Below are 116,265 nucleotides of genomic sequence, written 5' to 3'. Positions count from 1 at the left end.
GCTAGGATTACAGGCATGTGCCACCACGCTCGGCTAATTTTGTATTTTTAGTAGAGGCAGGGTTTCTCCAAGTTGGTCAGGCTGGTTTCGAACTCCTGACCTTGGGTGATCTGCCTGCCTCCGCCTCTCAAAATGCTGGGATTACAGGCATGAGCCACCGCGCCCGGCCAACATCTTTTTCTTCCATGGTAATTGGTCTACTTAGAATTTCTATCTCTAGAATGTTTTGGTAAATTATATTTTCTTGGAATTTTGTCCATTTCATTCAAGTTTTCAAATTTATTACACAGAACTGACTGATCATGTAATTCTTTTAAGTTTTCCTGTATCTATGGTTATTTCCCCTTTATCATTTTGTATTTTGAGATGCTCCTCTTTCTTTCTTGAGCCAACCACCCTACTGTTGCCTTTTTCAAATCTCTTGCTTATTAGTATTCCCATTCCCATTTCTACTTTTTATTTTCTTCTTTTATTCTTACGAATTCCTTCTTTCTGCTTCTCTTAGGTTTACCTTGCTATTTTTTTCTAAATTATTTAATTTACTTTTATTTTGAATTTTTAAAAGCACTGCATTGGTATATCCCACAGGTACTAATATGCAGCGCTTTCTCTCTTTTTTTTTTTTTTTTTGTTCATTTTTAAGATATTCAGTGATTTCAGTTTTGAGACGGTTAAGAGGATTTCTTCTTTTTTTTTTTTTTTAACATTTCGAAAATGTTATACAATTTTGCATTGTTTTATTCTCCACTCCTTTGTATCCTACGACAGTCTCCCGCCCCTTTCTTCACCTCAGTGCTCTAAAGATCCAAGGTCAAGAAGAGAGTTTCTGGTCCTGGAGTCTGCGAGAGGGTGGGCCCTTGCAGTTCATGCGCGGAAACAGCGATAGGGACACCCATGGCCTGCGGAGGCTGGGGACAGAGCAGATCCTCCCAGCCCCTAACACCGCCCGGGAGTAGATGCAGACCCCCAGGGCCCCGGGGACCAGGACCACACCCCGCGGGCACGAGTCCGATTGGCAGATTGTCGCCGAGTGGTTTCAACGGTGACGCCCCCACCCGAATGCCTCGCTGGGATTGGCTCATTTCTTGATTCAGACCTGGACGGTGGCCAGAGGAGGACAAGAGGCTTTCACACAGAACGGAGGTGATGTGGACGACAGCGGAGACGCAGTCGCACTTGAACAAGCGACCGGGCCCCGGGGACATGGCGGCAGCCTCTGCACCGTCAGTGTTGCTCGCGGCTGCAAGAAACTGGTGGCGGCACTGCCTGAGCCCGCTGCTGTTGCCAAGGTGACGGGGCATAAAGCGGCGGTCGATCGGTGCGTGAGGGCGGGGGAGGGGTGAAGGGAGAACGAGGCTCGAGCGGGAGGAGAGGACGGCATCCGCTTGTCAGGGGATTCGGCTTCCAGTCCCCCTTCCAGAGGGCGTCGTTCTGCAGCCAGGCCTCTGTCTTTCCCCCGCCCCTACAGGGCATGAGCTACAGAATGCTTTTTTGTTTCTATTTTTTTAAAGTAAGGAAGCACTTTCCTTTCTCCCCGGTTTATTCATTTGTTTACTTCTGGTTCCCGTGTCCTTTTAACATGTCCCCGTCATTCCCTGTTTAAGGGCACAGGATGTTCCAGGCTCATCTTGTACTTAGCTCCTGCCTTGGAATCAGACATTTCTCCAAAGAATCCTGATTCCTTTTTTTGGAGAATGTTATTTTATAGCCGTGTCTGGGTTGTAGGTTGTGTTCGTTGCTACTAGGATGCCATTACTTCTAGACTGTCTCAGCAGACAAACGCTAGGAAACTTTATGTGTATATTTGTATGTGTGTATATACATATATATGCACACACACGTTATGTGTATGTGTGTGTATGTACATATGTATACATATATTTATATATGTACATGCACTCTCCCCACACACATCCATACCCGCATCAATCCAGGTACGTCTATATCTGTTTTATATCTATCTACATGTATGTTTAAAAAACAGCTGAGTTCATACTGTTACCTCAGTTCCAGTGCATCATCTCAGAGTTCAGTCAGATCTGCCCTTTCTGTAATTGTTACTGTTTTCTGAGAGTAAGAAAGCTGGTTGTCCTTATCCACAAGATATTCACTTCTTTGCTCAATCGTGTACAAAAAGTTGATTCAAAATCGCTAACCCGTACCACTGTGAAAAACAGACCAACTAGCCAGAGTTCAATATTGGTTTACAGTTATTTTTGTCTTTAGTTTCTGTAATTAAAACTGTATTATACAGGTTATGAAGGCAGTCATAGAGGTGTTATGACTATAGAGGTTACAAAGTCTCTGTAATTAAGATGTGGAACTAGTGTGTGAATAATATAAAAAGACAAGTAGAATAGAAAATCCAGAAGTAACCCCAAGTGCACATGGAAAGTTAAAGGTGGTACCACATATCATTGGAGCAGAGTTGGGCTTTGTGATACACAGAGCTGGGCCAACTGGTTGGCCATTTGGAAAAAGATAAAAATAGATCTACACCTCATAGCATCACAAAAATAAAGTCTAAATGGATCAGGGATCTAAATGTGAAAAATGAAACAATGCAAGTACTGAAAGAAAAAAGCTTTCTAACTATGACTCAAAAAGCCATAAGCAATAAAATAAAAAATTGATAAATTTGACCACATAAAACAAATGGCATGACAAATACATCATAAAGTCAGAAGACAACTGAAAAAACACTGGATTGGGAGAAAATAATCTGTAACACGTATCACGGGGTAAAGGATGAATATCTTTCATATTTAAATTTGAATTTTAAAACTTTTCCAAATCAGTTTTCTCTGTTTACATTCAGCAGTGGCAAAGTGACTTTATCTTTTACATCAGAATATGTCAAAAAAGTAGTAAGTTATACTGCTTTTAAAGATAAGAGTCATCCGTTTAAAAAATACTTATTATATCATGTGTCTTAGGGCCCCAGAAGTAAACCCTAAGACAGGAATTCCTGTGCAAATAATTAGAAAGTTTCCAGGAGAAAATCCCAGGGAAATAGGGAAATAGAATAGAAAGGGAAGGAAGACCACAGAGCAAGCTGCTCTAAGCCTGTTCCCCTCAAGGTGACTCAATCCTGTTGAACTCTAAGTCAGGGTGCATAGTCAATCCTTGGAGTTGTCCTTACCAGAGAACCAGCAAGCTGGTGTGTACGTCTCTGCCGAGTCACTGGTTAAGGTCTGCCCTCAGGAAGACCCGACTTCCCAGATACTTTGAGTTTTATAAAAATATAAAACTTTATACTTAAGACTTAGTATAAAGTCATTCATTCAGAACCTTCTTGTTAACTATTGGCCTTGCATAGAGGGAGTTTTTGTTTCAAATTAAACAGAAACTAGGGTTGCAGATATGTTTTGTAGGTCTGTATCTCAACCAATTGACAAACTGAAGCTTTCTTTCTGGGTAGACTAGGATCCATGCCTTTTCTGTTCACTATTGCCAAGTTTAAATGCAGTGTGCAACCTGACAACTGCAGTGATGTGTTATGAGTTGGGAATCTTTGTCATTTGTGATATCTGCATGCTCTCTGTTTTCAAAGCTCACTGCTATATTAGCTATGAAGTAAAGCTTGTTTTAACAAAGCGATAGGCTTCATTAAGATCAAGGCTATATAAGTCATGGTTTCCTATTGGAAAGATAATTATCTTTAAAGTGAATGATAACCAGTGAATACATATCAGAACAACTTGCCCTGGAGATGTAAATGCAGAGCTTATTCACTATTTGTACATCTTAAACACAGAAGAATAATGTAGAAAATGTCTATTTTGATTTTTCCTAGGACACTTTTTTAGCTAGTGATGTTTAGGGTATGGGAGGGAAAATAACCTAATGAAGCAAGTTGCTACACATGAATATCTAGAGATAATACTAAGACTTTTGAAAAATAGAGTTTATTTTATTTTTTAAATGGCTTTAGGTTTCCAGAAAAAAAGTTACAGGTTTACAGAGAAGATAGTACAAAGAGTTCCCATATACCTTGGACGCTATTATATGTTATTAACATTTTACGTTAGTATGGTAAATTTGTAGTGTAATTATATTATGGTTAGTATGATACAATTTGTTGTTTTTTTTTTTTTGAGATGGAGGCGTTATCTGTTGCCCAGGCTGAAGTGCAGTGGCACGATCTCGGCTCACTGCAACCTCCGCCTCCTGGGTTCAAGCAATTTTCCTGCCTTAGCCTCCCGAGAAGCTGGGACTACAGATGTGTGCCACCATGGCTAACTAATTTTTGTATTTTAAGTAGAGACAGGGTTTCGCCATATTGGCCAGGCTGCTCTTGAACTCCTGACCTTGTGATCTACCTGCCTTGGCCTCCCAAAGTGCTGGGATTACAGGCGTGAGCCACTGCACCCAGCCAGTATGATACAATTAATGAACCAACATTGATGGGTTATTATGAACTAAGGTCCACAATTTATTCATGTTTTCTTAGTTTTTATGTAAAGTGCTTTTTCTGTTCCAGAATCTTATCCAGGATACCACATTCCATGTTGCTGTCATGTCTCTTTAGACCCCTCTAGGCTGTGACAGTTTCTCAGATTTTTCCTATTTTTGGTGACCTTGACGGTTTGGAGGAGGAGTATTCAGCTATTTTGTAGGATATCTTTCTGTTAGAATTGACTGATGTTTTCCTCTGGATTAGACTTGAATTTGGGGCTTTAGGGAAGAGGACCACAGATGTAAAGTGTGATTCTCTTTCTCTCTCTCTTTTTTTTTTTTTTTTAGACAGAGTTTCGCTCTTGTTGCCCAGGCTAAAGTGCAATGGTGCGATCTTGGCTCACTGCAACCTCCACCTCGTAGGTTCAAGCAATTCTCCTGCCTCAGCCTCCCGAGTAGCTGGGATTACAGGCATGTGCCACCATGCCTGGCTAATTTTGTAATTTTAGTGTGGGATTTCTCCATGTTGGTCAGGCTGGTCTCGAACTCCCGACCTCAGGTGATCCTCCTGCCTCGGCTTCCCAAAGCACTGGGATTACAGGCGTGAGCCACCGCACCCGGCCTAACGTGTGATTCTCATCACATCAGATTGAGAGTTATGATGGTTGCTGTTGACCTTAATTACGTGGCTGAGGTAGCACTGGAAAGGGTTCTGTGCTGGAAAGTTACTCTTCCACCCTCCTTCCACACTGTACTATTAGGAAGGAAATCACAAGGTCCAACTCACACTTAAGTGAAACATTTTTTCCTAACTTTTCAAAAGGATCAGGTTGTTCTGGATGAAGCAGATAAAAATGTTCAACCAAGGAATTAAGGATCAAATCCATGAGATTTACTAGAAATTAAATACAAGTACTCTTGTGCACATGAGTTTTCTCCAGCTGGCAGGTTGGATTCATTGTTACAACATAGCTGTGAAGTGCTACGTTGTCCTTGTCCCCTGCTCAAAGCAATTGTTTCCCACAATCTCTGTCTCACTCAGTTCTATAGTAAGACATGGACGCTTGGTCTCAAACATTATTTCTCTAAGTATTGTTATGAAACTATTACATCTGCTTAATTGATTTGTCAACATAATTAGTCATTGTCTTTTTTTTTCAGAGTCTCACTTCATCACCCAGGCTGGAGTGCAGTAGCATTATCTGAGATCACTATAGTCTCCACCACTCGGATTCAAGCGATTATCTTGCCTCAGCCTCCCGAGTAGTAGCTGGGAGTACAGGCGTGTGCTATCATGCCCAGCTAATTTTTGTATTTTTGGTAGAGACCTGGTTTTGCCTTGTTGGCCAGGCTGGTCTCGAACTTCTGACCTCAAGTGATCCACCTGCCTCGGCCTTCTAAAGTGCTGGGATTACAGGCGTGAACCACTTAGCCTGGTCAGTTATTGTCTCTTTTTAAAGATTGTGTTGCTTTCTGCCTCAATATTAATACGTTGGAAATTACCAAGAAGTTCATGACAGATCTATTTCACATTCTGGTGAAGAAGGAAGAATTGGCCCTTGAAGGAGTCAATGTTTTACAATAATTTTGGAAGAGGGTAATGTCTTTCTAATTGATATACATAAAAACCATAGCCAGGGATTTAAAATTTACCTTCTTGTTTAAGCTCTCTACTAAAATTCCAGAAACTAGTATCATGTCTTAGCATTTGTAATAAAGCTATCAGAGAAAACCCAAGAAGAAAAAAGAACTGTACCAGATAGAAAAATTGAGTTGAACCTTTTTTTTTAGATGGAGTCTCACTCTGTCACCCAGGTTGGAGTGTAGTGGCGTGATCTCAGCTCACTGCAGTCTCCACCTCCCAGGTTCAAGTGATTCTTCTGCTTCAGCCTCCCAAGTAGCTGGGATCACAGTTGCCCACCATCATGCCTGGCTAATTTTTTGTATTTTTAGTAGAGACAGGGTTTCATTATGTTGGCCAGGTTGGCCTCGAACTCCTAAACTCAGCTGATCTGCCCACCTTGGCCTCCCGAAGTGCTGGGATTACAGGCGTGAGCCACTGTGCCCAGCCTGAGTTGAACCTCTTTTTAAAAACAGGGTACTTTGTTCTAAGATCTGGTACAGTAATATCTATATTTAGGCAGAATTAGTAAAATCAATGAATATTCTCTTCCAGTGGTAGGGATGAGGTGTAGAAATCAAATGGCTTTTTATTCCAACTCTGACATGAATTAACATTTTCCTCTTGGAAATACTGTAAGGAAAGAAATTATATGCTCTTAATGACGAGAGATTGACCAGTCAGGTTGTTCCTTGTAGAACACAGAGTGAAAGGTATCTTGGCTTCTAAGAAAAAGCATGCCAGTTTCTGGTGTGGTAAGAGCTGCTCTTCCTTAGTATTGCTAATTAGGATGCTATTAATATCTGATTATAGTTGAGCCTTGAACAACCTGATTAGGGGCACCAGCCCCGATACAGTCAAAAATCTGCAGATAATTTTTGACTCCCCAAAAACTTTACTACTAACAGCTTAATGTTGACCAGAAGCCCTACTAATAACAGTCGATTAAACACATATTTTGTATGTTATATATATGATATACTGTATTCTTTTTTTTTTTTTTTTGAGACAGAGTCTCGCTCTGTCGCCCAGGCTGGAGTGCAGTGGCCGGATCTCAGCTCACTGCAAGCTCCGCCTCCCGGGTTCACGCCATTCTCCTGCCTCAGCCTCCCAAGTAGCTGGGACTACAGGTGTCCGCCACCTCGCCTGGCTAGATTTTTGTATTTTTTAGTAGAGACGGGGTTTCACCGTGTTAGCCAGGATGGTCTCGATCTCCTGACCTCGTGATCCACCCATCTCGGCCTCCCAAAGTGGATATACTGTATTCTTATAATAAAGTAAGCTAGAGAAAAAATGTTATTAAGAAAACCGTAAGGAAGAGAAAATACATTTACTCTTCATTAGGTGGAAGTGGATCACCATAAAGGCCTTCATCTTCCTCATGTTCATGTCAAGTAGGCTAAGGAGGAGGAGAGAGAGGAGGGTTGGTCTTGCTATCTAAAGGGTGGCAGGGGCAGAAGAGAAGCCACTTAAGTGGTCCTGCCCAGTTCAGACCCGTTTCCTTCAAGGGTCCACTGTATTTTCTTAGTAAACCGAGGCAGGATCTAGTTACATTGTAGCTGTGAAGTGCTGCATTGTCTTTGACCCCTGCTCAAAATAAAACTGTTACCTTTCAAGCCCTGTTGGCCATGGTGCTCTAGCTGCAGGGATGTCTGGTCTCATACATGTTCACCTGTTTAAGTACTGACTTGACAAATGACTTGAGAATTAGGAGTTGGTGGCGTTTTGCAGGTAGTGACAGAAGGAAGAAAACATTGTCAGGAGGGAATTCAGATAAAGGACAAACCATGTTTTGACTGCTACTGACTTGTTGGTAAGTGTTCCAATTCCTTATTTAATGACAGTATCTACCTAGCAAAAGTTGGTTTAGGGGGAAAGTTTATAGTAGACTTTGCCAGCTGAAGTTGTAGGGGCGTGAAGATCACACTCCACAGTGAACTGTGCTGTTATATATAGGTCATTACTCCTGTGGCCTAGAAGAGTGTGCAGCAGTTGCTTTTTGAAACATAATTTAAATATATACTATCACATCTGAGGTTCTTATTTTTATGTTTAGTAGTGTATATACTGATCATCAACTGTGATCTGCCCACTGCTTGTGAAAACTATATTCTCATTTGATTATTTGACATCTTTGAATTCCTTCTTTTTATTCTGGTGAAATAAATTCATACACAGTTACGTGTCACTGAACAACCGGGATGTGTGTTCTGAGAGATCACAGAGCGTACTTACAGAAACATAGATGGTGTAGCCTACTACAAACCTAGGCTATGTGGTATAGCCTGTTGCTCTTCTGTACTGAGTACTGTAGGCAGTTGTAGCACAATGGTATCTGTATATCTAGACATAGAAAAGTTAGAGTAAAAATACATCATAAATGATAAAAACAACACCCTTGTATAGGGCACTTACAGAGGTGACGCTTGCAGGACTGGAAGTTGCTCTGCGTGAGTCAGTGAGTGAGTGGTGAGTGGATGTGAATGGCTAGAACGTTACTGTATACTACAGTAGACTTTATATATAAACACTCTGCACATAGGCTATACTACATTTATTTTTAAAATAAAGTAATTGCCAGGCACAGTGGCTCACACCTGTAATCCCAGCACTTTGGGAGGCCGAGGCAGGCGGATCGCCTGAGGTCAGGAGTTCGAGACCAGCCTGATCAACATGGAGACACCCTGTCTTTACTAAAAATACAAAATTAGCCGGGCGTGGTGGTGCATGCCTGTAATCCCAGCTACTTGAGAGGCTGAGGCAGGAGAATCGCTTGAGGCGGAGGTTGCGGTGAGCGAAGATTGTGCCATTGCACTCCAGCCTGGGCAACAAGAGTGAAAATCAGTCACAAAAACAAAACAAAACAATAAAAATAAAGTAACTGGGCTATAACTTTACGATGGCTATGAAGTCACTAGGTGACAAGAATTTCTCAGCTCCATTATAATCTTATGGCATCACCATCATATATGCAATTTGTAGTTGACCAAAATGTCATTATCCAGCGCATGACTGTATTGTTTTTCAAGATGATTTTGTCAGCCAGGCAAATGTATCAGGATAATAATTTTATCACCTTGTAACATGATATTTAAATTGTACCTGGGAGGACTCATGGTTGGACAGAACACAGTGGAAAGCAAATGTGAAATGTTGCTCAGATTTTGGACTTTATATACCGTTGATATTTCAGGGAAAAATCAATAATGCTATTAGACTTGGTTGTCTTTAACTCACCTATGAGTCTTAAAGTCATGTTTGCTCATAGCTTGTGCTTTCTTGATGATTCCTCTATAGTTGGAATTTTCTCAGCATTTTCTGGTCACAGTTTATGTTGATCCTAGCCTAGTTATATTGACTTTGTCACTAAATAAATTGAACTATGCCTTGTTACCAATAAAAATGAGTTACTATATTTTTTTTAATGTAGTAGTTCATAGGAGTAGGTGACAAGTGGTGGTCAGAAATGCCATGGGCCTGATTTCGGACATAGATTTATAAGTGAAACAGCAGGTCGTTTGGATAAAGAAGGAATCAGTATTTCCATATGTGTTTTTCTCTTGTTCTGATTATTTGATATTTTAAGTTCCTACAGCAAGAACACCTTTGATTGGTTGTGTGATCCATTTTAGTAGAGAACTGTAGTGGCAAACATATTTTGGTCATTTGTGTTAGAGTCTGTGACATGAACTGAGCAGAAAGGAGTGATAAATATGGGTTACCAGAATACATTTTTTCAAGATTTCCCTCTACTGGTAAAAGTTTCCCAATAGAACTACCCAATAGAACTTTCTGTGCTGATGGAAATGTTCTCTGTTTGTACTGTCCAATATAGGAGTGGCAGATAACATGTGACTATTGAAATGCACCTAATGCAACCTTTTTTTTTTTTTTTTTTTTGAGATGGAGTTTTGTTCTTGTCACCCAGGCGGGAGTGCAGTGGCGCAATCCCGGCTCACTACAACCTCCGCCTCCTGGGTTCAAACGATTCACCTGCCTCAGCCTCCCGAGTAGCTGGGATTACAGGTGTCCACCACCACTCCTGGGGGGGGTTTTCATATTTTTAGTAGAGACAGAGTTTCACCATATTGGCCAGGCCATTCTCGAACTCCTGACCTCAAGTGATCCACCCACCTTGGCCTCCCACAGTGCTGGAATTACAGGCGTGAGCCACCGTGCCCAGCCTATTTCATTTAATTTTAATTAATTTAAATTTAAATAGCCATATGTGGCTAGTGACTGTTTATTGGACAGCATAGTTGTAAACAACAGTGAACATTTCAGAGCTGACATCTGTAGTTAATTCTGAAAGTGTATCAGAATAGATTCGTAACTGTTCCTTTTGTTTTGTGCCTGTGCACATCTGTCGCAGACTGACATGACACCCACTCTTGGCTGGCCCACTTTGGTAGGGGCTTTAATTTTACTACCCTAAACCCAATACTTTCATCCTTTTATAAGTAATAATGTTCATTTTGCAGCCAGATGAGCCTTAACTCCTTTTGTACTAACTTTGCAAAAAAACCTTTTCTTTTTCTCTAGATATTTTGATCAGTATCTTGCATTCCATTTAGAAGCACACTACATATAATTCTGGCAAATAAACAGCCACCGATGATTAACTAGTAGCTCAGATTGTTCAGTAGTTCATGTAGTACTTGCTGAATAATATTCTGATTCATATTTTTTCTTTTGTTCAGAACTGGCAGTAGGGGTCAACTTGGGAAGACAGCTGTGACCATAAATATTAAAGAAGACAAAAGGATTCTTTGTGACACTGAGACCTTCTGCAGTACTACAGTGGGGGAAATGCCGGCGTACACAGCTGGCCTCATGTAATTCCTGGGATGAGATCATTTGGGATGCAGTGCTGGCTGTTGCTGAGCAGGCGATCACAATGCGTACTGTGTTTCTTTCCTTGAGAATATTTGAATCTCGCCTGAGTACTCATAACAGATGAGAAACACAGGTTTTGATAGCATAGATTCACGCTATCATTAGTCATGAGCTCTTGGGAGCAAAGTAATTGGTTTTATCCTCTTTAGAGTTAGACCTTGTGGTTGGGTATGAAAGATGAGTGTCTGTAAAAATCTTTCTTAGAAATGTATTTCCTCAAGACTCTGTCTCAAAAAAAAAAAAAAATGATTTCCTAGTTCTGTAAAAGTCGCTATATTGAGTGTTCTCTATCACTTAATAATATACTTACTTTGTTATTAAGTGGACTTAAAGATATGCGGTGTATAAAATCAGCTAATTATGTTAAACCATGGTGTCTCCCTTTATTGTGTTAGGCTGAATAGAACAAACTTTAAAATAATTTTTTAAAGAAAATATTTGAATTCATTTTGTTTGGTGTTATGTTTTTATTCAGAAAAGCATTTTATTAGTGCTAGGTGTGAACCGGAGCCTTTTGCTAAATACCAGCAGCAATCACGTCCTAGAGTTAAATCCCAGAAAACTTGCCATATTGTATATTAAAGGTTCAATAAATTACAATAAAGTATTCTTTCTTTAAAGTGATTTGGTTCTTATTCCTTAAAAATCATACTTTTTGCCATAACTCCATATTTTCAAAGGAAGAAGATGAAATGAAATAGTACTCTGTAGTAAATATTTTATTCCAGTTACAAAATTACACACAAATGTGGCTTTTTATAAAAAGGTTTAATAAAAAATTGGGCTGGGTGTGGTGGCTCACAGGCCGGGCATGGAGGCTCATGTCTGTAATCCCAGCACTTTAGGTGGCCCAGGCAGGCAGATACTTGAGGTCAGGAGTTCGAGACCAGCCTGACCAACATGTCTACTAAAAATAAAAAATTAGCCGGGCATGGTGGTGCGTGCCTGTAATCCCAGCTACTCGGGAGGCTAAGGCAGGAGCATCACTTCAACCTGGGAGGCAGAAGTTGCAGTGAGCCAAGATCACACCACAGCACTCCAAGCCTGGGTGATAGAGCAACACTTTGTCTCAAAACAACAACAACAACTAAAGTTCCAAGTTAGCTGCTGCTTGGCAGTAGCACAAAGACTGATCAGTGAGGTTGTTCATTAGCACCATCTGCCAAACATTGTCTGCTGCTTATGAGAAAAAGGAAGCATTTGAACATGAGATTTCTTCCTCTTCTGGTGTGGCAAAAATCTTCTGGTACACGCAAAGTAGTTACGTAACAGCAAGGTTTTCTATGTTAATGGACTAATATTAATCAGTAAAGTTTTTTTCCATAACAATAACACAGAGTGTATATAATGGGTCCTATAACAGAAAAATGGACATCGAATGTGATCTTTTTTTTTTTTTTTTTTTTTGAGACGGAGTCTCGCTCTGTCGCCCAGGCTGGAGTGCAGTGGCCGGATCTCGGCTCACTACAAGCTCCGCCTCCCGGGTTTACGCCATTCTCCTGCCTCAGCCTCCCGAGTAGCTGGGACTACAGGCACCCACCACCTCGCCCGGCTAGTTTTTTGTATTTTTTTTAGTAGAGACGGGGTTTCACCGTGTTAGCCAGGATGGTCTCGATCTCCTGACCTCGTGATCCGCCCGTCTCGGCCTCCCAAAGTGCTGGGATTACAGGCTTGAGCCACCGCGCCCAGCCCCGAATGTGATCTTTTAAAAAAAAAATAGACTTTATTATTTAGAGCCATTTCAGGCCAACAGAAACACTGAGCAGAAAGTACAAAGAATTCCCATACACTCCCTGTTCTCACACACCCACGGTCTCCCACACTTCAACATCCCACACCAGAATGGTACATGGTACATGGGTACAATCACTGAACCTCTATTGACACGTCATTATCACTCAAAGTCATAGCTTAGGGTTCATTCTTGGTGTACATTCTATGGGTTTAGAGAAATTTATGATGACATTTGTCCACCATTATAGCATCATACAGAGTATTTTCACTGCCCTGAAAATCCTCTGCTCTACCGATTTCATCCCTCCCCACAACCCCTGGCAACCACTGATTTTTTTTTGTTTTTTTGGTTTTTTGGGTTTTTTTGAGACGGAGTCTCGCTCTGTCACCTAGGCTGGAGTGCCGTGGCGTGATCTCGGCTCACTGCAAGCTCCGCCTCCCAGGTTCAAGCGATTCTTCTGCCTCAGCCTCCCAAGTAGCTGGGACTACAGGTGCCCGCCACCATGCCTGGCTAATTTTTGTATTTTTAGTAAAGACGGGGTTTCACCACGTTAGCCAGGATGGTCTCGATCTCCTGACCTCGTGATCCATCCGCCTCAGCCTCCCAAAGTGCTGGGATTACAGGCATGAGCCACTGTGCCCGGCTGACCACTGATCTTTTTACTGTCTCTGGTTTTCCCTTTTCCAGAATGTCTTATAGTTGGAATCCTACAGTATATAGCCTTTTCAGATTGGCATCTTTCACTTATATCACTTAAGCTTCCTCCATGTCTTTTCATAACTTCGAAGCTCATTTCTTTTTAACATTGAATAATACTGCATTGCTTGAATGTACTACAGTTTATCCATTTGGCTACTGAAAGACATCTATGTTGCTTCCAAGCTTTGGCAATTATGAATAAAGCTGCTATAAACATCAACACACAGGTTTTTGTGCAGACATAACTTTTCGGCTCCAGTGGGTAAAAACCAAGGAGTGTGATGGCTGGATCATATGGTAAGAATATGCTCATTTTGTAAGAAACTGTCAAACTGTCCTCCAGCTTGGCTGTGCTGTTATAGTCCCACAAGCAATGGACCAGAGTCCTGTTGCTGCACACCTCTCCAGCATTTGGTGGTGTCATGTTTTGATGACAGACATCAGATTCTTATTTTTTCTCCCTCAAATTATTTATCAAGGGCCAGGCGTGGTGGCTCACACCTGTAATCCCAACACTTTGGGAGGTTGAGGCAGGTGGATCACTTGAGGTCAGCAGTTCAAGACCAACCTGGCTAATATGGTAAAACCCCATCTCTACTAAAAATACAAAAATTAGCCAGGTGTGGTGGCTCGTGCCTGTAGTACCAGCTACTTGGGAGACCGAGGCAGCAGAATTGCTTGAACTGGGGAGGCAGAGTTTGCAGTGAGCTGAGATTGCACCACTATACTCCAGGCTGGGCTACAGAGCGAGACTCCATCTCAAAAAAAAAAAAAAAAAAAAAAAAAAAAAAAAAAAAAAAAAAAATTATCAAGCTTTGTCTTGACCATAGTTTATAATTTGTTAAAAGAACTTGTCTGACATGCAATGAATGTTTTACCAAATAGTATCGCCTAGAAAATAATATGTTAATGAATTTCGGGCAAGAGTCCCTGTCCTTTCTCAGTCCCAGTATTGATGCCTGCCATTGTCTTCACCATAAAACTGCTGCTGTGGCAAGGTAAATGCTAGACTCCTTGGAAGTATCATATCAATTAAAAGTTATCACTGCCTTCAGTCAATACATGTGCAAAAGGAGATCCAATGAATAAGCTGCAGGAAATGACATCTACCCTGAAGTCCATTCCCTACAAAGTATAGGAGACAGGTGGAGAGAGCTGCATAAAGACGAGACAAAAAATCAAAACAGGCCAGGCATGGTGGCTCTTGCCTGTCATCCCAGCACTTTGGGAGGCCAAGGCAGGTGGATCACCTGAGGTCGGGAGTTTGAGACCAGCCTGACCAACATGGAGAAACCTTGTTTCTACTAAAAATAAAAAATTAATCAGCTGTGGTGGTGGGTGACTGTAATCCCAGCTACTTAGGAGGGTGAGGCAGGAGAATCGCTTGAACCCGGGAGGCAGAGGTTGCAGTGAGCCACTCCATCCTGGGCAATAAGAGTGAAACTCTGCCTCAAAAAAAAAATCAAAATTAAACAAAACCAGCAAACAAACCCTAACATGTTGTATTAGGAAAAGGTATAAGTACATAATTTACTAAGTAGCCTTTACAGCCCTGTGTCTTAGTATGTTCAGGCTACTGTAACAGATTACCATAGACTGGATGGCTTACAAACAATAGATATTTATTCTCACAGTTCTGGAGGCTGAGAAGTCTAGGATCAAGTCACTAGCAGATTTAGTGTCTGGTGAGGACCCACTTCCTGGTTCATAGATGGCCACCTTCTTCCTGTGTTCTTGCATAATGAAAGGGACAAGGGAGTTCTCCAGGGTCTCTTTTATAAGGGTACTGATCACATTCATTAGGGTACAACCCTCATGACCTAATCATCCCCCCAAAGTCCCACCTCCTAATAACCCTCACACTGAGGGTTAGAATTTTAACATATGAATTCGGAGGGTCGGGGAAACAAACATTCAGGCTACAGCATTCCACCCCTGGCCACAGCAAATTCATGTCCTTCTCACACGTAAAATATATTGATTACATCCTAACAGCCCCCAGAATCTTAATTCATTCCATAGTATGATCTTAAGATCAACTCTGTAGTCTAAAATCTAAAGTCCTATCTAAATAGCTAGATCAGATATGGGAGAGACTCAAAGTACAATTCATGCTGAGGCCAATTGCTTTCTAACTGTGAACCTGTAAAACCTTAAAACAAGCTATGTGCTTCCAAAATACAATAATAGGACAGGCATAGGATGGACATCTCCATTCCACAAAGAGAAATAGGAAAGAGGAAAGTTATAACAGGCCTCAAGGATGTCCAAACTGTAAGGCAAACTCTACGAAATTTTAGGCTCAAGAATAATTCTCTTTGGCTTGATGCTCTGCCCTCCAGGTCCACTGGGGAGAAGGTCTTGCCATTCAGTCCCACCGAGGTGGTGGTTCTGCCCTCACAACTCTACTTGGCAGGGATTGTGTCCCCAGACCACTTGGTAGCTGGCACAGATTTGGACAGAGGTAATCTGGCCTAGCAATCTGGCCTATCAAAAGCAAGCCAATGATCCCCCTTTTGAGACCAAGAAGGCAGCTCTGATGGTCCCTGAATTGCTTTGGGACCATTCTTCCCTTGTCTTGAAGAATAGTGCACATTCCTAGCCAAATGGTCCCATTTGGCTATCCAAGAAGTCCGACAGCCTTCCTTCGTTACTTCCCATCTCCTTCCCCTCCAAACACTCTTCCTAGGTGTCAGTTCAACTGCTAATTTATCTCCTGGCGTGACTAACTAAATTCATGATTCACTTCCATTCTAATCTCCCTCTCAAATGGTTGCTTGGCATTTCTCATTTTTCGCAATATGGATAGCTGGGAATTTTCCAACTGTTTAAATTCTGCTTGCTTTTTGCTTAAGAATTCTGTCTTTAAGTCATTTCTCTCTTCTGGCATTTTACTATAAGTAGTCAGGAGGAGCCAGGCCACACCTTCAACACTTTGCCTATAGATTTCCTCAGTCAAATATCCAGTTTCATTGCTCTCAAGTTCTACCTTCCACAAAACAGTAGAACATGAACCCAATTCAGTCCAGTTCTTTGCCACTTTATACTACAGACCACCTTTCCTCAAGTTTCCAGTAACATATTTCTCATTTCCATTTGATACCTCACCAGAATGACCTGCGCCATCCATCTTTCTACCAAAAATGTGTTCATGTTTATCTAGTGCATTAGCCCATTCACACTTTGATATAAATAACTACCTGAGACTGGGTAGTTAATAAAGAAGAGAGATTTAATTGACTCACAGTTATGCAGGCTGTACAGGCCTCAGGAAACTTACAATCATGGTGGAAATGGGAGAGGAAGCAAGCACATCTTCACATGGCAACAGGAGAGGAGTGAAAGGGGAAGTGCCATACACTTTTTTTTTTAATTATACTTTAAGTTCTAGGGTTCATGTGCACAACATGCAGGTTTGTTACATATGTATACTTGTGCCATGTTGCTGTGCTGCACCCATCAACTCATCAGCATCCACCAACTCATCATTTATATCAGGTATAACTCCCAATGCAACCCCTCCCTTCTCTCCCCTCCCCATAATAGGCCCTGGTGTGTGATGTTCCCCTTCCCGAGTCCAAGAGATCTCATTGTTCAGTTTCCACCTATGAGTGAGAACATGCAGTGTTTGGTTTTCTGTTCTTGCGATAGTTTGCTAAGAATGATGGTTTCCAGCTGCATCCATGTCCCTACAAAGGACACAAACTCATCCTTTTTCATGGCTGCATAGTATTCCATGGTGTATATGGTGCCACACACTTTTAAACCATCAGATCTCATGAGAACTCACTCATTATCACTAGAACGGCAAGGGGGAAACTACCCCCATGATCCAACTACCTCCCACCAGGTCCCTCCCCCAACACTGGAAATTACAATTAAACAAGAGATTTGGATGGGGACACAGAGCCAAACCATATCACCTAGGTATCTATAAGAATATGGAGGCTGTCTCTCCAGCAATCCTTGCTTCCTTTTGAGCCCTCACCAGAATCACCTTTACCAGTCACTTAATGGGTCTATCAGCTTTTTCTTTAACTTTTTTTTTTTTTTGCTTTGTAAACAATATAGTTTTATACAAACATAAAGTTATGTACCTTCGAAGGTATGACTACAGTAAACAAAACATCTTCAAATGTTTTAACAATGTACAAATACATTCACAAAATAATTAATTTTATTAATTGTGAATAATGTATTTTATGAGTGAGTTGTGATAAATAATTAGTTGTGAGAAAAACTCTGCCAGTTGAACTGAAGGGGAAGGAGATGAGAAGAAACGAACGAAGGCTGTCAGGCATCTTGGATTTTATAGGATGGGACCATAGAGCTATTTGGCTAAGAATGTGCACCACTCTTCAAGACAAGGGAAGAATGGTTTCAAAGACTCCAACAGAGTTTATAGTACCTGTAATACAATCTGCAGGTGCCTACAGTGGTTTATAAGTTGGTTTAGTTTGAAATTATATGTATTTCTTTGTTTAAAAGAAGTCAGTGGCCAGGCTTAGTGGCTCATGCCTGTAATCCCAGCACTTTGGGAGGCCAAGGCAGGCAGATCACGAAGTCAGGAGTTCAAGAGACCAGCCTGGCCAATATGGTGAAACCCCATCTCTACTAAAAATTCAAAAATTAGCCAAGCATGGTGGCACATGCCTGTAGTCCCGGCTACTCAGGATGCAGAGGCAGAAGAATTGCTTGAACCCAGGAAGCAGAAGTTGAAGTGAGCCGAAATCACACCACTGCACTCTAGCCTGGGCAACAGAGCAAGACTCCTTCTCAAAAAAAAAAAAAAAAAAAAAAAGAAGTCATTAATGCAAACGCATGATTTACAATGGCCCCATTACAGCAAGAAAAAAATAGATTCATAAAATAAAATGTATGTTAGACATTTATTAGGTCAAGTATTTAATGATTATTCTCAATATAACATTAGAATAATACTCTTTTAGTGGTAAAAGATTTCTTTAGACCAAGGACCACTGAGGAGCTTCCTTAAGTTCCAAGAAGTAAAATCTTGCTATCCAGTCCATAAAATAAATAGAAGAGCAGAAATCTCTGAGTTTCCCTTAAACTATGAAGATTCTGTTTCCATTAATTGGGCCTTAAGAAAAAGACTTGTTACAAATAAAAATAAATAAATTTTAGCAACTAGTTAACACCACTGGCCTGAATTTGGTTTTTACTTGCTTGTGAATCTCTAGGATGAGAAATTTCACCATGAAGTACATATTAAGTTGTAAAATTAACAATTACTTCTAAGTTCTACATAAGCCAAAGTGCTCACTTTTATTATGGAAACAAACCTTTCTTCTGAAAATGATGTACAGAAATAATAAGTGAACACATAGAACTTCGAGGTAGGTTAAGAACATTTGTCTATGTTCTATAGATCAAAATGATGCAAAGGTCTCCGTTACATATGTTTATGAACACAAACATTTTATTAATTTGGGATATATGGACATTATGTAAGTATATGCATACATATGCACACCATAAAATACATTTTAATACTGTTTCCAACTGCATCATGCTTTCAAGCCTCAACTGTTAGGAAAAAAAAGCAAACTTAGTATGAACACTGCTTTTCCTTTTTTAAAATAAAAATTGTCAGTGGAAAGATAAATCCAACCTCTTTGCAGCATGTACTGAACTCTAAAAGGCTCAGAGTCAAGAATCTTGTTAGTTGCTCCCTGATGTAACAGAACGTGTATTATGTTTTCTGTTTCTACTCAGGAAGTTTGATTATCTCCAATATTTTGTCCTATGAACTTTCCAAGATAAGACATAGCCATGCTGGTAAAATTCTTTCTGCTGCCCACTCTACACCTGATGTAGCCAGATAGCTTGGCACCTCATTGCACCATACCTCTGATGATCACTGCCAACCACTGCACTCTGAAATGGAACAGAGCATCAAAGGAGAGTATCACCCACAGCACTGAATAGACTTATGATAAGCCCCAACCAGAAGACGATGTTGCCTCTGGGACAGTTTTATTCTCTTGAGGGGATGCCTTCCTAACCTTCCTGGACTCAAATATCCAATGGCTCATTCCACCAACGCAGGCCAACCATTAGTCTTCCCGTGACATTACATTGCAACATCAATATCAGCTTTTTCTAGCAGGTACTGCAAAACTCTTCCAGCCCCTCCCCCTTACCCAGATCCAAAACTGCTTCTACATTTTCAGATATTTGTTACAGCAACATCCCCACTTCTTGGTCCCAGTTTCTTAGTTCATCTGGGCCGGGAAGTTCAAGATCAAGGCACTGGCAGATTCCATGTCTGACTTCCTCATAGATGGACATTTTCTCCCCTGTCCTCTATGGCAGAAAGGACAAGGGAGCTCTCCAAGGTATTTTTTCCTAAGGTAACGTATCTAATTTATGAGGGCTCCACCCTTATACATAATCACCTCCCAAAGTCTCCACATCCCAATCACATCACAGTGGAGGTTAGGATTTCAGTATGTGAATGTGTGGGGTAGGGGATGGGGCACAAATATTTAGCCTATAGTACCCTGCTAATTAATGTGGATTTTGTTTAGCAATGTGACCCTCTGCTATCCTCTCCACACTCTTCTTTTTTTTTTTTGTAAGACAGAGTCTCACTCTGTAGCCCAGGCTGGAGTGCAGTGGTGCAGTGAGCTCAGCCCACTGCAACCTCTGTCTCCTGGGTCCAAGCAATTCCCCTGCCTCAGCCTCCCGAGTAGCTAGGACTACAGGTGCATGCCATCACACCCAACTAATTTTTGTATTATTAGTAAAGACAGGGTTTCACTATGTTGGTCAGGCTGGTCTCGAACTCCTGACCTCGTAATTTGCCTGCCTCAGCCTCCCAAAGTGCTGGGATTACAGGTGTGAGCCACCACGCCCGGCTCTCTCCACACTCTTCTTAGGTGTCCTGTCTGCTCCTCCAAGCATCAGACTAACGTTCCCTAGGTGTGTTCAGTCAGATGACCTGCTGGCACCTCAACATGTTCAAAGCTGAACCTACCAGCTTGCCACACTGCTACTAATCTCATTACCTTGAACCTCTTCTCTAATCTAGACTTCAGCGAACATATCCAAACTTTTCCTACCTTTGGGCTTGTTTTATCCACTCCATTTACTATGCAGCCCCCAGGGTACAGAAACAGCTGGGTTGTTACATCATAGTGTTTGCCTTATTTGAACACAGTTCAAATAGTTGGCAACCTTTGGCCGAAATTCAGTGATTGGTACAAGAGTAGATTACCGTCTGTTTACATATCCAGTTAGGTGACATTTCACTATGTACGGAGAACCCTTTAGGCTGAACTTAAAATATGTAAGGAGGCAGCTTTAGGCTAAACTTAATTTAACAGGTGGTAGCAGAGATTCTAAGGAGGGAGATTCTTCATTCAACAAGCGGGGAACCCTACACAGGAGGAACAACACGGAGGCACCCAGGCTTGGGCTCCCTCCTGTTTCCCAGCTCATCCTTGTAATAAATGTTTTTCACCATCAGGACATACCTCTTGTTTATATATGACCTTTAGCAGAATATGTTCATGTATATATATGGTATGAAACAGGATGATTGCCCAGTAGCAATTTTAACTGCTACAATACAGTTTATCAACTCTCATATATCTACCTGTTTGAAAATGCTTATCCTGGCCAGGTGCAGGGGCTCACACCTGTAATCCCAGCACTTTGGGATGCCAAGGCAGGCAAATCACCTGAGGTTAGGAGTTCAAGACCAGCCTGACCAACATGCTGAAATCCTATCTCTACAAAAAATACAAAAATTAGCCAGGTGTGGTGGCAGGCGCCTGTAATCCCAGCTACTTGGGAGGCTGAGGCAGCAGAATTGCTTGAGCCCAGGAGGTGGAGGTTGTAGTGAGCCAAGGCAGAGGTTGCAGTGAGCCAAGATCATGCCACAGCACTCCAACCTGGACAACAGAGCAAGACTCTGTCTCAAAAAAAGAAAAAAGAAAGAAAAGAAAAGAAGGAAGGAAGGAAGGGAGGGAGGGAGGGAGGGAAAGAAAGAAAGAGAAAGAAAGAGAAAAGAAAGAGAAGAGAAAAGAAAAGAAAATGCTTATCCCTTTACTGAAATGAAATACCTTTTCCTACTTGTCCTGCATGGCAAATTCCTACTCATCAAAAAGGTTTTTTTTGTTTGTTTTTTTTTTGAGACAGAGTCTCACTCTGTCATCCAGACCTGAGTGCAGGGGTCCGATCTCAGCTCACTGCAAGCTCCGCCTCCTGGGTTCACGCCATTCTCCTGCCTCAGCCACCACGCCTGGCTACTTTTTTGTATTTTTAGTAGAGATGAGGTTTCACCGTGTTAGCCAGGATGGTCTCAATCTCCTGACCTTGTGATCTGCCCACCTCAGCCTCCCAAAGTGCTGGGATCACAGGTGTGAGCCACTGCGCCTGGCCATCAAAAAGGTTTTAGGTGCTCCTATGAGTTCCCTGATATGCCCAGGATATGCTTGTATTACACTGTATCAGAGGGTGACTCAGTTTTAGAGAGCCAACCTGGAACACAGTCAAACTCGACAAAAAGGACAGATAATAAAGTAACATAAAACAAATATATGCATGTGTTTACTTTAGCATAAAAATATGAAAAATGGGAGTTTATTTGAAATTACATATTATTCTGTATTGTTTACTTTTCTGTTACATAAATGCGATTATTTAAGCAAAATAACAATAAGATAAATTATCAGTGACATTTAGTAGTAGCAAATACTAGTACTGATTAAACAAATAATATGTGTGAGAAAAATATAACAATATTTTATAATGTTTCTATTCTCTGATATAGCAATTTATTTTAATTCTCTTTGTTGCATAAATTTAGCAGACTATTATTATGTGTTCTTAAAATGAACACTTTTTAAAAAGAGAACATGAATACAATTGGGCCAGTTTATGACCTACATTTAATTTAAAAAACATGTTTTTTTTGTTTTGTTTTGTTTTGTCCCATGATACAGAATACTTTTTCTGTTTCCTTTTCTGATAATATTCTCTAACTACTTGCAGTCCGTTTAGGGCATCTGTCTTGTCTTTTACATAGTAATAAAACTGAATACTTTCTAGTGTGAAAATTCACTTTGCCTTGCTGCAGTGCTCTTATACAACCCCCATTACACTGATTCCTGGTGCCAGTCCACGAGGACATCAAGCTCAGTATCCTCTCAACAAAAGTATTTGAGCATGGAATACTTGGGATTTACCTAGGAGCAAGAGCAGGTTTTTAGACTTGCAGGAATTTGTTTTCAGCTCTCCAAGGGTGCCCACTTGCTTTGTAGCCACAGGCTTGTTAGATTGACCAGCTGTTTGTCAGTCAGGTCCTTTGCTTCTATTAACATATGACTGGCAACAATGATAGCCGTCTTGTAGGCACAATCTAAGGAAGCGGTCTCCTTCCATTTTTACAACGTCCAAATTTCATTAAGTGATTCTGCACATTTTGAGAACATTGAAAAACGACTAAAACCTTCATTGTGAAAACCCTCAGTATCACGGTAAGCAAATCACAACCACTCCTGCCTTTTTTGTTGTTGTTGTTGTTGTTGACAGAGTCTCACTCTGTCACTAGGCTGGAGTGCAGTGGCGCGATCTCTGCTCACTGCAACCTCCGCCTCTCGGGTTCAAGTAATTCTCCTGCCTCAGCCTCCTAAGCAGCTTGGGACTCCCAAGCAGCTACTTACAGGCGTGCACCACCACACCCAGCTAATTTTTGTATTTTTAGTAGAGGCAGGGTTTCACCATGTTGGCCAGGATGGTCTTGATCGCTTGACCTCATGATCCACCCACCTTGGCCTCCCAAATCACACCCCTTTTTAACAGTGTTATGTATACAGGATACGCAGGATTTTTCGCAGGTAAGATCTTTGCATTCTGTCAAGAAATTCATAAACAGAATCGAGTTTGCCAAACTTACATGTACTATCTGCCAAATATATGCAGAGACAGTCAAAGTCCAGTTCGTATTTATTGGGATAAGACAGGAACATTTGTTTTCTTCCATGTTATGAAAATTTTCATAGAAATAAAGAAGATAATTTCAAACTGCATTTTTCAAACCAAGTACCTACAAACGAGGGAGAACATTTTGTTGTTGCTGCTGCTGCAATTTGATGTACTGCTTGATACAGTGTAGAAAACCCCTGTAGTAATATCTGACAGATACTGTGCTCCACTGTAAGGGCCAATATACCCATTATCAAAATTTCCCTCTGGTCTGGGCATGGTGGCTCGTGCCTGTAAGTCCACCACTTTGGGAGGCCAAGGCAGAAGAACTGCTTAAGGTCAGGAGTTCAAGATTAGCCAGGGCAACATAGCAAGACCCCCGTCTCTACTAAAAATTTTAAAATGAGCCAAATATGGAGGCTCATACCTATAGTCCTAGTTTCTGGGGAGGCTAAGGCAGGAGGATCACTTGAACCCAGGATCAAGGCTGTGGTGAGCTATGATCATGCTGCTGCACTCTAGCCTGGTAACAGAGCAAAATCCTGTCAAAAAAAAAAAAAAAAAAATCCATTTTCTTGACTCTCGGGAGATTTTAGTTGAAACCTGAATCAGTCACCTGAATGTGATTTTATTGGGTCTCACAAAGCAATCAAAGAAATGATAACCTATGGTCATTCACCTGTTCTGCCCAAACTAATTTAGCAGCTGCTATTTTCAACCGGTAACTGTCTTTGGGAGGGGATGAAATTTGTTATTGATTTAGAAGGACTTGCCTGTCTGAGCTCGGACTTGTGAGATTCAGTCTTCATATATGCTTTCCTATTCCCTTCTTCACCACTCTTAATCCCAAATGCTTTTCTGTCTAGTATGCAGAATGTACTGTCTTTTTTATTTACCTTCCTTATCCAGTTGCATGTGTCCTTCCATTCATCATTCAAATAACAGCCATTTAACTTTCTTTTGTGATGATGTTTACATCATGCTAGCTTTGGTACTGTAATCCTTCTCATTTTCATTTCCTGAACTCTTAGAAAATATGATCACATTATGGCCAGGCATGGTGGCTCATGCCTGTAATCCCAGCACTTTGGGAGGCCTAGGCGGGTGGATCACAAGGTCAGGAGATCAAGACCATCCTGGCGAACACGGGGAAACCCCGTCTCTACTAAAACCACAAAAAATTAGCCAGGCATGGTGACGCGTGCCTGTAGTCCCAGCTACTCGGGAGGCTGAGTCAGGAGAACGATGTGAACCCGGGAGGTGGAGCTTACAGTGAGCAGAGATTGAGCCACTGCACTCCAGTCTGGGTGACAGAGCGAGACTCCATCTCAAAAAAAGAGAAAAGAATAAGAATAAGAAAAAAGAAAATATGATCACATTACTCACTGTGTTGAAATTAAACTAGCACTATCTCAATACAAAACACTAAATAGAGAATCCACAGGCCAAATCAAACGAGCTGTTGACACTCACACTTATAATGCACTTAGTGAGTTTAAGTGATGCATGAGTTTAAGTTGCATCACTTGGAATAATGCACATATGGATTGCATCACTTAGAGTAATGCTCAAATTACTTAGAGTAATGCACAAATCAATTATTGCAAACTGCCAACCATAATGGCCTATCTCAATAATGAGGAGGGAAAAAAAGACCGTAGCAACTCTGGAAATCAGTTAATCTATGCTGTATCTGTTCACCACTAAAAACAGTGTTGTGGCCGGGCACGGTGGCTCACTCCTGTAATCCTAGCACTTTGGGAGGCCAAGGCGGGTGGATCATCTGAGGTCAGGAGTTCGAAACCAGCCAGGCCAACGGCGAAACCCAGTCTCTACAAAACAATTAGCCAGGTGTGGTGGCACATGCCTATACTTCCAACTACTTGGGAGGCTGAGGCAGGAGAATCACTTGAACCCAGGAGACGGAGGTTGCAGTGAGCCAAGATGGCACCATTGCACTCCAGCCTGGGGAACGAGAGTGAAACTCTGTCTCAAAAACAAAATAAAACAAAACAAACAAAAAAACCAGTGTTGGTTTCAGGCCTATGGGGGCGGGGCTGCCATCTGGATTTATACGTTTTCCCCAACTTTCCACGCCCATTGCTTAAAACTGGGACTGTTCATGTACTCGGAAGGGTTTCCTGGGAACCCTGTGGCCTCACTGGGCACACCCTGGTCTCCACCCTGCTTACTGCAGCTTCCTGGATACTGAAGGTTTCTGACTGAAAGGTGCTCTTGATTGTGCATTCATAGATACATAACTGAAACAAAGTTGCACCAAACAATGTTTACTCTCGCTATATGTGATACATATTTTCCTGCTTCGTTTTTTCAGATCTGTTGGTAACTCACAATTCTGTGAACAATTTAGTGGAAACCTGCAATTTGAAGAGAACACCAGTAGGGGGAGCAAAAGTTATATCCAAATGTAAAGTGATCCTAACACTTGATCATTGCCAAAACAAAAATAAACCCCATGGTGAAACCCCATCTATACTAAAAATACAAAAATTAGCCAAGCGTGGTGGGTGCCTGTAATCCCAGCTACTCAGGAGGCTAAGGCAGGAGAATCACTTGAACCCGGGAGGTGAAGGTTGCAGCCAACCGAGATCGCACCACTATGCTCCAGCCCGGGTGGCAGAGCAAGACTCCGTCTGAAGTAAATAAATAAATAAATAAACTCCAAAGTTCATGTAAGTAGGTAACACTATTCAAAAGAAAAACTAGTGGACTGTAATCAGGGGACATTCTATAACTATCAGAAAAAAATTAATTCATTTAATCATTCCGTTCTGACTCCAGTTTTCTCTCTTTGATGAGGAAATAAGGAAATAATGAAACCTGCTCTTCCGAATGTTTCTTTTCTTTTTTTTTTCTTTTGAGACTGAGTCTCGTTCTGGCACCCAGGCTGGAGTGCAGTGGTGCAATCTTGGCTCACTGCACCCTTCACCTCCTGAGTTCAAGCGATTCTCCTGCCTCAGCCTCCCGAGTAGCTGGGGACTACAGGCACCCGCCACCATGCCTGGCTAAATTTTTGTATTTTTAGTAGAGATGAAGTTTCACCATATTGACCAGGCTGGTCTCAAACTCCTGACCTTGTGATCCACCTGCCTTGGCTTCCGAAAGTGCCGGGATTACAGGCATGAGTCACCGCACCTGGCCTTCTCTGTCTTCTTTATGGAAAATACACTCAAATTTTAGATCTGTTGTTCTATTCTGAACAGGCTCATATGATTTAGGAAATGGGACTGGCGTTCTAATTAAAAACCAATCTGATACTCGAAATGTTCCATGAGTCACATTAGTATTAAAGATGAAACTGACAGGCTTAAAAGTCATGATCATATCACCTGAGGTCAGAAGTTCGAGACCAGCTTGGCCAACATGGCAAAACCCCGTCTCTACTAAAAATTAGCTGGGCACGGTGGAGGGCGCCTATAATACCAGCTACTCGGGAGGCTGAGGCAGGAGAACTGCTTGAACCTGGGAGGCAGAGGTTGCGGTGAGCTGAGATCACACCACTGCACTCTAGCCTGGGCGACAGAGTGAGACTCTATCTCAAAAAAAAGAAAAAGAAAAGAAAAGAAAGATAAAACTACCTGTAAATTCTTTGTTACATCAATTTCTTCATTTTAAGTATTTTTTTTCTTTAGCTTGTTGTGGTGATCTATTCCTTTTTAAACAAATATGCCCCTGCTAAAACTAGTCCAAGAGCCATACTGACATGTTTTTAAAAATCACAAATCACTCAGTATTTACTGAAAAGCTTGTCATTTCAACTTCATAGATTTTTCTTAGTAAATCCATTGTAGTAACTGACATTGGGAAGCACAAATGGTTACCATTTAGTAGTAGTGACTTATCCTGTCCACCTAAGTAAGAAGGGAACAACCTAAAGTTTGCATTTATAACCCACATTGTAAGTGTGGAAAATGATATATTCTCTCAGTTGTTGTATCATTTATTAGTTCAGTTTGAGAGCTTCCAATTTGTTTGAACAGAAAAGATAAAATTCTACTCAGTAGCTGTCTTGGGGTGTTCGGTGGCTGTGACTTGAGTCAGGAAACTTTAGCTCAAGTCATAGGAAAAGATTAGGGGCCATTTGGAGCTATTGTCCCTCTACACACACACATACACACACACACACACACACACACACACACACACAGCATTTGCATTAGAATTAGCTCTTGATTTAACAGTAGTTCAAAGACTTTAATTCCAACTGAGCATGGATGTGGGGCGGAGGGAAAATCTGAATTACTTTATTCTCGCTCGCTGCTGGCAACGTAAGACTTACTGTCTAAATTCAACAACAAGGTCCCCACCTGTTGCTGAAAGATATAAACTGTTATTTCTTTCCTCACAAGTTAAACATGGGTGTAGATTTCTGTTCAATGGCCTGAAAAAATAAAAGCAGGGAAATGCCAAGTGAACAAATAGGCAAAGATGAGCACTGAATCTTCACTGGGGAAGCTGATATCACAGAGATTATAGTGTTATCGAATTCTAAAGGAGTTATACTTTAAAATTCCCAGTAACTAATCTGATTACACAGAATTCAAAACTCATTAAAAAGGCTGAAATATAAAGTAGGGCTCAGAGAAGTCAAACATTTGCTTTTCTTAATCGGCCCTGAGTATTTATTCTTGGGACACAGTTGTTTTGCTGACATCTGCTTCCTTTTCTAAATATAATTCTTGTCAGTGTTTTTTCTTGCCCACTTAGGAAACAAAGTTCTCCTTTTTCGGGTTATTTTCATGTTGACATAATTTGGATATTTGTTCCTGCCAAATCTCACATTGAATTGCAATCCCCAGGGCTGGAGGTAGGGCCTGGTGGGAGGTGTTTGGCTCATGAGGGCAGATCCCTCATGAATGGTTTAGTGCTGTCCTCACGATGGTCAATGGATTCTCATGAGATCTGGTCGTTTAAAAAGTGTGTGGCCCCTCCCCTCCCATACTCTCTTGCTCCTGCTCTGGCCATGTGAAGTGCCTGCTCCCGCTTCACCTTCCACCATTTGTAAAAGCTTCCTGAGGTCTCCCCAGAAGCAGATGCTGGAGCCGTGCTTCCTGGAAAGCCTGCAGAACCATGAGCCAATCAAACCTCTTTTCTTATAAATTACCCAGTCTCAGGTATTTCTTTATAGCAGTTCAAGAACAGCCTAACACATGTGTGTTTATTATACAACAGGCACTGTTATGAATGCTTAACATATATAGTAGCTCTTTAAGCCTCACAACAACCTATGTGGGGGAAATGAGCTCCCCGTTTTGCAGAAGAAGAAACTGAGGCACAGAGATACCAGGCTAACACATAATGTCTATAAATTTCGGACAGACCCCATGGCAGCTCAGAACAGCTAGCTGGTCAGCCCAGGTCCCATCCCTCCTCACCTACCTTTCCTCCCCCACGATGCACAGGTCATCCCAAGTTCCCATCGGGAGGGAAGGGCAGGGAGCACGTGGGTGGGGCCAAGAGAAGCAATCCAAGAAGTAAGAGCATTTGCTTCACTGTCTGAGGTTTGGAATCATTTATGTTTTGCTACCACCTGCATTTTGCTCGTTCTTGTCCCTCCCTCTCTCCCTCCCTCCCTCCCTTCCTTCCTTCCTTTCTTTTATGGAGTTTCACTCTTGTTGCCCAGGCTTGAGTGCAATGGCAGGATCTCAGCTCACTGCAACCTCCGCCTTCTGGGTTCAAGGGATTCTCCTGCCTCAGCCTCTCGAGTAGCTGGGATTACAGGAGTGCGCCACCATGCCTGGCTAATTTTTTGTGTTATTAGTAGAGACAGGGTTTCACCATGTTAGCTAGGCTGGTCTAGAACTCCTGACCTCAGGTGATCTACACGCCTCAGCCTCCCAAAGTGTTGGGATTACAGGTGTGAGCCACCATACTTGGCTGCTTGTTCTCATTTTCTTTGTAATGTAACCTTTTCCTAGCCCTCCATCTTCACGTTTCTAAATAGCACTGCTTTGCTAGAAAAAGAGTCAACCACCCTCCTTTATGTACCTACAGATTTCCCCAGAAAGAAAGTTAAAGGACGAGAGGAAGGGATCTGAGGTGGCAATTGCTGCTATCAGCAATTTGATTCTTTTACACTAGGAAACAAGATCAAGGCTGTGGTCCTGATTTTGGCTGCATTTGTTAAAGGGACTGCTTTATGGAACTGAACATTTAAGGATGGTTAGAGGCGTGAAAAACAATAATATAACACTGGTTTAACTCAGAGGGCAGAACACTTTCTCTGTAAAGGGCTAGATAGTAAACACTTTAGGCTCTAGGGGTCATACAGTCTCATCACAATGACTCATGACTCAATTCTGCTCTTTTTTTTTTTTTTTTTTTTTTTTTTTTTGAGACAGAGTCTTGCTCTGTTGCCCAGGCTGGAGTGCAGTGGTGCCATCTCGGCTCACTGCAACTTCCGCCCCCCAGGTTCAAGCAATTCTCCTGCCTCAGCCTCCCAAGTAGCTGGGATTTCAGGCACCACCATCACACCCAGCTAATTTTTGTATTTTTAGTAGAGACGGGGTTTCACCATGTTGGCCAGGCTGGTCTTGAACTCTTGACTTCAGGTGATCCACCCACCTGGGTCTCCCAAATGCAACTCCTGGGATCACAGGTGTGAGCCACCATGCCCAGCCTTCAATTCTGCTCTTGTAGCAGAAAAGCAGTCATAGACAGTAAGAAAACAAATGGGCATGGGTGTGTTCCAACACAACTTATAGACACTGAGATTTAAATTTCATATAATTTTCATGTATCAATGAAATAGTATTGTCTTCTGATGTTTTCAGCCATTTAAAAATGTAGGCTGGGCATCGTGGCTCACATCTGTAATCCCAGCACTTTGGAAGGCTGAGGCAGGCAGACCACCTGAGGTCAGGAGTTTGAGTCCAGACCAGCCAACATGGTGAAATCCCGTTTCTACTAAAAATACAAAAATTTGCCAGGTGTGGTGGCAGGTGCCTGTAATCCTAGTTACTAGAGAGGCTGAGGCAGGAGAATCGCTTTAACCCGGGAGGTGGAGGTTGCAGTGAGCTGAGATTGCTCCACTGTACTCCAGCCTGGGTGATGGAGTGAGACTCTGTCTCAAAACAAAACAAAAACAAACAGTAAACAAACAGTAAATACCATTCTTAGCTGTGGACCACACAAAACAGACATTTGGTCCACAAGCTGTATTTTCTGACCCCTGAAGTAGCAAACAGAAAGAGGGCAGGGTGATTCAGAGTGCTGCAGAGGGCAATCTTTTCTTATTTGTAGAAATGATGTGTTAAAAAAGAAAGGCAGAATGAAATGAAAAAGAAAAAAAGAAGAAACCAGACAAACTTAGAGAAATAAATCATGAAAAAACTAGGCCACGTACAGCTCTGTAGACCTTTTTGAGAACCTTTGCTTTAAGGGAAATGGTTGTGATTAGAGGAATTTGAGCAGAGAAGTGCTATGATCTGATTTATGTTTTGAAAGGATCATGAGGTCCAAATTTAACCTGGTTTTGGAAGAGAAAGTAGTTGAAACTGAGTGTATGAATTCACAAATGAAACACCAAGGGGAAATTCTCTTCTAATACTTAATCATTCTCCCTGTTGTGTGTGCTCAGTTAGTTCACAGCTTAGCTAAATCACAGGATTTAACTAAATCAAAGGGGAATACTTTCAACCAGAGTAAAGTTTTTTCCCTCCATGTGTCCAAAGACTTTTCTCTATTGAATCTGATGCATGATAAAAAGACATTTGGATTCCATTTAGATCCTTATTGGTCAGAAACAAGCTCCAAAGTTTGGATATTCATGCTGAACAAATTATTTTTCTTTTTGAAACCAGTTTGTATAATTCAGCAATGCAGCTGGGTGCGGTGACTCACACCTGTAATCTCAGCACTTTGGGAGTCCAAGGCAGGTAGATCACCTGAGGTCAGGAGTTCAAGACCAGCCTGGCCAACGTGGTGAAACCCCTTCTCTTCTAAACATACAAAAATTAACCAGGCATGATGGGGGGCACCTGTACTCCCAGCTACTTGGGAGGCTGGAGAATGGCTTGAACCCAGGAGGCGGAGGTTGCAGTTAGCCGAGATCATGCCATTGCACTCCGGCCCGGGTGACAAGAGCAAAAGTCAGTCTCAAAAGAATAAATAAAAAAATAAAAAATAATTCAGCAATGGAAGCATTTTTAAAGCAAGTCCTATATAGGCTAGGACTATGGCTTATATTTCTGTGTTAGTCCCCACTTCCCTTGGCAGAATGTTGGCTACAGAGATAAGGCTGACTAAATAATCCTAGGGGCTCAATGCAATTGCCTTGTGCATCTTACTGTCTACAAGGTATCCACGTCAAGGGACAGTTGTCAGGAGCAAATGAGGATTAAGTGATAGGTAAGGCACCAAGCACCATGCCTCGTGCCCAGTAGATGAATAAATGGACCCTGGTCCTGAGATATACGGCAACCTGCTCTGGCCGGAAAGGAGAAGACAAACCCTTCTGCCTCTGGCTATTGTAATCATGGGTTCTCAGCTCCTACTTTTTCTTTCTGGACCATGCTCCGCGTTGATTCATTCATCCAGATGTTTCCTGCTTCTTTGCATAAGAAGTATATGATGGTCACATTAGCTCTCACTACCAGAGATGGAAACTCTGGCACCCAAAAGAGGTCTCTTGCTGGGACTAGCTTCCCTAGACTCAGACTCTCGGCCAGAATCTTCACTTGGCCAATGTAGTCACTTTGAAATTCTTCTATCAGAGCTCTTACCTACGAAATATCTATGCAACAAAATGACAGCTTTTAAACAAAATGAAAGAGAATCTTCATATAAAGCCTCCCTGTGCAGAATAAATGAGGAGAAGCTCATAGTCCAGCACCCGGATTAGGTAAACTTCCTCTTATACTGTTTGGTCCTCCAAGATGAGAGAAAAGCCCCTGAGGGTTAGGCTGTCAGACAGGGAAATGGCAGCCTCCATTCTTGCGCTAGAAAGCGTCCTTTAAAAGCTGTGCATAAATGGTTTACCCTTCTTTTCTGAAAGGAGAAGAAAAATGTAGATGGAAGCAAAACAAAAATAGAGTTTCCTCATTATTTTAGATTTTTCTTTTATTTTTGTTGATACCTAATCAATGTACATATTTTCTGGGTACATGTGATAATCTGATACAGTCATATGATCAAATCAGGGTAACTGGGATACTCATTACCTTAAATATTTGTCTTTTCTTTCTTCTCTGTCTTTCGCTCCCTCCCTTCCCTCCCTCCTCCCTCCTCCGTCCCTTCCTCCCTCCCTCCCTCCCTCCCTCCCTCCCTCCCTCTCTCTCTCTCTCTCTGCCTCACTCTGTCACCCAGGCTGGAGTGCAGTGGCCCAATCACAGTTCACTGCAGCCTCAAACTTTCCAGGCTCAGGTGATCCTCTCACCTCAGCCTCCCGAGTAGCTGGGACCATAGGTGTGCAACACCATGCTCGGCTAATTTTTGTATTTTTAGTAGAGACAGGGTTTCACCATGTTGCTCAGGCTGGTCTCAAATTCCTGGGCTCAAGCAATCTGCCCGCCTTGGCCTCCCAAAGTGCTGAGATTACAGGTGTGAGCCACCCCACCCAGCCTTGTCTTTTCTTTATGCTAAGAACATTTGAATTATTTCCTTCTAACTACTTTCCTTATTTGAAACCTGTGTGGGAAGAGCAGCCTCTGCAGGTAGGATCTGTGAGGTCCCATTCCTCATAGTGAACAAGCAGGGAGATGCCATATTTAGAGCAAAAGCATTGATCTTCTCACAATTTTGTTTTCAAGCTATATAATTTACCAAAAAAAATGTATTTTCTGATCAGGATAATTTAAATTCTCCGTTAGGTTCACTTGTTAAGAGATCTCATTCAATTAGTGAAAGTAAAACAGCAATTCTAGATAAAACAGTAAGCCCCAAAATTGAATTTCCCATGTCATTTAATGTTTACACAGTATGAGCTACGAAGATGTCCTCTGAGAAGAGACATAATGCTTCCCAGTCCTTACCCTGATTTTCCCAACCTTTCCCACTTGTCTTGTCCTTACCTATCCACACACTTTGGGTGTACTCTGATACGTGGACTGGGAGTGTTCTAGAGAATAGGGGTGTGTCTTCCCAGCGTACCACAGGATCTCGGCTGGGACCAGAATCATTCTGTTCATTTTCCAAGGATCCAACTATCGCCTGTAACCAAGGTGAACCCTTGGCAAGAGCCTGTGTCCTGGGTTGGGTTTTAAGCAAGGTGTTTTCCTCTTCTTCTATTATTAAGGCTGTTCATAACCTACATAATCTGCTTTCTCCCCTACGTGTTTATGAAAATTTTCTTTTTGTCTAGGATGAAAACCACGGCAGCCAAATCTCCTCCAAAACTAAGTCATAGCACACCTGCCGTACCCACAGTACTTTTGAGATCCTCCAGTTAGTATTATTGTAATTTATTATTGTAATTATTATCAACAGTAATCATCACAAGTGCTATTTTTTCTTTTTTTTTTTTTTTTTTTGAGACAGAGTCTCACTGTCACCCAGGCTGGAGGGCAGTGGCGTGATCTCCGCTCACTGCAATTTGCATCTCCTGGGTTCAAGTGATTCTCCTGCCTCCACCTCCCAAGTAGCTGGGAGTACAGGTGCCCCTCATGCCCGGTTTTTTTTTTTTTTTTTTAAGTAGAGACAGGGTTTCACCATGTTGGCCAGGCTAGTCTTGAACTCCTGACCTCAAGTGATCCACCCACCTCGGCCTCCCAAAGTGCTGGGATTACATGCATGAGCCACTGCACCTGGCCAACAAGTGCTATTTTTTAGCTCCCATTATGTGCCATGTACTGCACATCATACACAGTTTTGCTAATCCTCACACTAACCCTACAAAATAGATATTTTTTATCCTAATGTTAGAGATAAGGAAACCCATGCTCAGAGAGGTTAAGTGATGTATGCAAGATCACACGGCTAGTGAGTGACAGTGAGAATCAGGTCTGACTGCCCTCAGGTCTGACAGACTCCAAAGTGCCGCCTCCTGCCACGGGGCAGTGGGCCTCTCAGTTGTTCCCTCACACGCCTGTGACGGGCCAGACCCTGAGTCTGAGATTCTGGGGTCCCCTCTGTGCTGTCAGCTCCTTAGTCCCTAAGACTCTTAGGACCACAGAGCCCATGGCCAGTGAGTCCAGCAGGGGAATAAATACGCAGATAATGTAGGACAGCAAAAGTCAGCCCAGGGCTGGGGCTGGAAGGCCTGGGTGAGGAATGGAACATGGTCTCTAGGAGTCAGGACACCCCAGTCCTGGCCCTGACTCAGCTCCCACAGGGCCTTGAGCCAGTCCCCACAGGGCCCGCAGCCTGGTGGTCAATTACCATCCCTGGTGGGGCTCCCCGTGAGCCACACTTAGACGTGTCGCCCAAGGGCCTGGATGAGACTCCTCCACCTCCACAGCTCCCCTACCCCCCGCTTTGTCTCCTAGGATAGAACAGAGCATGATAGGATGGGGTAGGACAGATGAGGACTTCACACACTCTAAGGGTAAATATTGTTCTGTCCACTTGTGTTTGAATTGTATAAATGTATTTCTGCGTGTATGTTGTGTTGGGGTAAAATTTGCATCTCCCTGAAGTCGCACTCTAAGGAGTATGGAAAACCTGGCTCTAGACTAACTGGACTCCCAGGATGCTCCAGGCATCCCCAGCCTCACCTGTGGCACCCAGAGCTCCTGCTGTCACCGGCCCAGCGGGATCCTGTGTCTTTCTCTGCGTTGTCAGGGCCTGCGCTGACAGTCCCCCCACAGGGAGGTGGAATCTGGGACTTGACGGCGCTGGGAGGATCCTTCCTCTTTCCAGCCTCAGGCAAATCCTCGTCTGGAGGCAGGGAATGGGCTAGATGACCCCTGAAACAGTTCAGTCCAGGGTCTGATAGCCCCTCTGTGCCCAGCGCTGTACCCCCTCCCCTTCCCACGCTTCCCTGCAGGACCCGCGAGAGCAGGGAAAGCAGCTGCCAGCTCCAGGCCGTCATTTTACCCCAGGTGCCACTTACCCTGAGGAGGGGCTGGAACCAGCTAATCATTTTACCTGGAGGTGCCACTTACCCTGCAGAGGGGCTGGAACCAGCTAATCATTTTATCTGGAGTTGTCATTTACCCTGTGGAGGGGCTGGAACCAGCTAATCATTTTACCTGGAGTTGTCATTTACCCTGCGGAGGGGCTGGAGCTTGTCAGGTTTTTCAGTTCCTGTGTCGCCTCCCAGCCTTGCCAACCCCAGGCTGTGGGTGTTTATGGCTGACGAAGGCCCCTGAGCCAGGCCAACCCCCAGCTTCCCAGTGGGTGGCTCTGTGATCCCTGGGAGCCCTGGCATCATCCAGGGCACAGAGGACATGGACCCTGGAGGCACAGCCCTTCCTATTCATCCAGGGGCTGGTCAAGGACGCAGCTCCCTCCGTTCCTCCGTTCCTCCCTTACAGAGCTTTCAGTAAGATAGATGGTCATTCTCCTGTCCTCCCGGTTTGCTCCTGGCATAAGCGGACCTGAGGGCCGGATGACTTCCCTAAAGAGGAATCTCTCCGGGTTTCCTCAGATGCTCTGGAGTCCTGTCTGGAGGATGAAAGTGGGGGGCACATCCCTGAGGCAGTTTCCCCCCTGCCCTCCCTCCACCCTTCACCGATTCACCATGTATTAGTTTTCTACAGCTATGTAATAAATGTCCCAAACCTTAGTAGCTTGAAGCAACAAACATTTATTATCTCAGTTTCTGAGGGGCAGGTTAGCTGGGTGGCTCTAGCTCAGGGTCTCATATGAGCAGCTTTCAGCCAGGGCTGCAGTTCTCAAAAGCCTTGAGGATTAGAGAATCTGCTTCCAAGAAAGCCTCATATTTTCTTGCAAGGTAACAAATAAGTGCTGTAGATCACCTAAGGAAACAGTGCTGTATTACGCTTTGTTACCGAGAACCCGCAAAAGGACGGCCTCGATTATGCTAAACAATGCAAGGGAAGTGTAGGGCAAATGGCCAAATCCCTGACAGTAGGGGACAAATTCCAAAGCAAAGAAAAGCTGGCAGGACCAATTCATGAACTGTGCAAGCCTAACATTAAGGCATTGTACCATTTTTCCTGCCATAGGATCACCTATCTTGCAATCAATGGCTTCTAAGACTCAATAATCCAAGGATAGGACCAGCCACAGTCACTCTAAGAGCTCCCTCTGGGAGAGGAGGCCTGGCAGGGAACCGTGAGGACAGAACAGAGCTCTAGGGCTGGCAGTTCAGACAGGAGCTTCTTTCCTTTTAGGAAAATTACTCCAGGCTGTCCTTGGCTGCACCCCATTACTAGGAGTGTAAAGAGCTTGTGGTCATCTTTTGCCCCCTCGTGGACACTTTTAAAAGTGCAGCCTGGCCCTGTAATCCCAGCACTTTGGGACGCGGAGGCGGGAGAATCATGAGTTCAAGAGATCAAGACCATGCTGGCCAACATGGTGAACCCTCATCTCCACTAAAAATACAAAAATTAGCCAGGCATGGTGGCACGTGCCTGTAGTCCCAGCTACTTGAGAGGCTGAGGCAGGAGAATCGCTTGAACCTGGGAGGCGGAGGTTGTAGTGAGTTGAGATCACGCCACTGCACTCCAGTGTGGCGACAGAGCGAGACTCCGTCACACACACACACACACACACACACAAATTTAAAAAATTAAAAAATTAAAAAAGTGCAGCCCTTTCTCCCGTATATAAGAGTCTGTTAGGGTGGAAGTAAACTCAGAAGTCACCTTCAACCACTAGGGGGTTTTATGGCACAGGTCCCTGGCCTTGCACAGATCACAGAGTGAGTTAGTTGTAAGTATTTCCGGATTTTTTTCATGGTGACTCTAAAGCTGTGACATGCTTGATCTAAAATCTTTGCATCATAGAACCATGGACTTAGATGAGACCCGCGACATTAACTCACCTTACCATATTCCATATACCTGCTCCCTGCAAGCAGCAACGGGCAGAGCAGAAGCATTGTCAGCCTTGGAGACCGACACACCTGCGTTCAATCTTGACTCTGGGAAGTCTCTGAGGCTCAGTTTTCTCATCTATATAGCATCAATTGACTTCACAGAGTTCATGCAAGAATTAAACAAAATGGTGTATGTCAGAAGCTGCAAACTCAAATGTCTTCGGGACCAAGCAGGTCAGTGAACACTGGCAAACCAGACTTACAAGCTTTTTTTTTTTTTTTTTTTTTTTTTTTTTTTTTTTTTTGGGATGGTGTTTCACTCTTGTTGCCCAGGCTGCAATGCAATGGCGTGATCCTGGCATGCCCAGAATTGGTGGGTTCTTGGTCTCACTGACTTTAAGAATGAAACCATGGACCCTGTGGACCCTCACAGTGAGTGTTACAGATGGTGTGTCCAGAGTTTGTTCCTTCTGGTATTTGCACGTGTTCAGAGTTTCTTCCTTCTGATGGGTTTGTTGTCTCGGTGGCTTCAGGAGTGAAGCTGCAGACCTTCTCGGTGAGTGTTACAGCTCATAAAGGTAGCGCGGACCCCAACAGCGCAACGGCAAGATTTATTGCAAAGACCAAAAGAACAACGCCTCCACAACATGGAAGGGAACCCGAGCACCTTGCCACTGCTGGCTGGGGCAGCTTGCTTTTATTCCCTTATCTGACCCCACCCACATCTTGCTGATTGGTCCCTTTTGACAGAGTGCTGATTGGTGCATTTACAATCCCTCAGCTAGACACAGAGTGCAGATTGGTGCATTTACAATCCTTTAGCTAGACACAAAAGTTCTCCAAGTCCCCACTAGATTAGCTAGACACAGAGCACTGATTGGTGCATTTACAAACCTTGAGCTAGATACAGAGTGCTGATTGGCGCATTTACAATCCTTTAGGTAGACATAAAAGTTTTCCAAGTCCCCACCAGACTCAGAAGCCCAGTTGGCTTTCTAGTGGATCCCACACCAGGGCTGCCGTGGAGCTGCCCCCAGTCCCGCCGGGCGCCCGCACTCCTCAGCCCCTGGGCGGTCGATGGGACCAGGCACCGCCCATCAGGGGGCGGTGCCCGTCGGGGAGGCTGGGGCCTCAAGTGGAAGGGGGGTGGGGGCTGGGGCATGGCGGGGTGCAGGTCTCTAGCCCTGCCCCGCGGGGAGGCAGCTGAGGCCCAGCGAGAATTCGAGCTCAGCGCAGGGGGCCCGGCACTGCTGGGAGACCCAGCGCACCCTCCACAGCTGCTGGCCCGGGTGCTAAGCCCCTCACTGCACCAGCCGGCCGCTCTGAGTGCGGGGCGCGAGGAGCCCGTGCCCACCCGGAATTCGCGCTGACCCGCGAGCGCCTTGCGCAGCCTTGGTTCCCGCTCGCGCCTCTCCCTCCACACCTCCCAGCAAGCAGAGGGAGCAGTCTCCAGCCTCTGCCAAACTAGAGAGGGGCTCCCACAGTGCAGTGGCAGGCTGAAGGGCTCCTCAAGCGTGGCCAGAGTGGGCGCTGAGGCCGAGGAGGTGCCCAGAGCAAGCGAGGGCTGCCAGCATGCTGTCACCTCTCATTGGCTCACTGCAACCTTCGGCTCCCGCATTCAAGCATTCTCCTGCCTCAGCCTCCAGAGTAGCTGGGATTACAGGCATACGCCATCACCCCTGGCTAATTTTGTATTTTTTGTGGAGATGGGGTTTCACCATGTTGGTCAGGCTGGTCTTGAACTCCTGACAGATGATCTACCAGACTGGGCCACCCAAAGTGCTGGGATTATAAGCATGAGCCACCGCCCCTGGCTTATAAGACCTTTTCCTTTTTTTTTTTTTTTTTTTTTTTTTTTTGAGATAGAGTCTCACTCTGTCGCCAAGGCTGGAGTGCAATGGCACGATCTCAGCTCACTGCAAGCTCTGCCTTCTGGGTTCACGCCATTCTCCTGCCTCAGCCTCCCGAGTAGCTGGGACTACAGGCGCCCGCCACCACGCCCGGCTAATTTTTTGTATTTTTGGTAGAGACGGGGTTTCACTGTGTTAGCCAGGATGGTCTCAATCTCCTGACCTCGTGATCTGCCTGCCTCGGCCTCCCAAAGTGCTGCGATTACAGGCGTGAGCCACCGCGCCTGGCCTACAGGTTTTTTAAATAGTTTGTTGGTTTGCATTTAGCCATTGAAATTTTTATTAGTTTATTTTTTAATGTGCTGAATTTTAGGCTGCCAACAAGATCTTTTCAAAAATTAACTGGGCTTCCTGGAACTCACTAACTTAAGAGTTCTGGCTTTTGTCCCCTTTTTCCCACCCCGACTAACACCAGCACTGATGTTCCCATTGCCACCAGGATGCTGAATGGATAAGCGGTCACATGATCAGAGTGCTGCCTTCCACCTACACCGGAAATGAGTAGGGGATGGTAGCTCCTGAGAGGCTTCCCCAACAACCCTAGGGTATGTGACTAGGCAGTTTGGGAAGCCAGCCCCAGCCCACCGTAATATGAATGCCCAGGACAGGATCATGCCCAAGACAGAGCATGGATTTGGAGAACAAACTCAATATACATTGGGTTCATAAAAACATTGGGCTCAGGGTGGCAATTCCTTGCTGTTAAGCACCTGCGAACATAGCTGACTTGGATTTGCAAGTCACAAGCTTGGGTGTGGAACGTTTGTGAGTCTCTAGCATTTCTGAACTTGTCTTAAGAGCTATCACCGTCTCTACTAAAAATACAAAAAACTAGCCGGGCGAGGTGGCGGGCGCCTGTAGTCCCAGCTACTCCGGAGGCTGAGGCAGGAGAATGGCGTAAACCCGGGAGGCGGAGCTTGCAGTGAGCTGAGATCCGGCCACTGCAGTCCAGCCCGGGCTACAGAGCAAGACTCCGTCTCAAAAAAAAAAAAAAAAAAAAAAAAAAAAAAAGCTATCACCTTACTCTGATGACATTCAAAGTGCTTACAGAGGCTTCTGAGACTCCCTACCATGGCTCTGAATTTACTCCGGCTACACAGGCCTCTTGACTGTTCCTTATTTATTTATTTTTTTGAGACGGAGTCTCACTCTGTCACCCAGGCTGGAATGCAGTGGCGCAATCTCAGCTCACTGCAAGCTCCACCTCCCAGGTTCAAGCGATCCTCCTGCTTCAGCCTCCTGAGTAGCTGGGGCTACAGGTGCGCCACTATGACCAGCTAAATTTTTTTGTATTTTTAGTAGAGACAGGGTTTCACCGTGTTGGCCAGGCTGGTCTCGCCTCCTGACCTCAAATGATCCGCCCACCTTAGCCTGCCAAAGTGCTAGGATTACAGGCGTGAGCCACCGTGCCCAGCCATGACTGTTCCTTAAATACACAGAAGCCTCCCGCCTCAGAGCCTCATTAGCTCTTCCCTCTGTCTGGAGTAAGCTTCCCTGGATACTCTCAGGGCTCTCACGAGAGGCTCTCTTCACTCAAGCCTCTGTTTAAGTGTCTCTATCAGAAAGGATGACTCTGTTCATCCTAGCTCAAGTAGCATGCATCACCCTTGCCCTGAGTTACTTTCTTTGGACCTTTATCTCTACTTATCATTATATTTTGTGCTTGTTTGATTCTTGCCTGTCTCTCTACTAGAATGTTAGCTCATGTGAGTAGGGGCTTTGTTTTGTTCACAGATGGACAGAAATCATGCCTGGCACATACTAGGCACTGAATGAATATTTGTTGCATTGTTTCACAAAGACTCACCCCATCCTTTTTTTCACTAATGTCTGCTTAGGACTCAGAACAAAATCTAAGGCATCATTTTTCCTCCAGATTCCTCCAGTGACCTTTTCCGGGAATGTGACATTCTACCAGAATGTACTTTGACAATTAAAAACCTCAGCATTTCTACCTAGACTAGTTTTGTCACTGTCCTAATCTTCTTTTTTTTTCTATTTCTGGCTTGATCTCATGTTTCTTGGAATTACTCAATAGATGCTCCTATTACTACATTTTTGTTATGAAAGAATAGAATTTTGGCCAGGTGGGGTGGCTCATGCCTGTAATCCCAGCACTTAAGGAGGCCAAGCCAGGTGGATCACCTGAGGCCAGGAGTTTGAGACCAGCCTGACCAACATGGCAAAACCCCGTCTCTACTAAAAATACAAAAATTAACTGGGCATAGTGGCGGGTGCCTGTAATCCCCACTACTCAGGAGGCCGAGGCAGGAAAATTGCTTGAATCCAGGAGGTGGAGGTTGCAGTGAGCTGAGATCTCACCATTGCACTCCAGCCTGGGCGACAGAGTGGTACTCCGTCTCAAACAAACAAACAAACAAACAAACAAAAAACAGAATAGAATTTCACTGACAAAAAATCCTTTTTATCTAAGGTCAGACTTACAGATTGCTCTGCACAGTCAGGTTTTCCTTCTGCCTTCTATGTATTGGCACTTTCTTAAATCAAGATGATATGGTTTGGCTGTGTCCCCACCCAAATCTCATCTTGAATTGTAGCTCCATAATCCTCATGTGTCGTGGGAGGGACCCAGTGGGAGGTAATTGAATAATGGGGTTAGGTTTTTCCCATGCTGTTCTCGTGATAGTGAGTAAGTCTCACGAGATCTGATGGTTTTATAAAGGGCAGTTCCCCTGCACAGGCTCTCTTGCTTGCTGCCATGTAAGACATGCCTTTGCTCCTCCTTCACCTCCTGCCATGATTGTGAGGCCTCCCCAGCCATATGGAACTGTGAGTCCATTAAACCTCTTTTCTTTATAAATTACCTGGCCTACAGTATTTCTTCATAGCATATAAAAATGGACTAATACACGAGGCTTTGCCAGCCTCATCTCCCCTCGCCCCTGCCCTGTCTGCCCAAGTCAGTGCCCTCCAGTCTTGTACCTTTCAGATATGGGTTGTGACTTGTGACCCATTAGTGGGTGATGTAATTAATTGGGTGGCTTGTGAACAGCATTTTAAGAAAAAATTGAATAGGAAATACAGAAAATGTGTTTCTTATTGTAATACATGGTCAAGAAAGTTTGAAAGCACTGCTCTGGCCTGTATGGGTCAAAGAAGCTTTAGTACTATTTTTCTCTTTAGTTGCCTTCAGCAGATTCTAGAGGGAGGGGTTTCGGCACTCCTGGCCTCGCACAGTGGGCCCATGGTGGGTTGCAGAAAATGGTCATTTCTCTTTTAAAATGCTGCCAATGGCAGCGCAGGTGGTGGGCACACCTGTTCTTTTAACTGTATCTGTTTCATAAGGCAAGTATACCTGGGACACTGAAACTCTCAGCACCAACACTCCACTCACAGCCTGCGCTCAGAGACTTCACCAAACCATTGAATGGCTTCTAGCAGCCTAAGGCCACGTCCCTGGGATGGGCCAGCCCTCTTTTGAGTTGCTATCTGGAAAAGCTTAAGGGTGTCAAAAGAATTTAGTTTGTTCCACCAACACCTGACAATAGGCTCCTGACCTCTCTTTTTTAGAACATTTACTGAAAAAGGAGGCTTACCATTGTGAATCCTTCCTCTGTCCCTTTGAGCTACTTTGTATGTGTCGCCTACAGCTCAGGAGTGTCTTTCTCAAGGACCCGAAAGCCATTCCCCTCAAGGTAATTATCAGGAAGGAGAGAGCCTCTGACTCCCAGGCTCTGTTGGGGGAGAGGATCCTAGCTTCGAGAACTGCCAGCTAGCAGACACAGCTGGCCTCAACACATTGACTCTGCCCAACACTTTGTCATTTTTCACTTCCCTGACTCTAACTGAACTTGCTCACTGCACCTCCTGGCTCCCTTATTCTCCCTTTAAAAGTCCCAGTCAGCATCTCTGCACAAATCGGAATAGAGCTCAGCTCTTTCCCCTACTGTAAGCAGTTACTGAATAGAATCTGTTTTCACTGCTTTAACTAATGTCCTGCTTGTTTATTTTTATTTTTAAACCATGTATGTACACATGCATATGCACACACGCACACACACACACGCGTCTTCTCAAGACAAACGCTGCTTCTCAGAGATAGCTGATTCTTGTCATCCTCATAATCTAGAGGATTTTTCCCTTCCTGTGTTTATCCCCTGTGTCATCTCCAAGTCATAGGTAAAGTTTTACTTAACTGTTCCAGCCTGGTCTTTGATGTTCCTTGGGAAATTAAATGAAGAGTTGTGTACAGGACTCTTTCCTTACAGGGAAGAGTTGGGGCTATGAGTTCCAACTTTCCGTGCCCACTGGGAGCTTCTCCTACTGTCAAATGTGGAGGGATCAGGATTTGTGTTATGAAGGAGATTTCCAGTTGTCTTACACATCAAAGACCACCCCTTTTCCCTCTACCCAGCTTTAACTTTCCTAAAGAATTTATAGCCAGGAAGTCTCATATTCTGTATCCAGACAGATGAGTAGAGATGGTTGGGCATGGGTTTCAAGGGAGCGCTTCATGTGGGAATCGATAACAAAGCAGACATCCGAATGTGCAAAAACAAAAGGAAAATCCCTAGGCACCAGTAAACAAACATGGAAGTGAAAAACAGAGTGACTGGTAAGCAGCCACGCTGATGGTGGGGAGCCTGGGGAAGGTGGGACCGGACCTGGATTCATCCCCAGCACCAAGAGTCTTCAGTTGTGGCCACATGCAGCAACGGCATATGAGGCATGGGGCTACAGAGGGTGGGAGAGAACTGAGTCCTGTATGAAGGCTGCATGTCCAGGGGAAAGGAACTGGTCCAGGAGATGCTATACACCAGCAGGGAGCAGCAGGTGCAGGGGGAGGCGCTAAGAAAAGCTGGGCAGATGCCTGGCCCTGGCCAAACTGCCCAGACTTGAGATTATCACTTAGACCCAGTGGAGAAATTGGAAGGCTCAGCAGCAAAGTTAAGGTCAAAACTCCGTTTGACTCACAGCTGGTGCAGTGGCAGTCAGATCCAGGGCCCAAGATCACTCCAGAACACTCCCCATCAGTGAGGGAGCTGGGTCTGTGATTTCCAAGGGTTTCCACCAAGAACTCCTAAGGCAGAACATCTACTTCTGGGGAGGCCCAGAGGGAAAGGTCTGAAGCTATTCATGGAACCCCAGATTTCTTTAAAGGTTCCAGTTTTCCTTTTCAAATACATACGACTCTTGCATTATAACCAAAACAAACTAAATTGGTAACAGGGTTAGGGTTAGGGTCTCATACCCCAAGTTACATGTGCCCCAATTTGAGAAGCAAAAACCAGGGAGGGCTTCAGAGACAACACAGGAACAATGGTGGAGGCGGGCTAAGAGGTCAGACCTGTAATCAAAAACCTAGAAGGCGGTCTCCTGTATGAAGAGGTGAGGCCAGGCAAGAGGAGAGTCACGCAGTTTGCATGTGGGTTGGTAAAAGCTTGCTCAGCAAGGCAATGCATCTTTAGGGAGGGAAAAACTGTCTGCTATTTGACATTCCATAAATCAAACCTGGTGAATTTTAACCTATGAACTTATCTAAAGTCCCATGAACCAACTGAAAGGTTTTAAATTTCCACCTTCTAAATTAATTTCTGTTCAGACACTACTTATTTATATAAACCAAAAACAGCAAAAAAAAAAAAAAAAAATCACTTCATGATTGTATATAACACATTTGCATCTGTTCTGTGCATATTTTATTGAATAAATAAAAACTTAATTGGTTTGGTTTTTAAAACCTATAAACAATATCCTTAGTTTGATCACTGAAAGTATACAACTATATGTATATTTGTAAAATATATGTAACCAAAATGCTTAAAGGATTTTGTTCACCGAGTGTTGGCTATTTATACCTATACATATGAAAATCTGACCTGTCAAAACTGGTTTTGCAGTAGCCATATTTGAGATATATGTGGATTTCTATAAAGGTTGACTCTTCAAATTATGAGATCTAATACAACACCCAGGTATTAAGGGAAAAAACGATTTTGCAACTCCAAGTTGGGACTTACATAAGAAATCACTGTGGTGTTATCAACCTTAAAAATTCTATTGAGTGCTTTCATTTTTCAAAATAAAACAGGACAAGTAAATAACAACAGTACCTCAAAAACTTCTATAAATAGCTAAGCTATACTATTTTACAGCTATAAGAACATGATATTTGTATTTCCCTGAGAGCATAGTTTGCTTTGAGTTCAGTGACACAGTGTATGTGTATGTGTGTGTTTTCCGAAGCCACTGAGACCAGAATAGATGAAAGCTAAGAAGAGAACATGAATCTGCTGGTGTTCTGATAAGCTTAGCTCCCTGCCTGTTTCAGATCAACCTTGGCAACTGGAGTCCCTCAACCTCATCTACAGATTCCGCTCCACCAAAGACTCTGGGCCACCTTCCCTCTAGGACACGAGACCCAGCTGAGCAGCTCAGAGGCCCCATAGCAAGTTGGCCCAAATGCTGTGCCTGCTCTAACTCGTGCCTCTGCTCTAAGAAGTGGGTTCCTTCGTTATTTCCTTGCCTGGAATTCTCCCTTACCCTTATTCTCCCTTACCCTTCTTGGAACTAGAGTCAAGCTCACAAACTCCAAGGGCCTCTGATATCATTTTCCAGACCTGCACCCTTGGAACCTGACCTCCTCCTACCCCATCTTCCTCTTCCCAGCCAGGGGTGCTCTGTCCACTCGCAGGCCCTGCCTCAATCTCCAGTCTGCTGAGCCAGAACATCCTGCCATGTCCTGCCTGAGTCCAAGGGTTGTCCCTGGGTTAATTCTCGGCTTGGTTTTCCCCCTACTGATGGTGTGGGTTATAACAGCTACCTTCCTGCAAATGTGTTTGTCTTTATTTCTTAGAATGAATTTTAGATTTTAGAAGCTCTCATCCCTGGCTAGTGGCTAGAAGCTAAAATCCTGATGACTCTACTTAAGTTTCCCCCAAATGACTTGAACTTTCTTTCTCGAAGAGCTACAGACTGGCAGCTTCAAATACAGAACCCTCAATCTTCTAACAAGGTATATCTGTTCCCTACCCCGTGTCATTATTAGGACTACCCATTTCCTGAGTGTCAGCTAAATGAAATTTTCCACAATTCACCTGCATATCTGGTAGTGTAAAAAATCATAAAGAGTGCTTCCATGATTCATTTACATATTCTGATGTAGTCCAGAAACTTGGGTCCTACATTTAGAATCAGGTTTATAGCACAGAAATCCCAAATCCTCACTTTCCCAGCATAGGGTTGACCTGCTGATGGGCGCGAAGTTTGCCAATGGGTCTTATCAAAGGACTACCATCTGCTCCCTGAAAAGACAAACATGTAAGCAATGGCCACTGGTTGACTTTACTGCACAGCTTACCACCATGACCCCCTGAAAGGCAATCAAGACTTGGATCCAGCCTCATCACTTCATATACATCTCATTTTTAGCTAACTTGAAGAAAAGAAAAACAAAAGTATTAACTGGTGGCCTATTTACCCATATCGAGTGTCCAGCGTAGAGATTTGCCATTCATGGGTGTCCTCAAGGCTTGGCAGACATGAAGCACTCCATGAATGTTTGCTGAATTGAACTAGATTACATTGTTACATTGTTTCAGTTGGGAGCTTCCTGATGGTTATTATAGTGCTCATGAGTCAGCCATAGTTTGTTCTAAAATTTCACAAATATGCTTCTATTGGCCTGTGTTACTTTTCACAGCAGAGAGCTGAACTGTCATGCCCCTAAGGCACAGAGCCTTTCACATACCAACATACATTTATATTTATCTTCAATAATCTGGCACAAACAGAAATCTCACCTGTAATTTTTCAAGTTTTTGCAATCTGTTTCAAATATTAGCTTCTTCTAACCATGACTGTTTAATGAAAATTAAGTTCACTGTCAACTCTAATAACTCTAACTTCCCAAACGGCTGAGAAGAACAAGCCACACTGGACATGAAATAAAACTCTATAAAGAGAATTGAAATCATATGATGAAAATAAAGTCCATGGGGTAATGCAGTTACTATGTTGTTATCATTGTTGCTTTTTAAATACAGCGTATGAAACAGGATCTCTTAACCTGTTTCTCCAGCTTGGGGATTAGAATGAATTTCCAGTGAGCTCATTTGAAAGCTCTAGCTCTTACAGTGAAGGACAGATTCTGATCTTTAAGTCACAATTGAGCTACACTGATCAAAAAAACAACTAGAAGTGCTTTCTAAAAGTCCTGAAAACGAAGGCTTCAGGAGCATGGGGTATCAGGAAGGTGGACCTAAATCACTGTCCAAAAACTAGAAAGTGTGCCATCAAGGAGAATCTGTCGTTCCTGTGGAGGCCAGCTGTGTTCAGGTGTTTACTTTTTTAAATAAAACAGTAGTTTAAGTCTCTAGAAACATCTTTCCTACATTGCAGTACAACTGATGAACACTAAGAGGCCAGGGCACCAGACTGTGCTAAAGGTACAATTCTGTCTGGCAATGACAGTTCTGGTCCAAAATGGGCCATCTTATGATCATTAAAAAAAAAAAAAAAAAAAAAAAGGGCGGTTCCATGGCTCACGCCTGTAATCCTGGCACTTTGGGAGGCCAAGGAGGGCGGATCACAAGGTCAGGCATTCAAGACCAGCTTGGCCAAGATGGTGAAACCCTGTCTCTACTAAAACTACAAAAATTAGCTGGGTGTGGTAGCAGGTGCCTGTAATCCCAGCTACTCAGGAGGCTGAGGCAGGAGAATCACTTGAACCAGGGCGACAGAGGTTGTAGTAAGCCAAGATCATGCCACTGCACTCCAGCCTGGGTGACTTCATCTCAAAAAAAAAAAAAGAAAAAGGGACAGAATACAAGTATTTCATCTTTCATCTCTTTCAAAGCAAACAGGCCTTCCCAAACCCATCCCCCAGACCTTTCAAGTGGAAGAATCTATGAGATATTCTGGCAAGAAGCCCAAATGACTCCTTGGTTTAAATTTTGGTAAAGGGCGGGGACGGGGGAGGATGCAGAATATAAAAGAAAAGGAAAGAAAACAGGAAACACCTTTATTTCCCTGCTGTGCTGAGTGAATCTTTTAGCAGACTTGCCGAAACAAGAAATGAGCCAAGTTTTTTGTCTTTGTTTTTGTTTTTGTTTTTGTTTTTGAGATAGAGTTTCACTTTTGTTGCCTGGGCTGCAGTGCAGTGTCATGATCTCGGCTCACTGCAACCTCCACCTCCCAAGTTCAAGTGGTCCTCCCGCCTCAGCCTCTTGAGTAGCTGGAATTACAGTCGCCTGCCACTGCACCAGGCTAATTTTGTGTTTTTAGTAGAGATGGGGGGAGGGGTGTCTCACCATGTTGGCCAGGCTGGTCTCGAACTCCTGACCTCAGGTCATCCACCCGCCTTGGCCTCCCATAGTGTGGGATTACAGGCGTGAGCCACCGCATGAGCCAGGTTTTGTTTTTGGTTTTTTGTTTGTTTTTCCTGCCTGAGATAGGCAGTGTGGTGGAAAGAGCATTGACTTTGGAGCTGAAAGACCTGGGTTTTAGACTCCTGGGGTAGCTACTTGCTATCTGAGTGATCAGGGGCATGCCACTTAGCCTCTGTGAAACTCTGTTCCCTCACCTGTAAACTAGAAGTGATAAGAGCCACTCACCAGGTTAAATGAACCCATACAAGGAAGTGCCTGGCACAGAAGCTGGCATACGGTGGGTGGGTCCTGAATGCTAAATATTACTCTTCCTCACCTCCCCTCCTGAGGTAGGTCATGCAAACATTTCTGGCCAGTCTCAAGTGACCCCAAACTGTGACTTCCAAGGTTCTCCCAAAGTGAGTCAAGGGGATCCCCTGATGCATGGCCTCAAACTCGAGCCTGCGGCCTGAAGTGGGGCTGGAGGAGAGTGAGAGGTGAGGCGGGCACACTGAGGATCTGGGGGGCTCTCCAGCTCCCCATCCTGCCGTCAGACAGACACTGCTCCAGGCACGATCCTGCGGATGTGGGTGTACGACTTCCTGATGGTGACACTGCCGTGGTGTGACACGCCCCGGGGCAGGACGCACTCCTCTGTCAGTTTCTGGGCCTCGGGGTCCCAGCACAGCACCGTGGCAATAACCTCGTTCTTCTCGTCCCGCCCGCCGGTGATGTAGAGCCGGTTGTTGCAGGGCGCGATACCGCAGCTGGCCCGCTCGTGGCTGAGCTGGGTCACCAGGCACCAGCTGTCTTCCAGGGGGCTGTAGGCGTACAGCGCCCTCATGGCCCCACCTGAAGAGAGGGGGGGAAACTCGGTGGGCATCGCTCCATTTTTCTGGGTTCTTCCCTCTTAACCACTAAAATTCAATTTCTGGTTAGGCCAAGTCTACCCTCTTGCCAAGAGAAACAGTCGATTGACGGCTCTTCTGAAAGCCAGAGTGGGTCCTAGGGGCAGTGAGTTGCCAGCAGTGGAGACACCGCGACACACCCTTGACGCGCTGCAGCCAGGTGCTAATCAGATTCTAAGCCATTCAGATCAATAAGAAGCCATTACTCACCAACGACATAGATGCGGTCCCGGAAACTCACTGCATTGATGCATTTGGCCTCCACCGGCATGGCCGCCTTCAAACTCCACTTGTTGGTGGAAGGGTCATAACACTGAGTCTTGTCTGTGGCCAGTTTCCCATTGGGCCCTCCTCCAATCACATAGAGCTTCTTCTTATGGCTGGTGGCTGCAAAGGAACTGACATGGACAAGGAGGGGTGCAGCCTGTAGAGGCACAGGGCACAAGAAGAAGCTGTCAGTCATGCTGCCCAGATTGCTGCAGTAACTCCCAGCATACAGGACAGAGCTCCGGGACACAGAACTGGGCATCTTTTGCCTAAAGTCACAAGGCCCATAGGCTTGACTCCTCTGAAGACACAGCAAGAATGAAAGCATACATTTCCCATCCTCCCTCCAGGCTCCACACAAGCTAGAGCAAGCTGTGTGTTGGGATATGCCAGCCTCTCCCAGAATCCACCTCTCAGGGAAGGAGGAGTATAGGTAAGAATAAGTTTATACAGGTGAAATCAGCCAGTGTTGGAGGAAAATGATGCTTTATACATGCATATTCATATATGTTCATGTGCTCATCCACTCAAAAAATATCTATGGAGTGCCTACTATGTACCAGCATTGATTTTCCTTGGTGCTTATATCTAGGAAGAAAAGCTGGTATACGGGTTTGAGGTGGCCACAGGTAAGCAGACTCTTCCATTATAGGGTAGCACTGAGGATTCTGAGATTAAGTCAGATGTGTGCTTCTACCCTATGAACCCCAGGACACTAAAGGAGACTTCCAAGAGCCTCTTGCCCATTTATTTGCAGGATCCTTTTAGATCATGGAGCAGCTCTGTGATCGGGCTTGTTTTGAGAAGATCTTAGGTACGCTCCCCATAAATGTTAAGGGCTCTCAATATAGCACTTTTCAGGCTGACAGTCTTGGCTAGATGTGGTGACCTGGCAACCTTTGTTTGTGCCTACAATGACTGTGTTGTACACTCCATTAAGCTGGAACATGCTTGGACATCTGATCTGATAAGGAGAAAGAAAATTTGAAATTGGGAATAACCTGGAAATGAGATGAGGTGGCTTTTCTTTTCCTGAGTCTAATATACACCTGAGGTTGCATTGATAAGTCTGACATGCAGGGCTGCAAGTGGCTCATCATCAATGGGAAAATAAAGAAGGGATGACTTCTAACATGACCAAATCACTCTGGGTTCATAAACTGTATAGTAAAGTGATCCGCATGTGTCCAGTGTGGAGAAGAATAGGAGACAAGGCATCTGAGGAGACAAGACTCTACGTCAAGACATGCAGACCAAGAGATCTCCCATCTAAGGACAAGGTAAGTCTCCGTCCACATCTGGGATTCTGTCCAAATTAGGACAGGTGCCCACACAGACCTTCACCACTTGGAAGGACATTGTTTCTGTGATTTGATCAGCGATACTGAAGCAATAGCTCTAGGAGGAGGGAAGCTCAGAGCCACCAAAAATGTTCTCCTTGGGAGTAAAGTGATCAGAAAGCTGGCCACCATGATAGGCACGTTCCAAAGCTTTCTAAAAAAGCATTGAAGTAATAATACAGGCAGTTACTGGTAGAAATCGTCTCCTATACCTCTGACCAGCAGTTGTGAAAGGGGTCGTAGGTCTCCACGTTGTTGATTCTCTGTAAGCCGTCGAAGCCTCCAATAACATAAACCTTGCCACCCAACACCACCATCTTATGCCTCCAGCGGCCTATGTTTAAATACTCAATCTGAATCCACTTGTTGATCGAAGAATTATATTTCCAAACATCATGCTGTGTTTCTTTGCCACCTGCAAGAGATACAAAGCATTTAAGAAACCATCAGATGCGTCAGAAATACAGCTTCTCCCATAATATCCCACATATCCAAAAGTGCCAAGTCCCCAGACCAGCCCTACCCTGAGGGGAGATATAAGAAACCCGGCTAGTGTGTGCTGTCTGGCAGGGGAGATGAGGCAAACGCAGGGGAACAGGGAGAGGCAGAAGGGATGATGTACCGCACTGTGTCTTGTGCCACCTCAGTGCTGTGAGAGTTCAGAGAAGAGGTGGCTAAGTGAGCAGGGCCCCAAGAAGGCTTCAGGGGGGCAGGACTGAAGCCAGCCTGGGTGGGTAGGGGCCAGAGCGAGTCTGGACTCAGTGTTTGCGCTCACAAGGAGCAGGAAGTAAGGCTGGGTGGGGACAGTGGGGTTTGTGCAGAAGGCAAATTACATGGCAGCTTAAGTTCTATGTTTACTTAATTATTTAAACAAAAAAGCAAAGATACAGACCTGGAAAAATCACTAAGAAATCGTACAACATTCTCTTGGTGTGTCTCTCTGATCTGTATAAAAAGGTCAGTGGGATTTATCCTATTTCTAAATTATTTTTTGTTATAAAAGTACGAGATGCTCACAATAGATATTTGAGAGTGATCTGGTAAATATTTTCTTGAAGACAACGCTCTTAAAAAACAGAAAATAAGTAATTCAGCAGCTGGGGAAAGAGACAAAGACAAAGGAGGACTGACTTTTTTGGTGATTTTAATCAAATATTTAACAGCTTTGTGTTTCCATTTTCCCATCAGCACAGAGTACTGCCAACTACTTAAAGCAAAGATTTCCTTTCCAGACTTACATATGTGCAATAGTGGAGAAGTGAACATTACTGACCACATTCTGTGTCGGGGTGTTTCTCTAGTGCAGAACCCAGAAGTGGGTTTTCTAAGTCAAAGGCATGTGCACCCTGAGTTTTTATAGGTGCAGCCAAAGCATGCTCCACAGCTGTGCTGGTTGACTTTTCCTCATACCCACTTTTTGTTGATGGTGGTGGTTTTGTTTCCTGCCTTTCTTTTATTTTATTAAGTCTGACGGAGAAAAACTCTGTCAGTTTGGTTTTCACTTACTACGAGGGAAGCAGAGCTTCCTCTGCCTTGAATCTTTTGTTCATATGCTTTGGCCATTTTTCTTTGGGTGGGGTACCTTTCAAAGGTCTCCATTTATTCAAAACATTGATCCTATTTAGGTAGTGTCAAAAAGTATAAATATAAAATAACTGTAAATTTTCAAAGAAATATATGCAAACTTTATTAAAACCTATGATTTTATTTTAGGACTAAAAAAAAAAAGCATATGGTGTGCATAAATGATAAATGAGAAGACACCTTATTGTGAAGATGTCAACCCTCCCTAGGTTAATCTATATACTCAGTGCCTTCAGGACTTTTGGGGGGAACTTGATGAGATAATTCTAAATTTCACTGGGAAGAGTAAGTTTGGAAAAATTTCTAAGAAACTTTTGAAAAAGAAAAGTGAAGAAGGAGGCTTTCCTTATCAAGTATTAAAATATACAAAAAAGCTAACCTAATACAAACAGTGCAGTACTAGACAAACTGATCAGTTAAAGACAAGAGCACAGAAACAGACTAAAATACATACAGATCATTAAATAAACGTTATTAGAACAATCGGTTGTTCGTTTGGATAAAAATTAAGTTAGATACTCATTTTACATTACATTTAAAATAAAATTCAAATGTTACTGCTATAGAAGTAACTGGAGAATGTATAGGATATTATGTTAATGGCCTTGGGGTTAGGAGGGGTTTTCTAAGCATGACATGAAATGTGGAATTGTATAGGAAAGAAAGCAAGTATATAAATATAAAGTTAAAAAACAGCCACAGTCTAGGAGAAAATATTTGCAACACAAATAGCAAAGGATATATAATTAGGGCTCCAAAAAATTAGTAAGAAAAAGACAAAAACTGATAGGAACTGTCAAAGAGTGTGAACAGATAATTTTTAAAAAATAAATCCAATTATCTGGTAAATATATAAACTATGCTCAACCTCACTAATGACCTAGGAGTATAAATTCAAACATTCTAGTCTATTAAAAATTTAAATGACTAACAATAGAAATTGTGAGCAAGGATATAGAAAACGGGCACTGTCACTCATCACTGATTGGACTGTAAATTGGTACAACTTTTCTGTAGGACAATTTCACAATATATACAAAATTCTCAATTCACATATGACCACTTTCAGGAAACTTTCCAAGTAGCAGCGCAAGTATGAAAAAATAAGTGTCTAAGAATGCCTACTGCAGTGTTTTTTAAGGAGATTAAAAAAAAAAGAAAGCTAAAAACATTATGATTTATCCATTTGGTAGACTACCAAATAACTGGTAAAAAGAATAACAGTAGTGATAATACTGGCCAGCGTAATTAAGCTCCCATGATGTGCTTTGCATTAGTAACTATATCAGTTAATATGTATATCCATTAAACCAACATGTCATCCTGTCCAGATGATATTGTTAATTGAAGTACAAGTTTCTGTTGATTTAACTGTGTATAACAAGCATGCTTTCAGGTGTTGCTTGTATCATTAAAAAGTGAACAACAAATTTATGACAAAAGAATAACATGTGGGCTGGGCACAGTGGCTCACACCTGTAATCCCAGCACTTTGGGAGGCTGAGGTGGGCGGATCACCTGAAGTCAGGAGTTCAAGACCAGCCTGGCCAACATGGTGAAACCCTGTCTCTACTTAAAATACAAAAATAATTGGGCCAGGCGCGGTGGCTCATGCCTGTAATCCCAGCACTTTGGGACACCAAAGCAGGCAGATCACCTGAGGTCAGGAGTTTGAGACCAGCCTGTCAATATGGTGAACCCCCGTTTCTACCCAAAATACAAAAATTAGCCAGGCATGTTGGTGGGCACCTGTAATCCCAGCACTTTGGGAGGCCGAAGTGGGTGGATAACCTGAGGTCAGGAGTTTGAGACCAGCCTGGCCAACATGGTGAAACCCCCTCTCTACCAAAGATACAAAAATTGGCCAGGCATGATGGCATGTGCCTGTAATCCCAGCTACTCAGGAGGCTGAGGCAGGAGAATCGCTGGAACCTGGGAGGCAGAGGTTGCAGTGAGCCAAGACCTCTCCATGGCACTCCAGCCTGGACAACAGTGAGACTCTACCTCAAGGAAAAAAAAGAAAGAAAGAAAGAAAAAGAATAACACGTGTAGTATATGTGACAAAGACTGACTATGATGACCACACCTGTTGATCCCTCCTGGGCACATAGCTAAACTACATTTCCCAGCCCCCTGCACCTAGACGGGGTGAGGGGAGGGTAAGGGAGGTCATGTCGCTAGTTTTTGCCAATGGAGCTTGAGCAAAATCAATGGCCCTTCCAGGCTGAGGCTTTTGTGAGCAGGTGCGACTTCTTAACTCCCTCAGCGTTTTTCTCATCCCTAAATCAAGTCCACATGTAGGAAGAAGCGGTGTCACAAGATGGCAGGATCCTAGGCCCCTGAGTACCTGAATGGAGCAGACCGTCCTCCCCCTGACCCCTGCATACTATTGTGTTAATTCACTGAGACTTAGGATTTGTAACAGCAGCTAAAATGATTTACCCTGAGCAAACAGAAAATAGTTTTTGTAAAAAATGAAAACCCATAGCACTGTGATGGCACAGAGAAACTGCCCTCTTACTTTACTTGCTCTGCATTGCTTGGATCTTCTACAACAATTAAGGCCGGGTGCGGTGGCTCACGCCTGTAATCCCAGCACTTTGGGAGGCTGAGGCGGGTGGATCACAAGGTCAGGAGTGCAAGACCAGCCTGACCAACACAGTGAAACCCCGACTGCACTAAAAATACAAAAATTAGCCAGATGTGGTGCCACGCGCCTGTAATCCCAGCTACTTGGGAGGCTGAGGCAGGAGAATCGCTTGAACACGGGAGCCGGAGGTTGCAGTGAGCCGAGATCGTGCCACTGCACTCCAGCCTGGGCAACAGGGCTAGACTCCATCTCAAAATAAATAAATAAATAAATAAATAAATAAATAAATAAATAAATAAAAATAAAAATAAATTCTGCAAGATGAAAAGAAAGCTAGAACCTAATCAACGATATGAATGCATCCAAAGGACGACCTGCCCTTGATTTTGGAGGAAACACGCTCTGGGGTGCCGCTTTCCTCTCAACAAGTTCAGATTGGAGAAAAGCCTGTAAGAAAGGGGAAGGGAAGCTTGTCTCCTTCCTTAGGGTCCCAGGGAGAGGAGCCAAGTGGCTTTTGATGTGATGGGGAGAGCATGGACATTAGGCTCAGAACTTGGATTGAAGTCCTGCCTGACATCTACCAGTGTGCAACCTTAGGTATGTTCAAGAATCTCTCTGCGCCTCTGTTTTCTCCTACCCTAAAAACCCCTATCTTATAGAGCTGATGTGAGAGGCAAACAATTAAATGTTGTTAAAGTATAAATGTATCTACCACTCAGTAAAGACGGTTGAGACTGTGTCATTCAATAAATATTTACTGAACATTTACCCGGAGGTCAGGCACAGTGCTAGGTACAGGGGCTATAGTGTTACCCCTCATGGAACTTCAGGTCTAATGGGAAAGATAGACACGAAGTAACTATCAATACTGAAGCAAACATTTTCCTAATGAAAAAGTATTGGGTCCTACTGAAGTATACCCAAGTACAACCTAATAAACATGGGAGGGGTCAGGTTTGGGGGAAGAGCAGACGTGTTTACTCATTACTGAATTCCCACTGCGTAGCTCAGGGGCCTATGCCTATAGCAGACACTGAATAAACCCTTACCACTTTCCCTCTTCTTTTTCCGTGAAGGACTGGACTTGTCTGCCTCCTCTCCAGGTTTTCTATTAATGCTGGCCAGACAAGGTGGCTCACGCCTGTAATCCCAGCACTTTGGGAGGCCGAGGCCCGTGGATCACCTGTGGTCAGGAGTTCAAGACCAGCCTGGCCAACATGGTGAAATCCCGTCTCTACTAAAAATACAAAAATTAGCTGGGCATGGTGGCAGGCACCTGTAATCCCAGCTACTTGGGAAGGTGAGGCAGGAGGATCACTTGAACTCAGGAGGCAGAGGTTGCAGCTAGCCAAGATTGTGCCACTGCACTCCAGCCTGAGCAATAGAGTGAGACTCTGTCTTAAAAAAGAAAAGAAAAGAAAAGAATAGCACAATGCTGCTCAGTTTGGTGTTTATTAAGGAGCAATGTACCCTCCAAGATGAGACCACCTGAGCTCCTGGGTCCATATCCTGTCTCAGTCAGAGCCAGATCATTGCCAATTCATAGTAATTCTAGGATGGTTGCCTGGTTGCCACTCAGGAACATATGTAGTGCTACTGGGGCTTGCTGTGGCTTTACATGACTCCTTCTTACCTGAGATGTAGACCTCATTTTTCAATGTCACGCATGCAAACTCCACCCACTTCTTATTCTCACTCTCCAGCTCATGCTCCGTTAGCGGGAGCTTGGCCACCTCCAGGCGGCTGCGCCTCAGGGGGTCCAGGCAGGTCACCTCTGCCACAAACCGTTCATCCTTCGTGCAGCCACCGATGATCATGAACACCTCAGACTGGAACTCATGCATCCTGGGCTTGGTGCGCTCCGAAATGATCTGGAAATCAATGTGGGCACATAAAGGCAGGAAACACAAAGTTTCAGAGCTCGGGCTATGGAGCCATTAGGAGCTGGGTCCAATTCCCACATCTGCCATGGTATGACCATCTGACTTCACCTCCCTGAGCCTCAGTTTCATCATCTGTATAATGAGGATATTAGAGGTAACTACCTCATACGTGTGTTGTGAGGATTAAATGGGATAATGTATAGAGTGTGCTTCACCCAGGGCCTGGTGCATATCAGGTACTCAATAAATGTTACCTGTTTTTACTGCTGTTTTAAGAGATCGGGGTCTGTGTACCATCAGATGCCCTTCCTGCCTTTCCTCTCCTGCCTAGTCTGAAACCTTAAATCCTGGAATTTCATTTTGGGCTACTTTCCATTCCCCCTTGGCTTTAATTTCTTGATGAGACCTCAGACTTTGCTCACCATCAGCCTTCTGGAAGAGACATCCTGGACAGTGATGACATACGAGCATTCAGTGACTTAGGAAACAAGAACTAGAAGGAATCAGGGTGTGGCCAGGGAGGGAGGAAGGCTGGTTCCAACATACAGTAAATGACCTATGGGTATTTGAACCCTGCTGAAAGAGCAGAGGTTCGAAAGTCAAATGTACCAGCGTTCTATCACCTGTGGCCATGTGACCTTGGAGAAGTAACACGACCTCTGCAGACTGCTTGTAATCATTTCTATGCTCTCAGATGACTGTGAGCATTCATGAGGTCATGAGGTAGAGGTGTGAACAGAGCACCTGGCACACACTCGCCCCTCAACAGCTAATTATGCCTGTAGGAGCAGCGGTAGATGCCATATTGATACTGCTATAAAAGGAAGAGCTGCCCTTCTTGGTTCCATTGATCTCCTGGGCTCCATGATGAAGGTTCCATAGTGTGCTGATGGGAGGCAGAGAGGCAGCCACCATTTCCCAGATGGCCAGAGTCGCCAATTTTCCTACAAAATTAGACTGATTTAACACAGACTACAGAACTCCGATTCTGCCCATAGGTGGTGACAAATAGGTTACAGCAGCGAAGACTGAGCCCTCAAACAGTGAATCCAACCAAGAGCCACAAATAATCAGACCAGCCAGCTCCCAGCCTCTAATTTTCCATAACAGTCTTTGGCTGGTTGGTTGGTTTTCTGTGCCTAGGAGCCTGGTACGGTGAATTCTGCATCCTCCGATCTTGAGGCTGAACCATGGCCATAAAGTTTGTGGCAGGGCAGTTCCTTATGGGTCAGCAGAATGGGGATAGGTGTGACTGGACAAAGCCTAGGCAATGGGCTGGCCCTGACAGTGTGGACAGCAGAACGGTGCTGGGATAAGGGTGAAGGGGTGAGCCAGGGAACTTGGGGGCACCATGAGAGCACCAAGCTGGCAGGACAGGATCTGGGCAATGGCACCAAAGACAAACTTTGCTGCTCTGCAACTTTCTCTTCAGCTATCAGCCGTAGTTCCTGTCCCTAAACCTCATTCCCCACAGCTGAGGCACAACCTCCAGCACCAGTCTATCCGGTCCTCTTTCAGAGGGGATTTAGGTGCTGCAGGGCAATGCTTAGAAAACAGTACTGGCCTCCCTGAATTGATTCCCTTGTGACCCTTTCTTCAGTTCTGGGAACCAGGCCTCAGCCTCCACTCTGAAGCTCCCCTCATTTTATTTGTAATGCCTGCTCTCCTGCCCCAATAACCTGCTGGGTAATTGAGAGGCTGCTACAAGGACTGGACTAGCCGTGATCTCACCTCCTGACCTCCAGGTCTGGCATCTCATTCCTTGGTCCTGACCTATGAAAGGCTGTCCTCCTACTGGCTAAAATTCCTGGTTTCCTGACTGCTGTCTGGATCTCCCCATAATATTCTATTCTTAATTTTCCATGCTACCACCCCAATCCACTTACCCCTTTAAGGCATTTGAGTAATTTACCACGTCACTTTGTCCTTTTCTCCAGGAAGCCATTCCTAACTTTGCACACATTCCCATGACCCTGAATTTCCCCCACAACAGCACTTTTCATGCTTCACTGTAATTTACTGTAAGGCCCCTGATGGCAGGAACAGCCCTTTTTCTCCAATGGATCCTCAGCACCAACAATAGTACCTGGAGCTTGTGGGCATCTATAAACATTGATTAAATGAGCGAGTGAGCTGGGTGCAGTGACTTATGCCTGCAATCCCAGCACTTTGGGAGGTCGAGGCAGGTGGATCACCTGAGGTCAAGAGTTCAAGATCAGCCTGGCCAGCATGGTGAAACCCCATCTCTACTAAAAATGAAAAAGAAAATTTAAAAAATTAGCAAGGTGTGGGGGTGGGCACCTGTAATCCTAGCTACTCAGGAGGCTGAGGCAGGAGAATCACTTGAACCTGAGAGGCAGAGGGTGCAGTGAGCCGAGGTCGCACCATTGCACTCCAACCTGGGCAACAAGAGCAAAACTCCATCTCAAAAAATTAAAAAAAAAAAAATGAGTGAATGGATGAGTGAATGAATGGGCAAGCTGGGTAACTCAGTCTAAATCACTGTGGTAGTAGGCATCCATGATAGCCCCAGTGATCCCTGCTTCCTGGTATTCACATCTGTGTAGTTCCCTCCACACTGTTCTAGAATTGGTCTCTATGACCAACAGATTACAGCAGAAGTGATGATACATCACTTCTGAAATTAGGCTATAAAAGGCACTACCAGCTTGCATCCTGATTACTCTCTCAGTCTTTCTTAGGTCATTTGCTCTGGGGGAGGCCAGCTGTTATAGAGATGCCCACATGGCAAGAAACTGAGGCTCCTAACCAGCAGCCACCAAGGATCTGATGCCTGCCAACAGTCCAGTGAGTGAGCCTGAATCCCATTTGAACTTTGAGATCACTGCAGCCCCAGCCAACAGCTTTACTGCAGCTTCGTAAGAGACCCTGAGCTAGAAGCACCCAGCTAAACCACTCCTAGATCCCTGACACTCAGAGCCTGTTAGATAGTAAGTGTTTGTTATTTTAAACTTTTCAGTTTGTGGGTAATTTGTTATGCAGCAACTGAGAACTAACACAATCATCTGGCTGATGGGCTTGGCTGGGTAGCGAGACCTGCCTTAGAACTCAGCACCACGGGACTGCCAAGTGGTGGCACCATTACCACATTGTAAGTTCAGCTACATGTGGCAAAATATTAGCCCCAATGTCATAACAAATGTCAATCTGAAGTCTGAGGTGTGCCAGTTTGTTGCAGACATGCGGAAGTGTTTGCCAATGAACGGCATGCAACAATCAGGCATAACCAGTTTATTTTCAGATTGTTAAAAACAGAGCAGATAATTGCACCTCAGTGACTGCTCAACTGTCCACAGATCTTATACTAGGGGACACAGTGAGCATATTGTTTCAGCAAAGCTATCCTTGGGCTGGAGCCTCTGCTCCCCTTTTCCCACATCACACATGTTAGAGTAACCTTTGGTATAGACCAGGTTCATGTCTGAAAACTTAAGAGGCAATTAAGTGAAGAGGCAAATTTCCCTCTGTCCCCAAATATCTCTTTCAATGAAGGTTCCAGCTACCATTCCCAAATCAAATAGAGATTGGCATTTGCTTTTGGTGTTCTAAAATTTCCTGTTGTTAATATCAGTTTAGAGGATGGACAAGGTTAAAAGAGAAAGATGGGCTGGGCACGGTGGCTCACTCCTGTAACCCCAGCACTTTAGGAGACTGAGACGGGCAGATCTGAGGTCAGGAGTTTGAGACCAGCCTGACCAACAAGGAGAAACCCCATCTCTATTAAAAATACAAACTTAGCCAGGGGTGGTGGCACATGCCTGTAATCCCATCTACTCGGGAGGCTGAGGCAGGAGAATCTCTTGGACCTGGGAGGCAGAGGTTGCAGTGAGCCAAGATCACGCCCTTGCACTCCAGCCTGGGCAACAAGGGCGAAAGTCTATCTGAAGAAAAAAGCAAACAAACAAATGGGAAAGATGACGATAGGACAAGAGGGTTAAAGTTTGGTAAATGAAGGGTACGGGGAGAAGTGTGTTCACAGAGTAGCCTCCAGGCTCACGCTACTGCCATGAGGAGTCAACCCAAGACCCTTCCAGCAGTGAGCAGACTGGATTCTCAGGGAATCAACTGGCAATGAATGAGACCCCAATTAGGAGGTCATGGTGGTTGGTTGGTTGGTTCAGTTGCCCAAACTATAAAATGAGGATGAGAAAGTGCCTTGAGAAGGATTTGGGAAATTAAGGCCACAAAAACCTGGGACACAGTGAAAAGACTGATTTTAACCCCAGAGAAGGATTGATTGTGAGAGATTCATTACTTAATTCTCAAAACAGTTCTATCAATTGGTAGATATTATTATCCCCATGTTACAGATCAGAACTGTGCCTTAGCATAGTTAAGTAATTGCCTCAGGTTACACTGTAAAAAAATTGTGCAGTCAAGATTAACACCCAGATCTCTGCCTGATTCAAAGCCCAGGTTCTCACCACTGAAGAATTTTCCAGATGTCAGAATTCTCTCTCCTCCTAAATCTAAAGCTTATAATGTCTGACTCTGCCCCCAGCACCTTGGAAATACAAAAGGCAATGAAAATATTTCATTGCAGCAATTGTGCAGAAGACAGGGTAGGGACCTTTTCTATCAGAAAAAAGCCTTTATCATCTGCATTCCAAGGATTTAGAAAATAGGAAGCAGAAACAAAAATAGCAAAAATATTGGAAGTATAGTTGAGCAAGGCACTGTTTATGTTTAAATTGTTTTAAAGTGCTATTTATTTCTTTTAACTTTTATTTTAGGTTCAGGAGCATGTGCAGATTTGTTATATAGGTAAATTGTGTGTCGTGGGGGGTGGTGTGCAGATTATTTCATCATCCAGGTAATAAGCATAGTACCTGATAGGTAGTTTTTCAATCCTCACCCTCCTCTCATCCTCTACCCTCAAGTAGGCCCTGGTATCTTTTGTTCCCTTCTTTGTGTTCATGTATACTCAAATTTTAGCTCTCACTTATAAGTGAAAATATGCATTATGTGGTTTTCTGTTCCTGTGTCAGTTCACTTAGGATAATGGCCTCCAGCTCCATCCATGCTGTTGCAAAAAACATGATTGCATTCTTTTTCATGACTGTGTAGTATTCCAGGGGAGACACTGAATAAATGCTGAACTGAGGGCAGTTGCAGAGACTGAGAACTGTCTGCAATTATATGCAGGCTGTCTGCTAGACATCCAGCATAGAATAAAGCCTATGTGGTTTCCTAGACTTCCCCCATCAATCCACTCATCACCCTTCATTTGTTAAATGTCCCATCTTCTCTGACACACAGACTGTTTAGCAGTACCTGGGTAAGACACAGACTATTTTGCAGAACCTGGTGCCATATCTGGCATAGAGTTGGTGTTCAGGATTTATTTGCAAAAAATGAAGGCATAGCATGCTTAACTACATGGGATGCTGTTTACATAGTTTTAAGGGGGAAATTTATAGCATGAAAGCCAATATTAGAAAGAAAGAAAGTCTCAAATCAGTGGCCTCCACTTCCACCTTAAGAAACTAGAGAAATAAGTGTAAATTAAACCCAAACTAAGCAGAAAGAAAGAAAATAATGATCAGAGTGGAAATAAGTGAAATAGAAAAGAGAAAAACAATGGAGAAAATCAAATGAAACTAGACATTAGTCATTTGAGAAAAATCAATAAAATTGATAAGCCTCTAACCAGATTGATCAGGAAAAAAAAAAAAGGGGGCAGAAACAAATTACCAATATCTGGAATGAGAGATGTGACAACACTATAGATTCTGCAGGTATTAACAAGATAATAAAGGAATGCTCTAAACAACTTTATGTCAATACATTCAGCAACTTATATTAAATGAAAAAATTATTTGAGGCACAAACTATCAAAGTTCATTCTAGAAGAAACAGAGATCCTAAATAGTCCTATATCTATTAAAGAAATATACATTATAGTTTAAAAACTTTCCACAAAGAAAACACCAGGCTCTGGTAAATTCTACTAAACATTGAAGGGTATGTTTGCAGAGTGAATGAATGAACAGTGGATCTAAGGACCACAAAAAAAAAAAAAAAAAAAAAAAAAAAAAAAAGACTAGAAAAGAACACAGAAAAAGGGAGAAACTCCAAAAGAACCTCAGACAGACAATTCCTGAGCCATGTTTGGCTAAGGCTTCTACCGATAGCCTAATGAAGAAAGCTTGGTAGCTAATCCCAGAACCATTGCATAGTGAGATATAAGTATGGGTCTTCATGTGTACAAACTGTTAACAAACTGTCCCTATCTCATTACTTCCTCTCCACTAAATTTATTCTTGTCTTTACAAAGTTCTGAAGAAAAATCTTCTTCAGGAATTGTTAAGGAGAACCAGGTAGATCCAAATAATATGTTTATTCACCATTCATAGTACCAATTTAATCATTCAACAAGCATTTACTAATTACTCATTCACTATATAGTAGTCTTAGGACTCTTTTCTAAGATCTAGAGATGAAAAGTGCAATAAGACACATTTCCTACTATTACAAGCTCCCAGTCTAGAGATATTTACACGTGATATATTCAGATGGTTTCCATGCAGCAACTGGTGCTGTGATGGAGCAATGCACCAAGTGCTATGAGAACATGGACAGTGGCTGGGTGTGGTGGCTCACACCTGTAACCCTAGCACTTTGGGAGGCTGAGATGGGAAGATCACTTAAGCTTAGGAGTTCAAGACCAGCCTGGGCAACATAGTGAGATCTTGTCCCTACAAAAAAATTTAAAATTAGCCGAGTGTGGTAGCACATGCCTGTAGTCCCAGCTACTTGGATGGCTAAGGTGGGAGGATCACTTGAGCCTGGGAGGTCGAGGCTGCAGTGAGCTACAATTGTACCACTGTACTCCAGCCTGGGCAACAGAGCAAGACCTCATCTCAAAAATAAATAAATAAATAAATAAACAAACAAATAAAAGGAGAAGTCTCTGGAGAAGGTGATGCTTGGATTGAGTTTTGAAGCAGGAGTAGAAGTCAGCTAGATGAAGAAGAAGAGAAAAGCACTTGAACAACATTCATATTGATCTGGAGGCAGAAAAAGCACATCCACTTTGGGGAACCACAAGCTGTGCATTAGGACTACAGCAGAAGCAGGAGGTTGGAGAGGACACTAGAGAAGCAGGCAGGAGGTTAATGATGCAAGACCAGGCTCTGGGAATGTAGGCAGGAAGTATGGGCTTTATTCTGAAAGTGATGGGGAGCCAATGGAGAAGGCAAGCCCAAGAGCAAGAGGATCAGACTTGAGTTTCAGATCTCTCAGCTGGTGAATAAATTGGAGGGAGGCCAGACGTGGAGCAGGGAGATGAGTTTTGAGAAATTTCCAGAAATTCAGATAGTAAGAGTCTAAATCAAAGTGATGTCAGAGTATATCTAAGAGACGCAACGTTTCACCAGAGTGGGCAAGGAAGAACAGCACCCCCATGGAATAGTGACTAGACAGGACATGTTCTTGTTGTTTGTTTTGTTTTGTTTTGTTTTGTTTTTTGAGACAGAGTCTCCCTCTGTCGCCCAGGCTAGAGTGCAGTGGCCTGATCTCGGCTCACTGCAACCTCTGCCTCCCAAGTTCAAGCGATCTTCCTGCCTCAGTCTCCTGAGTAGCTGGGACTACAGGCATGCGCCACCATGCCCAGCTAATTTTTTGTATTTTTAGTAGAGACGGGGTTTCACCATGTTGGCCAGGATGGTCTGGATCTCTTGACCTCGTGATCTGCCCGCCTTGGCCTTCCAAAGTGCTGGGATTACAGGCGTGAGCCACTGCGCCCAGCCCAGGGCACGTTCTTGTTTCTGTGTGCAGTGTGCCCCCCAACCTCCCACCCTTCCATGACCAGGAAGAGGAGGCATGGGCCAGGTGTGGTGCTGGGTGATTTCTACATGTCACCCAATATACTCAGTAACTGTCTGAACACATGGCATCAGCTTCATAGATCGGGAATCAGGGCTTCTGGAACTGCCCTACCCAGCAATGAACAGGCAGTGTTTTCTCCTTAATGCCCTAAGCATTTTTTTTTTCGAGACAGAGTGTCGCTCTGTCGCCCAGGCATTTTTGAATCTGCTTCACTTGCATCTCTGCAAGCCCCTAGCTAACTCCCTACTTCACTGGTTAAATATAGCACCTCTTATCTTCTACTCACCTCATTACCAGAAAGGTGGTACATCCTGGCTTCCTGGAGCAGCGGGAAGACCTCTGGGCACTGCCTGATGAGAGGATCTGCTTCCACCGTCTCCACAAAGTACCACGGGTCCAGAAGCGGTAAGCGCACGTTCTCGAGGACATAGGGGAGTAAGCAGAGTCGTTCTGATGGCTTGTGCCGGACCCAGCTCATCACGGTCTCAAACACCTGAGCTTCCTCGGTCACGTAAAGGTCATCACTCTTCAAGATGTGGTGAAGAGTGTCCACAGGCAGGTCAAGGAACTCCTCAGAGTTCAGAATCTGCACAAAGTTTTGAATGATGTAACTCTGAACCTGCTTCTTTAGACTGTCCAGCGAGTGTGTGTCGGCCAGCCTCAGTATTCCAACGCAGTTTTCTGGGTTCAAGGCTTCAGTGAGGAAGCTGGCACAGGCATCCACCATCCGCAGGAACTGATGGAATAGAAAGGGCGGAAAGGAGGCCAGAAAATGTGAGTCCACGAGGAGGTTTATCAGTGAGTTGTGTGTAGTAGCCAAAAATTGGAAACAACCTAAATATCCAACAGTACAGGACTAGCTAAATACATATAATACAATCATACAGTCGACTTAAAGCAATGAGATACTTACAGGACTAGCTAAATACATATAATACATTCATACAGTCGACTTAAAGCAGTGAGATACTTACAGGACTAGCTAAATACATATCACACATTCATACAGTCAACTTAAAGCAATGAGATACTTACGGGACTAGCTAAATACATATAACACAATCATACAGTCGACTTAGAGCAATGAGATACTTATGAGACCAGCTAAATACATATCATACAACCATACAGTCGACTTAGAGCAATGAGATAGTTATGGGACCAGCTAAATACGTATAATACATTCATACAGTCGACTCAGAGCAATGAGATACTTACAGGACTAGCTAAATACATATCATATATTCATACAGTCGACTTAAAGCTCATACATTCATACAGTCGACTTAAAGCAATGAGATACTTACAGGACTAGTTAAATATATATAATACATTCATACAGTCGACTTAAAGCAATGAGATACTTATGGGACTAGCTAAATACGTATCATACATTCATAGAGTCAACTTAAAGCAATGAGATACTTATAGGACTAGCTAAAATACATATAATACATTCATACAATTGACTTCAAGCAATGAGATACTTACGGGACTAGCTAAATACATATCATACATTCATACAGTCGACTTAAAGCAATGAGATACTTATGGGACTAACTAAATACGTATCATACATTCATACAGTTGACAGCTCTATAGACACTTAAAATACTTAAAACACATGTTGTAGAAGAATATTACATGAAATGGAAAATGTTTATAATGTATTGAGTTTTAAAATCTGTTTATTGGATCTGATTAAGCCTCTACATTTAATCAGAAATTTACGGGAAATACAGGGGAAAGAGGAACCTGCTAAAGACACCATGGGAACATGATCAGCAAAATCCAGACTGTGGAAAACTCTACAGAACAACTTGTCCAGTTTTTTCAACAAATACATTACAAGGGGATAAAAGAGAGAGAGAAGGAGAGGGAGAATCTAAAGATAAACAGAGATTTAAGACACATCAACCAACTGCAAAGTATAGATCTTATTTGGATTCCTGATTTAAACCATATATATTTTTTAAAGTTGGAGAAATGGTTACAATGACTAATATTTGTTGATAATGAAACAATTATTATTCATTTTAGGTGCAATAATGGTTTCATGTTTATGTTTAAGAAGAATCCTTATTTTTTAGAGATATAACTGAAATATTTGCAGACAAAATGAGAAAAGCATGTCACAAATCGTATGTACATTATGACCTTATTTTTATAAAGAAAACATACACAGAATAAAGTCACAGAAAAAAGATGAAAGCATGTAGGTCAAAATATTAATGGTTGTTATCTCTTTGGGTTATCAGATATCTTAAGGCAAATTATGCTGCAGTAGCAAACAATCCCCACGTCTCAGGGGCTTACAGCAGTAAACGTTTCTCTCTCCCCCACCGTACATGTTCTTCACAGGGCTCTTCATTCCAGGGGCCAGGAAGATGGAAAGCCCTCACCTGAGATCTTCTGGTCCCATGACCGAAGGGGAAAAAAGATGGCAGAACCACACAGAGGTTTTTAAAGCTTCTGCTCAGAGGGGGCGCATGCTGTATTCAATTACACAAACCCGTCCAGAGTAAGTCACATGCCAAAATTTGTCATCAAGGGGACCACAGTTCTCCCACAGAAACAGGTCTCATGGGAATATACTATATAAATAATACAGTATATTCTATATATAGTATATTAGATAATATATATAGTATAGAATATACTATATAAATAATAGAAGATATGACACTCTAATAAGACTATGAGAATTTTTCTGTTTTTGTTTATTCATATGTTTCATGTATTTATATATCCTTTAAAATGAATACGTACCACTTTTGTCATTAAAAATTAATTTGTAAAATTAATGATCAGCTCTCAGGTCCCACTTTTAAGTTATCACTGTCCTCGTAAAAATTCAAGTCCCTTATGCTTGTAGGGCACTTTACAGATGACAAAGCACTGTTAAATCCATTATATTTTGTAATATCCATTTTATAGATGACATGTCTCAAGTGCATTGGTTCATTCTTATTTGTTGTTCTCTGGAGCTTAGCTTTGAACAAGTTCAACCTCCTAGCTCCCTTCCCTGTCTACTGGACTCCTTATAGGGTCAAGTTCTCAGTGCACGTGGGTTGATCGATTAATGGAAGGAGAGGAAAGAGGAGGCTGAGGGGGCAGGAGCTGGTGGGAAAGGCCTTCTGAAGGCAGGTCTTGGTGATCGTAGGGATGGGACAGACCTGACTGGGGAGGGATGGCAGGAGCTGGGGGGAGCGGGGCTATGGGGCCTGAAGGCTGATGGTGGGGTAGGACTGGTTCTAAGAGTGGACCAAGGTGACCTAGGCTCTGGACTTTACTCCAGAGCATTCCAGGGAACACATCTCTGACTTTTTGGATCAACCTCTATTGCAAAATATTATCTTTCTGTGTCAGATCACATAGGATTGTCAGTTTAAAAAGCATTTTTTTTGCCGGGCGCAGTGGCTCATGCCTGTAATCCCAACACTTTGGGAGGCTGAGGCGGGCGGATCACAAGGTCAGGAGATCGAGACCATGGTGAAACCCCGTCTCTACTAAAAAATACAAAAAATTAGCCGGGTGCTGTGGCGGGCGCCTATAGTCCCAGTTACTCAGGAGGCTGAGGCAGGAGAATGGTGTGAACCCGGGAGGCGGAGCTTGCAGTGAGCCAAGATCACGCCACTGCACTCCAGCCTGGGGGACAGAGCGAGACTCCGTCTCAACAAAAAAAAAAAAAATAATAAAATAAAATAAAAAGCATTTTTTAAGGCCGGGCGCAGTGGCTCACGCCTGTAATCCCAGCACTTTGGGAGGCCGAGGCACGCACATCATCTGAGATTGGGAGTTTGAGACCAGCCTGACCAACATGGAGAAACCTCATCTCTACGAAAAACACAAAATTAGCCAGACGTGGTGGCGCATGCCTGTAATCCCAGCAACTCAGGAGGCAGCGGCAGGAGAATCACTTGAACCTGGGAGACAGAGGTTGCGGTGAGCTGGTATCATGCCATTGCACTCCAGCCCGGGCAACAAGAGCGAAACTCCATCTCAAAATAAATACATAAATAAAGCATTTCTTCAAGGGTCAATGTTGAAGGGACCAGCGACTCCACACCTGTGGGTATTTCTCGTCAGGTGGGATGAGAGACTGAGAAAAGAAATAAGACACAGAGACAAAGTATGGAGAAAGAACAGTGGGCCCAGGGGACCCGCACTCAGCATAAGGAGGACCCGCACTGGCACCGGTCTCTGAGTTCCCTCGGTATTTATTGATTACTATTTTCACTATCTCAGCAAGGGGAATGTGGCAGGAGAGCAGGGTGATAGTGGGGAGAAGGTTAGCAAGAAAACATGTGAGCAAAGGAATCTGTCACAAATAAGTTCAAGGGGAGGTACTATGCCTGGATGTGCACGTAAGCCAGATTTTTGCTTCTCTCCACCCAAACATCTCAGTGGAGTAAAGAATAACAAAGCAGCATTGCTGCCAACGTGTCTTGCCTCCCGCCACAGGGCGGTTTTTCTCCTATCTCAGAATTGAACAAATGTACAATTGGGTTTTATACCGAGACATTCAGTTCCCAGGGGCAGGCAGGAGACAGTGGCCTTCCTCTATCTCAACTGCAAGAGGCTTTCCTCTTTTACTAATCCTCCTCAGCACAGACCCTTCACGGGTGTCAGGCTGGGGGACAGTCAGGTCTTTCCCATCCCACGAGGCCGTATTTCAGACTATCACATGGGGAGAAACCTTGGACAATACCCGGCTTTCCAGGGCAGAGGTCCCTGCAGCTTTCCCCAGTGCATTGTGCCCCTGGTTTATCGAGACTAGAGAAAGGCGATGACTTTCACCAAGCATACTGCCTGTAAACATTTTGTTAACAAGGCACATCCTGCACAGCCCTAGGTCCCTTAAACCTTGATTCCATACAACACATGTTTTTATGAGCTCAAGTTTGGGGCAAAGAGGTTGGGGCAAAGTTACAGATTAACAGCATCTCAGGGCAAAGCAATTGTTCAAGGTACAAGTCAAAATGGCATTTCTTATGTCTTCCCTTTCTACATAGACACAGTAACAGTCTGATCTCTCTTTCTTTTCCCTACACAGTGCAAAGTTGGAGAAGGCCTGAATTCTGCCTGAGAACCCCATGTCTGCTGGTCTCAACTGCCGGCAGCTCTGCTCTTTGCATGAGCAACCATGGAAACAGTTGAGAATGAGGCTGCTAACACCTGTTTAGTTGTTGGCAGATTTTCAGTTCAAAGACTAAAAATATGCAACAAAGACCAAGCCTTGTGAGCCCTCAGAACTGGACACCAGAACCCTATCTGGCCCTGTTCACAGAGACATCTATGGCAGCTGAAAGGAGACTCACTTAAATGGTAGCCCCCAGGGCAAAATACCGCGTTCACCGTGCCAGCGTTTGAGTGAGGGGGAGAGGAAAATTAAGTAGCTATTTCTAGGTACTTAGACTATCTCTGGGAAGTCACATAAGACCTGAACAGTAGTTGTCTCTGTTGGTGATAATGAAACAATTATTATTCATTTTAGGTGCAATAATGGTTTCATGTTTATGTTTAAGAAGAATCCTTATCTTTCAGACATAGCTGAAATATTTGCAGACAAAATGAGAAAAGCACATCACAAATCATATTATGTACATTATTATTATTATTATTTTTTGAGACAGAATTTTGCTTTTGTTGCCCAGGCTGGAGTGCAATGGTGCAATCTCGGCTCACTGCAACCTCTGCCTCCCAGGTTCAAGAGATTCTCCTGCCTCAGCCTCCTGAGTAGCTGGGATTACAGGCATGCACCACCATGCCCGGCTAATTTTGTATTTTTGATAGAGATGAGGTTTCTCCATGTTGATCAGGCTGGTCTCGAACTCCTGACCTCAGGTGATCCACCCACCTTGGCCTCCCAAAGTGCTGGGATTACAGTCTTGAGCCACCGCACTGGGCCTATGATCCTATTTTCATAAATACACATATATACAGTGTGGCTCACAGTGTGAGCCACTGTGCCTGGCCTCTGTGACTTTATTTTATATACATATAAAATAAATATATTATATATATTATACATTTATATATTTATATTTTATATAAATGTATAATATATATTATATTTTATATATTTATATTTTATTATATATAAATTATATATTTATATATTGTATTATATATTATATTATATATTTATATATAATATAATATATTTTATATATATATAAAATAAAGTCACAGAGGCCAGGCACAGTGGCTCACATTGTAATTCCCATCCAATTTCAGGGAAGAAAGGGAGAATTACTTTACACTCTTCACCCCTTCCTACCATCTTCAATTGTCTGTAGGAAATATCTACTTAAAATAGACCAACTTTCTCATTTATAGAGAAAATACTAGAAGGTAACATACAAAATGTTAGTGGTTATAGATAAAATTATTAATTTTTTTAGAGTTTGTTGCATGACAACTTTACTATACTGAGCATGAACATTATAAACTCAGGAAAAAATATGTAAAATAAACACATTATATATATTATATTAAAATAAACACATTATACATAAAATCACAAACATTATTGTGATTTTTAAAGGACTCAATGAGAAAATAAAAAGTAAGCACTAAAAGAATGCTTACTATAGGCCATACTAACTATAAGAGTTACTCGATCCCCACCACAACGCCATAAAGGAAGTGTTTATTATCATCCCTGAGGAAACCAGATTCGGAGAAGAAATTTCCTCAGAGACTTACAGTTAATGAAAGATAGCAAAGTTTGAACCAGTCATCTCTGATTCCAAAAATGCATGTTTTTTATACTATTTCAAGCTGCTCCAGGTCACATAACATATGTGGGGGACAGAGGCTTAGCAGATGCCAAATGTCATTTGCACACGTCACTGGGTAGCTCAGATGACCTGATCTGCCCCGACATGGGAAGGACTAGCCAACAAGATGTCAATTCCTGTTCCTGCTTAATGGCTGTTGATGAGCAAAGAAGGAAACTGCAGAGGAGAATCAAATCAAGTATTGAAGCTCATGCTTGTTAGAAGAAACATTAATCTAAACTTGTCTCTCTTCACTCCACCTGGCAATTCATCCATCCAGCTACCTGTGTATGGACCGAATGTGAATTGAGCATGTATTTTTTTTATTTTACTTTAAGTTCTGGGATACATGTGCAGAACGTGCAGGTTTGTTACATAGGTATACATGTGCCATGGTTTGCTGCACCCATCAACCCATCATCTAGGTTTTAAACGCCGCACACGTTAGGTATTTGTCCTAATACTCTTTCTCCCCTTGCCCCCCACCACCGGACAGGCCCTGGTGTGTGATGTTCCCCTCCCTGTGTCCATGTGATCTCATTGTTCAACTCCCACTTATGAGTGAGAACATGCGGTGTTTGGTTTTCTGTTCATGTATTAGTTTGTTGAGAATGATGGCTTCCAGCTTCATCCATGTCCCTGCAAAGGACATGACTCATCCTTTTTTATGGCTGTGAGCATCTATTAATATTATGTAGGAGGCTCCCAACTAGTGGTGGGTGTACAGAGGTGAGCAGAGACAAAGTGCCTGTGCTCATTGAAGCCAACAGACCAGTGGAGGCGGCAGACGCTAACCAAATAATACAACATGGAGTGTGAAAGGACATTTGAGATAAATGCTATGGACCAGAGTCCAGGGACTCCACTGCCTGAAACCAAGGACAGTCCTACTTCCACCCCTTCAATCTTCCACAATCTGGCTGTCAGTCATCACCAGGACCCTCCCTGACAGAACCCCAGCCACAACCGCATCCATCTCCTCACTTCTCCAAGTAGTCCTGAAGCCTCCCTGTGGCAGTGCCTTTCCACGCTCCTGCCATCCCTCAGCCTGAGCTGCCTTTCCCCATCGTCACCATCTGTTATGATCCTATTCACCTCACCCAGACAAGTCCGACTCCAGAGCCCAGCTTGTTAAGGAAAGACTCAGGAGAGCTCACCCCATTTTCAACAGAGAAATCCCCCTGAAAGTTTACCTCAATGAGGAGGAAGACATGAATATTACAGCCATGACTATCCACATAGGGCTGTTTTCTTTGTCTTTTTGTTTAATTTAATTTAATTTAATTTTTTTTTTGAGATGGAGTCTCACTCTCATTGCCTAGGTTGGAGTACAGTGGCACGATCTCGGCTCATTGCAACCTCTGCCTCCCGGGTTCAAGAGATTCTCCTGCCTCAGCCTCCCAAGCAGCTGGGACTACAGGGGCACGCCACTACACCCGGCTAATTTTTTTGTATTTTAATAGAGACAGGGTTTCACCATGTTGGCCATTCTGGTCTTGAACTCCTGACCTCAGGTGATCTGCCCGCCTCGGCCTCCCAAAGTGCTGGAATTACGGGCATGAGCCACAGCACCCGGCTAGGTCTATTTGCTTGATTCAGAGTTATTACATCTGGGATCAATGGATGGATCCAGAAACTCTGTGAACCCCTACAATAGTATGTGAACATTTAAACATGTGGCATTTTTCTGGGAACTTAGTTGGCAGGGGACAGGTGAGTTATTCCCTGGCATCCATCCACCTGAGGACAAAACCAACACAAGAGGGAGAGCCAAGTCAAAAGAGCCAGAGAGGAAGAGAGCCAGAGTCTGACTAGACTGTGCTTGGAACCCATCTCTGGACATTTAAAATTCTGGGTCAATACTGGCTTAAGGGCTGGGCACAATGGCTTAAGCCTGTAATCATAGTACTTTGGGAGGCCAAGGTAGGAGAATCGATTGAGCCCAGGATTTCAAGACCAGCCTGAGCAACATCATGAGACCTCGTCTTTACAAAAAATGTGAAAATTAGCCTGGTGTGGTGTCCCATGCTTGTAGTCCCAGCTACTTGGGAAGCTGAGGAGGGAGGATCACTTGAGCCTGGGAGTTCAAGGTTGCAGTGAGCCATGATCACACTACTGTACTCTAGCCTGGGTAACGGAGCAAGACTCTGTCTCTAAAAAACTAAAATAAAATAAAAAGGAAAAGAAGAATTTGTAGAGAAATCCTACCTATTCATGAAGTTCATTCTTAAAAGCTACTTCTTCCTTGATGGCGTCTCCTATTCCCCAGCATGGAATCCCTCCCTCCTCTGTGCTCCACTGGGCACCTCGCTTGCCCCTTCTGTGGAGCACAAAGAGTACTAGGGTCAGTTGAGACAAGCATCTCAAAGCAGCTTCTAGGTCATACTTGGGTATTTATTCCTAGCAGCATCTACCACAAAGTCTGGAAAAAGAAGAGAAATAGCGACAGAGGAAGGACATATTTATCACTTACTATGCACCCAGATCTGAGCTAGACACGTTCCCAGTCATTATTTCACTTAACAAATAAATTTTATTTTTTAACAAGTGTATTGTATCTAACAGGTTAAAAAAAAGGGAAGATGTTATAATTAGCATTTGCATAGAGGAGTAAATAGAGAATCCAAAGAGCTATGCAAGTTCACACCGCTAGGAGGCGGTACAGGTGATGCTCCAGGCAGCATTGGGCTGCCTTTGTGGCTTGTTGCATTGTTGAGCTAACAAAATGCAAGGAGAGTCTGAAGAGGCTTTATAAGGACAAGGGCAGGTGGGGAATCTCCAAGTTGCCTAAGTTCCTCCAAAATATACTTCAATAAACACTTTTGGGTGTGAGGGGGTGTAAGGGCAGCATCACGTGATCCCAACCAATGGCTGGGAAACTGATGATGTGCAGGGCAATCATGGGAACCAGAAATGGATTTCTTTTAAATATGCTTCTGCTTCTTCACATTCAAGATTATTCAAGACTTCAGGGTAAATTTTCTGCCTCGACCTGTCCTGATGACACATGAACTTGTTTGTTAGAGCTGAGAGATGACAGATAATGGCAAAAGACAGCCAACTTCCTGTCTGGGGGGGGGACATATGAGCAAAAGGTTGCAGCCAGCCTCCTGACTCTCAAACAGGGAGGCTAAAAATACAATCAAAGAAACCACTTGAGACATGGCTGCAGTTCCCACGAGAAGTGTCTGTGTCTGCCTCCAAGAGAATGCACTGCCTGTTCCTCATCTCCACTGCCCACCTCTGCTTCTCCTTGATGGTCTTCAAAATCTGAGGTCCTAGGGGACTTCACCCATGTGACTCCACGTCTCCCTCAGGGTGCCTTCAAATCCACTTCAGAATCACTGAAGTCCTATTTTAGTCCACATCAGCAATTCCATTGACCATGGTGTCCAAATGGCCTTGGAGTTATTCTATAAAGACACTGATATTCTTACCTTCAGCTCCGACAAGTCAGCATGTGTGAAGGTGTGATGAGATTAATCAACTTTAAATTTATTTCAAAGTGTTTCTGAATTCATTGTAATTTTTGTTGTTGTTTTTTGAGACAGAGTCTCGCACTGTCAACCAGGCTGGAGTGCATGGTGCAATCTCAACTCACTGCAACCTTCACCTCCCGAGTTCAAGTGATTCTCATTCCTCAGCCTCCCGAGTAGCTGGGATTACAGGCTCGCACCACCATGCCCAACTAATTTTTATATAATATTTTTAGTAGACACAGCTTTTTGCTATGTTGACCAGACTGGTTTTGAACTCCCAACTTCAAGTGATCTGCCTCCCTTGGCCTCCCAAAGTGCTGGGATTATAGGTGTGAGCCACTGTGCCCAGACAATTGTAAATTTTTTGTCAAAACTTTTCTTCTCCAGCAATAGATACTAAAAGTAAAACTCCTCTCCAGTGAGGTCTGTATTGGTGTTTAAAAGGCGTCTTCATGCTAAAAATTTGTGAATTACCATTGATTCTAATCTTCCATCCTTACCTCTCTTCCCCTCTCCCAGGCGATGCTCCAGCTCCAATCCCGTGGCAGTATGCCTCACAGCCCCCCAGGAGGGACATCCTCTGCTCCCTTTGCCCCTCCTTTCAGTCCTTGCTCTAGACTTGGCTGAGAAATCTGCTGGTTCCTGGAAGCCTCATGGAGTGGGCAGAAAAGGAAGGAACTAAGACTGCAAAAGACCTGCTCACTAAGGCAGGGCAGATGTGGGAGGACTGAGGCAACTGTGGAAATGGACTGGGAAAAAGACCATCAGTGTGGCAAGCTTAGTCAAGATTCAAGCAGCAAACAGCCCCTGAGTTTCCAGAGAAGACGGTGGTGGCCCCAGCAGGCTAGCAGGGCACAACAGGGCACAATATGTGACCCACATATTCAAGGGGCAAGTGGCATGGCTGGGGCTCAGTGATGCAGCCCAGGGAAGAGGAAAGGACCAGGGAGAAACACTGTTGTAAAGACGAAGTAGAATGATTACATCTGGGACATGGTTGATGCTCAGGGTGTGGTGTGGTGTGTGTGTGTGTGTGTGTGCGCTCGCGCGCGTGTGTGTAGGGCACAGCAGCAGGAATGGAAGCAGAAGCCAAGTGCAGAGAAGCAGCCCCATGAACTCAGGCAGCTGCAATAGGTGGGGTGGTGGGTAGGGAAGGCTGAAACAAGTCTACTTCCATGTTCTTTCTGCCTGGAATACTTTTCTCCCGATCCTACCGGCACCCATCCTATGAAGTCCAATTCAATGTCCGCTCCTTTCTGCCTTGGGTTCTGCTTATTTGCTCCAATGGCCTAAAGGCTCATTGAGAATCTTTCAGGGATAGTGGAGGGAAGTGGATATATGGAGTCGGAAGTTCTGGGTTTACTTGAAAACTCCACCTATAGCTCCACCTCTTGATGAGCTGAACTCTCTCTCTCTCTCTTTCTCTCTCTCTCTCTCTCTCTCTCAGCTAGTTTTCTCATCTGGAAAGTGCTGAGAACATAAAACCCACCTTGCAGGCTCATTGTGAGGGTTCTACCTGGCCTGCTCGCCCACAAAGTCATCGCCAGCATCAAATGGGATATGTAGGGGACAAAACTGCTACATAAATGTGACCTGTACTCCACATTTTTAATCTTTATTTTCTCCTGACAGCTTCTCACAAAACACCTTGCACTTAGAACATGCTTAGTAATTTGTGGTAGGTAGGGAGCACTTAAAGTCAGAATCTGGTAGCAATATGGATTTTCATTACAATTAAAACCCCACACCCCACTTCCTGTATTTTACAATGTATAGGCGGCAACGGAGCACAGACTTACTTAGGGAAGGGGTGATAAAGCAGGCAAAAGAAGATAATTCTTGGCTTTTGAGTTTCTAAATAGACTTTCAGAACTTAAACTAGAGAAGTGGTTTTGAAAGAAATACCAGTTAGTGGTAAGAATCTAGCCCTTCCAGCCTCAAAAGCCAGAGCACCAAAGAGTCTGAGCACCAAGTTTAGACCAAAACAGGAGACACGGAAGAATGGATGACAAAGCAAGAGTCAGCTTTTCCCACCCCGGAGGCAATAAAGATTCCCAGGCAAGGAAGAGAGACAAGAAAGAGATTGTCTAACAAAACAGTGAGAAGCAGGGGTGGGTTCCCGAGATGATGCCTCACTTCCCATCCCAGGCCAAATCTCCAGAGTGAGGGGGATGCTAAAAGTCCCTTATAGGTTGTGAATCAGAACAAAAGAACGTGTGCTTTGATCGCCGAGTTGAAAGCAGAAAAGCAGCATATACACCATGGAATACTATGCAGCCATAAAAAAGGATGAGTTCGTGTCCTTTACAGGGACATGCATACAGCTGGAAACCATCATTCTCAGCAAACTATCGCAAGAACAGAAAACCAAATACCGCATGTTCTCACTCATAGGTGAGAATCGAACAATGAGATCACTTGGACACAGGAAGGGGAACATCACACACTGGGGCCTATTGTGGGGAGAGGGTGGGGGGAGGGATAGCATTAGGAGATATACCTAATGTAAATGACGACTTAATGGGTGTAGCAAACCAACATGGCACATGTATCATGTGTAACGAACCTGCACGTTGTGCACATGTACCCTAGAACTTAAAGTATAATAAAAAGAAAGAAAGAAAGAAAGAAAAGCAGCAGTCCAGTATGGTGGTAACAGATGAGATGAGAGAGTGTTGTTTCCAGACAAAGGGGCCCTATGGCAGTTGCTCCACATCCCTGTAGCTCTGGATTTGTAAAGGAGAGCGAATGAAAGTGTCTTGTGTCTTGAGAGGGGCACAGATGTAGCTGAGAGGATTGGCAGACCTGAAGAGGCTTTGCAAACAGGACAGAGAGAATGCTAAGTGGCCTGCAAGGACCAATGACCAGAATCAGGTAGGACTGGGGACTTGTTGATGTCAGTGAGAAAGGAATGAAAACTCAGAGAGAGACTGATGGGAACACAGGTGCTCCAGTGGGTGCCACATGGACCAATAATGCAAATGACCATGGTAAGCCCAGGACAGATGCCTCTTTTTTCAATGCCCGGCACTATATAAATGTCCCCTGGAACTATGTAAGCAACCCGAATCCTGAATTGATTAAACTTTCCTGTGTCATTAACTATGATTTCTGCCACTGGTAGAATGAGAGCTCAGGATAGAAATTAAGTTCAATGATAGAAAAATAACAGGTTTGGACGACCACAGTGGCTCATGCCTGTACTTCCAGCACTTTGGGAGAGTGAGACAGGAGGATTGTTTGAGGCAAGGAGTTGTTCGAGACCAGCCTGGGCAACAGAGTGAGATTTTGTCTCTAAATAATAATAATAATAATAATAAGCCAGGCATAGTGGTGCATGGCTATCTTCCCAGCTACTTGGGAAGCTGAAGTAGGAAGATCTCTTGAGCCTGGGAGTTCAAGGCTGCAGTGAGCTATGATTGTGCCACCACACTCCAGCCTAGGTGACACACCAAGGCCCTGTATCAAAAAAAAAAAAAAAAAAAAAAAACCCAGAAAACAGAAAAATAATAGGTTAAATCACATTCTTTTTGGCACACTTTAGTTTGTAGCCTAAGATTCAGACCCTCTATATTAGTTAAGACTCAAAAAGAACAATATGAAATTCAAAAGCAGGCAAAACTAACCCACGGCAAGAGATGTTAGAGCAGTAGTTAGCATGGGAAAGGACTGGCTAGGGAGGCTGCGAAGGAGAGTGCTGGGATGCCAGGGCTGTTGTCAGTCTTGATCTGACTGATGGTAGAATGGTGAAATACACGTGTAAAAATTCATCAAACTGGAAGCACTTTAAGAAGTGCACATTTTACTACATGCAAGTTATACCTAAAAATAAAAGCATAAACAATTGAGATCAAACACGGAGAAATATAAAGACAAAAGATGTTAAATAGCCAGCAGCAGACTCATTCTGGGGACACTTGGTGGTGAAGGGGACCAGCTCCTCCACACCTGTGAGTATTTTTCATCAGGTGGGATGAGAGACTGAGAAAAGAAATAAGACACAGAGACAAAGTATGGAGAGAGAACAGTGCGCCCAGGTGACGGGAGCTCAGCATGCGGAGGACCCGCGCCAGCACTGGTCTCTGAGTTTCCTTAGTATTTATTGACCACTATCTTTGCTATCTCAGCAAGGGGGATGTGGTAGGACCACAGGGTAATGGTGGGGAGAGGGTCAGCAGGAAAACGTGAGCAAAGGACTGTGCGTCATAAATAAGTTTAAGGAAAGGTGCTGTGCCTTGATGTGTACGTAGGCCAGATTTATGTTTGACTTTACACAAGCATCTCAGTGTAGTAAAGAGCAGTATAGTTGCCAGCATGTCTCACCTCCAGCCATAAGGCGGTTTTCTCCTATCTCAGTAATTAGAATGTACGATCGGGTTTTACACCGAGACATTCCATTCCCAGGGATGAGCAGGAGACTGATGCCTTCCTCTTATCTCAACTGCAAAGAGGCCTTCCTCTTTCACTAATCCTCCTCAGCACAGACACTTTACGAGTGTCTGGCTGAGGGACCGTCAGGTCTTTCCCTTCCCACGAGGCCATATCTCAGGTTGCCTCAGTGGGGAGAAACCTTGGACAATACCCAGGCTTTCTTGAGCAGAGGTCCCTGCGAACTTCCGCAGTGCATTTTGTCCCTGGGTACTCTTGAGACTGAAGAATGGCGATGACTTTTACCAAGCATACTGCCTGCAAACAAATTTTTAACAAAGCACATCCTGCACAGCCCTAAATCCATTAAACCTTGAGTCAACACAGCACATGTTTGTGCGAGCACTGGTTTGGGGCTAGGGTTACAGATGAATAGCATCTCAAGGCAGAAGAATTTTTCGTAGTACAGAATAAAATGGAGTTTCTTATGTCTTCTTTCTACACAGACACAGTAACAGTCTGATCTCTCTTTCTTTCCCTGACAGATGGCCCCAAGCATCCAAGGTTCCCCAGAGGGTGCTGGGCCAGTCTTGCCCCCGACACACTCTCACAGAGCACTGCTGGTTCTCAGAACATTGCACTGGGTAGTCCTGCCTGAGGACACCCTTCCTGGAGGCCCTAGCTGCCTTCAGGATGATGGCTTGTTTCAGGCATCACTCTGAGGCATGGACAGAGTATGTGTAGTGGAGAACACACAGGCTACACACAGGACCACAGGAGTCAAATCCAGGCTCCCCTCTTACTAGCTGTGAAGACTTGAACATTTCCTTAACATTGCTGAATTTTATGCCCCTCATCTATACATTGCAGGTAAAAAGATCTACCTTAATTTTTTTTTTTTTTTTTGAGATGGAGTCTCACTCTGTCACCTAGGCTGGAGTGCAATGGTGCTATCTCAGCTCACTGCAACCTCCGCCTCCTGGGTTCAAGCGATTCTCCTGCCTCAGCCTCCCAAGTAGCTGGAACTACAGGCGCCGGCCACTACACCTGGCTAATTTTCGTATTTTTAGCAGAGACGGGGATTTCATCATGTTAGGCTGGTCTTGAACTCCTGACCTCAGGTGATCTGCCCGCCTCTGCCTCCCAAAGTGCTGAGATTACATGCATGAGTCACCGTGCCTGGCCAGACCTACATGACTTTAAACAATGTAGTTCAGGCAAAATAGTCACTACCGGCTGCACACGGTGGCTCAGGTCTGTAATCCCAGCATTTTGGGAGGCCAAGCCAGGTGGATCACCTGAGATCGGGAGTTCGAGACGAGCCTGGCCAACATGGTGAAACCCTGTCTCCAATAAAAATGCAAAAATTAGCTGGGTGTGGTGGCACATGCCTGTACTCCCAACTACTCAGGAGGCTGAGGCAGAAGAATCGCTTGAACCCAGGAGGCAGAGGTTGCAGCGAGCCGAGATGGTGCCACTGCACTCCAGCCTGGGCAACACTGGGACCTCCACCAAAGTCTTCTCTAACTGCCACCATGTCTCCGCCCCAGAGGGTACTGTGGGGGCCCCTCATGGGCTCTTCTTAGGCCCAGGCCAAATGACCAAGCTCCCACTCCAGCATCCCCCATTTTTCCTCACTTTGGCCACAGGACTCAGCCTGGTTTTCTTCTCCTAAGTTGCTGCTTCTAACCAACTGTTATGTACCATAGGGATCCTTCCATCCCAGATCAAAGGCAGGGTGAGGATGGTCTCCCTCACCTCACATCATCTTGCTGCCTGCAGATAAGCTCCCAATCCCTTACTCTTTCATGAGTTGTGTTTTTTTTTTTTTCATAAGTTTTTGGGGTACAGGTGGTATTTGGTTACATGTCATGAGGTGTTTTGTTTTGTTTTGTTTTGTTTTTTGTTTTAAATGGAGTTTCACTCTGTTGCCCAGGCTGGAGTGCAGTGGCGTGATTTCAGCTCACTGCAACCTCCCCCTTCCAGGTTCAAGAGATTCTCCTGCCTCAGCCTCCTGAGTAGCTGGGATTACAGGCGCCTGCCACCACACCTGGCTAATTTTTGTATGTTTAGTAGAGACGGGGTTTCATCATGTTGGCCAGGCTGGTCCGGAACTCCTGACATCAGGTGATCCACCAGTCTCGGCCTCCCAAAGTGCTGGTATTATAGGCGTGAGCCACTGTGCCCAGCCTCATGAGTTTTTAATAATAAAAATGAAAGTAACATACATGGCAAACTTCTCAAACAAACATGGCAGTGCCCTGATTGAGAAATCATTCTCCTTCAAGTTGGAAAAATTTTGCCAAGTCCTTACAGTCATTGTCCCAGGTTCACAGTTTGGGGCTGGCTTGCTTACCTATGACTCAGAAGCCTGATGGTCCAGTTAAGGAAAGGGAGGCCCTTGGCTTCTCTAGAGCCCCTGCTGGGTGGCATTCATTTCAAAGATCCTACCTAATGTGGGAACAGGTCCCTTGGGCCTTTCCTCTTAGATGCTTCTCTTACTTTTACCTTTCCAAAAGCTAGTTGGGGAAAATGTGTTTCTCCTCATGATTGGCCAATACATTATGGCCAGATGACTGCAAAGTTCCTCTAGTGGGCAGATCAATCAGTACCTGCCACACCCAAAGTTTCCTCCTGAAAGAAACTGTCTTGTTTCGTGGCATCGCTGATTGGTCTGTAAACCCAAGGCACCCACGAAACTGGCCAGAAGCTCATGACGTTGCCTGGTAGGAAAAGCTCTTCCCAACAGCGATAGAGCTGATTGGTTTGGTCATCAGATTGTCTCTTCATGGACCAGGAAATTCTGGGAGAGAAGCAATTGGTGGGTAACAGGAAGACACTGAGAGCAGCTGAGTCACACCGATGGTGTGAAAATTAAGAAACGTTTATTACTGGGTGGGGCGGGGAGCACCGGGGTAATCTGATTCCTGTTCATTTCAGTCCCACAGAGGCAGTACGGGCTTCTGCAGATGTTCTAAAAGGACCAGATAAAATGCCATCACTGGCACACTTTTCTCTACCTATAACCCTGAGTTAATTAAAATAAAGCACCGATTTGTTTCATCGTTCTAATCATGTATCCTGTGAACATGATAAAAAAACTTTTGGTCGGGCACGGTGGCTTATGCCTGTAATCCCAGCACTTTGGGAGGCCAAGAGGGGCGGATCACGAGGTCAGGAGTTCGAGACCAGCCTGACCAACATGGTGAAACCCCGTCTCTACTAAAAATACAAAAATTAACCAGGAGCGGTAACACACGCCTGTAATCCCAGCTACTCGGGAGGCTGAGGCAGGAGAGTTGCTTGAACCCGGGAGGTTGCAGTGAGCTGAGATTGTGCCATTGCACTCCAGCCTGGGCAACATAGCAAGACTCTCTCAAAAAGAAAAAGAAAAAAAAACTCTTTTAAACATTGTCTCTTACAATCCTAATGTGGGGAGCAGTGGGGGGCAAATATTTAGGAATGCCTTAAGGAAATGTTCTCATAGCTCAGTGTCAGCCCTGTTTATCCAAGGCACAAACTATCCAAAGTAAAGTAAAAACCACACAACTGATGGGAAGAAAATTCCATTCCTGGAAGTATGCTGTACCTTAAAAACATCATCTCATCTAATCTCATAATACGCTCCCTGGAAGGTGGGATGTTTATCAGCCTAGTTTTACAAATGAAAAATCTGAATCTCAGAAAATTTAAGGAAGTGGTCCACAGCCACATAGCAAATAAGTGACTGACCGAGGGCTTAAACCCAGGTCTGCCTGCCCGTGTTCTCTCCACTCTGCCACTCTGCCTTATAAGAGATCATTACCAATAACTGGACATGTGTCACAGCTAATGTGACCCCAACCATATTATGCTGCCATTGGGAAGAACAAGGTAGTTTCCACGCGCAGACCTGTGGCAATCCCAAAATACAGTGTGAAGTAAAACTAGTAAGAGGCAAAATGGGACGTATAGTGTGACTACGTTGTGTTAGAAAAAATGGAGGCCTGAGTGGGAGTGCTATGCACAGACAGACTGCTATATGCATGGAATGTGAAGAGCAGCAGGACACTGCAAACAGGCAGCGTGTCATGGCTTCCCTTCCAGATTTCTGAATTTGGAATGGGAGTATGTTTTATCCATTCAAAAGAATAAATACATTTTTGCTGGGTGTGGTGGCTCATGCCTGTAATCCCAGCACTTTGGGAGGCCGAGTCAGGCGGATCACCTGATGTTGGGAGTTCGAGGCCAGCCTGGTCAACATGGTGAAAACCCGTCTCTACTAAAAATACAAAAAAAATTAGCTGGGCATGGTGGCACATGCCTGTAATCCCAGCTACTCGGGAGGCTGAGGCAGGAGAATTGCTTGAACCCAGGAGGTAGAGGTTGTGGTGTGACAAGATTGCGCCATTGGACTCCGGCCTGGGCAACAAGAGCAAAACTCCGTCATAAATAAATAAATAAATAATTTTTACAAACCACAGAGTTATTTCAACAACCTATAAACTTCTGTCCCTTATGATGCCTTGAAACCTGAAAATGACCCCAGTTTTCTCTGAGACTTCATAGCAAGTAACCCAGAGTCAACAGAAATCAGTGGGTTAAACAGATATTTGGAAGCCCACAGCAATCTTCTCTTATTTTCGTAAGAATTGGCACTCATAAGGAAACTGAGTACAATTGCTTCAGAAAGAAACTTACTAATTTTTGCCTAGAAAGTAAAAGATATTTGGGATTTTTTGAGGCGAGGGCTTACCAGAATAGGGAAATCAACAACAGATAAAGCTCACTCTGTCTCTGCACCATGTCTGTCCTCTCCCACTTTTCTCATTAAAACCAACATCCCTATGGAAGTTCATCACTTGAGAGAAAATAAAAAATGAGGCAGGGGCTGGGGGGAATGGAGAAAAATACTTTATGCCAAGTGATTCTAAGTATATTAAAGTTGGCTGGGCACGATGGCTCATGCCTGTAATCCCAGCACTTTGGGAGGCCGAGGCAGACAGATCACTTGAGGTCAGGAGTTCGAGATCAGCCTGGCCAATATGGTGAAACTCCGTCTCTATTAAAAATACAAAAATCATCTGGACATGATGGCATGCACCTGTAGTCCCAGCTACTCGGGAGGCTAGGGCAGGAGAATCACTTAAACCCGGGAGGCGGAGGTTGCAGGGGGCCAAGATGGCGCCATTGCACTCCAGCCTGGGCGTCACAGTGAGATTCTGTCTGAAAAAAAAAAAAGGATATTAAAGTTGTAAACATAACAAGACTAAATGAAATTGAATAAGGATATGATCAAGCAAGGGAAAGGCTAAAAATGCACACCAAAGACAAAAGTCTTCCAGGAAATGACCAATAGCTATGACTAAATACTAGTTTTAAACTTTTGTACATTAAAAAAGCTATATTTTAAAATGATAAGTCAAGTAACTAGTAGGAAAATATCTGAAACATACATTACAAAAGATTGTAGTCTTTACTATTTAAAAAGTTTTTATAGCTCTTTTGAAAAGCCACCCAAAACTGAAAGGAGAACAGAAAACAGAAACATAAACACCACCCTCGATGAAACCAGGAGACATCAGTAACCCCAAACCACAGAAGAGCCACTGGCTCCAATTAAGCTTCTGCAAGTTGTACTCATTGTTCTTGGAGTCAGGACCCATGCGTAGGTTCTAGGCACAAAGCTCCCCTGTCTTCATCTTATTGAGGAGTCAATGCCCTGTCTCACCACCTCTCAGAAATTATCCAAAAGAGCATCTTCTAACTTTCAAGTAAGCACAAGCCCAGCCAGGGGTGTGTGTGTGTGTGTGTGTGTGTGTGTGTGTGTGTGTGTGTTTGTGTCCATGTCGCAGGTACAGTCCTGGGAGCTAGACCAGGTCTGGCCTCTGGAGAATTACTGCGTTCACCTGCTTCAGAGAAGAGCACTGAGCCAGTTTGTTCACACACCTGGAAGAGGTTAGCAGCCTCCAGGACCCGCTGGACGTTCTGCTTGGTGATCAGCGCCTTGCTGGTGTACGTGTAGTCCAGGAGAGTGTGCATGGTCTCAGCATCAACGCCTTTAATAATGATCCTTTTCTCATACTTTTCCTTTAAATCATTGCAGAACATGGCCCTGGAAGAGAAATGTGTGAATATGAATTGCACCGGGACCCTTGGTTCCAGGCCTAAAGACATCCCCTTTCAGACTCATTGGCCCTCACAGAATAGGGGGTTTCCCAAGGTCAGGTCCTGGGCTGGTGGCTCTCTGTTCTCCAGCACCCTCTACGCATCAGACATTTCATCAGTACTTACCGAGCTGAACTGAACTGCCCTGCTCCTCCATGCCCGACTGTGATCCCCGAAGTCAGTCCCAGATCTATTTTATTGGCTTTTATTCGCTCAAAGTGCAGGTGATTGATCTGAGGGCATTGTGGGATCCCCAAGCTTCATCTTTTCTTTCCCCCCAGCACCCAAACAGGGCTTCTGATTCTCACACTGGCTCTTGTCTGGCCTGGAGCCTGGTCCCACATTCTGGCCTGGGCAGCTGAGGCCCAGATACCTGCCGGAAGTGCACGTGGCTCCTGTAGCTGCCTCTCACCCCAGCAGCTGAACCCAATGTCCACGGGTTCCCAGATGCAGCTGGGAGCCTTGAATTCCCTCATTTCAGGACCCTGTCTCACCTCTGGAGTCTGCTTTTCCTGCTCCCTCCCCAAGACTGGACTTCCAGATATTTAGCCTCCACCTTGGCAGCAGGGGAACAGGATAGAAAGGATGTAGGTTTTATTATAGCATTGGATGGACCAGGATTTGAACACCAGCTCCACCAACCCAGGAATTGGACATGTTATTTAATCTCCATGACCTTCAGTTTTCTCATCTGAAATGGGGATTTTAATAGCTATTTTTTAAGTTTGTTGTAAGGATTAGGACCCAAAGGACTATAAATCATTCTACCATAACGACACAGGCACGTGTATGTTCATTGCAGCACTATTCACAATAGCAAAGACATAGAATCAACCCAAATGCCCACCAGTGGTAGACTGGATAAAGAAACTGTGGTACATATATACCATGGAATACTATGCAGCCATAAAAAAGAATGAGATCATGTCCTTTACAGGGACATGGACAGAGCTGCGGGCCATTATCCTCAGCAAACTAACACAAGAACAGAAAACCAAATTCCTCATGTTCTTACTTATAAGTGGGAGCTAAATGATGAAAACACATGGACACATAGAGGGGAACAACACACACTGAGGCCTATCGGAGGGTAGAGGGTGGGAAGAGGGAGAGAATCAAGAAAAATAACTAATGAGTACTAGGCTTAACACCTGGGTGATGAAATAATCTGTACAACTCCCCATGACATAAGTTTACCTATATAACAAACCTACGTATACCCCTGAACTTAAAATAAAAGTTAAAAAAGAGAGAGATACAGAGAATTTCTTTTTTTTTTTTTACCCCATGCCAGGCTCATATGTGAATTTATCATACTTCTTGGACTTTGACATTTAAACTGTTGGTCCTTCCCAGGGAATGTGTGAGGAATTTTATTTATTTTTAAAATGCATGTAACCTAACCATGCTCTGAAAAAATTTCTGGAGTTCTGGAAACTTAAATGGTACCTAAAATATAGCAGGAATGCATTAATTAAAAGTAGGTGGGGGCCAGGCATGGGGGCTTATCCCTGTAATCCCAGCACTTTGGGAGGCCAAGGTGGGTGCATCACTTGAGGTCAGGAGTTCGAGACCAGCCTGGCCAATGTGGTGAAACTCCATCTCTACAACAATACAAAAACTAGCCAGGTATGGCTAATCACTTGAACCCAGGAGGCGGAGGTTGCAGTGAGCTGAGACTGCGCCACTGCACTCCAGTTTGGGCAACAGGGCAAGACCATGTCTCAAAAGAAAAGAAAAGAAAAGAAAAAACCTTTAACCCCCAGTGTGACTCTATTTGGAAATAGGGGTTTTAGGAGGTAATTAAGAGGTCATACGGTTGGTGTCCTAATCGGATAGGATTGATGTTATAAGAAGAGGAAGAGAGACCAGAATTCTCTTGTGCACGCTACCCCATGTGACGACTCAGCAAGAAGGTGGCCATCTGCAAGCCAGGAAGGTGACTTCACCAGAGCCCACCCATGCTAGCACCCCAATCTCAGACTTTCAGCATCCAGAACTGTGAGGAAAAAAATGTATGTTGGTTCATCCATCCGGTCGATGGTGTTTTTTTATGGCAACCCAAGCTGAATAAGTCACATTTTGGCACTGAGAAATAGGGTGCTGCTCTCACAAATACCTAAAAAATGTGAAAACAGCTTTGGAACTGCGTAATGGGTGGAGGTTAGAGGAATTTTGAGGTGAAAGCTAGAAAAAGTCTAGATTGCCATGAATAGAATGCTGGCAGAAATATGGGCATTAAAGATCATTCTGGTGAAGTCTCCAGTGGAAATGAGGAACATGTATTGGAAACTGGAGGAAAAGTGATCCTTATTATAAAGTGGCGAAGACTGGACTGAACTATGTTCTGCTGTTTTGCAAGAGGTGGAACTTGCAAACAATGAAATTGGATATTTAGCTGCTGATACTTCTGAGCAAAGCGTGAAAGAAGCAGCTTTGTTCCTCCCACTGCATGTAGTAAAATGCAAGGGGAGACGGGTGAATTAGAAAAAGAATGTTTAGGCAAGAGGGAACCAAAAATTAAAGAGTTGGAAAATTCTCAGTCTATCCATTCTAAGAAAAATGAGGAAGCATGTTCTGAAGAGAACACAAAAATGTGGCTGGACTATCATTTAATAAAATGCTTATGGAGTTATACGAACAGAAAGAAACACTGCCAGTTTGAACTGAAGGGGAAGAGACAAGACAATTGAAGGAAGCTGTCAGACTTCTTGGACTTGACAGTAAAAAACAATGAGGTACTCAGCTGTGGACATGCACTTTTTTTTTTTTTTTTTTTTTTTTTGAGACAGAGTCTCACCCTGTCACCTAGGCTGGAGTGCAGTGGCGCCATCTCGGCTCACTGCAACCTCTGCCTCCCAAGTTCCAGCGATTCTCCTGCCTTAGCCTCTGGAGTAGCTGGGATTATAGGCACTCGCCACCACGCCTGGCTAATTTTTGTATTTTTAGTAGAGATAGTGTTTCGCTGTGTTGGCCAGGCTGGTCTCAAACTCCTGACGTCAGGTGATCCACCCACCTCAGCCTCCCAAAGTCCTGGAATTACAGGCGTGAGCCACTGCGCCCAGCCTGCACTATTCTTCAAGAAGAGGGAAAAATTACCCTAAGGGTGATTCAGAGATAATTAGGGCCACTGCCTCAGTTCAGGAAGCCAGACAGCCTCCATCAGACGCCTGGGAATCGGGGGAGGGGTTGTTGGGAGGACTCTCACCTACAGCCATGGAGGTGACACTGCCACCTCAGTGGGCTGGAAGGGAAGACCATCAAACCAAAAAGGATTATTCTGAAACCTGGAAATCTAATGGAATTTATCTCACTAGGTTTTGGACTTTCTTGGGACACCTCACTTCTTCCATCTTTCATATTTCTCCCTTTTGGAATGGGAATGTCTTTCCCACGCTTGTCCCATTATTGTATTTTGGAAGCACACATCTTGTCTTGTTCCATGGGTTCACAGCTAGTGAGGAATTTTGCTTTAGGATGAATTGTACTTCAAGTCTCATCCATATCTGATTTAGATGATATTCAGACAATAATTTGGACTTCAGAGTTGATGCTGGAATAAATTAAGACTTGGGAAGCTGTTGGGATGTAATGAATGTATTTTTCATATAAGAAGGACATGAATTTGGGGGCCAAGTATGGAATGTCATGGATTGAATTGTGTCCCCCACAAAATTCATATGTTGAAACCCTAACCCCTAATGTGACTGTATTAGGAGTTAAGATTTTTAGGAGGTAATTAAAGTGAAACGAGATCATAAAGGTAGATCTCAATTTGATAGGATTAGTGTCCTTATAAGAACAGAAAGAGAGATTCCACACCCACCCCACCACTCCTGCTCATGCACCGAGAAAAGGCCATGTGAGGACACAGTAAGAAGGTGGCCATCTGCAAACCAGGAAGGGAGCCCTCACCAGAAACCAGATCATGCTAGCAACTTGATGCTAGACTTGCAGACTCTACACAAGTGTGAAGAAATAAAAATTTCTGTTGTTTAAGCCACATAGTCCATGGTATTTTGTTATGGCAGCCCAAGTTGACTAATACTGGCAGTCTGTATCCACTCCAGACCCTTGTAGTTCACAACCTAGCAAGGGCATTGATGCCCAAATAACAGTCCACGAGGGCCATAAGAGAACTACAAAGTGCTTTGGAGGCCAAGAATGGCTACTCATAGAGAAGGAAAATTCTGAAATGTGAAGATTATGGATAGGATTTCTAGGTAACAAGCATAGTGAGAAAAGCCATAAAGATGCAAGGGCATGAGGCATGTAGAGAAACTAGCAGACATGTGATTCAGTTGGAGCTCAGGGGATGAGAGATAGGGATGAGACGATGGTCTGGAAAGATAACCTGCATCCTGCTGGTAGAGGGCACTGAAGGCAGAATAGGGAGTTAGGTTTTTACTCAGTGAGCAGTGGTGAGTCATTGAAGGTTGATGAGCAAAGGCAGGACTCAAAGAGAACATTTTAAACAGATGTGTTCTCACTTTTGTTTGCAGGTGATGGGTGCCACTAGAGTCAAGTATCAGATGAACCCAAAAAGAGCTGGGAGGCTGGTGACAATGTGAAAGCCTTTTCTCAGAAAATGTAATAATTGAGGCAGTAGCCACACCGCTAGGGAACATCTCCAAACATCTGTCACTAGACTTTCTAAGCTACAGACACATGAACAGGTTAGGGAGTCATTATTTCCCAGCCAAGTCATTGAAATGCAAAGGCCCTGGGTGGAGCTCTGGTGATGTAATTCCAAACGCTGGGACTTCCATCTCAACACAGAGGGGATAACACCCCTAAGTCCTGCCCCCACTCTCTATCCCACACCTATTTATCTCTGGAAATCAATCATCAGTTCCTTCCTTCCTTCCTTTTTCTTTCTTTCTTTCCTTTTTTCTTTCTTTCCTTCCCTCTTTCTTTCTTTTCTTTTCTTTTTTCTTTCTTTCTTTCTTTCTCTTTCTTTCTTCCTTTCTTTCTTTCCTTCCTTCTTTCCTTCCTTCCTCTCTCTCTTCTCTTCTCTTTTCTTTCTTTCTTTCTTTCTTTCTTTCTTTCTTTCTTTCTTTCCTTCTTTCTTTCTTTCTTTCTTTCTTTCTTTCTTTCTTTCTTTCTTTCTTCTCTCTCTCTTTCTCTCTTTCTTCTTTTCTTGGCCTCAAGTGACCCTCCTCCCTCAGGCTCCCCAGTAGCTGGGACCATAGGCACCCACACCCAGTTATTTATTATTTTTTTTAATTTTTGTGGAAACAAGATCTCACTCTGTTGCCCAGGCTGGTGTTGAACTCTGGGGCTCAAGAGATCCTCCTTCCTCAGCCTCCCAAAGTGCCAAGATTACAGGCATGAGCCTCCGTGCCTGGCCACTCATCCGTTTTTTATCCCTTTTCCTAATCTGCAAAACAAAGGTAACTGCTTATGGCTTCCCAGAAACATTCAAAAGTCAAAAGACTTCCAGAGAGAGAGAGAGAGAGAGAGAGAGAGAGAGACAGAGATACAGAAAAGCACTAGACACTTGACTTGCTGACTTTTTGAATCTTTTGTTTTAGCCAAGGAGATCGTCCCCCCTCTGTCCTTCCCCCTCTGTCCTTGTTGTTTTAATCAATGGTAATCCTCCTACCCTTTCCTTCCCTCCCCTCTTCTCTTTTCCCTCAGCTGGCCTCTTTCTCCTCACAAGAATATGACAACAAGAAAGAAAGAGCAAAGGTGAATTCCGGGTCCTCTGCAAAGTGAAGAAATCCCCACCCAGAGCTGGGGGAGCCATGATGATGTCAGAGCAGGTGACCAATTTACAGGCCAGTTTCCTCAGCCACAAACCCTCTTGGCCAGCAGCACAGAGCTGTCTGCAGAACCATTATCACCAGCCTTTAAGAGTAATGTCATGTAGGGCTTGCCTCGCTGCCTCCTGATTTTATAAAGAATCTGCTCTCAGAGACAGCATATGATTGCTTCTCAGCTCAGCGTACTTCCCTGGAGGAGCTGGAAGATCACTCTCCAAGCCTCCCTTTGTTGGAGTGTCTAGAGCAAGGCTGCCCAACAGAAATGTAATGTGAGTCATCTACAGCATTCTACATGTTCTAGTCACCACGTTTTTTGTTTGTTTTTTGAGACAGAGTCTCACTCTGTTGCCCAGGCTGGAGTGCAGCGGCGCCATCTCAGCTCACTGCAGTCCCCATCTCCAGGGCTCAAGTGATCCTCCTGCCTCAGCCTCCCAAGTGGCTGGGACTACAGGTGTGAACCACTATGTCTGGCTAATTGTGCAATGTTTGTAGAGATGGGGTTTCACCATGTTGCCCAGGGTGCTCTCAAACTCCTGGGCTCAAGCGATCCACCCACCCGTCTCCCAAAGTGAGGGATTATAGGCATGAGCCCCACCACGCTCAGCTCCCACTTTTAAAAAGTAAAAAGAAAAAGATAAAAGTCAACTTTAATAACATATCTTATTTAACCCAAAATATACCTGAAATATAATTTCAACACCAAAGAAATATTTTAAAATTACTAATGCGATAACTTACATACTTTTTCTCATACTGTGTCTTCAAAGACCGTCTCTCATATAAATATATATATATATATATATATGTATATATATATAGAGAGAGAGACAGACAGACAGACAGACAGACTCTCTCTCTATTGCCCAGGCTGGAGTGCAGTGGCGCAATCTTGGCTTGCTACAGCCTCTGCCTCCCGGGTTCAAGCGATTCTCCTGCCCCAGCCTCCTAAGTAGCTAGGACTACAGGCACCTGCCACCACGCCCGGCTACTTTTTGTATTTTTTTTTTTTTTTTTTTTTTGAGACGGAGTCTCGCTCTGTCACCCAGGCTGGAGTGCAGTGGCCCGCTCTCTGCTCACTGCAAGCTCCGCCTCCCGGGTTCGCGCAATTCTCCTGCCTCAGCCTCCCGAGCAGCTGGGACTACAGGCGCCCGCCACCTCGCCCGGCTTATTTTTTTGTATTTTTAGTAGAGACGGGGTTTCACCATGTTAGCCAGGATGGTCTCGATCTCCTGACCTCGTGATCCGCCCGTCTCGGCCTCCCAAAGTGCTGGGATTACAGGCTTGAGCCACTGCGCCCGGCCCTACTTTTTGTATTTTTAACAAAGATGGGATTTCACCATGTTGGTCAGGCTGGTCTCGAACTCCTGACCTCATGATCCGCCCGCCTCGGCCTCCCAAAGTGCTAGGATTGCAGGCGTGAGCCAATGCACCCAGCCTCATGTATATTTTATACTTAAAGCATCTCAGTGCAGACTAGGCACCGTTCAAATGCTCAACAGCCACATGTGGCTAGTAGCTACCACATTAGACAGCACACTTCTTGCAATCAGTTCTGAACTCAGGTGTTGGGGTCACCCAGACCTACAGTCATCTCAGGAAGCAAAGCAAATGTCACCCATATGAATGTCATATAAATAAATATATGGGAAACAGGAAATTCAGCAGGACACGGTGGGCAGTGATCATGGGGTCAAATAAGCTTCACATAATTGAGGCAACACATCTCTAGAGGTCCACCAATATGACATTTAGAAATGTTATTTCACCTGGACTGTGACTTTAAGATAGTGAGAGGTTAATTTGGTTGAATCTGTATAATCAAGTCTACAGGAGGGATGTTCCAATGGTCTAAGTCAATGCTTTGCACTCCGAGGAGCACCTAAATGAAGTCAATGTGTTTCCCATCTGACTTATTACTGGGCTCTCTAGGGTCATCTGGACTCTTAATTGGGCCGTCACTCCTAGCCACGGCTTCCGAATTCTTTTTGAGATGGAGTCTCGCTCTGTCTCCCAGGCTGGAGTGCAGTGGCATGATCTCGGCTCACTGCAAGCTCTGCTTCCCGGGTTCACGCCATTTTCCTGCCTCAGTCTCCCGAGTAGCTGAGACTACAAGCGCCCGCCACCAAGCCCAGCTAATTTTTTGTATTTTTAGTAGAGACGGGGTTTCACTGTGTTAGCCAGGATGATCTCGATCTCCTGACCTCATGATCCACCTGCCTCAGCATCCCAAAGTGCTGGGATTACAGGCGTCGGCCACTGTGACCGACCCCAAATTCTTGTTTGGAATCACAGTCACTTGATATCATGCTGCCCCAGCTCAGCCCATGCCTGACCGGGCATCTGGATTCCCCAGAAGCAGACCTCCTGTGCTAGTGACGTAAGGGAGCAGGGGAGTAAATCAAGGTGGGGAGGAAGCCCAGCAAGACAAGAATCATGCAAAGTGTCTTCAGCCTGATCCCGCAGGGACCTCTGGAAAAGACACTTCTGAGTTGTCCTACCAGGAGGCAAGGGCCATGATACTCTCTGGCCGCCCTGACTGTCTTTGGTTACAGGCGCTCCACGAGAAGGTAAATTCTCCAGCACGTCTGGCTTTGTGTGTGTGTGAGTTTGCATGTGCACAAGCAAAGGGACTTCCAGGAGCCTGGGGAGGGCAGGGGAAAAAGAGCGGCCACCTGGCTGTTGGCAGGCAGAGGAGAGACTGGTGTCTAGTCTGGGCTCTGATGCTCACTCATTGTGTGACTTAGTACAAGTGAGTGAACCTCAGCTTCCTCACCTGTAAAATGGTGTAATAATAGTCCCCATCTCGGTGAGCTGCACAGAAGTATAAGAAAGATGAAGTACACCAAGGCGTTAGCACGATACCTGGAACCTCATCAGCATTCATTCGGGGGAGGTATTTTGGACCAGATCAGAGGAATCTTGGCAGGTTGGTGGGAGACACGAAGGGGTAAGTGGACCAAGCACCACACTGACACACAACCATTATCTCACCGGCATTTGGCCAGGTGTGTATCAGGTAACTGCGTGTCCGAGTTGCTGCACTGCTGTGGACCATCCATCCAGAGCAAGCGTAGGGGCTAGCGCTGTGTACAGATCGGCCCAAACACCTCAGCTCAGTTCATGGGAGAGAAAGAAAGTGCCCTCAAGACAGTGTCCTTCTCCCTAGGGATCTTTTTACCAGCCTTGACTCCCCAAGTTCCAGCATTTCTCTGTCTCCTTTGAAATATTTTCATGAGTTTTCTGCCACTTAAATACACTCCTTTGGCCATGGCCACCATGCTGAACATGGATAAGATGAAACTAAGGGAAAATCTACATATTCCTCATAGATTGAACTCCCAGGCCTCCTGCTGCTCCCCCAGGAGATCTATGGACACACTTGGGCAAAGCTTGGTCCCCATGGGTTGGCAGCAATAGAATGGGGACCAGGACCTAGGGCTTCAGGCTCTGAATCAGGAGCTCAGCAGTGCACGAAAACCAAGAAAATCAGCAGGAGTTCAAGGCATTTTTGGGGCGTCAACTCAGTGTCAGCGCTCAGTGGACCAGCCTGAACTTTGCTGTCTGAGAACACAGCTGAGTTGGTTGCTGACAACTTACCCCGTGGCATACATGCAAGATATTGTGTAATAAAAACACTCTCTAGAAAGACACTGACCAATTCTCATGAGATTGTTGTAAAACAGAGGTAGCTAGGAGGATCCTCATTTTACAGCAGAAACAATCTCACAGCAGTGTACCAGTTGCCCAATACTTGGGCAGTGAGTCAGTGCCGACCCCAAAATAGAGCCTGACCCAGCAAGCTTGTCTCCCACAACAGTCATGAAAATATTCACAGGCCCAAGACTCTCCCAGCATGAAGTCGCAAACACGGCCTGGCTGCACGCCTCTCTAGTCTCCACCAGGATTCTGCACCTCAGGTCTCTGCCAAACATCGCCTTCTCAGAGATGCTCTCCCCTGCAATCCCCCGAATCTAAAATCGCCACTCCTTTACCTCTTCACTTCCTTTATTTTTGTTCATAGCTCTGCACATCCTGAAATTAGATTACCTGTTTGCTAACTATTGTCACCCCACTAGCATGCCAGCTGAGTGAGGGTGTGCCATGCTCAGCAATGTATCTAAGGGCCAGAGCAGTGCCACCACCAAGTAGGGATGGTCCCTAGAGAAAGTGAGTGAATGAATGAATGAATCAACGAACTTGGCCTTCCTAGTCCCTTTGCACTTGCTTTTGACAGGAATCTGTACCTCCAAGAATTATCAAACATCCCTGGAGGATGAGGCCCTCCACTGCCACTAGGGAACTCCTATCCAGGGCCTAGACACTCCCGAGTCCAGGGCCTAGAGCTTGAAGAGGACACTCAAGCATTTGACTTACCTGCACTACTTCAATGCGTTCTGCAAGCTCCTGTAGTTCCTAAACTTCACCAACTCAGAATATTTCACCCAGCCCAACTCCGTTATAGCTGACCCCTTCCCTAGAACTCCAGACCTCTGAACTCTCTGCCTCCTGTAACCCTAATTCTAACCCTATAAACAAATACCCACCCCATAACCCCCATTATGTCACTCCTACACCAGCTGCACCCCTGTCTGCCCCCTGTTCTGTTCTTCCTCTGATTTCTTCACCATCCCCGTTTATACCAGGAATGAACTCCCCTGTTTCACTGAGATATTCTGTGTTGGGGTGGCTTCAACATTAGTTGCAAAATGAGTTAAATTCTACTTAAGAATACAATGTCCATATGTATACAATCTGTTTAAAAGTTTTTTAAAGTAGTCAGCATGTACTACACAATGAACACTATTGTTAAGAAAGGATTATTGGATATAAACACAATGAAGTCAATCAAAGGGGGTTCCATTGCAAAGAAAGCAGGGAGTCAGCAGATGGAAGCGTGACCCAGCATGACATGGCATCTCTCTCTATGGTCCCTAGCACCACTTAGTTCAAGACACCAAAACCTGAGCCAATACTAACCAAGGGAAGCCCAGAAACACTCAGCTCTGCCCTGTTTCTGAGCTCAAGCTGTCCCCTAAGTTTTATCATATGGACCCTGTATCAATGCTAAAGTCCTGCTTACATCCTTGGCCTCAGATACTCCAGCCTCAAGAGGTGGATCTCAAAGTGTGTTCCCTGAACAAACTGCATCAGAACCTTTGGGTGCTTATTCAGAATGCAGAATCCTGTACCCCACCTACCTTAGACTTAGTGAAGCCAAATCTCTAGCAGTAGGGCTGGAGGTATGTATTTAATTAGGTGCCCTAGCTCCGACCCATAATTCCTTTGCAAAACAAACTTTGAGAACCTCTGCCCTAGAAAGAGGTCACCCCTACTTCTCAACACAGGCCTCCTCCTGAGAAGGAGATTGAACGAAGGTCAAAGTCATGGAAACAATTAGCCATAGTGCTGGGAAAGATATGTTTCTGGAAAGTCCTCCCTCACTATGGATCCTTCCTTTCCTCTTCTGAGACACAGCCTTCCTAGAATTCCAGGAGGCCTACGGCTACCTCCTGAATCAGGTGGCAATCTCATTCGTTTGCCAGCTTTGCTCCAAACTGACAGAGGAGCTGGAAGCCTAGAGTTGCCCCAACTTGACTCTAAGCATCAGCAATCCTCAAAAGAACTCCCTTCTGTGGGCCAGGCGCTGTGGCCCATGCCTGTAATCCCAGCACTTTGGGAGGCTGAGGCAGGCAGATCGCAAGGTCAGGAGTTCGAGACCAGCCTGACCAACATAGTGAAACTCCGTTTCTACTAAAAATACAAAAAATTAGCCGGTAATCTCAGCTACTTGGGAGGCTGAGGCAGGAGAATTGCTTGAACCCGGGAGGCAGAGGTTGTAGTGAGCCAAGGTCACACCACTGCACTCTAGCCTGGGCAACAGTGTGAGACTCCATTTCAAAAAAAAAAAAAAGAACTACCTTCTGCCAAGCTTCTTGCCCTAGAAGCTCACTCCTCAAGGACACTGCCCATGGCCCCTATGGAGATGAAAACTGTAGCCAGGGAAGCAGTTCCTAGGGAAGCAGAATCCTTCTAAGTCCCACCAGACCGTTACTGATGCCTCAGTCCGCCATGAAACTCAGCCATTCAAGTTTATGACAGAAAGAAGGGCTTGCTCTGTCTGCAAGATCAGAAAGATAGAACATCAATTACAACAAATACTTGTGGTCAGGCTTTAGTGATGATACAGTCACAAAGATACAACGGACAGTTTTTGTTTCGTCTGCCCAACTTACTCCTGTCTCTTTTAGTAGGAGCACCCAGATCTTCCACTGGGAATCACCCCCCTCCAATATCAGGCTGAGAGATATGGGTGAAGCTAGCCTCACCTCTTAGACCAGTGGTGAGCCCCGTTCAAGTCCTATATTACGTGCCCCAAGCCACAGTGATTGGTTCAGGGATGGGAATAGGAAGAAGTCAATTCAATTGGAGCCAATTCCAGAACTTTCTCTGGAATTACTGAGAAAGAGAAGCTGTCTCTTCCCACCAGAATTGCTGAGCTGGTGGAAATGAAAGTTTGGAGATGCTGGCTACCTGCTTGTCCTCATGTGTGAAGACATTCCCTGAGAGAGAAACCCACACAGAGGAAAGCGGAACTAAGAAGGAGAGAGAAACTGAGTCGTGGTAACATTACTTTGAGCACAAGGACCCAACTATACCTGAAACCATTACCCCAGACTGTTTTTAAATTCCATGAGCAAACAAATTCTTTTTTCTCCCTTTATACTTGGACCAGTTTGAGCTGAATGTCTGTCGCTGGCAGGGTGGAGTGATACAATCGGACAAAAGAAACCCTAGCGATTCTCTGAATTGGAACTCCAGGTCCGTTTTTGTTGTTTGTTTGTTTTGAGACAAGATCTTTCTGTTGCCCAGATGGCCTCAAACTCCTGGCCTCAAGCAATCCTCCCACCTCAGCCTCCGAAGTAGCTAAGACTGCAGGCACATGCCACCACACCCAGCCCCATTGATGATTACCCTAAGCCCTTCTACCTGAGAGTTTAACTTACAAAACATGGGGGTTATTCTTTACCTTCTTTTGCTTTTGTTTTTACGCATCTTCCACCTCCTTCCTGAAGATGAAACCTGGCTTCCCCTAACAAAACCCCACTTCCCTCCCAACCGAACGAGGTCGGCTGAGATTCTCACTTCCCCTCTTGGCCTGGAGCAGGGTCCGCATTTGCGCTCACCATCCACCTCCACATCTTGACCAGGCTATTGCCCAGAGACTCCACATCACCCCCCTTTCCCGAACACTTTCCAGTCCCACCTCCAGGACTCTGTGGCTTCCCTGTGACCATGTCATTGTCCAGAAGCCAGGGATCAGCCTCTGCTTAAAGATTTTTTTTCTGAGCCTTCCCTGGTTCTAACCACTTAGAAATTGGCGAGTTGGCACTGGTCCCAATCTTCACCCCAAGGTATTCAAATGCTAAGGCTCCTCCAGTCATAAAAGTTATCTCTTGTGACAGGCGAAGATGATCATACGTGCGTTCTAGGCTGCTCCCTCTGCCAGCTGCCACAGAGGAATCTGGACTGCCAGGCCTGTCCCTTGGACTTTCATGACACAGAATCCAGAGGGAAAGGGACAGAAGACAGGAGCTCCTCCAGCTGGGGATGGGGAGCAGTTATGAATCTAGACGTGAAGGAGGAGCTGCCACAGTTGGGCTACACGCAGGAGTGCACAGGCCAGGCTTGACTTGAGCTAAAATCCAGTGCCCCCGACACCTGCCAAGCCTTGTGCACTAATGTGGATTGCAACCCCCAGAAAGGGGCCCCCATTTCTAATTGGTCCTCCCAGGTAACTTATTTACATTCAAAGGAAGAAGCTGGGTGTGGTGGCACACGCCTGTAGTCCCAGCCACTTGGGAGGCCAAGGCAGGAGGATCACTTGAGGCTACGAGTTCAAGTCCAGCCTGGGCAACATAGCAAGACTCTAAAAAACACAAAACAAAAACAAAAAAACAATCAAAGGAAGGCACCCTAAAAGCCAGCAGTGGTCTTTATGAGACACATGGATAAGAGAGGGGAACATATTTTAATAACAGCTGTGGCTGTGTCTCCAAGGTGTTCAAAAATTGCAAGTTCAGAACTTGAGTTGTTTTGTTTCTGAGCTTTGCTCTAAAATGAGATAGCCCAGGCAGGTGAAGGGTTGATAAGGTTAGACCACTTTCTCTTTCTCTTTACAATCTTGAGGCTCAGAACTGGCCCTCGGCAAAGAGTGGAGTCAGTTTGCTTTGTGTTCCAGCCCTCCTAACCTCACTTCCCCCTACCCTTCCCTGCTGGGCAGTGCTGCCTCTCCCTCGTGCTCTCTGTGGCCTGGCTGCCCTGCGGGCCCGCAGAGAGGACTGTGAATGTTGCTGGAGGCCTTCTCGCCATCCACACTGCCTACACCTTAATTCCAACCCTCATCTCCTCTCACTGCAGTTTCTTACGACTTACCTGAGGGTCTGCCTAGATTGATGGGACCCTCCATACCCACAGTGCAAAGGATTATTTTAATGGAGATCTTGGATCACATCTCTTTTCTGCTTAAAGACTCTTCCATGGCTTCCCACTGTCTGTAAGTCATGTTTCAAACTCCTCAACTTCACCCAGCAAAACCTTTCCCGGTCTGACCATGCCTATCTCTCACCCTTATTGGCCTATGCATGTCCTTTATTCCACCCTACTTTTCTACCTGTGGTTACACTGCGTGGCACCTTCCCAGATGTGTATCTCTTTGCCTAGAATGCTCCTCTCTTTTCCTTTCTCCCCTCTGGCCCCTTCTGGCCAATGCCTACTCATCCTTCAAAACTCCGTTCAGATATCACCTCTGCCAGGAAGACTTCTCAGACTGCTCTTTCTTCAGTCTGATTCAGTGCCCTTCTGTATGCTCCTATAGCTCCCATATAGCAAACCTCCCATGGCCCCTGCGCTGAGCTCCACCATAACCCACAGAGCTCCGCCATAGCCCCCGCGCTGAGCTCCACCATAGCACTTATCATCCTGTACAGTAAACATCAATTTACTTATCGCTCTGTCCTAACTAGATTATGACTTCCAGGTCAAGCAGGAACCATAATTTATTCATCGTTGTAAACTCTGTGCCTGCCACAGAGTAGGCACTTAATAAATTTGTGTCAAATGGATGGATACATGGATGGATGGATGGATGGATGGATGGATGGATGGATGGACGGACGGATGGACGGATGGATGGAAATTCCTAAATTCACTCAGCACTGTAGTTCTGAAAGTTTAACATTTTGCATTCTTTCCCCTCCAAGTATTTTCACATTAAGAGAGATAATACTGGCCAGGCATGGTGGCTCAAGCCTGTAATCCCAGCACTTTGGGAGGCCGAGACAGGCAGATCATCTGAGGTCAGTAGTTCAAGACCAGCCTGGCCAATATGGCGAAACCCCATCTCTACTAAAAATACAAAAACGATCTTGGTGTGGTGACCTGTAATCCCAGCTACTTGGGAGGCTGAGGCAGGAGAATAGCTTGAACCCGGAAGATGGAGGTTGCAGTGAGCCAAGATCGCACCACTACACTCCAGCCTGGGTGACAGAGCGAGACTCCATTTCAAAAAAAAAAAGAGAGAGAGAGAGAATACTATGCAATGTTCCTTAACTGAAAGCCTGCTAATCATCGGTGGAACACTGGAGGAGCTTGGGAGGAATGAGGATTTTCATAGCAGTTACTAAGAATTCTCTCCCCCTCCATCTCCAGGCCAATCTGCTAATGAGACAGGCATCATCTGCCAACCCAGCCTGCTATCCTGAGTTTTAAAGACACTGCTAGTCACCTGACACTTTCCTAACTTTCCCTAATCTCTGTCCTATTTTTTTGTGTTGTGTCCGCTATACACAATAATACAATAAAATTCCACCTTCCAGGAGTTATCCACTGGGCCTCTGCTTCTCCCATAATTCCCCCAACACCAAAACGCCCTTGACACTCAGCCCTCTATAAACCTGAGCTTACTCTACAAGACACATGATCTTTTCAATCCAATAAGGTCTTACTTCACTCCGGACCTGAATCATTATATGCAAAACTGCTGAGTGTCTATTATTTATTATAGATCCCAGAGCATCTCTTCAGAAAGGGCTGTGATGCAACCTCTTAGTTTTGGTTTGATTGTGTTTTAAAGCCATAGCACGAGGCCGGGCATGGTAGCTCACGCCTGTAATCCCAGCACTTTGGGAGGCCGAGGCAGGCGGATCACCTGAGATCAAGAGTTTGAGACCAGCCTGGCCAACATGGTGAAACCCTATCTCTACTAAAAATACAAAATTAGCCGGGCATAGTGGCACCCGCTTGCAGTCCCAGCTACTCGGGAGGCTGAGGCAGGAGAATCGCTTGAACCTGGGAGGTAGAGTTTGCAGTGAGTTGAGATCAGGCCATTGCACTCCAGCCTGGGTGACAAAAGTGAAACTCAGTCTCAAGAAAAAAAAAAAAGCCATAGCAGTATCAGCACTCTTGTAATTATTGTGACCTTAAAGTTTTCCATAGAGGTTAAATACAATAAAAGAATGCTGGCCTTTACAGCTGGCAGAGGACTTGTAGGTTGCCTAAATGATACTCTTTCACAGCAAAGGAGACTTATCTTTATACGGAGATGGCCTCACCAAAAGAATTTAAGAAGGCTTTTACAAAAGAAGCAGAAGTATCATAAAACACAAAACAGTAACAATAAAAATAAGAAGACAAGAATTAAGGAATTAAAGTGGAAGGAGAATATATCACTGAAACCAAGGCTAAGGAAAGTTAACCCACGGAGCTTCCTGACAACCACAGCAAAGGCAAAAGTACGACAAATTGCCTAATAAGAAAGTAAAGCAGTGTTCGTTATTCCTCTTTAGAGGACTTTATTTTTCCTTTTGTCCAGCATCTCTCCATATCGGGAAATTCTCTTCTCCCCACCCAGGCCCCAAATCATGTGACTCAGGTGGGAGCTCTCACGTCAATACAGACCTCTCCACCTTTCTGTCTTCTGCTTGTCTGTCTGTCTGTCTGTCTCTCTCTCTCTCTCTCACACACACACACAGACACACACACGCATGCACGCACAGCTCTTTGGCCAAGGGTGGACTCCTAACCTAGGCTGGGCTGATAATTGTGCCCCACCTCCCTGGCACAGTGATTAGCCTAGGACTGGGTAACTGAATGGAGCTGAGCCAATCAGAGTCTTTCCCAGGGGTTTTTCAAGCCACAGGTAGAGAAGGTCCCTCATTTTCCCTCTAGAGCCAAGGCTAGGAGTCTCATAGCAACCGACAGGCAAACCCCCAACAGTGTGGCAGAAGTCAACCTGAGAAATCCAACCTGAGAGAGAAGCAAAGTGAGGGGTGGAGAAAGAGCACCAGCGCTGCGTGCAAGGGCCTGATTCCCCTTCTCCCTGGGCTCTGCTGCACCCCAGCCCTCCTGTGATTTGATAATGTTACCAAATACCTTTCTCTTTGCCTAAGCTGATTGACTTGATTTCCTATCCCTTGAAACCAAAAGACTGCTCACCAATAAAGGAACATGGAGCAGCACAAATGGATGCTGAGCTCACGGCAGTTTTACCAAAAACACAAAGGCTCTGCATGTGGCCAGTTCTTCTCGTGGACTGTTTTTTGTTTACCATGTTAGATCCTTGTCCTGAAAAAACATTTTCATGGAGAGACAGTTGCATATCCGTGGGTTTGATGCAGAGATAGAGCTTACAACTTGAGCTACGAATGATGAAAATATTTCTCTGTTGTGTTTTAGTTGGGAAGGTTTTTACAAAGCCTGGCATGGAAGATTATTTAAAATTGAAGAATAGATTTTCTAATCTTGATTGAAATAAGATCCACATGCTGTAGACACCAGGGGTAGGGGTGACAGAGATGACACTTCCTTGAAAAATCAAAGGACCTGATCGCACTTCTGCCCTGGTGCAGAACCCCCTCCTCTCCCCACTGCCAGTGCAAAAAAAAAAAAAAAAAGGACTGCAAGAGTCACATTGTATGCAGGTGGTCACATGAGCGACTGCTTGAATCCAGAATATTCTGAGGCATTTTGGATTTTGTATGTGTTCCTTCCCATTTTTCCTGTGATAGCCACATTTGATCATCTTTCCCTTTTCTAAAGTTGCACAATAGCTTCCCACCGAACTCTGTGAGGACTTCCTGCTCTGGCCAGGATGCTACTTAATCAGTGACTGGACCTGCAGGAAGAATATCCAAGTGTTTGTTCACTTCACGCATTTACAGGATGTCTGCTGAGTGCCAACCATTGCAGTGGCGTTAAGGAGAAGAATATGGTGGTCACTGCCTTCACATGGCTTGCATTTTCAACCTGCTTTTAGTCCACCCATGATGGATGATGCCTTCATGCATCCCCACAAGTGTACCCAGGACTACTCACAGTTTTGCAGGGAGCAGAGGAATGAAAGTGCTAATAATTACCTTCTTGCCTATTTGGGTCTCAGGATCCAGATCTCTGATGCCTCTGTGACAAGGGTCATGGAATCCCCTCATAACTGTGTAGTTTTCATGGTACTTTAACATCTATTCTGCTCCTATTGCAGGCCTAGCAAATAGTTTTGAATTGGAAGCCAGTGATACCAAGAAGCCTGGACGGAGGAGAGCCTGCTTGGGTGGAGGCAGGACAAGCAGCAGCAGCCTCCAGCTTCCAGAGACAGCCCTGACAGCAGCACCAGTGGCTGCAGCTGTGCAGCTGTGGCCCCAGCATTGTACAACAGCAGGGAAGAGGCCTGGGTGGCTTCGGGCTGTGGTCCTGGCCCCTGTCTGGCCTCCCTTGCACCTGTTTGTCTTCTGGGTTTGGTTCTCCAAACTTCTGTGGGGATTTTGTGAGTTCCTACTATCATTTACATAAATTTCTCTTCTCAAATAAGCTAGAGTTGATTTCTGTTTCTCAGAACCAAGAAATCTGACTTATTACCACGCATAAAGTGTTGGGGCAAATAAATTAATAAATGAATCCATTTTACTATTTGCATTTCACAACTTGCTGGGATCGGCAGACATACATTGTTAGCCTCACTCTATTGTAGACATCGGTGTTGAGCCTCAGAGAAGCCAAACAATTCCTCCAAGATTTACATAGCCAACAAGTGGCAGAGTCTGGACTGAAATCCCAGTGCCATAAATCTTTTTTTTTTTTTTTTTTTTTTTTTCACAGAATCTCTTGCTCTGTCGCCCAGGCTGGAATGCAGTGGCATGATCTCAGCTCTCTGCAACCTCCACCTCCCGGGTTCAAGCGATTCTCCTGCCTCAGCCTCCCAAGTAGCTGGGACTACAGGCGCACAACACTGCACGCGGTTAATTTTTGCATCTTTTAGTAGAGACGGGGTTTTGCCATGTTGGCCAGGCTGGTCTTGAACTCCTGATCTCAGGTGATCCACCAGCCTCAGCCTGCCAAAGTGCTGGGATTACATGCATGAGCCATTGCACCCAGTACCATAAATTCTTTCCGCTATACCAAGTTTCTGGTTCTAGCCGCAGTGATGTTTATTTTCAGAGCACACTCCCTTTTCACCTTGCACACCCTGACCCTGCTTCCTTATTTCTTTTTTAACCCTTTGATCCAGACTGATGTCCTAAGGCATGCTGGGTCCTTGCTGCTACGGAGGCCTGTCACCTCAGCCCCCAGACATAAACTGGAATGAATGTTCCAACAGTATCCTGCCTGTGCATGTATGTATGAGCACAAGGAGGCTCCAATTTTTACATTTCCTCCTCATTTTCAGCTTATGTAGCCTACACTAGCAAAAGAGTCTTGGGGAGCTTAGGGGTCATAGGAAATGACCTGTTAGCAACATTTCTGTTCTCTATAACAAGGCCTGTTTTCAGTTTAGACATCATGGGGAAACCACTCTTCCCATTAAAGTGAGCTCCCCCTAGGATGAAATGGACACCATGCTATCTACTTGACATTATGAAGATTGAATGAAATAAAAAGAATCCAGCAAAGTGCCTGAAAAAATGTTGGCCATCCATATTCCAAACTGAGAAAAAATGCTTAATACAAAGATTACCACATCACTTATAAAAACAAAATACTGGAAGCAGTAAATGTCCACAGTGAGAGAAAGATTTTCATATTATGCCTCTGTTGAAACTGGTAGCAATATAATAAATAGTCATTATGAAAAGTATGGAGCACCATAGGAAAAATATTATAATGAAAAGAGGGGCAAAGCAAGATGCAAAATTGCATGTAAACTCTGGAAAGATATGCATGTGAGAAAAAGTAGACAAATAACACCGAAATGAAAACTGTTAACGTTATCAGAAAGCCCCATAATCCCTTACCCAAAAATCTGGAAGCCAGATGTGCTTTGCCATTCAGAATTCTTTGGATATTAGCATATCTTAAATATTATATAGCACCTCCAGCACTCTTCAATCTAACGCGTTAGTACTTCAGCAGTGAGTACACGAATGTCGCCCTAAGTGGAATAAATGAAGACTGAGGTCGGGAGCAGTGGCTCACGCCTGTAATCCCAGCACTTTGGGAGGCTGAGGCGGGCAGATCACTTGAGGTTAGGAGTTCGAAACCAGCCTGGCCAATATGGTGAAACCCCATCTCTACTAAAAATACAAAAATAAGCCGGGCATGGTGGTGGGCACCTGTAATCCCAGCTACTCAGGAGGCTGAGGCAGGAGAATCGCTTGAACCCGGGAGGTGGAGGTTGCAGTGAGTCGAGATCGTACCACTGAACTCCAGCCTGCGCAACAGAGCAAGACTCCATCTCAAAAAAAAAAAAAAAAAAAAAAAAAAAAGGCTCTGTAAGTAACTTCACCTCAGTTCAGGACAGGTGCCCCAACCTGACAAGTGCCATTCAAATTGGATTTAGCCATGAAATAAGTTATGAAAAATTTTACATTCATCAGCACTTTGGGAATTTTGGAACTGCAGATAAGGGATTATCGATATATAATACTGAAATATTCACAATCATATTGGTTCTGATCCACTATGTTGGAAAATATTAAAAGTGGAACATATAGGGCCTGACCCTGGTGTTAAAATCGTCGGCTTCACTTGAGTTCTCACGTGTACCCACTGTGGCAACAGCAATCCTCAACGCATTTGCTATTAGCCAGATTTTTAATACAGACCTACATGGCCTTAACTCATTTTTGTTTTTCTTGGCGCTTATTCTCTTTTTTAAAAATTTTTTTAAATTTTACTTTAAATTCCAGGATACATGTGCAGAATGTACAGGTTTGTTACATAGGTACGCATGTGCCATGGTGGTCTGCTGCACCCATCAACCCATCATCTAGGTTTTAAGCCCTGAATGCATATTTGTCCTAATGCTCTCCTTCCCCTCGCTCCGCACCCACTGACAGGCCCTGGTGTGTGATGTTCCCCTCCCTGTGTCCCTGTGTTCTCATTGTTCAACTCCCACTTATGAGTGAGAACCTGTGGTGTTTGTTTTTCTGTCCCTGTGTTAGTTTGCTGAGAATGACGGTTTCCAGCTTCATTCATATCCCTGCAAAGGACATGATCTCATTCCTTTTTATGGCTGCATAGTATTCCACGGTGTATATGTGCTTGGCACTTATTCTATCACCTGGACTCACTGACTCTTTTCTAACATCTTACCCCATTACGGAGAAAAACCTCAGGATTACATCTACATGTGGCTTAAGAGTAGTCTCTTGCTCCACTTTTCTGCCATGAAGTAATTGGCTAATATGTAATAATGATTAACAAGTGCATAGATTGTGCTCACAATACCCTTCCCATTCCTGGCCTCATGCCTGATTTTTGTAGCTGGTGGGCAAAGTCCTCTCAACGTAGCCTCAAGGAACCAGACCTAGAGACGGGGTTACAAGACAGGAGCGAGAGTCCAGACAAAGATTCCAGGCAGCAGCATCAACAAAGGAGCTTGCTGTTGACTCAACCTCAGCTTGGAAGCTTTTCTATGCATGTAGGAAGGGCCAGTCATGAGACAGGGCAGAGGAAAGCCTGATAACCCCTCCCCTCATCACTATGATTCCCCTCCCTCTGCCAACTCTGGGAATTACAGCATGGCTGCCCTCACAGGTCACTGTCACTTATAGAGTGTGCCATATTTTGCAGTGAGTTGGGCTTCCCAGATGGTGAGAACCAGTGGTTTAGATGGAGATCCGTCGGGAGACGGCGTTCTTGTGCACTATGCAATGACTTTGGTTTGGAGACATGCCCAAAAGCATTACACAAATGGCATTTTCTTAGTAGACTTCTAAAAAACATGAGTAGACTTTTTTTTTTTTTTTTTTTTTAAGGCAGAGTTTTGCTCTGTCACCAGGCTGGAGTGCAGTGGCAAGATCTTGGCTCACTGCAACCTCCACCTCCCAGATTCAAGTGATTATCCTGCCTTAGCCTCCCCAGTAGCTGAGACTACAGGTGCGTGCCACCATGCCCAGCTAATTTTTGTATTTTTAGTAGAGATGACGTTTCACCATGTTGGCCAGGATGGTCTCAATCTCTTGACCTCATGATCTGCCCGCCTCAGTCTCCCGAAGTGTTGGGATTACAAGTGTGAGCCACCGCACCTGGCTGAGTAGTCTTATAAAATTTAAAAATACGTTATGAATGTTAAATCAATGCTTCCCCAAATGTTTCTGCTGTGAAAATATTTGAATACCTTGATACTGGCTGTTTGACACTTAAACATATGTTATAGATGACTTTTTAAGCTTTATTATCCCTTTTACTTTACTCAGTGTCAGCTATACATTTTTTCCTAACTTCCTCATTCCACTCAAGACTTTAAATAAGCCCCCAAAGGGAAATAAATTGTCTGAGTTACTAATGTAGCCCTGTTTATAGCCACCAGGTTACATTTCTAGGTTGACATATTCCCACTCCATGGTCATCTGACACTACAAATACGTTGTTGAAACTGGTTTTTCTATGTGTGTGGTTGGGGTTTGAATCCGTTTGTGGCAGAGACAATAGGATAACGAGTGGCCAAACAGGTTTTCTCCCTCATATAAAAAAATGACACAAGCCATTGGTTTCATTGTCTCTAACAAAAATCTGAATTGTTACTGGGTAATAACAGCAATTTCTACAAACTTCCTCTGCATTTTCCTTGTTCTTTAGGGGAGTAGGTCTTTGCAAAAATCAGGGGTGATCACACACAAGAGAAGAAGAAAGTAAGACCCGAGGAAATACTGAAAGGCACCAAGGCAAAGAGCTTAACACACTAGCGTTTGTGAATTTCTAATAGTAAAGTGAGCTCAGTGTCCCATGACTACATTGCAAAGCCTTCACCCCACCCCATCCCACCCCAGCAACCATTTGGCTCTTTAGTGCTTGACTCTTTTTTTTTTTTTTTTTTTTTTTTTTGAGACAGAGTCTCACTTTACTCTGTTGCCCAGGCTGGAGTGCAGGGGCGTGATCTCAGCTCCCTGCAACCTCCGCCTCCCGGATTCAATCGATTCTCCTGCCTCAGCCTCCCGAGTAGCTGGGACTACAGGCGCATGCCACCACGCCTGGCTAATTTTTTGTATTTTTAGTAGAGATGGGTTTCACCATGTTAGTGCTTGACTCTTAAATATGAATAGATATCTAAAGACTACCAGATATTTAAGTATAGCCTCTAAAATAAAAGACAGAGGCCAGGTGTGGTGGCTCATGACTGTAATCCTAGCACTTTGGGAGGCCAGGTCAGGAGGATGGTTTGAGCCCAGGAGTTTGAGACAATCTGGGCAACATAGGGAGCCCTTGTCTCTAGAAAATAAATAAATAAATAAATAAATAAATAAATAAATAAATAAATAAAATAGAATAAAAGAGACTAAACAAAGAGAAAAATACAGGGAAACAAACAGTAAAAAAACAAACAAACAAACACAGAAGAGTGGTTTTTAAAAAAATATAAACCTCAAAGAGATTAGGTGAAAATATGACCACATGAAACAAGAACAGGATGTTATAAAAAGGAAGCTTCATAAATAAAACAAGAAAAAAGTCTTGGAAGTTAAAAACTGAGATTCTCAACAGGTTGGAAGATAAAATTGAGAAAAATCTTCCAGAAAGTAAAACAGAAAGGTAAGAGGATGGACAACAGGAGAGAGAAGATGAGAAAGCTAGAGACTGTTCTAGAAGTCCACATCTACTGAGTAAGTGATCCAGAAATAGAGAACAAGGAAAATAGTGACCATGTAATTACCGGGGAGTAATATGAGGAAATATTTAGGATTAAAGGATGTGACTCTCCAGATTAAAAGGGTTCATCAAATGCATAGCAAAATGGTTGGAGTAAAACACACACACACACACATACACACACACACACACACACACACACACACACCCCTCCAAGGCACATCATTGTAAAATATCAAAATGTTATTTAAAATCAAAGAAAGGCCAGGTGTGGCGGGTGGCTCACAGCTGTAATCCCAGCAATTTGGGAGGCCATGGTAGGTGGATCACCTGAAGTCAGGAGTTCGAGACCAGCCTGGCCAACATGGTGAAACCCCATCTCTACTAAAAAAAGTACAAAAACCGGCCGGCCGTGGTGGCTTACGCCTGTACTCCCAGCACATTGGGAGGCCGAGGCGGGCAGATCATGAGGTCAGGAGATCGAGACCATCCCGGCTTACACAATGAAACCCTGTCTCTATTAAAAATACAAAAAAATTAGCCGGGCGTGGTGGTGGGTGCCTGTAGTCCCAGCTACTCGGCAGGCTGAGGCAGGAGAATGGTGTGAACCTGGGAGGTGGAGCTTGCAATGAGCCGAGATTGCGCCACCGCACTCCAGCCTGGGCGACAGAGCGAGACTCCGTCTCAAAAAAAAATTTTTTTTTAAAAGTTAACCGGGCATGGTGGTACACGCCTGTGGTCCCAGCTACTTAGGGTCTGAGGTGGAAGAATTGCTTGAACTCAGGGAGGCTGCAGTGAGTCGTGATCAAGCCACTGCACTCCAGCCTGGGCAACAGACCGAGACCCTGTCTCAAAACAAAACAAAAATATATGCAAGGCCTTAAAAATAACTTCCTATGGGTGGGCGCGGTGGCTCACGCCTGTAATCCCAGCACTTTGGGAGGCCAAGACGGGTGGATCACGAAGTCAGGAGATCGAGACTCTCCTCACTGACAGGGTGAAACCCCATCTCTACTAAAAATACAAAAAATACAAAAAAAAAAAAAAATTAGTCGGACGTGGTGGCGGGCGCCTGTAGTCCCAACTACTCGACAGGCTGAGGCAGGAGAATGGCGTGAACCCAGAAGGCGGAGCTTGCAGTGAGCCGAGATGGTGTCACTGCACTCCAGCCTGGGCGACAGAGCAAGACTCTGTCTCAGAAAATAAGGAAGGAAGGAAGGAAGGAAGGAAGGAAGGAAGGAAGGAAGGAAGGAAGGAAGAAGGGAAGGAGGGAGGGAGGGAAGGAAGGAAGGAAGGAAGGAAGGAAGGAAGGAAGGAAGGAAGAAAGGAAGGGACTTTCCATGCGCTCTTTCTTAGGAAGTTATTTTAGAATGTGCTCATCAGGGTAAGAGGGTAAGAGGAAGATAGGGGTTGAAGAGAGAAGGCTCCATTCAGCATAGCAGACAGTCCCAGGGAATGATGGAGAAGCAGCTGAATCCTAGCCAGTCTGCAAATCCAGGGATATGTAAGATGATACAAGGCAGGAAGATTCTGAGGAAATGGAACTGGTAGATTCTTTGATGCACTGGATCACATGAAAGGTTTTTGTAAGGCTGTGAGCAAAAGACACGCCAAAAACAAAGCAAATGAAAAAATGAGTGAATTAATAACTTCGGGAAAGACAAAAAGGTTTACAAGAAAGGAAATGTTATCATTGAGCAATTTGGCTCAACAGAGAACAAGATTTTCATGAACATAATAATGTAAACCCTTGTTGTGATAACATTATGCTGAAAGATTACAGGGAAGGAAAGCATATGGTAAGAGGGTTAGGTAGAGATACTAAATCCTTATTTGAAATCAGTAAATGATGTCTAAAACAGAAAAATCAAGAAAGAGCAGCATAAGTGTATTTTGCAGAAATATAGAGCTAGTGCCAGAAGAAACAAATAGAAATTGAAAATGGTATCCTTTGGTGCATGAGACAGGGTGGAGGAGGAAAGAGGAATTTTTGTTTTTCATTATAAGCCTTTAAATACTATTTAACACTTTGTTTACTATTTGCGTATCTTTAATAAAAAATAAAATTTAATTATAAAAAAATACATGAAAAACAGAAAGGCAGTGAAGAGAAAATTCACTAAAAAAAGAACTGCAGATGCCCCCTAAATTTATGAAGAGATGTTTGATCTTATTAAAAATAAGAAAAATGTAAATTAAAGCTAAATGGAGATATTCTTTCTTATTTATCAGATTGGTAAAAATGCAACAGTTGGATGACACCCTCTTTTGGTGATGCCGTGGGGGAGTGCAACATGATTCAACCCCGATCAAGGAGAAGTTGCAATAACCGCTAAGACTGCAGATGCATTTGACTCAGCAAACCCCCTTCAAGAAATGTGTATGACAAAAAACCCATGTTTCAGGTTATTCCTTACAACTTTGTTTGTGATAGCAAAATGTGAATTGGAAATGGTCCAAATGTCTGTCCATAGGGGACTGTTTAATAAACTATTGTCGATCCCTTAGTGGAAAGTATTTATTTTCTCAATGAGTAAAGGGAAAAAAATGACATAATTTTACAACCAGCTTCCAGGCCCTCGGAAGCACAGAACGCTGTGTTGAAAGCCTCCCAGACTGGCTGGGCGCGGTGGCTCACGCCTGTAATCCCAGCACTTTGGGAGGCCGAGGTGGGCGGATCACAAGGTCAGGAGATTGAGTCCATCCTGGCTAACATGGTGAAACCCCGTCTCTACTAAAAATACAAAAAACTAGCCGGGTGTGGCAGCAGGTGCCTGTAGTCCCAGCTACTCGGGAGGCTGAGGCAAGAGAATGGCGTGAACCTGAGAGGTGGAGTTTGCAGTGAGCAGAGATTGTGCCACTGCACTCCAGCCTGAGCAACAGAGCAAGACTCCGTCTCAAGAAAAAAAAAGACTCCAAGACAGAGAGACTCTCTGACCTCCCTAAACCTGAGCGTAAAAAGAACCCCTTTCGAAACCTTAGACGTAAAGCAAGAGAGGCAGTGAGACCATGTCAGATTTAACATCAGCCCTAGGTCTAAATCCCAGTTTGGCTACTTTTTATTCGCCGTGACACTCTAGACTTTGGTTCCTCATTGGTAGGCTGGGGATAGGACTCCCTGCCTTGTCAGGTTGCTGTGAGGGTGGAGTGGATGAGAGTGTGTGATACGGAAGCTACAGGGCCTGGCCCACAGTAAGCACTCCACAAACAGGAGTTGATATGAATAGTAGCACCGGAAAAAGAATCCTGTCTCCAGGACAGTATTCATTGTAGAAGGAAAGTCATGTTGGAAATCCCAAGAGAAGAAGGAAAAGTCACTGCTCTGAAGAGAAGAATTGAAGGAATTTCCTCTCATGACCAGGCAGTTTTGGGAGAGGCTCTGTATACACAGTCAGATGCCTACGCCCTCGTGTTCTCCAGCTTCTCATTGCCATCGCCTCCTCTGATGACCGGCAGAGACATTCCCTAAGCATCCTAGATCAGCAGGACTGGAAGGACCCGAGCCCAAATTCCCATTTAGGACGAGAAACCCAAAGACCAGAGAAGACCAGTGATCAACTCAAGGGCACACAGCCAACGGGCTTGGTCCACAGCCAGGTGCACCCACTAACAAAACTGCTTCCAGGTACGCATTTTATGATAGCAAGGGATACAAAAGGATAAACCTAAATGTGCGTCCCCAGGGCATTGAGCTAACTTGACTTTACTCACTCCTAAGAGGGGCTGCAGTCAATGTGAAAGCATGTGATCAAGGTTGGTGGAGAAAGTAATGTGTTTATATCAACCCATTTTGGTGGCTGTGTTACACTTACATTTTACACACTTCCCGTGGAATGAAGCCCCAAACCTAGTGGCAGCTTGCATTGCAGTAACAGGGATTTTTAGAACATACCCAATCCCTGCTCCAGCACTGACCAGATATGTAATGCTGAGTTTTCATTTCGTCATCTGTGAAAGGAGATATCAGCCACCTTCATCATGCTGTTACAAAAATAAAATCAGATAACTGTGTCTGTCTGGCGCACAACAGCCACTACTTCTCTCAAACCTAGATATCCCCTTGTCTTACCGACAGAGGAGACCTAATGAGTCCCACAGCAACCTGCTGATCCTGCTCTATGAATTACAAAGAAAGGTTTTCCCCCAAGCACCTCGAGAGAGAAAGAAAGAAAGAAAGAAAGAAAGAAAGAAAGAAAGAAAGAAAGAAAGAAAGAACTTCCATAATGCTTTCATAGTTTAATCGTTTTCAATTTCCTCAGCCAGAATCAAAAGTTAAGAAGAATCTCATTAAGAAGAATTCTAAGGGTATTTCTTTTCAAGTTCCCAAATACCTTCTTCATTATCCACATTGCCCTTGCAAGCTGGTTCCCCCATGTCCATGCTGATATGGAGAACACCGAATTCAGATGTATTCACTGGGTTCCCGGCACTATACAATTCCTACCCCAGGGACGTGCTCATGGGAAACACCCAATGAGTCATCCTTATCTGAACCAAGCAGAATCAGGAAAAGAATTCCAAGAAAGATATATTGAGCATCCACTTACTATATGCTAGACACTGTATAAGACCCTTTTCACGCTCTTGTTTAATTATGACAACTCTGAAGGTGATCATCGTTGTCCTCACCTTACAGATGACGAAACAGACATTCAGAGCACTTTGTAATTTGCCTAAAGTTTCACTGTCGAGAAGGAGCCAGGTCTCCCGACTTCAGGTCTTCCCACTATGAGACCACCAGTTTATTGTAACTGGAGGCCTCTCCCCTCTAAAGCATCTTTGTAACTGCTTTCCCTTTCCCCCACACTGCTTACACACACAGAAGCCCCTAATTTGTAACAAGTCATTTGATAACTCCAAGAGAGGGGCCACATCCTTTTTCTCTATGTCTGTTGATTAACAAAGACAACATTATGTTTCCAACACATTAGTCAGACCAAGGGGGAAAAAAATCCCCATGACTAGAGTAAATTTCCATCCTTTGGAACAAGGACATATACACAGGTTTACTATAGAATGTAAACATTGCTTTTAAATGATGCTAATCTCTCTTTTAATGTGGCCTAAATCCTAAAATGTAAAGTGTGATAAGCCAGGCACAGCATCTCACACCCGTAATCCCAGCACTTTGGGAGACTGAGGCAGGTGGATCACCTGAGGTCGGGAGTTCAAGACCAACCTGAACAACATGGAGAAACCCCATCTCTACTAAAAATACAAAATTAGCTGGGTGTGGTGGCGCATGCCTGTAATCCCAGCTACTCAGGAGGCTAAGGCAGGAGAATCGCTTGAACCCGGGAGGCGGAGGTTGCAGTGAACCGAGATTGCGCCATTGCACTCCAGCCTGGGCAACAAGAGCGAAACTCCGTCTCAAAAATAAATAAATAAATAAATAAATAAATAAATAAATAAATAAATAAAGTGTGATAGTGTCCTTTCTTCTATTTTAAGTAGACACACGAGCCTTAATATATATGTAAACTGTAAACATCAAGGCCAACTCTTTAAGATTGGACTCTCACACTAACACACCCCTTCCTTGCAACTTGCACCCAATTTGACTCTGGTCCTAGGCATGCTGACCTGAAATAGTTGCTGGCCGCGGCAAGTACCACGCGGTGGCAGGAGAATTCCTGAATGTCCACACACAAGATGACATCTGTCAGAGCGTTTTCCATTCGCAGGGTCTCCAGGCCATTCTGAAGAATTAAGGAGAGTCCCGCGTCGTCAAATTTGACCTTTTCCCCGTTTAGGATCTCCACCAAGTCTCCTCTTTTCTGGGAGGGCTCATCTGTAGAAGGTGCCAGAGGCCCTTCCAAACTCTTCTCAACCACGTCACCCATGGTCCAGGCGCCCCTTTGTCCTGCCATCAACATCGAGACTGAAGGAGCGCCCAAGTGTCAGGCAGGCCCCATTGCAGAAGCTGAGCGGATTTCCTGTGCAGGGCCCTCCACTTATCACCAGCTGTCACACACACATAACAGGAAGTCTCGCACTTTCTCATCCTGTTACTACAAATGCCAGCAACTTCTATTCTTCTTCTTTCTGTGAATAATCACAGGGTTAGAAATTACTTAGAATAGGTGTGTGGGAGGGGGCTCTGGAAGAGGAGTGGCCTCTTAGAGTCCACTGTGAGTGCTGTGTGTTTATTTTGGTGCATCTCCCACTTCATATCCGTGAGCAGGAAGCCTCCGGTGGTGGCTATTACATTTGTACTCCTAATGCTATCAATAACCTGAGTCGTCAATGAGGGGATGGACAGGAGACATTCTATAATCCTCCCACTTCACATTTGTACTTCTAGTGGCTCAATAACCCAAGTCGTCAATGAGAGGATGGACAGGAGACAGTCTATAGTCCTCCCACTTCCTCCTCCCAGGCGTCTGAGATCCCACAACGATCCAAAAACCGTCCTTTGTAAACCTTGGAAACCCCACTTATCCCTGACATTCTCATTTCTGGAGACACTGTAGATAGTCTATCTTCATCCTCCTCCCTACCCAGGGGAAAACAACGTCATGGCAAACATTCATGTCTTCTCCCCACCGAAAAATGTCTATTGTTTCAGATGTGCTTTGGGGGCACAGAAGAAATGGTTTCCAAAACTCGGTCACTAGCATCTTCTCAGAGGATGAGTCAGGGTAGGTCTACACCGAATTGCCACAGCACGTCTCAAATTAGCCCAGTGTCTACAGACCATGCATCTAACGTTGGATCCTGAAGTATTTTCATTACCTTTGCAGGTCTTAGTTAAGTAGTAATAACTGTCATTATT

At 44.3% G+C, this 116,265-nt stretch overlaps 1 protein-coding gene and 2 non-coding genes across 3 annotated transcripts; 2 read left to right on the top strand and 1 right to left on the bottom strand.

Annotated features, from left to right (window-relative positions):
* The first annotated feature begins 6,049 nt into the window (after nt 1–6,049).
* On the top strand, nt 6,050–6,228 carry LOC119620788 (small nucleolar RNA SNORA81). Its single transcript, XR_005237337.2, has one exon. It is a non-coding gene; the product is annotated as a small nucleolar RNA SNORA81 (small nucleolar RNA).
* Nucleotides 6,229–7,554: 1,326 nt separating this feature from the next.
* LOC119620772 (small nucleolar RNA SNORA63) lies at nt 7,555–7,685 on the top strand. The gene has a single exon (XR_005237322.1). It is a non-coding gene; the product is annotated as a small nucleolar RNA SNORA63 (small nucleolar RNA).
* Nucleotides 7,686–40,128: 32,443 nt separating this feature from the next.
* Nucleotides 40,129–115,404, bottom strand: KLHL6 (kelch like family member 6). The gene is made up of 7 exons (XM_007971971.3): nt 115,074–115,404; nt 85,429–85,594; nt 65,155–65,604; nt 56,768–57,005; nt 51,173–51,375; nt 49,564–49,777; nt 40,129–49,297 (listed from the first exon to the last, which is right to left on the bottom strand). The coding sequence occupies exons 1-7, from the start codon at nt 115,364–115,366 to the stop codon at nt 48,996–48,998; spliced, it is 1,866 nt and encodes a 621-aa protein (XP_007970162.1). The 5' UTR covers nt 115,367–115,404; the 3' UTR covers nt 40,129–48,995.
* Nucleotides 115,405–116,265: the final 861 nt, after the last annotated feature.

The sequence above is a fragment of the Chlorocebus sabaeus genome, chromosome 15, assembly GCF_047675955.1.
Source record: "Chlorocebus sabaeus isolate Y175 chromosome 15, mChlSab1.0.hap1, whole genome shotgun sequence".
In the NCBI taxonomy this organism is placed as follows: Eukaryota; Metazoa; Chordata; class Mammalia; order Primates; family Cercopithecidae; genus Chlorocebus; species Chlorocebus sabaeus.
Note: the sequence above shows the minus strand (reverse complement) of the source record. Positions and strands in the feature narration are given on the sequence as shown.

Coding starts and splice junctions, on each gene's coding strand:
- KLHL6 (XM_007971971.3), bottom strand. CDS start 115,366: ATGTTGATGGCAGGACAAAGGGGCGCCTGGACCATGGGTGACGTGGTT. Junction 51,376..56,767: donor AAATGAGGTCTACATCTCAG/GTAAGAAGGAGT, acceptor TATCTCTTGCAG/GTGGCAAAGAAACACAGCAT. Junction 49,298..49,563: donor GGACCGCATCTATGTCGTTG/GTGAGTAATGGC, acceptor CCCTCTCTTCAG/GTGGGGCCATGAGGGCGCTG.